Source organism: Argiope bruennichi, chromosome 11 (assembly GCF_947563725.1).
Source record: "Argiope bruennichi chromosome 11, qqArgBrue1.1, whole genome shotgun sequence".
In the NCBI taxonomy this organism is placed as follows: domain Eukaryota; kingdom Metazoa; phylum Arthropoda; class Arachnida; order Araneae; family Araneidae; genus Argiope; species Argiope bruennichi.
The window spans coordinates 54,625,627-54,769,805 of NC_079161.1; the positions used below are offsets into that span (position 1 = coordinate 54,625,627).

General features: G+C 26.4%; 6 protein-coding genes across 7 annotated transcripts in view; 4 read left to right on the top strand and 2 right to left on the bottom strand.

The window, feature by feature from the left end:
- Positions 1-10,491: 10,491 nt before the first annotated feature.
- Positions 10,492-12,017, top strand: LOC129957136 (beta-1,3-galactosyltransferase 5-like). Its single transcript, XM_056069300.1, has one exon. It carries the CDS (start codon positions 10,740-10,742, stop codon positions 11,808-11,810), a length of 1,071 nt encoding a protein of 356 aa, XP_055925275.1. The 5' UTR covers positions 10,492-10,739; the 3' UTR covers positions 11,811-12,017.
- A 4,306-nt stretch (positions 12,018-16,323) lies between these two features.
- On the bottom strand, positions 16,324-76,116 carry LOC129957192 (exportin-5-like). The gene is made up of 33 exons (XM_056069391.1): positions 75,920-76,116; positions 75,091-75,212; positions 72,402-72,474; positions 71,995-72,132; positions 71,455-71,637; positions 67,115-67,141; positions 64,442-64,624; positions 63,068-63,135; positions 62,491-62,584; positions 61,327-61,407; positions 60,288-60,413; positions 57,032-57,122; positions 54,460-54,600; positions 54,248-54,342; positions 52,365-52,421; positions 52,186-52,281; positions 51,203-51,325; positions 48,668-48,774; positions 46,436-46,528; positions 42,986-43,085; positions 41,173-41,238; positions 38,010-38,128; positions 37,826-37,926; positions 35,304-35,385; positions 33,361-33,497; positions 29,478-29,572; positions 28,254-28,300; positions 25,856-25,947; positions 23,925-24,052; positions 22,404-22,508; positions 21,506-21,718; positions 19,155-19,250; positions 16,324-16,998 (listed from the first exon to the last, which is right to left on the bottom strand). Exons 1-33 carry the CDS (start codon positions 76,019-76,021, stop codon positions 16,843-16,845), a joined length of 3,537 nt encoding a protein of 1,178 aa, XP_055925366.1. The 5' UTR covers positions 76,022-76,116; the 3' UTR covers positions 16,324-16,842.
- A 566-nt stretch (positions 76,117-76,682) lies between these two features.
- LOC129956559 (oocyte zinc finger protein XlCOF8.4-like) lies at positions 76,683-77,645 on the top strand. Its single transcript, XM_056068488.1, has one exon. It carries the CDS (start codon positions 76,683-76,685, stop codon positions 77,643-77,645), a length of 963 nt encoding a protein of 320 aa, XP_055924463.1.
- A 6,142-nt stretch (positions 77,646-83,787) lies between these two features.
- On the bottom strand, positions 83,788-113,576 carry LOC129957220 (exocyst complex component 3-like). 2 transcript variants are annotated; one of them, XM_056069444.1, is made up of 23 exons: positions 113,305-113,576; positions 111,614-111,741; positions 108,845-108,957; positions 107,237-107,327; positions 106,190-106,296; positions 105,407-105,488; positions 104,171-104,433; positions 102,258-102,363; positions 100,675-100,758; positions 100,127-100,200; positions 99,807-99,902; positions 98,871-98,937; positions 98,369-98,461; positions 96,906-96,999; positions 96,745-96,815; positions 93,226-93,374; positions 93,076-93,147; positions 92,154-92,309; positions 89,597-89,705; positions 87,954-88,043; positions 86,430-86,513; positions 86,103-86,195; positions 83,788-84,128 (listed from the first exon to the last, which is right to left on the bottom strand). In XM_056069444.1, the coding sequence occupies exons 1-23, from the start codon at positions 113,315-113,317 to the stop codon at positions 84,048-84,050; spliced, it is 2,316 nt and encodes a 771-aa protein (XP_055925419.1). In that variant the 5' UTR covers positions 113,318-113,576; the 3' UTR covers positions 83,788-84,047. The 2 variants fall into 2 exon arrangements, with proteins under 2 accessions (XP_055925419.1, XP_055925420.1); XM_056069445.1 differs by lacking the exon at positions 113,305-113,576 and adding an exon at positions 112,237-112,387.
- Positions 113,577-113,798: 222 nt separating this feature from the next.
- On the top strand, positions 113,799-134,057 carry LOC129957146 (vacuolar protein sorting-associated protein 33B-like). Its single transcript, XM_056069313.1, has 19 exons — positions 113,799-113,919; positions 115,182-115,262; positions 116,546-116,607; positions 117,930-118,047; positions 119,725-119,865; positions 121,512-121,616; positions 123,324-123,417; positions 124,927-125,004; positions 126,602-126,675; positions 127,932-128,015; positions 128,130-128,220; positions 129,090-129,164; positions 129,261-129,325; positions 129,801-129,902; positions 130,774-130,989; positions 131,077-131,178; positions 131,575-131,662; positions 132,553-132,669; positions 133,851-134,057. Exons 1-19 carry the CDS (start codon positions 113,842-113,844, stop codon positions 133,931-133,933), a joined length of 1,854 nt encoding a protein of 617 aa, XP_055925288.1. The 5' UTR covers positions 113,799-113,841; the 3' UTR covers positions 133,934-134,057.
- Positions 134,058-139,435: 5,378 nt separating this feature from the next.
- Positions 139,436-144,179, top strand: part of LOC129957471 (sushi, von Willebrand factor type A, EGF and pentraxin domain-containing protein 1-like) — a 14,864-nt gene continuing 10,120 nt past the window's right edge. The window contains exons 1-2 of the mRNA XM_056069792.1: positions 139,436-139,583; positions 144,066-144,179. The exon at positions 144,066-144,179 is cut by the window's right edge and continues 66 nt beyond it. Of these exons, the coding sequence (XP_055925767.1) occupies positions 139,523-139,583; positions 144,066-144,179 (175 nt within the window). The 5' untranslated portion in view covers positions 139,436-139,522. The remainder of the gene's footprint in view (positions 139,584-144,065) is intronic.

The following is a 144,179-nucleotide window of genomic DNA, read 5'->3' on the forward strand; positions in this document are numbered from 1 at the left end:
CTTCACCATTTGTGACCAAAATTTGAATTTATTATAACATAGAAAATATTTATAGTAACGGTTAAAAATAGCATCTATCAAATCGGCTTTTGAAAGCTTCTTAATGCAAAAGAAACAAAAGAGAAAAAAAATGCATTGAATATTTACACTCACTAGAATTTAAATGTGCCCAGATATAAGTGCTTTTCAAATTAAAAAAAATATTTTTAAGTTAAAAAGATTTAGCATATAAAATTTATAATTCGAAATCTAAATAAAATCTTATTATATTCAGTAACATTTTTTTTAAAAATATAACGTATTCATTTATTAAATGCTACCTGATATACCCGGTTTGCTCAGGAATACTTTCATGTCTAACGCTTTTAAAGCAAAAACTATTTTTTATAAAATATTATAATATGCAAATTCTTTCTATCGCCTGAAATGTTAATGAATTAAAATGAATTACATCAATAAGAATATCAGACGATTTTTAAAAACCAGTGATAATAATTTTTTATTGATATTTGTTTTATAAGTATTTCTATTTTGTTTCCAAATGCTAAAATACAAGAAAGATTTTAATGGACATTTTTAAGACAATGAATTAAGTAGTTTGTTAATTAATAATTTCCGATTCATTTGCTCGCGATGTTTTGACACGATACCTCAAAGTATGAAGAAGCTGCCGTCTTCAGATCCTTGTTTAATCTGGACACAGACGCTTCACTGTCCTTGCCTTCATTTGAATCTGGGCGATAACTTTATGTTTCTTTTTACGCAACATTAATTAGCCATTGCAAGTTTCTCACGAACCAAAATTGTACACTCTTTTTAATCATATTACTTATTTATTGCTAGAAGACGAAGTAAAAATGACAGAAGATTTTTTTAATGACAATATTTTTTATTTAATTAAATAAACTTTAGAATTCTTTCAGAACCAATAAAGAATGTTGCCAAAAAATTTTAAAATTCGAACAAAAATGTTAAAAAAAAATTAATAATAATAAAAAAGAGTAATTCAAAGTTTTATCTATAAATCTTATTTTAATATCGTCTGCATTTATACAATTATCTATCAAATTTTAAAAATTTAATGCGAAATGTAGTGGAATGAATTGGAAAAAACAAATTTTGGGTTTTTAAGATGTGAAAAGTTTTTTCGAAATAAATGCGTAAAAATGCCAGAATTACAGTTCATTTTTAATTAATTGAATATTTAAATAAAGTTTGAGCTATGAAAGATTGTTAGGCTTATTGCCCTACTAAAACAGTGAGCAATGCAAAGTTAATAAAATTTCTTTATGATAAAGAATAATTCTTTTATGAAAATATTATCATAGATTTAGTTTAAAATTTTCATTGGCTGTAAGTACAGAATATTTTAGAAAAAGCGCAACATATTTTGGCATGATATACCAGCAAATCTAGTTATCTTATCTAAGTCCTAAGTAAAAGATTATCGATCATTTTAGACGCTTTCGGTAAAAATCAAGATTTAAACTTTCCTGTCAGGAAGCTGGGATTAGCAACGTCAGAAACAGGTAATTTTTATTCTAGGGCTTCTTTATTCCGATACGCATCGAATGACACATGAGATAAAATAACAATTTTTGTCTTCTTTTTAAAAAATCTTTTGGCAGAACTAAGTTGAAGAACGAATGATTCGCAGACGAAATTCTGTTTCTTTATGGAATAAATATCTTCAGGAGATATTTAAAAACTTAAAAGAGTTTTATTTCGAGCATTCGAAATAATAAAATATAAAATTATAAATTATTTTGAAAAAAATAAAAGATAAATTTTATTGAAGACTTAAAGAAAATAATTTTTATCGTTTCTCAAAAATTAAAGTATGGATTAATATCTTCCGAAAAATATTAAATATAAGAGCATTTATCTTGGAGTTTTTAGTAAAGTTTTCGAAAGATAATAAAATATATTAGGATGTTGCAGTAACAAATATAATATAAATATACCGATTCTTTTTTTTTCTGTTGACATTTGTGACGTGTACTAGCAACGCAAGAGAGAAACCCAAATAAGGCAGCATGACGAATAAGGCGATCGGATGAGGTCTGCAGTGTTTTGTTGTTGAGCAACTTGAACAACTGGTTACACCCACATAAACGAGGCTGCCGGCGGCAGTTAATTCACTTTCCATTGCCTAATAACACCGATTTTCTAGCCAGTGGTTTGTGATATTGCTAAAGATAAATCTATTTTTAGAATCTGTAAATAATTTTCCAGGATATTTACTGCGGATTCGAAGCTTTATTTCATTCTCAATAATGTTTTTTTTAAAGCTTTATTATGGAAATATAATTCGCGAATAAGCAACAAACATTTTTTAATTTTTTTTTCACATTTCGGAAGAACTTTTTATATTTTATTTTAGCTATTCCAATATTATTAATATTCTAATATTTAAGAATAGTACATATTTTAGAATAAATTCATACTTTCAAAGAATAGTTCATATCTGTATTTTTACTGGGCATGATGTTTTCAGTATAATCTGCTTGCAAATTACATTCTACTTTTAATGACAACGTTTACCAAATAATACTTTAGTTTTATTAATATATAAAGCTTCGACCAACTTTTTGTGGCGTCTGAAGATATTTTACCCCATTCTTCTTACTCTTGTTTTAAACAGATTTTACTTCTAATTTTGTGTTTTTTAACCACTATTTTGAGTGTGGCACACAGATATTCAATGGCATTGATATCGGGGTACTGTGGTGGTGTATGCAATTGCTGTTTACAGTGATAAAGACACCACATTTTGACGTTATGTGCAGTGTGTTTAGGGTCATTGACCTGCAGGAAAATGAAATTTCCATCTAAACCCAAATTTTTAGCACTTTCCTTCAGATTGCTACGACCATATGGTTCATGCAATTTGCTGTAGAAATTTCTCAAATCATAGGCAGAAACGTAAGTGCTGAAACTGTGCGAAATGTAATTAGACAAGCTGGATATAAAAGTCGCATTGTCAGAGAGAAACTGTTCATCAGCTTACAAATTCAGAAAAAGTATTTGAAGTCTGCATAAACTCATCAGCTGAAGACCAATAACCTTTGGAAGAAAGCTATATTTAGTAATGAAAGAAAACTCAACATTTTTGGCAGTGACAGCCATCGCACTGTATGGAGAAAGCCTAATACTGCTTTGGAGCCGAAAAATTTACGTTCTACAATTAAACATGGTGGTGAATCCATCATGATTTGGGGTTGTATGGCTTCATTCCTCTGGGGTTAGAAATTTAGTTTCTTATAAATGGCAAGTGCTAAAAATTTGGGTTTAGATGGAAATTTCATTTTTCAGAAGGACTACGACCCCAAACAGAATGCACGTAACGTCAAAATGTAGTATCTTTTTCATTGTGAATGGCATTTACACACATTGCCACAGCTCGTCAACATCAATGTCATTAAATATCTACGGGCTATACTTGAAATAGTATCCAAAAACACAAAATTAGAAACAAAACCCAATTTAAAACAAGTGTTGCAAGAAGAATAGAGTAAAATATCTTCAGATGCAACCAAAAATTGGTCGAATTGGTACCACGATGTTTAGAGGCCATTATAAAAGCCAAAAGACATGCAACTAAATTCTGACACTTTCTTTCTATGCGATATATTACAATAATTTCATTGGTGTATTCTCAATTTTTTGAGACAAAAATCTACATATGTTTATTTAAAATGCTTCTGAAACTTCAGTTTAGAAATTTTTCGTTGATTGTTCTTTGTTTTTACTTTAAATTATACCATATGTTATGTGTAAAAATAAAAACATGTTTGCAATTCTCGGTAGAATGTTATTTATATTGATCAAGTAAAAGTAAAGTGTACTCTCAGTTGTTTGAGCCATTGTATATATGTAAAAAGAGATTAATGTTTCTGCTTTGCAAACAAACGATTATTAGCTTCTTTTGCATTGAATTTATACTTTTTTTCATGATATATGTGAAAGCCGCTGTCCTAATTTGAATTTGAAATCCTTTATGAATCTTGCAGATAAAAGAAAAAGTATTTTGGACGTCATAGTACTAAAGAAAGTAAAGTGAAGTCAGTTATTAGATAGCATGCCCAATAGATTTTTTCATTTTAATTGAATCCACTGTATTCTATAACAAATATATTTTGAGTATTTTTTTTTTTGTTTATATAAAAACATTGAAAAATAGTTAATAGATAAACCAGTGCGAGTGGACTCTGCAAAAATTTCTCGTATACTCTTTAATAAACTTGTCACGCCAGAGAATTCCGTATGGAACTAGAATACAATAGTTACTAAATATTAACTTTTGGCGTGAATTTAACATTTTTGTTGGACCTATCGTGTCACCCTTGGCGAGATATTTGGCGATTAATTCCTGGTATACGTTAATAGTGTAAAAAATCGAATTTATGTTCAGAAATTTTTCTCAAACGACTGAAAAACAATTTACAAAAAGCTGCACTTGTAATCACAAATTCCAATACAAAATTTCATATATTTAAGTCATTGCGTTTATTTACTTCTGAAAGTACAGCGACGACAGTCAACCCGTAGCTGGATTTTTGTTCAAAATTTGACTGGACTTTCGATGTTAAATCTATGTATTGAATTTTGTTTTTCTCTCTCTCTTCGTTTAGTAGTTACCGTTCTAACCAGTATTCGAACAGCCGGACAGATGGACTTTCTCTGAACATATTTTACTCAAAATTTGATAGAAATATATAAAGACCGTGTAATAAATTTTAACTTTCTAGCTTAAATCATTTTTGAGTTATTTTTATTACAAACAGATAGACAGACGGACATTTTACAAAAAAATGTGTTTTTTTTTCCAGCTCAGGAAGGTCTAAAACATATTCAAAGTTTCGAATTCGAATTTTTATACGATTACTATAATTTCTCTATTCTACGTATACGAAAAAATAAAAATAATTGGTACTACTGCATATATGTTTCACATCTTTTCTTAAACAGTTGAGCGTTTAGCTTTAACAGCTTTCTTAAATAAATTATTAAATGCATTTATTGCAATTTTTATCCCTTAATATAATAATTAAATGTGCATTTATATCTTTTATTTAATCAGCTTTTAGGTAAAACAACTGTACTTCCAAATCTTTTAATAAATTAATTAATGAATTACTGAAAAGACTCTAGATCATCATATCATAAAAGTTTATTGTTTTATAGCACATAAATACCAATTACATTAAGCAATTTTTTATAAAAGGAATTTATTAATTCCATTCAGGGTAAAATTTGTAATTTTTTTTGAAATCATAAAAAAGCTATCGTTATTTGCGTACTTATGCTTGAATTCCTACTCTAAAAGAAAACATAATTTTTTTGTTCGACGATTCTGAAAAATTACTAATTTTTTGTATGATATGGCAAATGTTAAAATTTTTAATTTTAATTAAAATATCACTTGTTAATAATGTTTAATATGAGTAAGAAGTGACGGCTTACTACTTTACAACTATTTTTATATGCTTTAAAAATATTTCTACATTCTGGCATACATAATATAGAGAAAATAATAGTAGATATAGTATAATAGTAGATCGTCAAAAAAATTCGATTTCTAGATTTTAAAGAATCTCCACGTTTTAGACGTTCCTCAGTTCGAAAAACACATCTTTGGGGAATTTCCGTCTACCTGTCTGTGACAAAGATAAAAATGCATTGAGCTAGACGGTTGAAATTTGATATACGGTCTTTACACTATAGTCTGTGTAATTTTTGTAGGCGTTTCAAGGACACTCGTTGGGGGGCACCTCGAAATGAGGATGAGATGCTTCCGGCATGGTGGTTGGATCTCGCCATCCTGGAGGGTACACTAATAGGTGGGGGATCTGGCTCCTCCCATCGATGACGGGACGTACTTCCTTCGGGGAGGGTTGTACCGTGGCCGGTGACGGCCCTTAGGACTCAACCACAGTTCCCGCCAATTGCTGTTGCGGCGGTCCGGTCATTCAGTTTTATGGTTTAAATCCGTGTGCCTTAGGGCGGGTCGGAGAGTTAGATGGTTGACTTCCCTACTCTTCACTCTTTCTCCTTCTCCGTTGCTACGGTTTCGACAAAGCTTGTTTTTTTCCCACGCCAGTACGCAGTTCATAAAGCAGAAAGCTATCGGAATACCTTAACAGCTGTGTAAAAAAAAAAAAAAAAAAAAAAGAGTGACTCTATTGTCTGCTTCGTCAGACAACCAGTAACGAGGTAGAAAATGTGACCTTGAACCGCCTACAAAAAGTACACAGACTATAAATTCGTAGATTTCTATCAAATCTTGTGTGAAATTTGTTCAGAGGAGGAACCGTCCGAAAATAAATTAATAGAAGAATCACAAAATAAGGAGAGCTAAATAAATAACATTCGACTCACAGATTTAAGACACCACTCAGGTTTCAAACCAAATTCAACGACGGCTTCACTGTTTGTCCGTTTATACTTAAAGAAACATCTAAACGCGTCAATTTAAAAACGCAACGGCTTAAATCTATCAAGTTTGGTATGTGATTGTATGATTGCAAGTGCAATTTTGTGTGAAATATTTCTTTCAATCGGTTAAGTAAAGCGAGTCTATATCACAAATTCTATTTTTGGATAGTATTAACTCACGTCAAGCATTAACTGTCAAATAACTCGCCAAGGATAATTCAATAGATTCAGTAAAAATAATAAATTCCTGCCAAAAGTTAATATTTCGTAACTAATGTACGCCAGTGTCATGTAAGGCATTCTCAGGCACGACAAATTTCTTAGAGAGTGTTTAAGAAAGATTTGGGCAGACCACTCTCACTGGTTTTAAAGTAGTTGATTGAAGAATTTTATTACTCAAGAGTAAAATTTATATGCATTAAGGCTGGGTTTACACTATAAGACGGACAATAGGCAACGCATGTTTAGAAAGGCTGAAAAATGCCGTTCGGTTGATGGTAAGTAATTTTCCCGAAGGGACAACATGCCGCTGTATTGTATCCACCCCCCTTACTGCGCATGCGTTTGCAGAATTTGGCGTGAAAAGACCACTTATAGATTAATTCCAACGTTTTTTGCTCTTTGTTCTTTCTCATGCGATGTTGTTTTTTTTTTAAATTTTATTCGCCATTTTTTTTATAGTTTTCTAAATTTAAGTATGTTGACATTTTTATTTTATCATGTTTTTTTTTCCAAATATTCCATCTTTTTAATACGATACGCAGTGAAAAAGAAAAAATCAGGGATGCCAAAACGTCAATGTATAACCAAGCATGGAATGCTGAATTTATCTTATGAAAATGAGGCAAACATAAATCTGCCCCTTTCTACGCATGCGCTGCCTACTGGCCGTCTTCTAACTGGCCGAGTGTAAACTCGGCATATAACTTTCTTGCGACAGATATTTAAATATAAGAGCAACTGGGGCATACAGTATGTCTATGAATTCGCTTTAACGATTATTATCTAACCAAAATTAGTTTATAATATTATTTAAATAAGTGTGGTTGAGCGAAAAAATAATAAATCGAGATTTTTAATCACAACAACAACAACAATAAACAAACAACAACAACAAAAAAAACCAGTGGGAGTTGTCTTCTCAAAACTTTCTCGCATACTTTTAAATAAAGATATCACCCCATACCAAGCATAAAAATTGTAAACTTTTGCGAATCCTTGCAGGGCATTGGCGAATTATAGTTATGTAATATTAAATTTTGGCATTTTTATTGAATCTATCGTGCGATCGTCGGCGATTAATCACCGGCATGTGGCTAATAAAAAAAGAAAACCAAATTTGCGTTTCAGATACGTTTTTTTTCAACCGATTGAATCCAAACTTTGATATAGAACTACAATTACAGACATAAAATAACATAAAAAATTTCATATATTTTAAGCCAATTAAGTAACAAACTCTTCACATATTTAAGTAATTTCATTTTTGAGTTATCGCTTTACATGCTTATGCAAGTACAGACTGTCAATCCTTGACGAATTTGGTTTCAAAATTGACTGGTAGTTAGATGCTAAATCTATATACCAAATTTTATTTCTCTAGTTCTCTTTGCAGTTATCGAGTAGACTTACTTTCGGACAGAGAGACTTCCTTCAAATATATTTCTTTGAAGTTGATAGAAATATAAAAATTTTGAGCATATACCGAATTTTATCCGTCAAGCTGAATGCGTTCTTTTTAGCTATCTTGTTTATAGACAGGGAGACATAATATCAAAAACTTGTTTTTCAAACCCAGTGAAATCTGAAACTTGGAGTTTCGTCGAAATCTCTAGTTACAATTGCAATACTTTCTCTATACTTTGCACACGAGAAAATGATTATTATTATTAATAATAATAAAGCAGCATTTTACAAAGGAAAAGAAACTTGTCATTGTAATTGTCCTGATGAATTGTTGGCAGTCGAATTTTTTTGTGACGGAATTCTGAAATATAATTCTAATCGACATTTATTTGAAATAAAAAAAAAAATTTTTTTTTGTTACAAATGAAAACTTAAGATATTTTTCTCATGTGGTTTAATGATTCTTCATCAAATCATTATTGTCCGTCTTTAAAATAAATATTTTTACTTTTTCGCATACGAAGTACTAAGAAAGTATCGTAATTCTCAGAAAATTCAAATTTGAGATTGAAGACTGCAAATTTTAGACGTTCCAGAGTTCGAAAAATACACTTTTGGCATTATGCTTGTTTAATATTAGATTATGATGATACAATTTTGACGATAACTTAAAATAAAAAAAATCTGAATTAGACGAATGAAATTTGATATATATATCGAATTTTAAGCAGAATCCTTTCTGAGGAAGTCTGTCACTCCAACTGCCAGAATATAAGTTAACATAATAACTACAAAACGAAAAGAGTTAGATGAATAAAATTTGGTACAGAGATTTAATATCCAAAGTGTAGATACCAATCAAATTCTTTAGGCAGTTGACCGTCTGTCGGTCGGCCTGTACTTTCAAAAATATATAAATGCGATACTTCTAAAATGGAATGACTCAGATATATAAAATTTGTTAAGTGATTTTGTGATTACAATTCTAGTTCTGTGTCAAATTTTGGGTTCAATCGGTTGGGAAAATATGTGTTTAAAACACAAATTTCGATTTTTGAGTACTATTAACCACATGACAGGGATAAATCGCCTAGGATTCCACGATAGATTCAGTAAAAACATTAGATTCAAGCCAAAGATCTATATTTTGTAACTGTTATTCGCCAAAACCATTTAAAGGTTTTGTATAGTATTTGGGGATTTTTTGGCGCAAGAGCCATAATTGGCTAAACTGCGCCAATTATATAAAGGTTCTTATCCAAGGCCCACAATTTTATCCGCCAAAGGAGATAGGAATAACACTTTTTTAGAGAGTGAGAAAATTTTAGAGAGACCACTCCAGCTGGTTTAATATTTTTAATGACCATTTAATTATGAGGATTCATTTCCAAACGATTATTGCTGTTATTTATCAGAATACCTTTAGTACATTCAAATGAAATTATTGGATCGTCTGTAGGATAGTAATATTCGAATTGTAAAAATAAAAGTGTTAATAAGCTTTTTCAAAGTAGAATGTATTTTCAAATCAAATCTGAATAGTTTTTTTTTTTATATTTATGTTAATCTTTTAAATCAATATGATTCGAACATGAAGTTTGTCTTAAAGTTCGACGTTTTGAATTTTTTTTTCCTGAAGCAATTTAATTATAAGAATTCAGTACTAAATTATTGATTTTATTTAATAGAATCCTTTTTTCTTTTGAGGTCGGTTAATTACAATTTAAATATTCTTATATAAAAATAATTCTTATTAAATATATAATTCTTAATAATTAAAAAAATAATTCTTATTAATGATATAATTTATATTAATAATATAATTCTGATAAGAATATTTAAATATTCTTATATTATGTCTGCGTTCTGAAAATAAAACACTCACTAGGAGTTTACTGTAATAAAACAAAATTTTAACACCATATTTGAATATTTTTTGTTATATTTCCTGCTACTTATTTCCTCAACACGAAGTTTTCAAATACTAAGATATAATCGATATAGAGAACATTTCATAAACAAAGTGCAATAGACTCCTGTCCTTATTATTAGATAATGACCTTCCCATTAAGAAATAATAATTTCAAGCAATTAAAAAACAGAAACAAAAACCGAATGACACACGCAGTGGTCAGAATTTTTTTTCAGACGACACGAAATGAATAATAATAAGAAAAAGTTATTAATCTTACAAGAGATACTTTTGTGAAACGTAAAGTAAGTAGTGCAAACTGAAAAAGAAAACAAACAAGTTTGATGCAATTTTAATTTACGTCTCAAGGTAAAACGCCGCAACGAGTTTGCAAAGGACGAAAAAGAAAATTAATATGGGTCAGCCCTAAAAGATGGAATCTCCGGTCCAATCACAGGAAGAATAGACAAACCACGTGACTGAAGCGAAACCCACTCACTTTCATCTAGGCATGGAGGCGAAAATGAAAAGTTCCACTAGAGCGGTAAAAATACGTCCGTCAAAATATAATGGGACTAATTTTGGTTCAACCAAGTAAACCGCAAATCAAAACTTGTTTGATGGAGTAAGGATTAAAATGAAAGGTGGTAGTGTCGGTTTTAATACGCGATATTCAAAGACCAAGAACTAAAATGTTGGAATTAATATTATTTAAAAGAAGAAAGCGTAAAGTGTGTGTCTTTCAAAATTTTTATAAATCACCATGCCAGAGTTTTTAAAATTGTTGTATTCAAAATGGACACTGAACCATTGCAAGAGGATTGGTGTAACATTATGCTGCTTGCTTCTGTTTTGGTTATATATTGATTATATTTTCCATCCTCAAGGAAAACGTTTTGTACCCAAAAGTAATTTGGCATCATATAATTTCCAATACCTTATCAACAACGATATTTGCAAAGCAGATCCATTCCTTTTGATATTGGTCCACACAGCAGTTGATCATTTTGAACACAGAAATGTTATTAGAAATACTTGGAAGAACCCAAGACTGGAATTACCAACTACCAAAGTGGCTTTTCTATTGGGAACTACTGATAAATATCAAGGCGAAATTGAAAAAGAGAACGAACTGCACAAAGACATCGTACAAGGTGACTTTTTGGACTCGTATCGGAATTTAACTTACAAGCATGTCATGGGTTTGACATGGGCAGCCACCTACTGTAATAGAACTAAATATATTATGAAAATGGACGACGACATTTTCACCGATATTTACCAATTGATGGATTACATCACAAATCGGATAAAGAACCTTGATCTGAGAAATAACATTGCATGTTATTTCCAGACGGGCATGCCGGTGGTCAGAGATCCAGTCAGCAAATGGTTTGTATCTAAAGAAGAATTTGTGTCAGACACTTTCGATGATTATTGCTCTGGTTGGGCTTACCTAACCACAACTCACGTCGCACAACGCTTATGTGAAGCAGTCAAGAAACTACCTTATTTCTGGGTAGATGATGTCCATCTCACAGGAACAGCAGCTAAGTTAGCAAATGTTGGGCAAATACGAATGAATCACTTGTTTGCTTTAGAATCGGATGGTCTAATCGACTGGACACGAAGGTCACTCAACCTAAAGTGGGATAAAGTGTTTGCTCCAACGTGGGGTGACCTTGCCCTTAGCAGAAGGGCTGACAAAAAAGCTTTTAAATGCTATAGAACTAAGTGCAAATGCTGTTATAAGCCACCAACAACTCCTAAACCAACTACGACCTCGACAACAGTCAAAGGAGTAGCACAATTGATTTTGTTTCCTCTTCATTAGATTAATGTGATATAAGTACATTTATTTAAAGCTCTCTTAAGGAATCTTTCAACTATGCATGTGAATACAGGGAAGAATCTTTGAAGCATCCAATGAAAAGAGAAATCTTGAGCAGCTATACATTTAATAATCTGAAAGTTCCTAAAACAAGTCAATATAAAATGTGTGTATAAAAAGAATAAAATAAATCAATTATTAATAAAAATATATTTTGCAGTTGAAATAGTTTAAAAAGAATGGTGAGTACCAGTTTATTTATTCATATCAGAATCATTAAATGATATGTAAAACATTATTTTTTTAAAACTAAAACTTCCATTAAAAAATGTATTAGATGCACTGAATTACTCAAAAAAGTAATCTTTTCAAGTAGATCAAACTTTTATTGAATGGCAGTATAATTTCTTAGTAAGGATTCAATAATTCTAGGAAACAAATTTAAATATTTTAATACTAATTATTTGCTAAGTGTTAATGTAAAATTTTAATCACAAATCAATTAACTTTTATTTAAAAAAATCGTTTTCAGAAATAAGTTAAATTAGCACATAACTTGAAATTAAAATTAGAGATAAAGTGATTAAAAAACAAAGTACATGTAACAAAGAGCATAAATTAGTCATTGACTACAGTGCAATAAATAAGACCCAAAATTCAAATATAAGGTAAAAAGATGATAAAATTACACAAAATAGAAATATTTATCAAAATTTGCTCCCATAAGTTTCTTATTAAATAATATTAAAGTTTTGAATTTTAAAATTTGATTTTATATTCCTTTGCTCATAAATCCTTTCTCTCACTGTATATACTTTCAGAATCTACCAAATTTCAATTTTTTTTTTTTTTTTTTTTTCTGAAGTTACACGCACAAATGTTTTAGCATTAGATGGAAATTGGAAGGAAAATTATTTATTATTATGCTAAGAATTTTATAGTTTATGTAATAACATAAGAATATTTTCCACTACAATTTGGGAAATAATTTGCATTTATTAGGTTATTTATAAAATTCAAGCTTAAATAAAAACTAATGAGTAATAATAAAAAACATAAATTCTGTTTTAAAAATTTTAAATGCCAATATTCTTCAGTTCATCACTAACTAATTCATTGATACAATAAAGGATTTAAGTTGGGAGTGCTCAGAATTTTAAAATTTTGAACCACATACTTAAGAATCAAAAACCTACATACCATCATAAAAATATTTTCTAATAAAAATCATACATCTTAATTAGAGAGTGAATAGTAAAAAATAAATAAAGCACTGTAAAATGATATTATCCCATTATACTCATAAATGGTAATTTCATCCTATGATAAGATATAAATTTCTCTCTCTACTACTAACAAAGGAAAATGTATGTAAGTTGGCCTCTATAGGCTAGAAATTTGATCTAGAGTTACCAAATTTGGTATATATATAACTTTAAGGATGAAATTAAATTTTAATTAAAAACTAAGCAAGATTTGGACAATAACTTTATAGCTATTACTGTATAAAAATGATTCCTACATCAATTTATTCCCCTTTTTCAATATATTATCTTTTTAATTATATCTATTTATAGTGTCAATTTTTTCTGATTCTTAACAATTTTTAAAAACATTTTTTGTGAATATTTTTCAATTAAATTTTCAATGTTGCAATGAAATTCACACCACTTTGAAAGCTACAAAATTTCAAGAAACAGCTAAAATAATGAGAAATGTCATATATAAGAAACTGTTTATGGAATTAGCAAAACTTATTATTTTTATTTTGTCAAGATAAAATTACAATGTTTTGTTTGGTATTAAATTAATGTTTCAATATAAAAAAGAACTTTTATAGTTAAAAAAAATAAAAGTTAAAATTTTTACTAAAAAATATGCAAGTGTTTAATAGTTACAAAAAACAATGAAAACATCTTTAATTTTTTTAAGAAATCTAACAATTGTAAAAAAATTTCAATTTCTGAAAAATAAAAATTTTTAATACGATATTTTGTTATTAATCACCCCTTAAACTTGAAATTTAGTCAGTTTCAAATATACTGATATGGAGTATATGCATTAAATTAAAGGCAATAAATTTTAAAAATCTAACATTTCTGACATGAAAAAGTGAGTTGAGATTTGAGTTGAGTTTTCATCAAAAATTCTTTGTAAAACATATATAAAATATTTTAAAACATTTAGCATATTTGCTCATCAAGATTTGCAAGTATGTAATTTATATGTTGAAATGGATTCATTCAGAACATATTACACACACATATCAATTTATTCATTATTTCAGTAGAAAATATTAACCAATTAAGAATAAATTATACATCTAAACAGTTTAAAGTCAAAATGATGATTACACATAAATGGGAAATGTATTAAAATTTAATTTAATGAAGTGAACAATGCATAGAAAATGGATATCCCTTTCTCTATAATTTTTTTAAAAAATCAAAGCAATTTTTTTCTTCTTAAAATTATGATGATAATAAATTAGAAATACAATAAGTTTAGATTAAAAAATATTTTAAACATAACAATAACTTTGTTAAGAAAGTAGATGAAGTTAAAAAACATCTATTTCTTAATTATTTACAAACCACTATCTGCATGGTATAAATGAATAATGGTTAAATTTACTAGATTATCCTTAACATCCTATGTTAACAGTTTTATTAAAATGTTTATTAACAATAGTAACATTTCACTTAACAAGTTCTTAAATTTACATTTAGAAATTATAACAGTTAAATTATTTAATTTGAATAAAAGATCCAGATACAATAACAAACCAATAATAACTTCTAAGATATTTTATCCAATTATATTAAGCAAACATTCAAAGATTTAATGGGAAAATATTTGTTCATGTAAACATATTTTACTTCATACAAAAGTACATGTAAGTAAAATATATAAATGACATGATCCAGTATTATGAGACTTTCATGTCTGAACAGCAAGAACTTTATGGAAATCATTTTAGCATAAAATAAAATGAACTGATTTTCTAAAATAGAAACATTTTTTAAATTTGAAAATTTGAATCTAACGCTGGTCTTTATTTTTAAACAATTCATACCAATAATAAATTGCCAAAGATTAAAAAAAAAAAAAAAAAAAAAACATTAATTTTTTCTAAACAATACTAAGAAATAATTACCTTAATATGCCATTAATCAGTTTGGGAGAAAAATATGAGAAACTCAGCAGCAGCTTTTTGTCCTAAGCATAATTGGCATTACAAAGCGAAGGTGATATGTAAGTTCTTCTGAAGCTAGCTAATTAAGACAATACAAAGCAGAACCAATTTAATTTTTTAAGAAATTTATAAATTTTTCAATATTTTTTCATGGAGAAGGACAGATTGCTTGTACCTTGAAAGAATTAATAATCAATTATTTCAGCATTTCTCATTGTCTAATGTAAAAGCATTGTTTTGATTATATTCCCTCTCTTCTTCCTAGCCGAATTCAGAATAGTATATCAGTTGCCGCATTCTGATAGAAGTACAGCAAAAATTGTTTTGACTAAATAAATATATATACACACAAATTAATAACTCAAATTATTCACAATAATGAGTAAAAATTGTGGTAAAATCTCAAATTTTTCAAAACTTTCTTTAAAATTACATACAACAAAGTCAAAGAATGGAACCATTTATTAATTTATACATTAAATAGCACAAATAACTTGGAAGTGTTTTTTTATTGTTTAAGTTTAGATTTTATTTTGACAAATCTTTTGATGATCTCAATGGAAAACAAGACAAGAAAGCAAAGAATAAAGCAATCATAAACAGAAAGAACATTCATTAAGAGTTCTGATAAGGCGGCTACCTAAAGCCTCAAGTAACTCAATTAAAAAATATTATTAAATTAGTTCTCAAATAAAATAAAATATTTGTAAAAAATACAAATCCTATGAATTATAAAATATTAAAATTGTAATGTGCCCTTACGCTGAATTAAAATTATCATTTATTAAACTATAATGACAAATTATATTATTAGTTATTCATTTAATTGATGTTCATTTATTTGTAATGTTATTAAGTTTATTATTTCTTTATAATGCATTAAAAAATCTAAATGCTTTTAATTATAAGTGGGAAAATCATTAATATATAGAAATATTTATTTTTCAAAAAAAATTTAAAAATCACTTTTTTTTCTCTCAATAATATATACATTAAAAAAAAACCATTTCACATCTTTACTTAAATAATAATAATAAAAAAAAACTACATTAAACTAAATCGTAAACTTGGATTACATTAAAAATTTGTTGAAATGTGAAACTAAAGTTACCAATTATTAAATAGTGGGTATCATAATGTGTACTGCCTAGGATCATAAAATGCTTAAATTCCATGTTGTTTCAAGCAAAAATGTTTCTTCCTTCCTTTCTTTCTTTATTAATTATAATATTTTAAACATTTGTTATCAATAATTATAGTTTAAGTAGTGTACTTATAAAATGTATGCTTAATAATTAAAAAACAAAAAACACACACACACACAAAAAAAAACCACCTGTAATAAATGGTAAACAAAACAATTTTATGATTCCCACAGCAGCTTTTAAGTTTACACAGGTTTTTACATTTCAGAACACATGCATTTTAATTAATGAAATTTCTTCAAGAATTAACTTCAAATGCATTTGCTTGTTTCCAAATAATAAATTTAATCACAAGAATAACTTATGGCCACACAACTTATTATAAAATTAACGAAATACAGAATTTCAAACTTTTATATACATTTCAGGTAAGCACATTTTTAATAAATTTGGAAATATGAGAGCAATTCAATATGAAGTCTAATTTTCTTTCTAATCTTAATCGAATATTGACTTTTGAAAGCATATTTTTTTAAAAATTTGTACAAAAAATATCACAAATTAACAAATATACAATTAAATGCCAAGAATAAAAATCACAAAGGTAACAGATATATATTAGAATAACGAAGAGACAGAAACTTCATTTTCAATATATTTTTCATGTCAGTATTGATAGTTTAAAAGCTAATGGTTAGCAATTTTTATCAGATGAAAATAAATTGCATAGGCCCATATCACTATTCAAATCAAAATCTAGGAGTGACGAGTCCTTTTTGGGTTTAAAATATATTAATGGTGGCAAATTCTTGATAACAACTTCTTTTTTGTGGCGCTGTCCAATATTTTTCTGGAAAAATAAATTATATATTACAGGATTATTAAATACAACAGGATTTTTGAAACATTCTATTTATTCTACATATTTATGTTTTTTAGTTAGCATTAATGATATAAAATAAATAAAATGTGATAGTAAATAAGATTAAATTTAATTCAAAAACAACCCTATTAGATTTTAAAATAAAGAAATTACAAAATCTTTTTAAAATTAAAAAAATAAAATCTTAAACAGATGCCTGTTAATCAAAATTGAAAAATCACTTAGGAATTATTGAAGTGCATGATCAAATGGCATTTGCATTACAAATCCCTTATCTAGTTTGCTTTAAGAAGACAGACAAAAATTATTGAAAAACAAAATTTTCTCAAGCAAAAAAATAGTAGAGAAACACAATTTAATTTTGACCGATATGATCATTTCTCTACTGATTTTAACGCAGCATATAACTAACTATACAAATTATAAACATTGATTTTACAGTCATTAAATCAATATATTATAAAATTTCTCTCTCTAGAAAATGGCATTTTTTTCCCACATCAATTATCTGGACATGCAATGATTCAGATCAGTTTTGAGTCCAATCAACCTCTGACTAAAACTTCTCAACAAGTGACACATAAAATTTCTTTAATTATGCATCAAACTAACAATAACTAATTTCACATTTATATAAAGGCACTGAAATATTTAATAGTTAATTTAATTACAAAACACAATTATTCTTATGGTGTAGGGGGAATTAGAATTGTTTGATAATCTCGAATTCAATATACTGCATGGATATTAGCCAGAAAGAATGAAGATAATAATTAATTATTTTTAAACTTGACTAATGAACAATGCATATTATGGTACATTTTAGGAATTAAACTTTAGTAAACTAGATTAATATTAGTTGAATGTTTCATGAAATAAAATAAATCAAATCTTAAAAAACTTCTAAAAATCAAATTTGAATTGTTCGCCAATCATAGTTACTTTTGGTAAAATAAATAAACTCTTATTTAAAATAAAGTTACTATAAATAAAAATTAAAATATTACAAACAAAATAATATTTTTCTTAACTACCACATTTGTATTTTTTAAAGTCTTTAACCAAAATCAATTATAAGTTCTTTTAGAAACAAAAATTACATTGAACAACTTATTGAAATATTCATATGTAAAATTCATACGAATCTCTTAAAATTCCAATTGCTTAAAAAGGTTTCATCATAACTTTGGTGTGCATTAAAAGATAACTGTAGAAAAGGCTTAGTTTGAAATAATAAATTACAGTGTTAAAATTATGTTATAAAATTCATAAATAGTTTCTAAACATAAAAGTTAAAGAAACTTAAAATTACCTTTAACTTCACAACTTTATTACGTAATCTTAAATAAATTAAAAAAAAAAATAGCCATCTCCTTCAACATTTCTGCAAAGTTATGATGGCAATGCAAGTTATCATTAATCATACATTTGATGTGCTTGGACAAAGGAATCTTTTCGAATAAAAATACAATAATAATTTTAATTTTCCAATTCTGATTCTTCTGATAACATTTTTCCTAAAATTGCTACAGCTACATAAAACAAGATTATCCTGACAATAAGAACAGCGATAGAACTTTTGTTGCATCAGAACTGACAGGACTGTCATCATAAATCCTGAATATGAAAATATCTTTACTATTTTAGAACTTGAGCTACAATAATAAAATTGTATGGTGATTTGTGCTTATTTAGTTGCCTTATTATTTTTCAATTTGAATATCAAAAGCATATTCAAAAATCATTTGAAATACCCTGTACATAATTTAATAATGACAAAATGCCATGTCACTAATTTTTAAAAAATATGCTAATTGCAATAATTTTATTGCAGGCATTATTGCACTGTTTAAGTGAATAAAAGTCTTAGATAAAATAGCAGAGGTTTATAGCATACATCACAGTAATTTCATCTAATTGAAAGATAGATTTACAAGCAATATAATAAGTTCTACACATTCAAAAGAAGTAACTTAAAGTACCAATAACAAAATATGATTACAGCAGAAATGTGAACTTTAATGAGCAAATAAAAGTTACTGATATTTATTAAATAAAAATTGTAAAATGTAGCAAATAAACATTTCTCAAAATATAATTTGTCAATATAAAACTACACATACCCCAATGATTTTCTCAATGGCAGTTTTAAATGCTTCTTTTTTCATTTTGTCACTTTTAGCTTTTGGCAAATTTTGTGTTAGAGTTTCATTTAGTTTCTAAAAAAAACATAAAACAAACACCATTTTATCACAGTTTTTATAGAATGTAATATTTCAAATATATTTTAAGAGAACGATTATATAGTCTATCACTTTTCAAATACCAGCAAACAGATAAAATATTTCAATAAAAGTTAAAAACAACCTAATTTTAGATTTTCAAACAAAATGTTTTGTCTCTAAGGAACTGTTGAAAAACCTTTCTCTAATCTTATAAACAAACAAGAGTTTCAACAATTATGTTTCATTTCCCCCCATAAATCCTATTATTGAAAACTATCAAATAACATTTGAACTCATTTTTTTTTCTACCATCACAAAAATGAATTGTAAACAATATAGATATAACAAAATCAGTAAAAATACCAAGTCAATTAGCAAAAAGAATAAATAGAGGCCTATTTCCTTTAGGGCCTCAATTTCAGGGGATTTTTCGAGACACGGGGTGTCAATATTGTTGGACAAAGTCAGACCCCTCACAAAATCCCTTGTTTGATTCTCTATTTATTCTTTTTGCTAATTGATGGTATTTTTACTGATTTGGTTAAGTTCATCTGTGTTTTAGTAGTAGCAGCATTAGCGCTCTCTAAATACAATTGTATCTTTTTTAGTTTTATTCAAAAATAAATTCTAATTTTACTTGAAATTTCCTAATGCATATATTCTTGTTTTTCTTATATAAACATATAAGAAATGTCTTTATATATATGTTAAATGTCAATATTATAAAATATATAAAAATAAAAACAAAAAATAAATTTAAAGAAAGGAAGTGATTTGTAGAAGGAATAACATATTTTGATCACACCATTTTTATTTAGATATCAGAAAAGTATGAATATAATACTCCATGAAATCAAAAGAAGTATGGCGAAATCAGACAAATGGTTTATATATAATAAGAACACAGATTGCACTATTTAGGTACATAAGTATTCAGATAATTTTGAAATAATTTCTTCAATAAATAATAAAAAAATAAAGTTATGGATATTAAAATAACATGGCTCTTATATATATCACTTTAATATTTAAAAATAGATTGAAGGAATCATAAGCATCAAGTTATGCATCAGAAATTTAAATATTCTTACTAAACTAATTACCAAAGATAGCTAGTATGATATAAAGAGATAAACAAAAACAGATGGAAAAGTAAAAACTTCACAAATTTCAATTATGTCCATGAGGTAAAGAAGTAAGGATCATCTAAAAAGATCACAACAGTTCATTGCAACTATTATTTAGAAGTACAGTAGCAGAGTTTATCATTCCATAAAAAAGCAACAAATTTCGATGTATATAAATTCCATTTTTTAATGAATGGGCAAGGAAAAGGTTACCTTTTCTTTTATTTGAGATTTGGTTTCATGTTTTATGGCACAACAACCAATATGAAGGTCAAACTTCACCAATACAAGTTTAAGAAAAATAGTTTCTGTTAAAATGATGCAAAAATAATCATTGGCAAAATAATGATAAATTACCTGAATTCATAACAAAATTATGATACTGAGTTCAAATTAAAGAATAATCTATAGATTTTTAAAAGGACAAAAAGGTTCTTATGTGTGTTCTTGTCAGGCAATAATAGTGAAGCCACTGCCATTGTTTTGAAGAAAACAAGAGCTTAACATTAAATATGGATATTGAATAAGAATATAATAAACTGTTGATCCACAGTTACAAGGTGGACACATCAGCACTTGATAATTTAAAAACAGATATTTATGTGTGAATCTAGCGTGACTTGATTCTCAGAAGAGTTAAAACTGCATCATGTTTTCGATTATTTAGAGAAGGCCAATTTTCTATGTTAGTCTTACAAGTATGAAGTTCTTTTATAGTCCTGAATCCCATTGAGTTTGCTAGTTGATGTAAAGACAGTATTTTGTTTGTTTCTTTAAATTGCATGCAGGTATGGGTGTTTCTAAAAAAAAGAGTTGTGGTTCTTTTATTTGAGAACAAGTCAACAAAAGATTACAACTGACAGGTTATCCAATTACATCAAAATAAAATAATATTTTTTAGAATGAAAATTCCCTAGCAACATCAAAATAAACAAGAATTTTGGTAAGAGATATTGAAACAAACAAACACATAGAGAGAGAGTGAGAGAGAGAGTATTTTAAAACCAAATGAATTGGAAAAATATTTAAAGTGCAAAACACAAGTACAAAAAACAGAATATAAAGATTTATTAAAATAACACAGAAAGCTTCAAATGATACAAATGTGCAAATTACACTTACCCGCAAACTTTGTTGATTACAACCAACTGAATTCATAAATGTTGTTTGAATTTCTATGAAACACTGCCTTAGATTTTCATATACATTAAGACCAAAAGACAATAACAAGGAAAGGTTTCCCTCATGTTCCCCCAGTTCTTGGAGTGCATATAAAACACTTTGGAGAAGGTAGTTGGCTTCTTGGATTTGCCGAATAAGACCATCTTCCATAATCTGAAATATTAAACATAGGAAAATGCATTTTTGAGAATTTTAAATTCTTTATTCATGCTTTTAACATGCATGATTAATTTGAGACTCATAGATATTTACTTAACATGCATGATTAATTTGAGAATATTGCAGTTCTTCATTTATTTACTGACAATCCATTTTTAATGGATTAATGATATGTAGAATATCGCTACTCTTCTTCTCCAACATCATGTTTGCATATCAAATATTTTTCTCTTCACTAGATGACAACAATGAAGTAATCAATCTGTTTGTGATAAATAACAATATTTATTTTGATAAGTGTGGTGACATCAATACAATCCTATTTATTACAACCCTATTATTTATTAGCAACCTGCCGTCTATCTGTTATTAAATCCTTTTCAGCAAATACATTAATCTACATAAAGTGGAATGTCACCCACTTTTTAATGAAGGTTGCATTTTAATATATACATGCCTTTTTCACTCAAGTCTAAAAACATTCTGAATCTATCTTTTGACAAAGTTTAATAAGTAGTTATTAAGTCTGCCTATATTTATTCCTTGTTTTAGAGCACTCTCCATGTTTACTTAGTAGTCATGGATCTCTAGCTTTTGTTCAAATATATACATTTGATAATTTATAATCATTTGATAAACATTTTTTTTTTCAAAACGAGGAAAAATGTTAATAACTTACTTTATTAAAAACTAATTCACTAAGTTGAATGGCTTTAATGTTTGTTGTTGTATCTAGCCACCGCAGAGAATCAAAGGCAGTGCATATGAAAATAGGACGAACAGACTGCAAAAGAAACATAAAGTAAAATTTAAATTTTTTATTAACCACAAAAATTGACATGAACATGAGAAACATAAATATATTATTGGTGAAAACTTATATATTATATAAAACAATAATAAATATATTTTTAAATGGATATAAGCACAAACAGATCTAATAATAATGGCACTGAAAAACATTATAGGTATCAACTAACATAGGTGAACCAGATTCAGGTGATTTACTTATTTTTTTATATAGTTATTGTAGAAATTTTTCTACTAAAAAATGATTTTTACAAATCTCTTGCCTTAACAGATAAATTTTGACTAAAGAAACCTTCTATATATATATATATATATATATATATATATATATATATATATATATTCTAAAAATCACAATAAAACTGCATTGCTTTGCAATTTTTCTACTCAAAAAGATTTTTACAAGTCTCTGCTTTAACAGATAAATTATGACTAAAGAAAACTTTTAAACAGAAAATATTATTCTAGAAATCACAATTTGCATTATTAACTGTTCTGATTTTTAGCTGACATTTTAATTATGGACGACAGGTAATTTCCTGACCGTTATAGTAAGCATAAGCTTCTAGTTGGGAAAATGCTTTGGAGGATTTACTCATAAAATGATCAATAAATAGGTGCCACCTTCAGAAAGCATTGTACATTATTTGACAAATCTTCTTCAAAGTAGGCACAGAAGCAGTTTAAAATTATCTTATAATTTAAAACAAATAATTTAAAGTTACATTTTCCCCACAGAAGCAAGGAACTTTTTTTTAAAAAAGAAAATATTAGTGTTATATATTTAAAATGAAAATATTTACTGGCTCAAAGGGCATAAAACTCTTAATCATTTAGATAATTTTTTAAATAGGAATTATATGTGTAACTCTAATGATCCAATAGCAGTAGGTCATAATTAGAGTGGAAATCCTTATTAAAAAAAGTATTTCAAAATATTGGTATGAGAGATAATTTATCAACTGTACATCAATTTAAGAGATAATTTATCTCACACTTTATGAAAAGCTATTTCATGAAGATTGTTGAAAATAATGAATTTTGAAGTATTTTCACATTATTGTTTTTAAATGTATAAGAAAATATATATCAGCAAGCTTCATAACTGATCAAGAATGTATCATCAATTTAGGAATTCATTATATATCTTATAGATGGGAAAAGAACAGTAGAATGTTAAATATTGTTAATAATTTATGGGGAAAAAAACTTTTTGTTAATTTTTAAAAATCGTTAGGTGCAACAGATATTCTCATTTTAATTTACAATCAAGTTGCACATAAGAGGATTTTTATGTAATAAAAATTTTTTCATATTGAGTAATCTACATATATAATCCAATAATAAATATTAAAAAAAAAAAAATACATGGTATCAAAAATTTAGATACCTCAGTCTGCAAAATTTTTATACCCAGGTCTGTAAGACATTTTGAATGATTAATAGGTGTATCCTTTTTATCACTCTCCATTTCATTTTCATTTACAGAACAAGTGTCCTGTTTAGTCAAAAGTTCAACTGAAAATAAATAAAAAATGATACTCATTTCACTTTTTCATGACAAATTATAATTTCTGCATATGTGGATCAGTGTTTCAGACTTCAATTTTAAATTACACAAAAGGCTAATTATTCTTCTAATGAATTATTATAAAATCAAATGTAAAGTTTCTTTTAAAGAAAAGAAAGACTCTTTTCTATTGTGATTGTAAAAACTGATGTATTAATGCATGTAATTCTCTAAATTATTTTATTTTCTATTTGAAAAATGGCCATGATCAGTTTAAACAAATTATTATTAGTGTTCTTTTAGATAACCAAGACAAGTAAGAATTTTAAGGTATAACTTAAAACTGCATGGATAAATCATTTATAAAAAGAAAAAAAGGACATTATGGAACAGTTGAATCTAGCTATTATAAGAAGAGAGAGAGAAAAAAAAATTGTTTTTCTGGTACAGTAATAATCCCAAAAAAGTATGAAGGATAGTTCATCACTAATATGACAACCTAAAGAATCAAGCCAAAGAAATTGTACTAGCAACCATCTTTGATGTTCAACATCAAAAGTAAAATAATTAAATAATAAAAAAACAACAACATAAGAAACAACCTTTTAATACAAAATATTATGATGCTTCAAATATAGGTAAATTCACATTGATAACACTAAACAGGGATGCAATATCAGTGTTTCATCCGAGTGCTGTTTCCTGTATGGACATTTGTTTATCAGTAAGTTCAAAGGCAAAAGCAGATTCTGTTTGTTCAAAGGTATAAGGAAACATCTCTCTACTTTTTTTCTCTTTTAATTTTATAATACTTGCAAGCATGGAGGTGGAAGAAAATGCAAATGATAAATTCCACAAGATGTTACATGTTTAGGTTGAAAATCAATTGAAAGATTTTATCCCCTTTAATTTCATAATAGCTGGTACTATAGGGGTAGAAGAGAATATAATTGGGGAGTTTTTCAACAAGTTGTCATGTGTTTTGGTTAAAGCCAGTCAATGTTAGAGTGTTGAAAATCACTTTTCAGTTCTAAATTAAACTGTTGTAGCTGCAAAAAAACTTTCAGTACAAAAAATTAATTATGATGGGTCGACAATTAAGTTGAATTATCTTCCAATCAATCATAAAAAAGTTATGGAGGATAAAATTTTCATGCAACCAATAATTTTTTTAAAAAAATTCCTTCAAGCCGAATAGCTTACTTATCAACTCAATCTTTTCACTCTTCTTATAAGATATTTTTCATCCTTCAAATACAATCAAAATGACTTATTTATTCAAAAATTAATATAAGCTATATATACTTGTGACAAGTTGTTGGTTTTGTGATTTAAGGGCCATAATTGATGAAAAGCAACAGAAATTCTCCTTAAATGATGCCAAAAGAAAATTAAACAAGCAGCCCTCCAATAAGGAATCTATCTAAAAATATGCTTTCAGTAACACAAGAAAATTCACCTTGGAGAGGAAATGGAGAATTGTTTCTATAATTTGAAACCCCATCTCATCTTAAAAGGCTTTGGCGATTAAAGACTACCAGTAAACTGTTTGATGAAAAATAGCTGAATAAATAAATACTAATGGAATTTAAAAAAAAGATTTTAATTTGAAATTTTTTTTAAATGCTGAACATTTAAAGTTAAATTTAGTTAAATAAAAATATGCCCCTTCAAAATTAAATATTGACATGCCAAGAAAGCATGATTAAATACTTTTAAAAAAACAATTATGAGATAATATGCATACAATACATAAAAGTTCTATCATGATTAAAAGGAATAAAACTATGTTTCAAATTAATACAAGTTACCTAAGAAATTAATATATTCTCTGGAGAGAGTTCTGTGTAGTTGGTCTTCTATAATTTCTTCATTCTCTGTTAATTTATCTTCATAATTCACACTGTGAAAAATTTATGCAAACATTTTTATTCATACTTATATATTAATATATTAATTTATTATATTATATTAATATACTGTATTAATATATTAATCAAATATATTTATGTGTATTCCAATTGCTAATTATCAGCTAAAAGAGAATTTGAAAACAAATACAGTAGAACACCAGCCAACCCAACTCCAGTTCTAAAGGAGGGGGGGGGGAGGAGAAGAGAATCTACAAGCAAAATCTTTATATGTTAAAACAAGTAAACACATCAAAACAATTAACTTTATTGATATGTTCAAGAAATGATATTTTTATACAAGAAATATAAAGATGTAACTAATTAATTGAATGAATGTTTTAGTAATCAAATTAATGTATAAATAAATTACATTTTGCTTTTCTTCCTAAGAAATATTTTCCACTGAATTATCCACTTACCAGATTGGTCTAGTTTTCCAAATAACAATGCCAGACTTCTTAGGGATCCCATAACTTTAGAGGACTTTAAGACTCTGGATTTTTTGGAATGGAGTGAGAGTATTTTAAGGGTTATTTAATTTTGTATTTCTTGTACTTTTTAGATCAATACTTTTAGGATTTGTTTTTTCAAGTTATCAAAGTTGCTTACAGATTAGTAGCTTCTTTTTTTCTTATTTCTTTCTCAGTTTTTTTTCTTTCCCCTGCTAAGTAACTGACTTAACTGTTAATAGCTCAGGTAAATGTTCTATCTAAGCATTTAAAATGCACAAATAATGTTTTTTTATTATTATTATTCTTTTATGTATGAGATTTTGAAACTAATTCTCTGGAAGTCAACTTATTAATTTTTTTTTAATTTTTAGTAATATGTATTATTTAAAGATTATACATGTTTAGATAAAATTAAAATCAAAATAATAAAAAAATGAAATCTACGATCACAAATTTCAAGTTATCATGTGAGAATGTTATTATATTAAGTCATTATTTGTTTTAATTAATTTAAGTCATTAAGCAGTTTAAACACCGGTTTGAAACAATCGCAAGACTTCTCTATCGGCTTTATCCCTATATTATATATATATATATATATAATGATAATTTTTTAAACTTTCATTTTCAATTTTTGTAGATGGCAAATAAAGTTTTGGTGTTCGACCGATTTTGAGATGAAAAAGAATCGTTTTTCTAAATATCGACGAATGCATAATCTGATAGTCTCGTGATTGTTTCAAACCGATTTAAATGGGTTAATAATTAAATTAATTAAGACAATTTGTAAGAATTCTGAGAATCAATAATTTGGAAATCAAGTTGTGACTATAGTTGGTGATAAATCATCAAACGTGACAACATCTTGCATGATTTTCTAATAATTCTAAAAGCGAAAAATTGATGCCTCAAAAGCGATAAATCGTCAATTTGTTGGCTACGCATTTTGAGGCTTCAAAAATCTCAAACCAAAACAACATCATGTTCTTGCATGATAAAATAATAGCTTTGAATTTTGGATGGAGAAAGATAACTCACGAATAATTTATTGGCAAAGAATCCATAAGAAGCTTGATCCAGCCAGTCAACTAAGCTGGGAAAAAATGGAGCTCCACAGCACAATTACTATACAATGAATAAAGTGATTAATTAACTATGCAATTTAAGTTATAAAAAATTCTTATGGGTGCATAAGCAATCAATTGCTGATGAGTCATAGAAATGAATGCAGGGTATGGACTCCTATTGTAAGTCATCTCACTGACTCTCCGACCTGCCCAAAGACACACGGATAATAAATACTGAATGACCGGACCACAGCAACAGCAACATTGGTGGGAACTGTGATTGAGTCTTAAGGGCCATCGCAAGGCCATGGTACAACCCTTCCCGAAAGAAGTACATCCCGTCATTGATTGGAGGAGCCCGACTCTCACCTATTTATGTACCCTCCAGGGTGGTGAGATCCAACCATCACACCGGAAGCCTCTCATTTTTATTTCAAGGTGTCCCCCCTCCCCAGGAGGTAGTGCTCTTATTGTAAGTTTTACAAGCTAATATTTATACCAAGCAAAAACATTGTTGGAATACTCTTTGTGAAAAAGAAAAAAAACTGCAATACAGTTATAAAGGTAGCCCAAAAGAAAAGCAATATAAGTGATAAATAAAATAATACATAGCAAGAAATAGCCACTTTAACACATCAAGAATAAAGATATTCCCACAAAATGTTATAGAAACAATGATTATTAAAGATAAGTAAAAATAATATGCAGAAAAATTTCATAAATACTGCAAAAAGTATAGTTTTATAACATAAAATTGGGGGAAGAAAAGCTTCTTACCATGTTCCATACTTATATTTAAATTTTTCCCATACTGCATTAAGTTTCTGCAAAGATAAGTATGAATCAATACAAGATTATGTAATATCGAACTGTTTCACTGTTTTGAAAGCAAAAATGGATTTTAAATTATATAATGTTAGAATAAGTAGCTAAATGATAAAAGTTCTAATAAATTAATTTAATGAAATTCTTTATCATAGTTATCAAAAAATTAAAATTCCAAAAATTCTTTCTTTCTTTTTTTTCCTGGCAAATTTGGAAATAGTTATTCTTGCTCTCATTTCTCAATAATAAATACGGTCATAATACATTAAAGTTTAAAACTGTCAATATGCTGATCAGAGATTTACTAAACAATTTAATTAGGAAGGTTAATTGTTTTAAATAAGGGAAGGCTATCGGAGAGTCGTACGTGAATGTGTGAAAGGAAAGGCAACCAAATACTCAGCTGTCGGACCCTCTGATTAGGTTTTGAAGTCTGTCTTAATCTCAGCATGTATACTACTCACAAGCAGAAAATTCCATTTAAACTTGGTTTGAAATAATAATCTTATGAATTTTATTGATTTAATTAATATGCTTTACAGATAAATTGCTAATTTAATAAGATATTCTATCAATATAAGAAATTTATATAATGTGCATTAAAAACCTCATACATACATATGGTTATATAGATGTTGTTATTAATGTACATACAAACAGATCCATACTAATTGAAAAAAAAAATAATAAAAGAAAAAAAAACGTTTTTCCTTAAGTTTAATATAAAAATTGACTAAAGACTCACAGTCGAATCAAATAAGTAAAGTACAAATTTATAAAATTTTGAATCAACATTCTCAAAAGGGAAAAAATGATTAAAAATCAGTAAATAAAATCATTTTTAATAATAATGAGAATTATTAATAAAATGAATTAATTAATATTTTTAAAAATTCATTTTCACAAAAATTTTTTATTTATAAAAAAAGATTTCATACATGAATATTAAATGTTTCTGGCATTTGCTGGGACAAAAATATTAGTGTTTTGGCAAAAGCAATTTTATAGAAAATCAATCTAAAAATTTGAAAAACTTTACTGACTTTTAAAATATTTTTATTGAAACGATAAATTTTTTTGTGTGTCAATTTAATCTTCCTTTTTGATTTTATCCATCCATTTTTAATATTCTAAAAATTGAATTGAGACACAAAGAACAAATAAGTATACACTCACTTGAAGCATAAATGGGCATAAGCCAGCTAAAACTGACATTAATTCATCATGTGCTTTAGGCGGACATCTTAAGAAAAATGGCCTTAAAAACAGTCTTGGAAGATGTTAAGAAAAATTTTATACAGAAACATTAAAGTAAATATTTATTCTAATTTCACAAAGAATAATAAGAGTAAAGAAGAATATAAAACAAGGGAAATAAAATAATATGCCATGAACATTCAACTATTTTAGTAATTCACTAATATGTAAATAAATACATAATAATAAACGATGGTCATGCATTAGAAGGATCACTTAGTGAAATAGCTTTATTTCCTTTTTTTTTTTACTTCTTTTCCTAAAAATTTATTAAACATAAGGAATAAGCTTGCATTAAAAATCAAAACAATATCTTCTACCTTCACTAAATAAATTTTATATTATTTAAATAAAATATAATATGCAACAGAGCTGCTTAACCCATCAGCAACCAACATTAAAAAAAATGAATTGTAAATTATGTAAGAAACATCAAGATTCTGACAACTATAAAATAAAATAAACGTAAAATTATAATTTACGTAAAATTTAACGTAAAATTATAAAAAAAGTGAAAAATCATTAAAAACATTTTTATAAATCAGAAGATTCATAAAATATAACATAAATATAAAAAAATACTTTCATATTTCTTGCATTATCTCAAAAATAAATCAAAAGAGAAAAAATTAAAAAATGATTGCACTTTCATTTCAAAATCTGGCTAACGGGTTTTACATACCTTTTGAAAACTTTTCAGAAATTCAAGAATACATACTGACTAACTATATATGGTGGGGGAAGGGGAAATGTAAATACTGAATTGAGTTTGGTTTAGGATGGAAATTAAATGCAAATGCCCTATAAATAAAATACAGGGTATCAGCACGGAAGTTGAATGTAAATGTTCTATAAACAAAACACAGGGTATTAATTTGGAAAACAAATCAGCAGTTAATGAAAAAAACGTGTGTGTGTGTGTGTCACAAGACATCCTTAAATCTATAGCTATTGTATACGGTCGATATATTTTGGATGGTAGTGATGTGTACTTTGGAAGGATTTTTTAAATTATAAGTAAAAATTAAGTAGGATTTTAGAGTTTTCCTGTCATAATTCATGAAAATATAGCACAAAAATGATTGACAATCATGCTAATTTTTTCCTGAATTTTGGCAATTTTTTAAATCTAAATTTGATTAATAAATTACATTAAATGCAATTTTTTTAAAATATTCTAAAATTTCAAATTGTTTTATGTGCATTAAAATAGAACATAAGTTAATTATTTCATTTTTTCCAGGTACATTTTTTAATTCTACAAAACATTTTGCATGCCTTAATTTATTGAAAATATGATTTTCACTTCAAAACTTGAAATATTTGACATTTAAAAAAAAATCGATGCAGTAATATTACTTGAGGTCTTCAATAAAAATTTTTAACTCATAATTCATCTATAAATGCAAAATTATATTACTATATGTTTATACTGCATAACAGAAACGTTTCAGAGTTGTAACTAAAAATATGATGCACATGCAGTATTTAAAAATTTGAAGAGCATCATAAAATTTCATTTTGAGAAAAAGCTAAAAATACATTCAAATGATTCCTAAGAGCAGAACTTACTTAAAACAACTTAAATTTGTTAAATATACATGTTTATTAAAAGAATGATTTATTTCATGAAATATATACAAATGCACATATATAAAATTTATTTAAGAATGCACAAAGCATATAAAGGAAATACAACTGGTGAATCAAAACTAACTCCTTTTTTTTAAAATCAAGACTTTTCTAATAACATTTCATAAAGCATAAACATTTATTTATATTCATATAACATTTTTAATCTATATATACAGCCATAAACAAATACAATACAAAATTTGAAGCAGATCAAAATGCACCTGCTGCATAAGTTACACCTTCATGTTTTTTTTTGTAACCTGACATGTGCTTGTTTTTGAATTTTTTTTTCATTTCTTTGTTTTTTATATGATAGCAATGATTTTCTTTTATTTTGTGCTGCTCTTTTTTCTGAGCTATAATAAAACGAGAACTATTTTTATATATCAACTTTCATATATTTTTCATATATCAACTTTCATATATATGATCGAGATCAACTTTTGATATATTTTCTTCAATCAAGCAAAGATTTTTTTAAATATCCCAGATTATACTCTCTCACAGCTATACTTACACCCTATTCCAACCTTTTCTTTCTCTTATTTGTATTCTGCATTTTAGCAGAAATGCACTTTGACAACATTTCATTAGAAGCTAGTCTTTGATAAACTGGGAGAATTTCTTCTACGACAAGTTCTGATAAAGTTGTTTTCATGCTTTTGTGTGATTTTGGACGCAATAACTCTCTGATAAAAACACCATCATTCTAATCCCACAGGACATTTGCCGAGCTGTGGTTTTGAATCTGTCAACATGCAATGGTACAGTGATGCAAAAATTGATGTTTTCATTTTTTAAATATCAGTTGTATTTTATTGTTTTTCTACAGTCATTTTTCAGCTTTACTATAGTAGTATCCTTCAAACTACCAGACTTTTTACCTCCTAAAGTGACTTTTTAAAATTTTCCATTCTTCGATTTTTTATTCGTAAAGCAGTACCTATTCTTTTAGAGATATGGTGGATGCATTCTTCTTTTTCAACTAGGTCGGTATCATAAAGTTTCTCCTCATTCAGGTATTGAAAAGTCTTTGAATCCCCATCACACAGCATTTTCATGTATCTGAAGCCACATTCTTCAATGGATCTTTTCCACATAATTATAGCAGAACGCATTTCCAAGCTGCCAAATGAACCATGAAATTTTTTTTTTGCATTCAAATTTATGGCCCTCAAACCAAATGCTGAAATCAATAGAGAGTTCCTTCAAATCTCTTTTTGAAATTTCAGACTCATGGCAGTATTTTGACAAGACTTCATAGTTAATGACAATACCAGTTAGGATGTCAATTACACATGCAACTCCTAAGTTAGATGCATGTAATCGTTTTTGCCAAGTTCCATCATATGACACACTTATGTCAAGAACTGCAGATTTTTTTAATGAGGAATTTTTTTTGGATGCAAGCATCTCTAATGGCTTTTTGTGATAAAGTGAGCATTTGTAATTTCATTTCTTTATTTTGTTGGCATATATTATTCATACACCTATTGAATGTTTTTACATCCATTGATGGAGTGCCAAGTACCATAGAAAAAGTCTCTAAAGCAGAGTGGCCTCTACCAATAGCCAAGAAGGCCTCTACAACCTTGATGTTCACTTGGAAGGTTTTGACTGTAAGTTCCCTTTCACTGGTAAATGCAGAACCAAATTGTTTACCACAATTAGCACAGGAAAGACACATTTTTGGTGAAAAACCAAAAGAACTTCTTGAAGGATTTGAAGAGATTTTTCCTGACATTCATAACAAGGAATATTCTTCAATAAAGAAGACCAAAGTGATTTGCACAAATAATCTAACTGTTAGCCACAATATTAGACGGTGAACTCACTATTTTGTGTTCGTTGCAGTTTGTAGCACCAGCTTTCAAAATGTCATTAGAATTGCTTGGCTCTGAATCAGAGGATTTCTTTGACCATCGTTTCTTAGCATTTTTTGATTTTATTTGCCTGCTTTTCTTTGGATGTCCTTTAGGCTTTGTTTAACCATTCTTTGTAAAGGAAATAATGAACTTTATATACTGAGTTTAAAAAAAAATAAAATTCTCAATGAACCAGCAGATCACTAAAAAGGCAACAGGTAAACAATATTTTTAGGATGAACAACTTAGAATTCACAAAAAGTAGATTTGATTTTATTATTCAAAATATAATAAAAGGATATGAATTAAGTTTCTTAGCTTCAAAGGAGGCATGTATTCAATCTTATGTAGAATTTTTTCCTTCAATAGAGTTGGTAATTCAGGAATGGTATAGAAATCAATCCCAAGATTTTCAACTGAGCAACCAAGAATATGCAAACTGTAAGAAACTAAAAGTTAGTTCATGTATCAAAACAATAAAAAGTAATTTTAAATTAATGTACTGAAGATATACAGACATTTGAGGCCAAATGTTTTTGGTGATCAATATTAAGTGTAAAATGACTTATGTTCAAATAAAGTGAATGAAATTATTCTAATATTTTATATTTTCTAATAAGTCATTAAAAAATCTATACTAATAGGCCCAAATTGGCCTGATTTTTGAAATTCTACTTAGTATGAACCAGAAACACATTTAACTTAATTCAGTAGCTTTGGATATGAATCATTTCAATTTTTGCTTTAGTTTAATTTGAAAATGATAAAATACTAAAATATTACTACAAAAATACCCAATATTGAATGTTAGAATACATTTGTTAATGCTCAAGTATTAATATTATGGTACATTTATTTGAATGTTATAAAACATTTTCCATAGAAATAAATATGTAATCTTAATTCTTGACTTTTATTTTGCTAACTTATAAATGATGTCTATTAATAATAAAAGTAAATATATCAATCTGTTGGCCTTCCATAAGCCAGATTACAGACCTATTAAATTTCAAATGAATGCACCTTAGAGATTCAGAGTATGCATATTAAAATGATTTGCAATTAAAATGAAATTAAAATTTTAGTGTTTTTTTTCCCTGATAACATCAGATAACATTATCAAAAAATCATTTTTGTATCATATTGAAAAAACAACAACAACAACAACAACAAAATCTTTTCAATGAATGATACAAATTTAGTTCCAAAAATTTTTCATAGTTTTTTCCCTCTTATTGTTGCAATGAAATTCAAATTGCTTTAATTTTTTCAACAACTGTTAAATCACATGCTGTACTTTCACAGTTAAAAATTAAGGAATGAAGATTTTGTTTGCTTTTTTAAATTCTTTGGAATCATTTATAAAACTTCTTACATCTGATTTTATTTAATTCAATTTTTTTGTGGAATTTGCAAGCCAAGCTCACTGAAATATTAGGATATTAAGAAACAAATTTGTAATATTTAAAGATTATACTTGCTATTTTTAAAATGTTTTTGACTAAATTTTTTTAAATCCAGTTGCTGGGGATTTTTACATAATAAGTCACTTATGTGCATTGCACCATCATAAAATTATAATGTTGGTATCAATTAGGCATTTGTATGAGGAATAAGAAAATGAAGTTCCATCATCAAATAAGACAATGGGTAATTAGATGATGTGGACAGTTACATTTTCTTTTTATCTGACTCTAATGTTATATGACTTCACTTTTTTAGGCTGGTTGATGTATGTAATAAACAGATCAAGTGCAAATCCAATAAAATAACTTTGCTTAAATGTTTACAAAGATTTGAAGAATAAAAATACTTTGATTACTCTTATAGTGTATAATAACAGAAAAATAGTGTATACTAACAGTACAAATAACAGAATAGAGTACATAATTAGCATCATTTTAAAAGTATTTGAACCCTTTCACAAATACTGCATTTGAATAGTAATTCTAAGAAATCTGTGAGCCGAGATCAAAATATAAACAGTATTCCTAATTAAAAGATTGGCTGCAAAATGTTATTAGTCATACATGCAAAATAGATCATAAACATTTAGAAAGATTTTGTTTAAATACTAATCTTCCCAATGGAAAACAATACTAGAACTAATTTGGGATGGATCTCATAATTTTGAACCCCAGTCAATGGCAGTTTTTATATAGAAAAAGACCTTGATGTAGAGAAAGAAGGGGGGGGGGGGTCACCAACCCAAGCTCTTAAAGGTTTGATACGAAATAGAACTTACCAAGAATCAAACATATTATGCAAATAAAATCTCATATGATCACTAGATGTTTTCAGATGAGAATTTTCAATCACAGGAATTCCTGGAAAAAAACCAAACAACATCCATTCATTAATGCTTAAAATGTTTCCAAATACAATCATTTTGATTTATTTCCAGTGAATTTATCCAATATTAAAATTTTAGTTAGACATGGTATGCAGAAGTGATGGCTTCATTGCCCGATTAAAGAAGTATTCACAAGATACCCTTATCTATTCTTACACTGTTTTCAGATATCAAGAAAGGAGAGCCAAAGAATTAATTGAAAATGATGAATGAGAAAATAAACTCATATAATTGGATGATTTTGTAACAACTGCCTACAATGAAAGTAGTGATAATTAAATTGCATTTAATACACAAAAAATTAAATTATAAAAGAAAAGTATACGAATTGTTTGATACGAATTGAAAAAAGTAGCAGACATTTAATAAAATGCATTATAAAACGATGCATTACTTATTGCAAAATTTTTTGAAAAGTCGAAGTTAAGTCACTGTTCCCAACAAACACACCCTACCAGCTTTTTTAAAACAGTAAAAAGATCTTTTCAATCAATATTTGTTCATTTTCTTCTTCTTTTTAACTGTGATAATATTTAGAATAGTTTAAATTATGCATTTTATTAAAAATGTTGAACAGTATCTAACATATTTTCTGACATAGAATTTTAATTTAAAAGAATATAATTTAACTAAACTTATGTCATTATAGTGACATAATCCTCATGTTTGGTAAAAGTTTACTGCATCCTCAGGTAAAATCAATTGTGATGCAAGAAATGCATTACTCTATAAGAGTGTATTAAAATTTTTACTGAATCTACCATCCGATTCTCGGCCAATCTTTTGGTGGTTAATCCCTAGCGAATGGGCACTAATATCTGAAGATCAAATTTTCGTTTAAGATGCTTTTTTTCCCCCCCTTCTGATTGAAATAAAAATTATAGTCATAAAATCAGATACCAAATTTGATATATTTAAAACATTGTACTTTTGAGTTTGAAAAATAAATGCATATATTTTTATACATTGTTATATCCTGTGAGAAAAAAGGTGAATATTTCAAGGAAAAGGACCCTTAATCACCAATCATTTTCTTATCAATGCGTGAAATGTGCATTCTCTATATCTCTTCTAGATGTACACAAAGGATTCCTGCCAAAGGTAATTAAATCCCAGTAAATGTACAATGCAAGCATAAATAAATTTATCAATTTTGAACAAACTATAATGAACTTGAACAAAGTATAAAGCAAAAAATTATCGGAATATCCTAAAAACTGTGTGAAAAAAAAAAGAAAAAAAGAGTGACACTGTTGTTTGCCTCAGCATTGGGATGCAGACAACCAGTATCGAGGCAAAAAATGTGACCTTGAACCACCTACAGAAAATACACAGACTATAAAAACAGGCATATCATAATTGCAAACACAAAATATTATGGGTTACAATGACAGAATATTTAAGCAAAACTAAAATAAATAGATAAACAACTGCTGACACCAGTCATTGTTTGGTAGATGGAGTGATATCATTCCTAACAAAAGAGAATAAAAATAGATTACAAGCCTCCTTTTGTCACTTTCTAAAATGCTTTCAGAGTTGCAGTTCTTTGTATATACAAATTTTTTATCCAAATGGCATTGGTTCATGAAAGCATCAAAGGATGATATTTTAACAGGCAATTTTACAACTAGGACAATTTGTGATTCTAATGCAATGGGGCAATCATAATTTAATTTCCCCTTGGGATTTTTGAATGTGTATATTAGTGAGTTATATGGATGCATTGGACGTATTTGAAATAGATGGAACCTATTCCGACTGGCTGGTCATACAATGCTTTTCACTTGTTCTGTGGGAAATAATACATTTATATTTGGAAAATATTTACATTTCAAAATTTATGAACATATATAAGCTAAACAAATTTATATTATATATATATATATATAATGCAGTTTCATGGTGAAGAGTTAGTTTGTTTCAGAAAAGACACTTTAAAATTTTAAAACTTCGCTTTTATTCCATCCCAGAAGGCATAATTTTATGTACAAGCAAGAAGTGACAATCGACAGTATGACACAAGAGCAAAATATTTATCCCCAGTGATTATATACTGTGAGATTTTGACAGGGATTTCTTTAGAAGTGCTCATTTAGGTAAGGAAAACATAGGTATATTTTAAAAGAATTCGTTTAGCTTGACAGATTTTTATCCTTTCACTTGCAGTGTTTGACAGAAATTATATAGCATTAATTAAATAGAAAAAGTTGAATTGGATCAGGAAATAAGAGAACATTTTAGAATTAAATTAATATGGGTAAAATTAAGATAAAACTTTGGAAATTAATTAGGATTTTAATTAGATCTTGAACTATCATTTAATTATATAATGCCAAAACTTAAATGCAAAATCAATGCAATTTCCTTCCTGCAATAGATTAATATAACTAAAAATTAGAAGTAATATTTACCTAAAAGAATTGTTTTGTCTGCATCTGTGAGATCTAAGATTCTTTGATAACTTGGATGAATTTTTTCTTGGTACACTGGATCATATAATTCATTTAAAATACTGAAAAAAATTATATTTTTTACAATAAAAACAAAAATAACTTATAAAGAAATTTAGATGAGATTTTTCAAATTACCTCTTACCTAATTATATGAATAATTTTATCTATAATTAAAAGAATATACGGCGCAGCAGGATTTCGATAAAATGTACAACCAAAGGAGTCACTAAGTGGATGAATAAAATTCCCTTTGTGAGCCATCTAGAAATTTAAAATAGTTCGCATTAATTATTCTGTTAAGACTGTAATACAATGGATGCTGCTTAATGTGATTGTAGTTAATATAATCATTTACTTTATATTACTAAAATTTCTTTTCTTGAGCTAATATATTTATAATTGTAACAAAAATATTCATTCAGTATGATCACTATGTCAATCAATAAGATTTGAAGTAGAGAATTGACCCAGCTTTCAATTAACATTCATGACTGATGTTTATGGAATTTCACATTCCAGAAGCAAGGAAATGTTTGAAAGTTATTTTTCACATTCTGTTGTCTAGACTAGAGCAATCAAGAATGATTTAACCCTGCTGTTCTGCTCATATTTACTTTACGCATGTAGCATTCAGGTCAATATGACCCGACTCAGAAAACTAACCTTTCTTGCTATGACTGACAATTGTCATCTAAGAAATGGTTTAAGCAATAGTATTATAAGTTGAAAAATATATCTAATAATATAAAGCAGCTATAAAAATAAAAAAAAATGTTTGAAATTGAAACTTACTAAATAAAGCATCTATAAAAATAACAGAAAAATATTCGAAATTGAAACGTACTTTTATTCACAAATTGAATAATAATATTTTACATGAGATTTGCAAATGTGATTCTTACAATTGCAACATAACATGTTAGTTTTACTATCATTGCTTGACAGACAGAGCTTGCACCTTGCACGTTTGACATACAATGAAGTATTTTCAGCAGATCCAGATGATATGTTTTCCCTTTTCTTTTGTATTCGTTTAATTATTTTTATTGAATTCTCTCTTCTTGGTCGGTGTAGCCTTGCTTCAGTGAGTGGAAGAATGAGTGATTTTCCCAGTTCTTCTAAAATTAGTCTTCGTTTAGTCAATTTGTTTTCATTTCATTCATTACATATTGAAGTCCAGAGAACAAATGCATTGTACGCAGAATTATCAAGCATGTTATAGAATACTATTATGGACCAGCGATTTGTGTTTCTTTCACAAGTGTATGTGTTTAAAAGTTGATCAAGAGTATCCACAGCTCCTTTATTTGAATTGTAATCCAAGATCATTAATGGTTTTTTTTTGTCAGGTCTGTTGCTAACTTCTGTCATTATGTAAAGTGCTCATAAGAATAACATTCTTGTTCTTTTTTGGGATGTAGTTGACAACTGTTGTGTCTTCTGTAAAATAAAATGAAGGGCTGTGAACTTCTTTGTTTGGCATTTGTTCAGGAAGTTCTGATTTATTTTTTCTAATGGTGTCAAGTATAGTCAATTTCAGAAGAAGTTGTCATAAGTTGTAAGATGTGAAAAAATTATCACATGTAATATTGTGCCCCGAATACCCATAAGTAAGACCACACATTACTCGCATTCCCTGATTTTTCTCTGGCTTTGACCCTTGTTCTTTTCCAGTGTAAATTTGTGTTTTCAGTACATACGAAGTTTTACTGTCACAAAAAGGCTATATTTTGATCCCATATTTAGATGGCTTACTTGGTATATACTGTTTGAAAGGACATCGGCCACGAAATCCAACTAATTGTTCATCTACAGAAATATTTTCATTTGGATTATATAATTTTGGTAGAATTTCTATCCACTTTTCCCAGATATTTCGCACTTCAGTTAATTTATCTAAATTTCTTCTTTCTCGATGAGAGGATTTATTATCAAAATGAATAACTCTCGATATGGTCCAAAATGTTTCGAGGGACATTGTCGCACAAAATATATTTCTGTCATTTCTTTATCCCATAAGCTTTTTGTTGATTCTCCATATGATTTATAAACACCAGCTAAAAATAATGATTAAATATATGCTTAAAAAGTTTTACTTTCAATATTTTTCCACTTTATTTCACGATTCTTGGACTGAATACTCCCTTAATAGCTCATTTGTTGAATATCAGTATCAAAATCGTTGTAAGAACTTTCACTCTCAATTTCATCACTTGCATGATTTTCATATTCTGATACTTCTTCTTCACTATCAGAAACTTCTAATAGTTTATTTATATCAGTTTGACTCAAATTTCTGCGATTCGCCATTTTTTTTTTTTTTTTCATATTCACAGACACAACTCTTTTACAGTGTATCAGATAGTGAAATACAGCGGAAAAAAGAAACATTGGGATAAGAGCAAAGAGACTGGCCCCCTGCTAATCATATCAACCTTTTGACCTTGTAGGGCCTCTCTTATCATGCGACCAAATACATATATCAATGAAACAGGTTTCGAAAACGGATAAATAACAGAAACTAGTGTTAATCTTCTCTTTTGAATTATTCCAAACAAAACTGAACATGTATGAGTAAAAATAAATGATTTTTTTTTGCATTGGGTAATATTGACCCGAACGATACATTAGGTACAAGTTGAAAAATATTCCTTTGAAATAAGAATGAACTTAAAGCCTTCTAGGAGTACATATTTATATTATTTACCAAAGATGTCAAGAAGTTTCATGAAAATATCCCTGTATTATACATTTTTACGAAGGTATAAATTTTATTTCGGGTCATACAGACCCGAACAGAACAGCAGGGTTGAATGGGTAGCTATGCTGTCAAGTTTGGTTTGAAATCTTTTGAACAGACACAAATCACTGTTACCTGCAACTGAGTTATGGGAAAAAAAAAAAAAAAAACTGATTTGAGAGTTAAAGACAAAAAAAATTCTTAATCGGTTGAAAGTTTATGCAACAATGTGGTGCAGCTGAAAATTTCATTGCTTCTTTGTAAAATTTTGAAAAATCATGGACTTTTTGCAAGTAAAAACAAGCAATAAATGTTGATGATTCTGACAAAAATAAATATATTGAGAAAAAAAAAAATCCAATAAACGCCAAAATGAGCCTGGCATTTGCTAATTTAAAACCAGGAATGCAGCATCATTCAACAAATTAAAAAAAATAAGAGTATACATAATACCTAATCTGATTATTGTTATCAAATTTCTTAAGTCTTAAAGTGATTACATTAAGCAGCAGCAACTGCATTTTAAAAAATATACACCAAAAAATTAAGACTAAATTCCACTTACCACAGAATCATTTGGGCACACACATCTTTTAGCACAAGCTTTCAAGACATTAATACCAAGCATAAGCTGCAAAAGACAAAGTGTATAAAAGAATTCAGATTTCTAATTAAAAATTCAAATGAATTCATTTATACATAATCCAATTCATAATAAATAACTTAAGTTTCATGTAAGATTTTTTTAAAAAAGAATTTTTCCTCTTTTTATGTAGATAAAAAAAATAAATTAAGTAATAGTTTTTAATTTACAAGCTAAAATAGGCCAAAATTTTAAAATGATTTTGATTAATTATCCCACTTGAAAAAAGCGTAAATATGAAACAAAATTTCTTTCTTTTGCTAATTTCAGGACATAACTAGGGAAAATGGTCTTATCAAAATTTTCTTATATACATTTTCATAAAGATATCATTCTTATGTATGGAAATTTTGGGAAAGGTTGCACACACAATAAATAATCTGACTTTTACTGCGATCAAAATTGGAGATTGGGTCAAGGCAGAAGAGTGACAATATAAACTGAATGTTTTCTGTCTTCCAACTTTTGTGTAGAGATTAATGAGTATTATATATATATATATATATATGGGAAGTGCTGACAGATATCGCATCCTGTATGGCACCATGCTGGTCATCTTGGTTCATGTCATTGATCATATGATGCTTTCCTGCCATTATTGGCAGACGAGAGTTGGGCAGTGAGTCTGTAAGACGTAAAGCTCACGCTCATGTATCTTTATATGTTTTATGTTAGTATAGTAATGTTTTGTCCTTTAATTATAATAAATATATTTTCATATTAATGCTGGTCGTCGCCTTTCCCCACATTTTGGGGGGCTCGGCCTTTCTCGTGAATACCCCTAGCAAATTGTTGAAAAAGCTGTGGACGTTAGTACAATTTAAGATGTTAAATTGATGCTAAAAATTTTGATAAGAGTGGATTTTGCCATGGATGTTTTACTGGACTGGTGAATGGACGTTAGTGCATGTTTTTCATGCATATGATACAAGTAAAAAAGTGAAAACTTTTAAGATTCAATTACTTCATGTTATTGTGCAACTGTGCTGACATATACTGGCCGCTTTAAAAAAGGAATATCATCCTGTTTGACATTTCTAAATTACAGAAGAAATTGAATTATTTGGAAATGTGTTAATCCTTTAAGAGTGAAATTATAATAAATATATTTTCATATTAATGCTGGTCGTCGCCTTCTCCCCCCCCCACACATATATGAGTATGCATTTTGAAAACCTTCTTTTTGGTGAGCAAAAACAAAATTTAAAACTTATCTATAATTTTTATCAGAAAACCAAATTTCATTTATTTTTGCTTTTTTGAGTCGTTGTATTTACCTACATGAGAATATGCACACAATCATTCTATTGACAGATTTGATTTAAGTCTCATGCAATTTTCACTTTAGGCAATTAAATTTTATCCATTTAACTCTTTACATTTTTTTTAATTACAAGTACATGGACAGAATTCATATTAACAATATTTACATTAGATGGAGTTTGTCCAAAATCTGGAAGAAATCTATAATTTTGGAGGTAAGCCTACACAGCAAATTTCATTATCTAGCTCAATGTGCTTTTAAGTTACCATATTTACAAATAGATAAGCATAATTTCAAAAATTACTTTTCTGCCTCAAGTTGGTGTAAAACTGAGGTGCATCAAACACCTAAGGTTGCATTTTTCAATGGCTATAATACTTTGCAAAATTCATATAAGAGAAAGTTAAACCACTGTGAAATATCCATACAAAGGAAAATTGCATTTCCAAGATCTAGAAAATTTTTACTTACATCTGAAGCATTAATATTCATTGGACCACTATCAATGGATGCATCATGAGGTTTGTCCATACCAATTAAAGACATAAAAGAGCCAGGAGATTCTATCCCTCTAGAAATTAATTACATAAGTAATTATCACTAAACAATATATAATGCAACATTCAGTTTCTACAAGAGATCACTGATCATTTTTGAAAAGAGATACAAAACAAGGATAAAAATAATGTCCAAATTTTGTGTAAAATAGCTCGTGTACAATACACATAACATAATACTTCATAATGTTGTTCATAATAATACTTCAAAATAATGTTCAATTTCAAATTAAAAAAAACATTTCTTAAATATAAATGAGTAATGTCGTTTCCTACATATAATAAAAGAAAAACGTATCAAGTAACTGACAAGACAGACTTAATTTAATTCTCTCCAAATATGTACTGTATATGCATTTAGCATCTTTGGGTATGTATTTTTTTCCCTGAAAAAATTATTTTTCCAAAATCCCTCATAAATAAATTTATTCTAATAAATTTAATAAAAATTAAATTACAAAGAATATAATTCTTGAAATTCTGAATATAAATCTTCAAAATTATGCTAAATGTAACATGCAATTAGTTCGTTCAGTGTGTATTTCATTAATTTTACAATGATTTTTTCCAGATAGAATTAAGCAAAGGCCTTGTAGTCAAGGAAGCAAACTCCCTAAAACATTTGCCAAATAGTAATTGCCTTGAACAGAGGGGGGATGGAAAAGAAGGGTTTTGGTAAAGAAACATAATTCTTTTTTTTTAAGGCTGCAACTAAAATTGTTTAAATTGTGATATTTAGCGAGTTTTTATTTGAATCAAATTCTAATTTAGCAATCATAATGAAATCTTCAGTCTAATCAGACAAAAATTGAGAACTTCAGTAAAAAAAATCCAGACATTTAAGATTTTGGAAAATAAAATGCCTGGAATTCCAGATAAATCTGAAACTTCACCACACTTGCATTATAAAAGAAGGCAATATCAGGTTCCTCCTGATGCCAATTTACACTTAAAACATCACATTGAAGCTTTCACAATCAATTTTATTCCATGGTTTTACACCATGTAACTCCTATTTTAGATGAAGCATTTGCAGCAGGGACAATGATTCTCACATTCTATACAATGACAAATATTCTATACAAGGCAAAGTTTGTTAGCAATCCACTTTTCCATTTCTTTATATATGGTGGGACAAATTCATATGCACAGAATATTTAATTAAAATGGTTTAGTTTAGTTATATTAATGTCCCATTTTAAAGCAACACTAAGGCTATTTTGGGATGGACCTCATAATTTTGAACCACAGTCAGATGATGAGGATAACACCTGAGCCGGTACCCCTTCTCCAAATTTCCACACCACACCAGTGGGAGGAAGTTTGGCTTCGAAAGATTTAACGTGCACAAGACCAGCCTACACAACGGGTTTTTGGTGGAATTGAGTCTCAAATCTGAAGCCTTCTGGTTCTAAAGCTGAGACCTTACCACAAGGCCACCATAGCCCCTATTTACTTCAAATGGAAATCAAATAAATAAATCTAATCTATATTTGTTTCATCATAATAAAACAAGTTCCAGAATTTTTAAAATATAGTAGCATATTTTAAGTAATGTGGCAGGCATTTCTGGAATCTTACTAAGTGAATGTTACGATAAAACATTTACAGATCAAAAGCAGGCAATCATCCAATACCTTCTCATTTTGTAACTTTAACTTTTAGCGATTTATTATTCACTTCAATATTTCTACACTTAATGCAACATGATTTAATCTTTACATGCTTTAATATGAACTTATTAATAATAAATTAATTTGTTTTTGTGAAGAAAATAAATATATCATAGGTATATTTCAAGGTCAGTCTCTTTAGAATCAATTGAGTGTGAGATATATATCGACAAAGATTTCGTAAATGCTCTTTAAATCAAATTCAACAAATTTCATTTGTTACTAGTTTACTAAACATTAACTGTAGAAACTTAAATATACTGAAACTAAAATTAAACTGCAGAAATTTAAATATAATATAAAAAATCTCAAGGGGGGGAGGGACCCCCCCCTTGAGATTGAGAAGGGACTCCCTTCTCTTTTCAACTCAGTTACTTTTAGCAGTGAAAACGTTTATAGAGAGGGGTAATGTTGTTTAAGTTATATTATTCATTTATTAAAGAATCAATTCATTCATTATGATGAACAGTCACTTTATTTATTCTAATCTATAAAATTAGAAAATACTTATAGTATTGTATCAAATGTTACAGCTTAATTATTTACAAATATAATTAGAACATCGGAATAAAGCTATATTGAATGAAAGATTAGAATATATTATTTTTCAAAGGATGGCAAAATATTTTGAAAATATAATCCTACAAATAATATATGAATTATTTTGCAGCAAAATATTTTAATTTATATAAATTTTATTTATATAACAATTTTATCAATTAAAAAATATTTATGAGAACTAAAATATTCTTAATTTTTTTAAATGATCATTTATGATGTAAATTTTTTTGAAATACCAAAGTAATTATATAATTAATAAGATTAGTAATTTAATTTCAATATTTCAGATTGTGTTAAGTATAAGGTTAATCTAAAGTTGGATTTTTTTGAAGAAATAAATAATTGCATATGGATTGCCAGAAATAATATTTAAATGACTAATGAGCAGTTAGTACAAATATTCATCAGAGCTTCAATAAAGATTTTTTTTTAAAGCTATTTCTACTATTTCATTGGTTTCATGCAAACTAATGATCTTGTTACATTTATTTTAATAAAAAAATTAATGAATTCAATCTTGTTACATCATAAAAGCTTTTTTAAATTTTTTTACTTTTTTTTAGTTTTTCTCTTTTTTCTTCCACATTGGAAGTTGAATGGACAATGAAAAGTGAACAAAGTAAAAAATGGGACTGCTTGAGACCAGCCCTAGAAAGCATTAAAATTTACTCATTAAAAGGGAGATATGCAATAAATAAAAGGCAAATAAAAAAAAAGACTCCTGCCAATGAAATTGGTAGTCGTTGGGTAGCTCTTCTTATAGATGAAGTTTTGTCCACAGATCACTATGCAATACTGTCTCATTTTTCTCCCTCCCACAAATGGCTCCCCTCTTCCTGACTTTTGCTCTGTTTCAGGCCATTTAGGTGTAAAGTTATCTTTAAAGAATTACATTTTAATTGCATTCCAGTACTATTCATCTCTCAACTGATAAGTTACCAATAATTTGAATATTTGAAAAATATAAATAAAAGAAATATAAATAATGTTATATCTTAAAATGTAAACAAGAATTTTTTTTTTACAATTAATTATAAACAATTATTGAATAATAAAAATTTCCAAAATGCTTATTATGTTTTTAAGGCATATATTTTAAATTTAAATAAATATGAAATAAAACAACCTACTGTAATATTACAGGAGAGGTCCATATGTGATCTATAGATGATAAAGCTGCCTTCAAAAAGCTTGATTGTTTTTCATAATCATGAAATTTAGTGCTGCAATAAAGTAAAATTTATGAACCAATTGCCCCTAAATTATTTATGCAAATAAAATGTCCATATAAAAATGTTTAAGTTAAAAATGCATTTAATAAAAAATGCAACACTAAATGCAACAACATAATTTAAGTTAAGTAATAGTAATGGAGATCACAAATGATGTATAGTGAAATATCATAATTTTTATTAATTCATCAATATTAATTGTTCATCTGAAACATATTACCACAAACATACTTTACATATTTTGTAGATGCTGATTTTCATTTCTTACTTTCTTGTATATGAAAAATATATATAAAAAAATAATGCAATCGTAAAAAAAAAAAAAAAAAGTTACTGGCTAGAAATTTGTTTTATAATCTTTTTATCAAATTGTCAAATTTTTGCAAAATTTAGGATGTAATCCTTCAATGGCATGTTCGAAACAAGTTAACATAATTAAAATATAAATAATTAATAATAACAAACAATAATAATAATAATAAAATTTAATTAATCTCTCGAAACAGTGGAACTGGATTTGTTTACTGAACATCTTGTTTCAAAAATGTAAAAATATATACATTCTTGAAATGTTCTTAATTGAATGGTTAAAATTGAAACCATGTTCTTAAGATTTCAAGAGATTTGATTAAACATTATCTATATCTATCTATCTATATATATATATATGTGTGTGTGTGTGTGTGTGTGTGTAATGATATTTTGCTGATGTAAACAGATTCTTCTAACAGATCCGTCTGTTTCTCTTTTCAAGTTCAACACGTGTGAGAAATTCCAATCAAAATCAACACAAGACAGAAATCTCATGTTATATAAGACCAGGTATAAAATATTCATCAGCTTTCCATCAATTCTTGCTCTGTGTTGCTCAATTTTGCTCTGTGTTGTGTATGTGCCCATGGCTCTTGCTTGTAAATTATTGTGCCTCCACGAGATGGCTTAAAGAGAATAAAACGAACTTCAAATTGCAAAGTGTCTTCTCTATCGTCAAACTTCCATCTGCTTTCAAAAAATTATGCTTGCATTATAGATATATAATGATATTTTTTAATCTAATTTCAATTCTAATTAATTTTTAAAGTTTTATCGTAACTCAGCCTGATCCTATTCCATTTTTTCTATTTAATTAATTCACAAGAAGCGTTAAAAAATGCATAAATTGGCAGTTCACAAGCTCCGAGTGAAGAAATAAAAAACTGTCAGCCAAGTGGATTCTTTTTAAAAGATCCCTATGATTTCCTTTCCTGGGTTGACAAGTGTAGAACACATGGATATTCAGTTTAAAAAATTAATTTTTCAGATTTTAAAGCTATCATATCAAAAGAATTGAGAACTTATAAAATCATGAAGAAAAATAAAGTTTTTTTTTTTTTTTTTGGATAATTTGGTTATTTCAATCCATTAAGAAATATACCATAAACTGATTACATTTTTTAGTTTTTTTTTGTCACTAAAGTATAAACAATGAAACATTTCATAAAAAGCCTTAATATACAATATCACTTTTTTTCTTTGTTTCAGAAATGCATTAGAGGTGCCAAGAATTTCTGTTCATCTTTTACTTCAAATAAAAACTGAACATTGCATTAAAAAATAATTTTGTTTTTGATATGATATGGCAGAAATTTTTTTTCAAAGGTATTTTGCTTCTAAGGAAATGGTATTAGAATGCAAATATATAAGAGAAAATTCAATGGATATGCTCACACAGAAAATATTTTAAATAACTAAATAAAATTACACACAGAAAAAGAATATGCTTTGCACATCTCTAAAGTATACACATTGTTATCAAGAATGTAACAAGTGTTAATTTTAATCCTCTGTCACGTCAGGAAGATTCATCTTTACAAACATGACCAAAAGCATTTAAAAAATAGTTTAAAGAATTATTTTAAACTTATTAATTTCAAATTTTTTTAAAGAAAATTAGTAAAGCAGAATTTCTATAATTAAAGTTACAAGGCTAAGATTTTATCTCCAGTTTAATATTAAAAAAAAAAAAAAAATTGAAACCAAAGACACTCATTAATTGAGCTCTTCCTTAGAAATTAGGATTTAATGTGAAATTCGAAACTTAATTGCTACTAATGTCTTTATATTTGAAAGGAAATAATATGAACTACAGACCTTAAGATCATAAGGGATTCCAACAGAGCACATTTTTCAAATCGTGATGTAGACTGGCCAGACTGAAGAAGAGTCTGCACTCTGTTGCATAAGTAGTCCCATTCAGGCTGTGGAATAGTATAAGTAAATAAGTACTTTACAGGAAATGTATTTTCAAATGAGAATATTATTATGATTTAACTAAATAAGTAACATTAACTTATATAATGTTTTGGAATCTCTTAATAATAAAACTCAAAATTTTCAATAATCTATCCCTTTCTCTTTATGTAAAACAGTCAAGTATTATTTACAAAATTTCTCATGTTCAGGCTATTTATATTCACTTTATCAGATTCTCAATTTATTTGTAATTATTTCATTGATAAAGTATTGCCATATACATAATGCAACATTTCAGATATATCTCACTTATTTTTTTCATTAGTGACATAATGGATTTAATTAAAAATTTCTGAATTAATTCTGTTTATCAAAGTGAGAAAATAATGAATACACTTAATTCGATTTATAATTCTGTATTTAATATTCATAGACAATCAGTATGTTAGGTGAGGACACAAAATGTTAAAAAAATTAAACACTTACTGGCACAAACATAAAATGTATAATTAGTATTCACTATATGCAATTAAGGTATCTTTGTCATTTTTATGAGAAATATTCAATTTTAAAATTTAATTATTGTTTTCAATATGATGCATTAATATATTAGTATCATTTAATTATTTTTAAAATTTTTACTTTTAAATGAATTGGCATTAGTTCATTAAATTTATCATTATCAAGATTATTTAATTTTTTTAAATAAATAATTTCAATAATTTTCAATTATGCGTTTTTCCATTTATAAGTGGTTTCATATCAGTCCCTTGAAAGATGTATAAAGGATACTTTACTGTGTTCATATTAGCCACAAAATAATAAATTAAACTGATTAAATAATTATTAAACCAATTACAGAGGTTTGACTTCATTAAATATCTTTTTCCACGATGTACATTACATTTGGAGGTCTAAATGAAAAGAAGATTAATTTTTAAAGAATAATCTCATATTATAAGAAAATAATGATTACTCATCTGAGATTAATAATGATTACTCATCTGAGATTATATGATATCAAAGAAGTTCAATATTCATTCAATTTAAATGTCTGTGGTCCATTTTTAAATTAAAATGCATTAAGTAGCATAATAAATTTTAAATCAACTATCAAAATTTTTTCAAAATTAAATTCAACATTATATATTTTTTATAAACATTTTTAAATCCACCCCCACAAAAATATTTTACTTGAAGTATTCATATTTCCCTCAAAATGATGATAAAACTAGAATTTAAAATTTTTTGGATGAATTTGTGAATAAAAATCACTTAATATAAGGAATGAATCATTATTTTTTTCTGCCTTACTTTTCCTAAAATAATTTTCTTTTATTTGTATAAATTAAAAATCTCAGTAATAATGGTTCAAAGAATGAAATCGGAATCTACCAAAGTTTTATAGTATGAACAGGTTGGGTACACACAATTTTAGATCACACTTCAACACATGGTACAGAATATTAAGATAAAAGGTTCGCAAGCATTTTACATTTTGTAATAATATAAATAAAATTCAAAAATATATGTACGACCATAAAAGCATTTTCTAATTAGTGTATTCTAAATGGATTATTTCTAATAATAATAATAATAAAAGATTTTAAATCTATATTAGGCAATAATTATTAATAAAACTTCTATATCATAATACATATATACTTTGTGCTAGTTATCCGATTGGTATACAATACAAGTAGTATGATTATTTATTAATCAGATTTAATGTGATGACTGAGCTAGTTTCAATTGCAGTCATTTTTGATAGTTCGGGTTTATACTTATTAGTTTTAAGAATACGTGAAGTTCAAGCTCCAAATTTGCTAAATTTTTCTTTAATTAATATAATGACTGAATATACATTATCACAAAAGTTTATGGTAGTTGAAAGACATAAAAATGTTTATAACTTTCTCAGAATTATATTTAGAATCATATTTTCTTTCTAAACAAAAATGGCATACTTTTAAAAAAAAATTCTTTTAAGAGGTTTACGTCATATAAAAAGTTATCTCTTTCTTGAATTGAAATATTATCTAGCATAGTTTACAAGCATAAAACTAAAGTGGTCATTGTCGTAGATAGCAATTTAAAAGGCAATGGGGGAATCAAAAATGGGAAAAAAAATATATGCATCAGAATAGTAAATATTAATATAAAATGCTAAAAAGATGCCATTTCGCATTTATTTAAATTTTATTTGCAAAAATTGTACTGCCAGAATGTGTCACTAGCATTGTGCTACCAGAATATAATGTATTACTAGCATTATAAATACCATTGTTGAGAGCTGTTATATAAGGCTCTTAGGACCATGATTCAAAATTATATTCCTTCCAAAATATTTCTGGCTTTGTTTCTTAATGGGACATAAAATTTAACTCGATTATACTAAATAATAATAATAATAATAATAATAAAAATACATACCAAAAGCATATCTGGAAAATTCATACATAATTTAATCAATAATGCCGATGAATGCCTTCGCAAATTCACCACATCTTTGTTGCTGGAGTCCTCTCTAACAATGTCAGTTAAATATGAGAATATCTGTAAAAAAAAAAAAAAAAAAAAAAAAAAATGAGCAAATAGAATTATTTCTGTAGTTCATTATTAAAAAATTATTAGATCACCATATATAATTTTTCTGCCATTAACATCTTTTTCTCTCCATTACCACAAAGCCTATTGTAATGCATAAAGTATTAGTGTATAGTATTTTCTACGGAAATCTGATAAAGAATACTCAAATTATATTAAAACACATTTAAAATTTAAATTCAGAGGAATATTGGAACATCATAATCATGGTTCCCTATGGAAATGTATAACTCACAACTATAGCCTTATAAAAAAAATAAATCCAAAAATATTTTTTATATCAGTTATTGAAAATGAAATTCCAGATGATTACATTTTGACATTAAATATTGTATGCAAAGAGGTATTGTAAATACATACACAACAACTAACTGCAGTTAGAGAATGCAGTGATTACTTGGATTAAAGAACTGACGGCAGAAGAATATAACATGGGAATTGTGAAAATCATTGCCAAATATGACAAACATTTAAAAGTAGGAGGTAATTATGAAGATAAGAAAAGGAAGCTTCAGGTATAGAATAGAATGATCTTTTCCAATAAATACTGTGTTTTTATTTTATACAGCTAAATGGTTTTTGTTTTCTAGATGGCTCTTTTAATATTCATAAATAAAGGAAATATTCTTATCATTTATTATCTTTTAATATTTAATGAAATATTTCGAATTTATAAAATATTCTTTTATTAACAGCATAACAATACAGATGAAAAAAAATCAATCAGTAAATACTCAAGATTAAGTAAATTTTTGACAATATTTGGACTGAAAATCACTTTTTGAAAACAAAACAAAATATGCTCTTACTTTTTCAAGAACTTGTAACCTCAGTTCAGGCTGGAATGTGATGAAGAAGAAAAGTGATGATATACATGACAATGCAAATGATAATATCACAGGGTCCTAAAAATTAATTAAATGTGAGTTAAATATTTGGCTGAAAAAGAAAACAAAATTTTAAAATCAAAATAATTCTCAGTGCTTACATTATGGATAAAATTGAGAGCTAAGTTCAATAATTCTAATCCTTCATTCATCAGTTCCTAGAGAAAAAGTTAATACATTGATTAAATGACAATTTTTTATAATCTTTATAAAACTAGTTTAATTTTTGCATTTTAAAAAGAAAATTGTAGCTTTGGGGGGGGGATCTATTTTTGAGTTTAATATTTTTCCAAAGCTGTATTAAATGTTTTTGATAAGGCTATGAGAAAAGTGAGCTAGCAGTTTCTATGATTTTATTTTCTTTGAAAATAAATTTTAAAGAAAGATAATTTTCTTCCAACTAATAGTTTTTTAGTGATAAAAAAGCATCTTTAAATACATAAAATATTTTCTTTCTTTCCTTGGCAAAAAACTGGCAAATCTAAGAATTCCACTTATTTTATCAATGGAACAACCAGAAATATTTCCATTTTTCCAAAATTTTGGTATCTCTTGTTATTCCAGACATAAAATTAAAATCATCAATATCTAGCAGTATAATGCCACCACTTCATTTGCCACATCCAAGATATATAATAATCTTTCTTAAATTCTGCAGTGCTTTGTAAGATGAGCTGGTTGTTATTGCTATCTTTTCAGAGTACAAATTACTTCTACAGTCAGAAAAAACAGTGTTCATAAATTTTCCAACTGATGATTAGACTTAGGGCTTTTTTTCTTATGAGAGAGGTCCTGTACAATAATTTCATAACAGTATCTATCTACTGTGGATGTGAAGTGGTGAAACCACAATTCATCTCCAGCCATTACAAAATGTTTCCTACGACAACATAACGCTACAGAAAATTGAAACAGGACCACCAAGTTGTTCCTTGTGTTTGGTCGCCACAGCACCCATTTTCAATACAGCACATGTATATGAATGAATACTGGAATATACATTTCCATATTAAATGCCCAGCAAACATGAATTATGTATTAACGTTGCTTAGTAATTAGTCTTAAGTATTAATGCTGCCAAATAACTTGTTTGGCAGCAGTAAAAATTTTGGCACTGATGGAGATTATTTATCCAGAATGATTATCATTAATAATATCTGCAGGCATTTTCAAATTACCAGCACAACTTCAATATTGCAATCACAGCAAGTATCTAGTTTATACAAAAATACAACTCCTCTTACTTCCTATTCAGAGTTTGGATATAGCTGTTATGCCATAACAAATAATCCTCCAGACATTTGTTGGAAAAACATAAATACGTTAATTTCTTTTTGAAGCTCTTATATCTATTCTGTAATCCTGTAAAATTATTAATAGTCTATTTGTGATACATCACTAACTGCTGCTAAATTTAAATCATTTTTTTTATTCATCCTCACATGTGATTATTTTCTCATATTAAATTAGAATTTTCATTTTTTAAAAATTTCCATATTTATATTTCCAGCTAAAAAATTAAGCCAAAATAAGTTCAGAAGAAATATATTTACAATAAACATAAAATATACACTGAAATAAAGATGAAACATAACTTAATATATGAAAATGAAATTTTATTTAATAAAATTATTAAAATAAATATTTAATATTTTTTATTTAATTAAATTTTTTATTTGATTAATATCAAGACTGACAGTAATCATTTCCAGATAAAAATAATCTATGACTTTTTATCAAAAATCAGTATTTCACAGAATTTTCTTTGAAAATTAAATTTAATGTCAACTACATCTTATTCTTTAGGAGTAAGAAAACTGGCAAAGTAAAAAATATATCCATGTTCCATAAAATAACGCTTATTGATTGAATGTATTTGGAATTAGAATGTAGAAAAATTATAAATTCTTAGTCTCAGTTAAATAAATCATACAGTTTATAGTACATTAAAAGGAAGGTGGAATAAAAAGAAATAATAACTTGCCTTGACTTCAGGAATTTCAATGTTTTTCATCAATACTCCATAAGAAGCATCCATATAGCTAACTATTGCATCCCAGCATGATGGTGGATACATAACTTGAAATGAAAAATATATAGTTTCCTTCAAGTACATTAAAGACATTATAATTTGACAAATATATCAACATTTCAAAAAAGAAAAACATATACATTAGTGCTTGAATAAATGATTACCTGCAATTGGATTATCTAAAACTGTTTTCCATTCTTGGCCATTGATTAATGATTTGAGCAATAAACTTCCAAAAGAAAAAGTAACTTTAGGATATCCTTTGCTAATGAGTCTCAAGTTTTCTAAAACATCTGAACGACACTCTGTAAGGATAAAATAATTAGCTAAAAAAGTAATGATAAGGGATACAAGGATTTCACTCTAATCATAGTCAAATAGTTAACTTTTACACTGTTAGAGCTAGGCATATATTTCCACTTGAAAAATAATAAACTAAATAATAAAGGATTTCATTAAATAATGAAAGAATTATATTTGAGTCACTAAATATACTACTGAAAAATAATGAAGTGAAAATCTGTATATAGTTTTTTGCTTTTATTAGACGTATTTAAAGCAACATTCTTGACAACATTTTAAATAAATATATATATATATATTAAAGAAACACTTTTATGTGAATAAATTTGATCAATCTATGATGTTTTGAATTTCATTATTTTGAAGCCAAGCAAGATACTATCAACTATTTGCAAAATCTTTCTCAAGGCAATCAATGAAATGGTCTAAAAACACCTAAATTTCTACTAAATAAGACACTAAAAATAATCTTAGTCACATATAGAAATTTATTTATTTCGTGATAAATGATACTGAAAGTGAAGTTTGCTCAACAAATGAGAACACTGTTCTCATTGTCCATTAATCAATAATTACTTACCAAAGAGTTTTTTTTAAGGTGTTTGATTATTTTGTTTCTAGAACTCAAACATAAATAAATACATAATTTCTTATTACATTTACTTACATGCAGTAACAATTACGTGAATATCTTGCTTTGATTCAGTGATGAGCACAGCTGGACATCAAAATCATTTGAGGATTAAAACTCAATATATTTTTTCTTTTAAATGCATTTGCTGCTGCATGGTGTGTCAGTGAATCTTACCTATTTTCTAATCCACACCATCTATCTAATCAGATGACTTCTTTATTATAATTAAATGATAGCAAAGAAGCATTTATCTAATTAGATAGATAATAGGTGTTAAAAGATGTAAACCACAACAGTAAATCTATTAAATTAAAAGTTCAGAAAAGCATTTACTAAAATCTATAAATACTAGAAGATATATTTATCTGGATGGGCTGTTATCCTGTTAGCAGTATTTCAGATCTGTTTGTCGCAGATTAACTATTGAAACCCGTTGTAGAATATCTCATGCACACTGCTAAAGTACATTTATATGCAAATATATAAAAATATTAATTACCCATGAACAGAAAAGATATAAGTAATAACTTTCAATTTGGTCTGAAAAAGGAAATAAATAATATAATAAATAAAATAATACAAATTTCAAACCTCAGCTCACTGATCTTTGCTATTTATTCATTCTTAGATTCATTTGTAAACTAATGAATGAACCAAATTAAATATTTAAAAAAAAATCTATCTCGATTACAAAACTCCAAAGCAGAAGCTTACAGCCTATAACAATGCAGATCAAAAGGAAGGGAGTGTTTTTAACCCGGCCCTAATCATGGACGATTATAGAGTAAATATACATGTATATTAGAGGCTTAGGCATGTATAAAAATTTTAAAGTCTTATTTAGTAATTATTGCAAATTATGATTTGTTTCCAATTTAAAATTTTAAACCTTACAGCATTATTGACATTCAATTTTTAAGTTTTTGTTCAATAAATTTCTCATTAACACTTTTTAAGAAAATTCATTAAAAGAAATCGATTTTTTTAAAACCTTAAAATTTATTAAAACAATGGGACTTAGGATGGTTTTATAGTGATAATATTAAATAACCCAGCATTTGATATAATTTATTTTTACTTGTTACCTATTAATGACGAATGTAGCTCCCATTTCAGAACAGATACACTTTCATTTCAATGAATAAATCAATCATACTCTTTTTTTTTTTTTTTTGTTTAGTCTAAGAAGTCAAGACATATTATTAGGTTTAGAATAGGAATATACTATTTATTCATGAAATATCAAGTCAAAGTGGTGACTTTTTGAACCCCTTCTTAATTTATTTTTAATGTAAATGAAAAGGAATTGAAAGTAATTGTTAGTTTTTGATATTTTATTACATTTTAAAAATCTTTTATTTTTACAAAAATTTTATAAAATAATTTTGACCAATTTCTTGATTTTTTAAAATTTAATTTACAGTTTTCTTAATTTTGGTGTTTTAAACACAATTAAAAATAAATTTACTGAAATTTATGTTTTAAATTTATACTAAAATTATGTTTTATGTTGGACATTAATGAATTAAATTAGTATCTTGTAAGTGCTTTTTTAGGTTTATCAAAAGAAAAAAAATCGTGCCTCGGATACAACTAAATGTTGAAGAAGACTCATGCAAAACATTTCATTTGCTCCCTACTTCATAAGAAGCCCATATTTTTGTAAAATGCAATATTCAGGAAAAATTAACAAAAATACAAAATATGAAAAAATGCTTTCTGAACAAAAAGCATACAGTGATTCAATGCTATTATTATAAAGCATATGCAAGACAAATAGATATAAATTGAATTCTTACTGCTAAATTCTATTTCAAATTCGTCATCAGAGTCAAATTCTGAGAGAGAAAATTTACATGCTAGGCAATCGCTTTTGGATGGATATCCACACTGAAAAAAAAAAAAAAAAGTATTTAAATGACATCAGTTGAAATATTATCTAGTTCTGTTTAATAAAATTGAGATGATATATATATAAAAACACAATCCTTTATTAATAATTAATGTATTATTAATACCAATAACATAAAGAATTTGATTATAATGCAAATTTTGCCCATAATTCAACTCTTGAGAAGAGTAGAAATGTACAAAAGATGTTACTTAACCTTGCTAAATTGATCTTAGTCACAGAAACTGGATAGCCACAAAGAGCACGAAAGAAATTAATCCTAAATTGCAATCTTTGGCAATCCGCTTATTCGCCCAAAATATCGATTTTTCTGGCTGTTAAACTACTGATTTGGAATGCATTTTAAAAATTTTCACTTTCATATTTAATAAGACTGAAACATAATAATTAATGAAATGAGTTGACAACAAATTAATACTCAGGAAAATTAAAATGCTACTGTAATTCCATGAAATAACATCAGATTGTATGAAATAATGGATTTCACACTTTAATGATATGTGTCATAACATTAACTGTCTGGTAACAGTTAAGCCAAATTTTGCACTAGATTAAATTTTCTGCTTGATACCAAAATCTTTATTTCGTTTATATTTCCTTCTTTTGACCGAATGGGAGTTTAGATGATGCAGCGAGGCCTTTTCCGAACATTTTTAATAATATGTTGCGGCTCTGTTAATTACTTAAGAAAAGCATAGAATTAAGTACAGCTGTAAAAGCATTCAATTAAGTAATATGAAATGTTTGTATGATGATTTGTTTACAATTAATTATTGTCATTCAATAATTAGTAACAAGATCAATTTCTGAGCCACAACTATTAGCATATTGTATATTATGTGTATATATACAATATATACAAATATATACAATATATATAAATATATACAATATTATTGTAATTTTTCTACTATTCCCGCTCTGAATTTATCTTTCGAATTTAACAACACCCTCTACAAACATCGATACTGATGTTGCAGTAATGTTTTCTGGTATCCATTTTAGTTTTTCGTGAATATCTTAAAAATTCCTCAGTTTTCTCACTACATGCTTATATCAAATTAATGAGTTTAAAATTCTTCATATTTTCAAGCTTTTATGGAAGCTTTTCTTCAAGTTTTAATATTTTTACAAATAAGGGTTCTAGACTACTTTTTCCCTTTCAGTAATTTACGAGCCCCTATATCATTGAATCTGGACATTACCTACATGAAAAAAATTTATAATTGAAACATCATTTATTATTTTTTTATTAATTTTTTACAGTTACCAACAATTCTCAGACTCCCTACATGTTTGCAATTCTCATCTACTAAATGTCATTTGGGACTATGTTATATGGTGATTCCTCATCCTCTTGATGCCCACTATCACACCTTTGAATTTGTTGGTCGGATTCAGCAATACCCTGTGTGTGTATGTATATATATATGTAATATATTTTGGTTTTAGTAGAATGCAGGTTCGAAGCAGTGAAGAGACTTGGTATTTTTAATTTAATTTTAATATCCATCTCGGGAAAGCAATTTATTTACAAGCAGACGTAGTGTGACACAAAAGCAGAAGTAAGAAAGAAGCGCGAAACAAATGAACACTAGTCTTATATAACATGGGATTTATGGCCATGTGCCAATTCAATATACGTGGTGACCTTTGACACCTTTTCAAGGGCACCAAAGGGATTACTTTCATTTGAGATGTAGTATTGATGGGGCATTAGTTTTACAGAGGAATTAATTAAACCGAAAGCGGAATCGGATCACGAAATAAAAGAATATTTTAGAATGAAGTTACTATGGGCTAAATTAAGATAAAATCTTGGAAATTAATTAAATTGAAATTAGAATTAAAACATCATTACATATATATATATTACACAAAAAATTCACTTCAATTTCATCCAAACTGACTGTGAGCATTTGCTCACCTAATCAATTTTTATTTTTACTTCTATCTTCAAGAAAAACTCTGAATATCCTTTTTTGGTACTTGTTCTTAATCTTAATAAGTGATTATCAATTGTTTCAGTTTTATTTTTTTCAAAACTTAAGGAAAACTCTCATTACATAAGGAAGGGCATGTATTCTTTCATGGGGTTAAGAATAAGCCCCTCTTGGTAAAATATATCAAATTATTGTAGATATGTTATTTTAAGTCATTATATAGATATTCCATAAAGCTAACACATCATTTTCGCACATTATCACCACAAGAACTATTTTCTTTAATAGCTCAAACACTAAATTACATACAATAGAAATATTACTATATTTTCTAATATAACATATTTCAGCATCCTTCAGCAAGATGTTCATTTCTGTTTGATAAATTCTTTTAAATTGAATACGGATATAAAAATTAGAGAGATATTGAGAAGAGAAATGGAATAGCACCAATTGCAATAAGTCGTTAATATATGTAATATATTAAATTTAAATAATAAATCCATGAACACTATATAGTACAATTCTAAAATAAATTCATTAAAACGGCATGACCAAAATTACAAAAATCACACAGCTTAAACATTCATAGGCCAAGTAAATGTTCCATACATTTTTTTATTAAAAAGTCAAATCCATATATTCTAGATGATCAATGAATAAAAACTGCTCATTCAAATAAAACATATTAAAAAAAATGGCCTAATTTAACCATTCTATCAAGTACCTTCAAATCTTTTACTTGTAGATGTAAATTTCAGTGTTCAGCATAAAATATATTTACTGTTCAGTATAGTTCATAAAAAAACTATAAAAACTAACAAATCAAATTTTAAAAATATAAACTTATGCCATATTATTGTATTTAAGATGCTGAATTAAAATGCTCATTTGGTTTTTAATTTTAATTTCTTCTCAGTAATACTGTTTGACTTAGTTTTAAAATTGTTATATATTTCTCAGATTATCATCCTCTCTCAGATGTTATTTGTGCAATTAAGCTTCATTGCAAACACATTCTCTTGTCTTAAAACTTCTCGTATTAATATGTTCTATAGATGTTGCTACACTATAGCATACAATGATAAGGTTTATGCATACCATGACAATCTTTTGATAAATTTCGTCCAATAATCTTCAATAGAAAATTTTTAACTAAAACAAAAGCAACTAAGAAAGAGAAACATAAGAGATAATTACCTTAATAAGCTTTTCTGCTTCATACTTTAACAGGGTAGGTACTAAATTTTTAACAAATTCATCAGAGGATAGCTTAGCATTTCGAAAAATATGTAACCATATGATTTGAGCTAAGTGACCCAAAACCTGAAATGAAATTTAAATAACTTTATCAGTAAAACTGGAAACTATTAAAGAAACAGAAAATTATAAGAGATGCAGCAAAAAATAGAAAAGATTTCTGATTTTCACAGTACATTAACATTTATAATGTTTAACAAAATATTATTTAAAAATATATTGAATGTTATTTAAAGCTACCCAATCAAACAAACCTATTCAAAAATCAAAGTATTATTATTTTTTCAATAAGCATAGTTTAATGCAACTAATATATACACATAGTGTTTTTTAATGGAAAAATAAAGTGTTTTTAATTATATACACTATTGATTATAGTGTTTCATTAAAAAACACTATTAATCTATAGTGCTTTTTAATGGAAAAAATATGAATAGTTAAAAAGTGGAAATTGATTTTACAATGAATAATTTGCAAATGCGCATGTCAAGAATTACGACTAAATTAAATTCTAGGAACCGAATCAGCAGCTTTGTAAATAAAATTAGTGATGACTACAGTTGTCATCTCCATTAAATTTACATAATCATTTAAGGGCCATAGTAAGAGTTAATTACTCTTAAATGATTCCAAACATAATTAACAGCAAAGTGATCAATATGAAATGGAATAAAAACATGAAATCATTATGCTTTATTTATGTAGCTTTTATATTAATTGTTTTGTAGTAATTTTTTTCTACCCCTTTATTTCATTTATAAGAATTTATTCAAAAGATTACAGAATAATGATATTTATAGAAAGACAGATACTATATAAAAGCACAGAAAACACACTTAACAAAGTTTGCAACTCCTAATTTGTTCCATTTCTTTAGCAACTTGCTAATTACAAATTATAAGATAAGGTAATTTCAATGAGAACCTAAATAATATTTGAAGAAAGTTTTTAAAGACATAAAATATGAATTATACTTTACCACACTTGGGTGTCTGGTAAATAGAACAACACAATTTAGATAAAGAGAAAAGTTTTCAGGAATTTCAGTAGGAAACAGATCCTATAAAAGAAATAATTGAATTTAAAAAGGAATAAAAATAAATACTTTTGTTTAAGTACTTGCATGCCTTCTATTTTTTTTTTAAAATTCCATATCATATTTAAGATTTTTTTAAAACATTTTTTTTCTTCTTCATCTTAAAGATTAAAGAATTTCACATCTGTTTTTATACTTGTTACATATCACATACAGATAATTTTATACTTGTTTTATACAGAACAGATATATACAGATAATTTTATACAGAACATTTTATACTTGTTTACATACAACATACAGATAATTTTATTTTAGCGTTTACTTGTAATTCCTGAATTATTTTATGAAAAGCTACCTGACTACAACGTTCAAATAACACAAATAATGAATGCCTGTTTGTTACTAACAAGAGACCATACTTATTAAATATAATACAATAGAATAATTATTCTCTTAATACCATACTATAATTCAGCAGCAACATTCTGAAATTTTTTATGATGTCACCCAGTAGAACTTATTTTCATGCACTAGTTTAGTTTAAATATATACCCCCCCCCATTTTAACACAACACTAGGGCTACTTTGAGACAGACTTTAATTTTGAACTGTGATCAGATGATGACAATACTTAAGTTTGCATCCCCATTCCAAACTTCTGCACCATGACAATGGGAGGATGTTTGACTCTGAGAGATTTAATGTGTACCAGATCCACTTAAGAGCGGATCTTTGCTGTAATTGGGTTTTGAACTTGGACTCTTCTGATCCTGAAGCCAAAACCTAACTAGCACAACCTTTCATGTACTGGAAATGACTATTTAATCTATTCTATATTTTTTCTCAAAAGCTTTGAATCACTAAGGTAAGTACTTCTCTAAATTTGCATACACTCCAATTCAAAATTCTTGTTCTACACAATCTATACATTACTAAGAGAAGATCTTTAAATTAAAATAATTCTTCAAGTTTTTCTGTCTATCAGAATGATTTAAAACCAAATATATTTTAAGTACATAAGTAGATGTCACACAGGATAAATTTTGAGGCATATACAAATGCATGTAATTAAAAATTAAATGTAAAAATAAAATGACAACTTACAGTTGTGGCACATAAATTCGACGTTAAAGCTAATAGGCACTGCAAAAATTCCTTGAAAAACAGATAATGATCTTGACAATAGATGTCTAAGTTGCTGGGAAAAAAATGAATATGCATAAAATAATACAGTGTTTTGATATAACATTAAATTACATTCTAAAACATAATGAAAAAAAAAATAGAATAAATTTGCTTAACAACAATGAGGATCAAGATTCTAAAATTTATAAACAATTTTATAATCAAATAAATATTTTATAAATTAAAATAACTTTTTAAAAGCATCATTAAAATTAATGGCTCTTTAGTTTTAGTTATAATAACATCCGTTTTAAAGCAACACTAGGGCTATTTTGGGACGGACCTCGTAAGTTTGAACCATGGTCTGATGACAAAGACAATACCCAAGGTCACCCTCCCACTTTAAACTTCCACACCACATCAATGGGAGGATGTAAAATTGAATGGCAAAAGAAAAAATAAGCACATAAAATGTATGCTAAAATATAAAATGTAATATAATAATTAATGGATATTATTGACAAAAAATACATATTTAAGATACAATAATACTTACATTACAGCTTTGAATAGGTCAGTTTCTTCAAAGAAAAAAAGTAACATATTTCGGTCAGATGGCTTACCCTGCAAATACAAATGCAAGTATTTATAGAAACTCAATGCATGTAACAATTCAAATAATTACACGTATATCATTTGTGTATAATATTAAGCAATCAGAATATTTTCATAGTAATCAACAAATAAACAACAAACATCTCAGGAAATTTAACAGCGACTCTAAAAATGAAGCAAGCTCTCTCTTGCTCTAAAGACAGACACATGCATTTAATTTACATATATCGCATATTTTTTTTTGAAATAAAATCAGTTTCAATTGAGAATCTCTACAAAATCAGTTTCTAAAAAAATTATAAATTTTGACTACTTGCAGGATTACATATATAATTTTGGAATAAAGGAGGAGAAAAAAAAAAAGTAGGAAATAATAATTCTATAATTTCTTATATTATAATAACTATATTATTCCTGGGAATACAATTTTAAGAAAATGTTCTTATGAACATAAGCCAACTAATTTGAAACTAAACATGGAAAAGTTGATACAGCAGGGAATGATTCGCTGAATGATAGCAATGTACTTCAAAGATAAACAGATTTAGGGAATAAGTGTGTGGCAGAAATAAAAATAGTTAAGAAGTATATTTTACTCAGTGTTACCACAATAGACTTATCAGTATTTAAAGAGGGATTTGTGATCTCTGCAATACAAAAAAGTGATTAAGGTACAATGAAAATGTTTCATTGTACCTTAATCACTTCTTTGTATTTATTTTCTTCGTAAACTTATTTATAGAAACTCAATGTATGTAACAATTTAAATAATTACACATATATCATTTCTGTTTAATACTAAGCAAGCAGAAGCTTTTTTTTTTTTACTGGGATATTTGTAACTACCATCAGATATAATTTTCCGATGGATTTGGCATTTAATAATACTTTATTTTCCCGTTGATCGTTTGCTCATACTTATGGTAACTGTAAGATGCAAGTATAATGAGTGATACTGCAACTCAAGAACTTGCCACCAAAGGAATGCTGAGAATCCACAGTGCAAATGTGTTAATTGCAATGGGCAGCACATTGAACCATACAAATGCCGTTCTAGATTTTTTTAGCTTTAAAACCCAAAGGACATACAAGAAGGAATATTATTTTGTAGCTCTATTTAAAGCACCAAAAACCCAGACTATTCTGCAAAAAGAAAATAGCCATACTATATCAATGCCAAATATTGAATTTTCCTGAAAAATTCTATTTTCTATTTTTCTAAATTCTATTTTCCTGAAAAAGAATCAGAATAACATTTTATAATTAAATTCATCAAATATATAAGCGTTGTTTACACAAAGCATATTAAAATTACCTTTCTGTCAAGAACATTCAACAAACACTTAACAGCATGTATGCGCAATTCAGGGTATCCTAAAAGTCTACACAGCAGGGAAAATAAAGGTCGCTTTTCAGTTATGTTGTGCATAGGAGCCCAATCTACAAAAGTAGATAAAGTTTCTAGAGTGACCTGAATTATTCTGCAGTTTGTTATTGTCTGAAAGAAAGCAAAGTTGTCTCAGTTAATGGTACATTCCACAAAAGCAACTTACAAGTATAAGTTACATTAAGCAATTCATTATCTAAACTGAATGGGTATATATTGATAAATACTGGGTGGACAAAAAAAAATCCGTAAAAACTACAAAAATTCATAAAACCCATAAAATTAAGTAAAATAAAAAACGGTTTGCAGATTGAGCATCGATAAGTCAAGTGATTTTTTTTAGGTAAGGGGGAAAAATTCAGCCGATAGGTGGTGTTTTGTTCATAAGTGAAAGAATAGACACGTGAATAACAAAAATGTTATCAAATCATTTATTATTGCAATATGTGTTCAACATGTCCACCACCACAAGTGATTAACCATTGCAGGCATGTCACAAATCCAGCAACGGCAGAGTGCAGCATGTCCAACAGTATACATGACATCTCTAGGCGGATTGAATCTTTCGATTCTGACAGATTGGATGGACGGGGTCGATACACACAGGATTTTAAATGTCCCCATAGTCAAAAGTCTGCTGGTGTCAGATCTGAAGGCCGAGAAGACCATGGAAACTTGCAACGTCTTCTAATGATTCTCTCTTCCCCGGATGTGTGTATTAGAAATTCCTTGACTGGAATAGCAGTGTGATTCGTCGCTCCATCTTGCATGAAAGTAATGGCGGAAAGTGCATCTTTTTCATGCATACATGGAACAACCTTTTCGTGAAGAAGCTATGGCGAATTGTTATGAGTGAGGATAGAACCTGAGACCTTGTAGCTCGCAGCCCATTAACATGACCACGATACAAAAAGCAATTGTTCTTGTAGCGTAGTTGTTAACTGGCTTATAAGCTTTCACCACAGACTCTCCCTCCAGTGAGCCGGAGGTGAGACGAACGATATGCTGTTGAGTGGTGATGTATTAGCTGTTGATTCTAATGCGCCTGTACCCATTTGAGTAGCGCCAAGCGTTATGGCGAGCGTGTGTGGATGAGTGGTTGCCGTTGAGCGTCAAGTGAATCTGACGATTTTGGGTTGCTGTGGGCAGATGGCGCCACAACAGCTGTACGAAGGTTGAAGGTTCATCGTCCGAGGTCACCAATGTGGCGGATTGGTATGAGTGAGGATAGAACCTGAGACCTTGTAGCTCGCAGCCCATTAACATGACCACGATACAAAAAGCAATTGTTCTTGTAGCGTAGTTGTTAACTGGCTTATAAGCTTTCACCACAAAGCGTTAAATAACGCCGAGCATTTACTGTTACCGTTTTCCACCCATTTACCCGAGACTGTGTTTCAAAGAAGGGTCCTATGATGAAGGAACCTGTGAACCCACACCACACTGTGACTTTGAAGGAATGCAGTGGTTTCTCAGCGTACACTCGTGGATTTGACGTCGCCCAGATGCGAAAAATGAGCTTCATCTGTCCACAAGATGTTAAAGACCCAGGAGGGATCTTGTTCAATTTTGTAGACAGCCCAGCTCGCAAATGCTTCTCTCTCTACAGAATCCGATGCTAAAAGTTCATGGCAGTAATTTGTATGGACACTGATTAAAAACTCCATGAAGTATGGTGCATATCGTGAATGGGTGGTAATCCCAAGCATCTGCCAGTTTCTCATGCACTGCAACTCCCAACCGCAGTTTCGGAAGCTAATATTTTCATTTCGGATGCAACGTGCTCTGAACATGTCAACATTAGACTTGCTCGTCCGGACATTACACGACTCTCCAGCGGTCCAGTTTCCTCAAACAGCTGAACAAGTTTTATGAGGTACGCCACTTAAAAGTCCTTTTTTATTCTTCACATTTTTCTGACATCGGAATTTACCCAGTGCAACAGTCGCTGATTCCTGGTCCAGGTAAAACAGCTTCACCAAAGCTTTATCTTTTCCACATAGCATCCGTGTTTACTTACATAGCACGATACAGAGAACCGATTCTGGATCAAGAGCGTAAGTATTTATAATTGCCTGTCTCATTTGCATATCTCCAACTAAGTCGTTCATACCAATGCAACCTCTATGCTTTTTTTGAATTTTTTTTTTCTTGCCTAAAAAAATTCCGTGACTTATCGATGCTAAATCTGCAAATCGTTTTTTATTTTGCTTAATTTTACTGGTTTTATGAATTTTTAAAGTTTTTACGGACGTTTTGTCCACCCGGTATTTCAAAATGTAATTCAACGTCTAAAATAAATGTCTCACATGGTACACAATTAAAAAAATTATAATTTTTAAGTGAATTAAATCTCTTTCATATTCTGTACTTCTACATAAGAAAAATTCAAAAGACATTTTGTGGTAGTAGGATTTCATTTACATTAAAATTTTATTGCCAAATAATATATTAATTTATTTATTATTTTCTGTAGTGTTAAATGATTACTGATGATTTAAAAATACAAGAAAAAAAGACGAAAGTTAAAATTAATTTAAATTGATTTTACTACATTAATGTAAATTATTTTTAAAATGTTATTAGAAAATTATAATATACCTCAGTATCTGTAATATTACACTGGTTCTGAAAAAAAAAAAAAATGAAAAATGAATAACATAAAATGATAAATATTTACTTTACTTCTTATAAAACAATTCAAAATATATTATACAATTGTGTTCATGAATCAATATACTGACAATTTAAAGTGACATAAGAAAATATCTCAGGATTTAAATAATAACTAATTAAGCATATACACATGTATTAATTACATTTTTAATAAGTTGGTATAAATGTTTTATGGGAGCTTTCATATATCAATTAAATTTACAGAATCAGAGTTTTTTTCCCCCCAATAAAATCTTACAAACTCAAACCGGATGTTATGTATCAATATTCTATCATATCAATTAGAATAGAAACCAAAAGTATACAGCAACGACTGACCATCATAATATATAAATAAAATTAAGTTCATTGGTTTAAGCTAACTTTCTTACTCCAGGATCTTAAATAAACAACATGCAGTTCCAAAAACAAGACTCTACCAATAGAAAAGATTGCTCCGGATAAGCCATTTCATTAAAATATATTTGAGATTTTCTGACTCTCCAAAACAACAAATTATTCTGAATGAAAACCTCAATAAAATTTAAAAAAAAAGTCTTTCCAGATGATAACTAATAAATTTTAGTGTGTTAGTGTAATTTAAAAATTTCATCTCGATTTTATTCGTGAAATTAAAAAAAACATATACTATACACACACAAAAATAATAATAATATGCCTTTGAACTAATTCATAAAAAAAAAAAAAAAAAAATTGTGGCTGAAAAAAAAATTTCTAGCTTATGGGCGGTATAACTGCTGTACCAATTTTTTTTTTAACCTTTCCTGACGGTTCCATACAACTGCTGTACCAGCAACGAGTTTGAACTTCTTTTCCTCACTTGAACTTTCCAGCTGAACCCTAATTGCCTCATAAAATCCCTTCCCTTTTGTATTGCACCCCTTAGGGTCAGGAGATTTCGTCCAGCAGTTGTTGGCGTTGATAAGTCTTGTAAACCCTGCTTTGGCAGCATTTTTTTTAAAAGTAACATTCCTAAGAGGTATGGAATGAACTTGCATAATTTCATTTGTGAGTAGTACTCAAATGAAAACTTTCATCTTTTCCCTGTTTTTTAATTTCTTAACTTTATAAATTCCTTAATATTTTAACTTAATATAATTTTGTAACTTTATAATAATATATATGTTTATAGTTGGGCTCATCTATTTGTCTTAATATTCGAACCAAGAATTTACTAAACATTTGAACAAGAAGAATTACTTGAAGTTCCATTTCTGACAAAATGGTATTATGAAGGTAATTGGTACCCTGGATAAATTGTTACTTCTTTGCTCCCATTCATCACAAATGGTGCTGAAAAACTTAATGGAACCTCGTTTTTCTTTTCATATGTACTTCCCAGTCACTAATTTATTAATACAACAAGTATTAAAGAATCTACAACTTACAATTTTTTTCAGCCTTAAATTTTAATACTTGAACTGGATATATTCCTAATAATAATACATTTTGGTTTTGATTTTTAAGTAAGCTGTCGGTTTTACCATTATTTTTTTATAATTTATGAAAACGATTGATTTAATAATTTATAATTAAACATTCATTAAAAATTATAATTCTGATTTTAAAATATTTAAGGAGGTTGTTAAAATCTAACAAAAATAATAATTAGTAATTTTTTTATATCAGAAGATAAATATTGAAATCTTTATACTTTCATTTCAATCCACTCAGAAGTTACTAGACACTTAAATTATTCCAAAAACATTTGTATTGAAATAAAATAACCGCATAAAAAAGTCAGGAATTCTAGATTTAATTTTAAGCATTTCTGAAAGAAAATCTAAATCAGCTGCTAGTAAAAATACTTGTATTTAATAACGAATGCTGATCATTTAGAATGTCAGATATATATATAAAAGTTTTTTGCTAACTACTTTTCAGCGTAATATTATCGCAATGTAATCTTATGTATTGGATTCTAAGTATACCATATCTAATCTTACTTTTTAAAAATTAATTTTCTCAAATCTGGTGATTATCTACGTATTAGTAAATTTTTCTGCAGAAAAATAGTTTTTTTTTGTTATAATTCAGTTATTGATTGTCTACAAAATTGAGCATATTTTTCAAAAACACTATACTGAAAAAATACTATCAGAAAAAAAAAAAAATCACTGTAAGAGAATAGGAAAACGTTACTAGTAATTATATTAAAAACGCTCAAACTACATTAAGAATAAAAATTATATTCGATTTCTGTGTGCGCTATATATTAATACTAAAACATTCAAAGACATTTTAATCTACAAAACAGCAGATGATTGTTATCTGTGTTATGCACAAAGAAATGGGAATATTTTTAAAAAGGAAATATAAACAATTAGGATCTTTAAAAATAATATATAAATTGTCACATTTTATCAAAATTGATGAGTTAGAAGAATAATAAAATAAAATTCACAATGATGTGTTCAAGCTTTTTAAGAATTAAATTTACAGCTTCAGTAATGCTTGAGAAATTTATTTAATTACAAATATGATTGAAAAATTGACAATAATTTGCTAAATAACTAAGCAGCAGTTATCTTAATTGCAATTTATTTAACGTCATAATATTTAATTCAATACTTTCTTCTACAAAATTAGTAAACTAATGTTTCAGGGAAAAAAAAAAAACTATGATAAAAAGCTTTTTCAAGGGTTCAGACATGGTAAAACCACAAGAAAGCAACTTGGTTACGGCTGAGAGGACAGATGATCAATTACCACTACGGGTGGTCGAAATCGGAAAGGATATTTCCAACAATCGCCTTTAAAATAAGGGGAAAGCATCTTCTAGCTTTTCTCACTGAATGACCGTATTCAAAGTAACTTTTCTGAATTTGGGTTCCCGAAGCTTAAAGGTTAATTACAAAATGACACATTAATTAAATTAAACATAAAATGAGCATTGTAACTCAAATCTATTTATAATAAAGATAAATGTGTGTGTAAGTATCTATCTGTCTTTGTGCTGGTGCTCTATAAACAGGCCTTAGATAGATTTGACCTAAAGCTTCCAAATTTGGTTTGGGTTCAATTTGAAGCATGAGAATGTGCATCTCAAAACAATTAATTAAAAAATAAGCTGGAAGTTGACGTTTTTTTGGGACAATTTCAGAAAATAATGCCACGAAAAAGTAATTTTTATACCATTTTAAAGTTTAAAATATTTTTTTTCAATGTTGCCAAATTAGCAACTATAAAATTCATTACTCTAAATTTAATTAACTTTTAAACATATTTTTAAATATACTTCACAACTGAATCATTGAACATTTCATTGCTTTATCAAATATTTGACTGCATGATTTTTTTTCCATTGTTGAAAACTAAACAAGTATTCTGTTTAATATTTATGTAATTTACTGAACAAGTAAAAAAGTGAAGCTATAATATTCATAAATTTAGGAGAGATGATAGGACCAGGCGTAATAGCTCTGCAATGTCACAGAAAACAGTTCTATTAGGAAAGTTTATATATAAAATGAATTGAGAATATGTAAGATTATTACAATAATACAGCTTAAATATCTGACAAATTGGTAAAATTACGATCATGAAGTTTTTAAAAAGATCTAAATGAAATTAAATGTAACCAATATCTATGAAAAACTAGCTGGTCAGTAAGGCTGACTAGTTAAAAAATAAAACAGAATGGGGAAAGTACATATATTGTTGCAGAAAAATCCACCTGATGGATGTATGGTGAAAAACCTATGAAGTTCGGTAATAGGTAACAGCACTTAATTCTACATGAAAGCACAAATCAGAGATAACAAAATACAGATGAAGCACACAAAAGAGCAGCTTTTGCAATAAACAGCAGCACACAAGTAGCAAATTGCTAATAAACAACTGCAAAAGTCAAAAGTGCTTGAAAATCAACATTTAAAAAAGAGATTTTGTTCAAATAATGCACCAATCTATACACCTCTGCTTTTATAGCTCCCATGATAGGGCATTGAGTATTCTAGAATAAATGTCAAAATTCTCAAATAATTAAGTATCTTCAATTTTGCCATTAATTATCACCAAGGACTTGGGTCACTAATTTGGCATCCATTATAATAACTATAAAACTCACTTTCTTACAAAACTTAAAGTTTCGTAAAAAAAAAAATGAAAAAAAAAAAAAAAATGTAACACAATATAAATTTTCCATTAACATAGTAAAAATATTGTCTTATCAGATTATTCAACAAATGCTAATTTTCCATTATAAAAATATTTCATTATATATATAATTAAATAACAATAAATGTTTCATATAGTATACTTACTTTGGCAATATACTTTTGTACTTTTTCTGTCAGAGTGTCATGAAAAAAATTAAAAAGATCATGCACATAATTACTTAGAATCATATACATTTCTCTTCGCCTTTTTTCTGGAATGTTCTGGAACTTTACTATATCATCTGTTAAACGGGAAAATATCAACAAAACTAATTCTGTTTGTGCATCCTAACAAGATAGAAGAAAAAGTAAATTTAGCATAATACCTCTATAAACAATCTATATCAAGCTCTTAAATACAACTGAGTTCATCAACTTCTATTAATAATAGAATTTCTTTATTTCTAAAAGATGATTTAAATTAAGGTTTCTTAAATTATAGGGCAAATTGTAACAACATGAGTAAAGAAAAAAAATCTAGGCAGACACCGAATCATCAAAACACTTATACACAATAATTGATGTTTTAATTCTTCCCACTCTTAAATCATCAAACAGAAACCAAATTATTAGTATGCCAAAGGAAAATCTAAACAGTTATTTAAAAAAAAAAGCAATGTACAAAAGTAAAGAAATTATAAATACACCCAGGCGGCAAATGTTGTGGAGTTCTTCCATTAATGATGTCCAATGTTGTGGCCATTCTCTTTTTATGAGTTCAACAATTACTCTGCTCATAGCATCTTTTATGTACATCTCTTCTTCAAGAACAGGTCCAGTGCCCTAAGATGGTAAATATTTATTGTGACAAAAATCTGTTATGTGAAATTTATTATTAAAAATTATTATGATCATTTTTTTAACAATTACGAATCTGGAAGTACAGTTCAGAAATATTTATTGAAATCTTTAGTAGAACAATGAAAATGTTATCAAAATTAATCAAAATCCTTGAATTTAAGAAGAAACTGATAAAAAAACATATTAGAAAATAACTAATTATATAATTAATAGTACAATTCAATAACTTTCTTAAAATATGAATTACTTACTGAAGCTAATGTTTGCATGGAAGTATTTTTGATATAGACTTTCTCATCATCATTGATGTCATTCCAATGAAGCCTAAGAAAAAATAAATTGCATCAATATTTAATATATGTAAAAAACTTTCCAGATTACAAATTAAATATAGAAACATGCTAAGTAGAAACTTATTACAGAATACTAATCAACTGTATACATATTACATTAGGTTGGCAACTGAAGTGATTGTGGATTTTGTCAACAGATCGATTTGACACTTTCTTTTGTTTTGTAAACGTGTTTAAAGTACCTAACATTTTTTTTAATTGTTTGGACTTCTACCTTTCATTTATTAAAAAAAACAAAAGAAAAAAACTATATCAATTAGTTCTTTACTTTTACTTTTATCACGATTTAGAAATGGAAGAATACGATGTGCACTTCTAGCATATTTTATTGTATTATTTCCAAAAAGGAAGAACGTATTGCAAGCCCACAAGAAGTTATGTGCTGTATATGGAAAATGAAGCCTTGAAAGAAAGGCAGTGGAAAAATTGGTTGCCAGAATTCCTTCTGATGATTTTTCATTAAAAAATGCTCAATGATCTGGCCATTTAGTTGAAGGCGATAAGACCCATATCAAGGCCATTATCGATTCAGATCATTATAACACAACATGTGGTATTGCAAAGAAGCTCAATGTATTTCATATATGCATTTGAAAATATATAAAAGCTTGGCTATGTTAAGGAACTCGATCTACAGATCCCTCACCAGCTTAAGGAAATTCATTCTGTGATTCTCGACAAAATTGATCCCTTTCTGAAAAGACAAATTACTGATGACAAAAAGTGGATAGTTTATAATAAAATTAATTGGAAGAGATAATGGGTGATGTAAGATTTATGACACCCAGATGACTTATGGTTAAAGGACATCAAAAACAGATTCACACACACACAAAAAAAGATTATGCTGTTAATTTTGGTGCGATTATAAAGGAATTCTGCCCTTGAACTTTTACCAAACAATCAAATGATCAATTCAAACAATTCAACAACTCACCAAACTGAGTGATGCAATTCAAGCAAAGCAGCAAGAAGTGGCAAATCACAAAGTTGTTCTTTTCCACCATGATAATGCAAAGCCCCACACATCTTTGGTCACTCCCCAAAAATTATTGAATCTGGGTTGGGATGTGTTGTCACACATCCAGCATATAGCCCTGACCTTGTGCCTTCAGACTGCAATTTTTTTCATTCCATGCAGAACTCCTTAAATTGTAAAATTTTTCATGACGCTGATGATGTCAAATGGCACTTAATTCAAATTTTTAATAGCAAAGATCAGAAATTTTACGAATGTGGAATTACGATACCATCTGAATAATGGCAAAAGGTCATTAAAAAAAATGGACAGTACCTAATTGAATAAACTTATATTTTTAAGAAAAAAGTTTGAATTTTCATTCTTATTTAAAATCTGTAAGTAATTAGTTGCCAACCCAACATATAAATATAGGATGTCCCTGAATTCATGAGTAAGGGTAAGTAAAGTACATATAAAGAAGCCTTTTTTGTACAACAATTTGGGGTCAAAAATGAAAAGTTTTTGCAGAAACAACAAATGTTGAGCAAATAAAAAGAAAGCTTTTTACTTTCATAATGTTACAATAAGTGCTTACATGTGCCACCACCATCAGTATAGGCCTAGTAGTCTCTAGCAAATGATTGGTGTTCTCTTTCGAAAATTCTTGATGTTTCAGCAACTGAAAGTTTTACAATATGGTCCTCCACTTTGCTAGTATTTACTTAAACTTATTTGTTTAGCATACACTTATCATTTCTGTCTCAATATTGCTTTACAAAAAATGTTTCCTTATATGCATTTTATCTACTCTTAAAGCTTGTCCCATGAATTTAGAGACACCTTGTGTGTGTATATATATATATTAAAATTGCATTAATAAAAAAAGTGATTCAACAGATATATAACTGCATAACTAAAATAATCCAACATTACAGTTACTATCCAAAAACAAGGAAATTGAAATAAAAAAAATCATTCAAAATCGAAGCAATTTTTAAAAATTCTTCAATAGTAAGAATATTATCCCAGAAGAATTTGTTCCAACAGAATAAACAATTACTGTTGAATATTCTTTAAATGGTTTGGAATATTTGATAATTAAAATTTGTTACATTAGCCCAGAGTATCACAATGGAAACTGCTGATTATTACTGCAAGTACTCAAAGTTCCAACTTTCTTATTATCTGCAGAATTTTGGTAAAAAATAATATCTGTGTGTTGAATTATTTAACATATTTACATGATTTAGTTCTTAAGAACTTCTCCTTATTCTCAAATATTAAAGAAAGTCAAAAAGATATTATTTTGAAGATATTCCAATCATAAAAACACATTCTTTTGTGGGAATTCAAAAATTTTAATTGGATATACTTTAAACTTTTAATAGATCACTGCAACAAATGTACTGACACTGAAGGGATTTATATTAAATAAAAATAATTAAACAGCAGTTTCTGGTTCCTATTTTAATTTACAAACGCAGTTTTAAAAATTCTTTAAACATAGTGAATATTGATTTAGAATATTAAAATATGATGAGAAATCATGAAGAAATAAAATTAATCATTTTTTTAAAAACATCTTCTTAAGATTAACACTTTCTTTAAAAATAAAACTACACTTACTTTACATAATTCTCTATCAACTGATAACCAAAGTGTCGGATGATAGGAGGATTACTTCTTACAATCAAGAAAAACCCACATTTGGCACAAATAGGTGATGTATCTTTAAAATTTTCTAAAAGCTGAAGTAAATAATAAAAAAAAATACTGATATAGATGGAATATAAAAACATCTCATTTTATAAAACAAGAACTGAAAATAAAATGTCCAACTTTCTTAACACACACACACACACACACACACAAAAAGACGACGGGTGGAGGAGGAAATGTATTTAAAGATGGTAGAATTAATGATTAATATTTCGTATCAATTTATTATGATTTACATAATGAAAATCTTTTTTAAATAAATGTAAGTTGTCATTAAGCCGAAAACTTATTGTAAACATTATATATTTTATTTATCTGAAATTTATATAAGCTAACAAGTTTTGGATTTCATGCAAAACCGAATTTAATGCATTATTTATGATAATTCTAAAATTAGATACAATTAAAAAAATCCACTGAAGATTTTCATTTTCTGCAAATATTTTAGACGGGTAAGAAGAGACAAAGATATTTTTCTTCAATGAACCCTTGCAAAGGAATTTATATAAATAGAATGATATATCATAGTTAATCTTATTCTTAATAATCATTCGTTTCATTTTTTAAAAAAAAGAAAGAAAAAAAAAACACCCCCCAAAATATCAAAAATTGGGAATTATAATTACAATGATACAGAACTATACATGATTCGAACATAAAAAAAGAAATGATTTCGTGCAACATGAAACACTATTTTATTAAATTTAATAATATTTCGCGCAGGCAATTTTTCTACCTCATGAGCTTTTCTCCTGTTAATTTCAGGTGTTGTTGGGTTCATAATTAAATTTACAGCATTGACAATATCTTCAGATACTTTTTTTATTTCTGATTCCATATTTAAACCGAGATAAAAATCTGAAACTGTAACAAATTTAAAACTTTTACAAGAGTTTGTTTACAACCAAAAAAACATTTCTAAATCGAAAAGCCGACACTGAAAACAATAATATGGTTTGGGGTTATTTATACAGTTAATTTTGCCACAAAAGTTTTTCATTTTATAGTTTATATTTAAATCTATAATCTTTTATCACACTAGAATTCTACAATAGACCTTTGCAAAATTACAGAAAAAAATAAATGCTGTAACTTTAGAATAATAACAAAAGTCAATTTTTATGATGGTTAGCCTTTATTTCTCTGACTTTGCAGTCGATTGCAAAAACACATCTCACAACATTAATTTCTTTTTTAATCTGGCAACAACTATGCAAGGTTTCTGCTTTGTTTTTATTTGAATCTTTGTGGGTCACGGCAATAGGATTTTTGATATTTTGTTAATTGACTGAATAATAATTAGTGAATCGAATTCACTGAAACGAATAAAAAGTGAGCTAAGCGAAATCGACATATGCTTCAGGATTTCATATATATTGCAGAATTTAATGTCTTATTGACCTGTATTTGTTTGTGGGACTGTTTGTTTTTGTGCGGTTGGAATTCAGTCATCATTTAGTGAAAAGTTTTTTTTTAAAAATATATTTTTTCTGTGTGTGATGTTCAAAGCAATTAAACGTCTTATTACTTCAGGTTTGAGACCCCATTCTTGCAAACTGTGCAATAATTGCTATGTTTGTCATGAATGTTTGCGAGAAAGAAACCAGATCCGACAATGTTGTTTTGGTGTTACTGAAGAAGAACTCGACGTTCTCCATGAAGAATTAAAGAATAATTTTTCACTATTATATCCTATTCGGAAACATTCCATAAATGCTGATACAAATTCATCACGCGCGGATGATTCAGAGTGCTGTGCAGATGCTACAGATTGGAGTAATGATTTTCAATGTAATATTTGCGGGAAAAGCTTCAAAACAGAGTTTACTTTAACCAGACATTTTAATGCACATGCTAAGGTAGGAGAAAAATTTAAATGTCAGACATGTAATAAGTGTTTTGCTATAAATAGAGACTTACAAAGGCACTGTAAAATACATAGGGATGTAGAAAATAAATCCCGAGTTTGTATGTATTGTGAGAAAGAGTTTTCTTCTTGGTATTATCTAAAAATACACATGCGTCGGCATACAGGTGAGAGACCTTTTAGATGCGAACTCTGTAATAGTGCTTATACAACTCAAGCTATATTAAATATTCATTACAAGACACATGCCATTAAAAGAAATGCTTATAATGAATCTTCTACTAATGAACTATCCGATTCTGAACTGGAAACTTTAGAGGATGAAAATGACAGTTTTAATGAACAAGAAAGTTTTGATTTGGAAAGTTTCGAACTTAAAAAATCGAACAGTTTAATGTCAGATGATCAGGATTTTATATCAACTTTAAGTGACCCTTTTAATCTAGATGATGATTTTGATGATGAAATTTCACAAAGGAATATTGATCTAAGTTTAGATAAAGATTTGAACCTTGAAACATCCTTTGAGGAAGATATTAGTATGCAACAATGTTATAAAGCACCTTTAGTAATTAAGTTAAAGCCTTCTGTATGAAAAGATGTTAACAACTGAAAACTATTTAACTTAAGCTTTCCATTAAAGTTTGATTTTAAGAAAATGAATCCGATTGATATGTGTCAAAATAATGAATGATTATTTTAATTATATGTAGTATTTCACTAGCTTTAAAATACAAATTTCTATAATGTTATTATTTGCTGTAATTTTTTTAAAAAAATAATTTCATTGCAAATTCTGAATCAGTGTATTTTTTAAGGTTTCTCTTATATTATTTTCTAATTAATATATGTTAATAGGAAAATGAATTGAATGTATGTTAATAATAAACAAATTTAATTTCAATTATAAAGTACTGCTGATTCAAATTTATTTTTAATTTTCAGAATGACTTCAGAAATTATTTTAAGTATCATATGGATCAAATGTACCTTTCTTTTTTTTAAATTTTAATAGATCCTTAATAGAAATTATGTGTTATGCATCATCTGATTAGTTGTATTTTGTTAGATTCTTGTTCCTTCATTCTCTCTAATATGTTTTTTGTATTTTGTGCTGGATCCTCTTATCCAGTTCATTAATTGGATATAACTTAAAACTGTTATTAAATTCAGTATGCCAATTTTTTTTTGAAAAAAAATAATTGATTTTAATTTTAAAATATGAATAGAATGTGTAATTAGACAGACTTTGATCTTGCAACATTACAAAAATATGCAGTTAAGTTAAAATAATATTTATTCATAACCAAATATTTTTGGAATCTATTGTCAGTGTGAACTTTCATATTTTAACTTTAAAATTAGATATTTGACCCATTCTGTTGTTTCATTATATTTTTATAGAAATATTTTATTTGGGGTCACCCGTAATATGGTTGGGGAAGCAAAATATCATACTTGGGTTCTTTAGATATATGCATTTACCAAGGGTGAGGAACGGAAACTTACACAATGTTCTTGAATATTAACATTTTTATTTTAATTATTATTTAGCCTTATTATTTGATTCTTTAAAGTTTGAAACCAATAAATAGATCATTGTTTTAAGGTTTAATAATTTTTTATATGTATTATTGCCAGTGAATAATTATGACAATTCTAAATAGATTAGTTGTCTAACAAAACATTTTGAGTAATAATATTTTCTAAAACTAAAATATTTTGTTATTATTATTTTTTATAAATTGTTGATTTTTCTAATTTTTAATAAAATGGTAATTTTTGAATAGGATATCACACCAAATAAATTAATGCTTTGCATTTTTAGTAGAAATAAAAGCTATATCTGTAGGGTTTGAAAATTAGCAAAGACCTATCACTCTTAAACATGGTTTGAAAAATAAATCTCTAAACAAAGAGCGCAATTAGTATTATTGTAATATGTAATGTAAACTTCAATTAATCTCAAAACTTTAAATAAATTAGACCTTCAAAATATGAAGGAATTAAGAATTATGTAACTGAAATCAATACTATGAATATTTAATAGGATATATAGTAAAACTTGGTTATTTTTTTTTTTTTCCTGATTTGATTTTTCTAGTAACATAATATGTATATTTATAGATATTATTAGTTCAAGTCAAAATTAAATTAATTTCTCATTTTTTTTGTTAATTAATTAGTTTCATACCATGTCTTTATCATATTTTATTTAATTGGACAATTCATTAATTAAAGAAGAAGCAATAAAAATTTTTCACTTTATTACAAAGCTCTGAATGCAATATGTTAGAGATATTATGTTTATTTTCGTATTTTATACAAAGGTTGTCTTCAGATTGCTTATATATTGTTTATTTATTACAGTAATTTATTTTTATAATTATCAAATCTTTTCAAACATAAAAATATTTCATTTATTAAAACTATTTACTATATTTTTGTTTATTAAAATTGTAAAAAATAAAATAAAAAATAAGCCTTTATCATCATTTTTTAGTTTAAAATTTGTTTGCTTTAGATTTACTGGTGTTTAGACATATACCTTTTTATAAATTGAATTTTTATTGTACAAGTTGTATTGTATTTTATCATGAATGTGTTCATAAACCACACCTCAAATTTCACAACTCATCTGTAATCTAACAACTAGTAAATGTATAAGAATGGAATCTATTGATTTTTGAAATAAGAATGTAATAATGAAAATTTAATAACATTATCATATTTTAATAGGAATTGCATTCTATTAATTTCTTTAACATACTGTTATTCTAATCTTCATTCTTTTACTTTAGTAATTAAGTAACTTCTCTATTATTGTAAAAAATTTTGAGAGATATAATATCATATAAAAATATGAATTCTTTAGGAAACATTTTGACATTTATGATTAATACAAATTACTTAGAAGCCTTGCATATATATAGCAGTTAAAAGTAACCTGTAATTATATATAGAAAGGATAAAAAGTCTTCTGCAGCTAGAGAGTTAAATATTCTAAAACATGTTTTTTTAATTCCACCTTCTGTATTTATTTTTCAATCATCATTTTTTATATTTATCAAAGCAGATTCAAATAAATAATTTGCAATTTCTGTTATACATTTAAATCCTGATTTTAAAAATAACTTAATAGAAACATTTTCTGATCTCATCATTATTTATAATAAAAAATATAGGTATGTAAAACAAATGGAGATTTCTTTCATTTAATTAATTTATTATCAGTTTTGTTTTGCTAAAATTAAAATGAAGTAGATTTTCTTCAGGTTCTTTATTTAGAAAAATGCAATTAGTCTGATCTATTTTTTTTTTTTCATTAAATACAGTTTGTGACCTCCAGTATAATGTTAATTATTTTTACAAATTATTTACTATTTTGCAAACAAAAAATTTCAAGTATTTAAGATCAACAATATTTTATACTTAAGCTGAAAATGAACTAATGTATAAATTGTCTTTGTTATTATTGAGTGCCTACAAAGCTTGTATTTGCATATTTTTAATGGTATTTTATCATTTATAGGTATTTATTTCATTGAGATTTTCTTAATAAAGACTTTTATTGCCATTATTATATCATTAGCCACTGTAACATGAGTTTTAAACGCCAGTGAACATTAATTTACATGAAATTATATAATATGGGTGATGAGATTTGCGTAATGTTTCAAAAATCTTTAATGAAACTTTATAAAAAGTATGTGTCTTATTTTGATTATAAATGTAGAAAGTGATGATAGAACAGATTTTTTTTTTATTTACTCCAATGCACACCAATTTTGAATAATCTTTTTCTTCTTTTGATTAAAAAAAGTACTTTTATTTTGTAAGGTTTTATTTTTAAAATTCTATTTGTAAAATTCAAACTTACAAAGACAGAGATTGGTAACTTGAATATGAAATGATTTTGAATATAAGAATGAGGATTATAGTTAATATGAGTATTTTTTTTTCTTTGCTAAAATAATGCAATTTTTTTTTATTTATTATTTATGTTAAACTAGTCTTAATTATTATAAAACATATTTAAGGTTAAAATTAAATGATTTTAAACATTTTTACGTTATTTTTCCTTCAAGTAACTGGTTTGATGGAATTTCAAATATTTTATAAAATATTTAACTTTTATGAAAAGTAAAACATATATTTTACATAATAATGATACTTACTATAATACGTGCTAATGACATTTTGTTGTCAAAATTCGGTGAATATGTTGTAATTTATAAATTAAATGCCAGACATGTATAGTTTGGATGATTTCTTAATCTATTTTCAATAAAATTCATGTTGAAAAACACCTGTTTCTAAAAATATGGCAGCAAAAAAATCAATGAAAATCGAAAACACTTGAATAAATTGTACTTAAACTGATGATGTAACATTTTCTTATGAATTTCATATCACTGAGTGGGGGTAATAGTACTTTCAATCATAATGCTGAAAACTTTTGTCTTTAAAAGAAAAGTTTTAGAATTAGAGTTAATTAACCCATCAGCACATGCGTGGTTTTATTTTAACCCCGTCCTTTCTCTTTTGCTTAGAAATTCTAGGAATTTATAAGTTTGATGTTTATACCTTCTTGAAGGTGCTTGAAGAAAAAAAGATTAAAACAGTAAAAAACAATATATCAATTTTTACTAGAGGGTTGGGGGTCAAATTCACTCTGGCTGTTCTAATATTTCAGATTCTTTTAATGTAATGGTTATGACAGTTTATGAAGGTGAGCAGCAGAAATTCAGAGATTTTCTCACAAGTGTTTCCACTGATTGTGAAAATGAGTACAGCTGAGATTCATGAAATATTGATGACACTTGGAAAGTTATCACGGTACAGAATCGGGATACTATGGTGGAAAGTTTTGTCCTATTCATGAAAATATAGCAAATTGTTACATAAAATGCATTCTCTTATAATATGACACAAAATTTATGTTAAAATTTGTTTTTTTGAGTATGTATATAACAATGTAAGACAAAAATTATAAATTTTCAAAGTTATATGTTTCAGCTTTTTTTTTTTTCACCAAAAGTTTTTTCAAAAGTAAACTTTATGTAAAATATATATTTTCTTATTCTTTCAATATTTTTTTATATAGAAGGGGAAAAAAAAAAAAAAAAAAAAACACTTAAAAAAAATGTATGAATAGAATGGGGGGGGGGGGTGAACACTGAAAAGGTATGGAAAAAACGGAGTTATGTTCAATTTTGGTTTTCTGTACTAAAAATTATTTTTGTCTTAAATAGAACATATTTGTATGAAAAAATATTCATATATTCTGACCATATTTTATTTTCATACAAATAATCAATAAGATTGGGAGTAAGGGCTTGATAATTTGCGGTCAAAATGACCCCACATATGCTGAAGGGCTAAACAAGGAATGTGCATAAATCAAAAAAATATTAAAATTTTTTCCTGCTACTTAATATTTTATTTTGTCCTACATACATTATTTACTAGCTTAAAAGTCACAGTCATTATGCATAAAGAAAACCATGTGTGCTCTGGAGCTGCAGATTGCTAGCTCTTAGCTTTAAGTAAATATACAGAGTATGTAAGGAAAGGATGCAGAATTTTAGATAAAAAATGTATTCAAGGAAAATGTATAAAATATCAATTTGTTTATATCTTCAATTTAAATGAATAGTGATGATATACTGAATTTTTAGTTTCATTTTTCAAGTATTCCTTGGTAATAGTTTATTTTTTCAAATTTGTAATTATTATTGTTTATACATTATTATATAAAGTTCAAGATTTGGAGGAAAAAAATATGAAATACTTTTAGTATCTGATATTTTTATGTATTTTAAATAAATAAAACATTTTTGAAATAACTGGAAAAACAAAAATGAATAGAGGTCACATTTAGGGAGCTTCAGTCACAAAAATTAAGATCGAATGCAGAAACTAAATAAGTCTTAAAATAGTTTTTTTTTTAAAAAAATGAATGTTGCCATTGAGTGCATTTGCATTCCTATCCTAGCACATACACTGTGTTCTGGTATATGTTATTTCAATTATTTTGCATTAAGTTAATTTTTATTTCAATTTTATTGCTTCAGTTTGTAATCTTATTTATTAAATTTGTATCCTGAGAAAAAAAGAATTTTTAAAAAGATATATTGTTTATTTAAGACCAATAACCAAATTGATATGTTCTCTGAGAAGCAGGAAGAGAGAGAGAGATGGTAAGCAATGTAGAATAATTTTTTTTTTATTCAAAAAGGAAATTATAGAAAATTGCTGAATTTGCGATTTTTGTGATGCTTTATAGGGCTAAATTGATATCAGGCAATGAAAGTCATGATGATTACATTATGAGTAGTTAGGAAAAATAAAAAAAACTCAGATGTTAGCAGTTTTTTTAAAAATATAACTGCAGCAAAAATAATTGAAAACATTAAAAAAATCTAATTTATATCATGAACATGTAGATATTATACACACATAAACATTATTTTTATTGCACCTTCAAAATAATTTTAAATACTTCTAATTAATTATCATATCTTGGAAATAGAATGAAATATGTACTTTTTTAATTTTTAAAGTCTGATAGCGATAATGTAAATTAATGTAAAAAAATGATATTTTATTCAGGCTATCAAAGAATTGAGACCAAATTATGCATGACCTTTTTTTAATTATTATTTTTATTTCAAAATGTTTGTTTAGTTTCTTTAATGACATTCAATTTCATGAAACTAAATATAAAAAAGACAATTGTTGTTCTAGTTCACATTTCTTATTTACATATATATACAAATAAATATGAATATATATTATCTGAATAATCTTAACATGCATTTTTATTGATTACATTTATCAGAAAACTAATCTGACATATCAGGTTGATTTAAAAATAAATCAATAAAAGCTTTCATCTTTACAAAAATACTTTTTTAAACAAAACAAATTGAAATTATAGTACTGCTATTTATATTCTCATTTGTAGGAAAAGTCTTTTTTGGTAAAATAATACTTATAAAGATATAGTAATGTCAGAAAAGATGGTCCTTTCTTTACTTTGAGTACCAATTTCTGCCATGATATCTGAAACAAGCTGTGCAAATAAAAAGAATAAATGAATTCAATATTTCAAATCTATATATATAACAAAATAAATAAATGATAATAACTGTAACATATATATTTAACTGATTAAATACATTTTCAATGAATTTTATTATTCTTTTAGACATTAATAAATAAATTGAACAATTGCTCTGGAATTTAATTTGTTTATGTTTAAATAAATTAATAATCCTTTTAAATATTAATAAGCATAATACATAGTTTACAATGTCTTATCTATATTTAAAAACTTAAAAAAAATGAAAACCTTTAAATGATATAATTTTTATGACACAACAATGATTTTAAAATCGTATCTGCACACTCGTTAAAATTCAAAGATTTGTTTGCGCAAAAAATTTATCTTTTACTTTTAGTGAAGTTATAAAGTGTTATCATAATTTTTACACGACCTCTTTACAGTCAATATGGATTTGCATAACATGCTATACAAGAACCAGAACCCGCTCCTCATGACAGAATGAAAACTTAATTGTAAGTGGGAGGGGATTTTTTTTTTAAAAATTTCCATTTGCTTTTAATTTAGGAATTTTTAGATTTTAACAAGCAGAGGATTTCAAAGAGCTAAATTAAACAAACTAAAATATATAGTTAGAAAAACTCCATGCCTTTATTATTTATGTATTACCAGATAGGATAAATTAACTAATGCCTAAAAAATTAACATGAAAAAATAATTTATTCTTGTATTTAATGGTAAAAGATATCAACTTCAAAAATTGAAATATAATTATATTATTTGGTAGTAAATATAATTTTAAAAAGCAAATTTTCATTTATACATGCATATACAAATACAAATTTTCATTACTTTCAAATTTAAACATAAATAGTTTAACACTTTATTGGTCTTTCCTTCATTTGAATACTAAAATTTACAATTAAAATTTTGTAATGTTAAAATAAGAATTATATAATATTGTTTTAAGTTAAAATTAATTATATTATGGAAATGCAGATTTACCAATAGAATTTTTATACACAAGAAAATTTTGCCACTGAAAACTAAGCTTTAATATTTAATGATATATGTGCACAAGAACAGCAAGCTTATTTAAATTTGAAACTTTTGATCTCATGCCAAAAAAACAGATTCCTAATCTTGACTGCATTATTTTTTATTCAATGCCTATAATGCCAAACGACTAAAAAGATAATTATATATAATCCATTAGTAACAAAAATATTTTTATAAAGGGAATTTGTTAGATATATAGAAAATTAATATAAATAATTTCTATTTGATTTAAAAATCTTAAAGCATATACAAGTTACATCAGTGATATGATGATCCCATTATGTATTCAGAACAAAATGAAAAACACTTATCAGAACATAGTATATTATTTGTGATTGAATTCAGCTGTAATCCTAATCATATTACTTATAAATGTCAAAATATTTTACATTTTTACTAATAAAACGAGCAGATTTGGATTACAATGCTAGGAAGTTCTTAGCTGGAAAAGCAAGTGAACAACAACAAAAGAATTAAGTTGATTTACAAGAAGGAAAGTTAACCAATTGAAAACACCAATTCAATTGTTTTCAACTTTATGACAATTTTTTACTTTGTCTCATTAAAGCAATGCCAAGAGAATCCAGGCGATGAAATAGGAAGGCTATTGACTTTCCTGATAAAAATTCAATAAAGCTGCATTATAAAACTCAAAACTGCTGCATGATTTAAGTTTAAAAATAAGTATATTCCCACTTTTTATTATCATCATAAAAACATGATTATAACATTTATAATCATAGAATCATGATTATAAATGGGAAGATGAGATATTATCTCTTTGATATAAGGGAATAATATGTTTAGACATGATTATTTATTCCAGTATTATATTTCAATGATTTAAATATATTTGAAACTTTTTTACTATAAATAAATAATACAAAATCAAGAATACAAATAAGAAAAACAACATATACTTACTTGTTTAGCCTCATTCTTGCTAACATCTCCTCGAACTAGAATAAGAGTAACTAACTGCTCAAGGGTTACATCAGGATAATGTCTTATTACACCCTACAAGATAATAGACTTAACTTAATTTGAATAATTAAATAGTAAAATAAAAAATATAAGAAATGCACATTAGTAGTTTCTAATACAGTTGTGTGTAGTTCATATTGAAGCAACTGTAAAACATATTAAACATGCATTTATCATTAAAAAAAATCATACTTTTTAAAAGTAATTTCTTGATAAAAAATAATAATAATTTTTTTTAAAATATTTGATACGAGTTAAAATACTTACGGAAATTTCCAAAGATAGCATGCTGACGTCTTTCAGTTTAATGACTTCAGCTATCAGAGGCACAGCTTCAAATGGTGATGTTTGCTGAAAAATATACAGTATGCAAGTGAGGCTCAAATTCTTTTTAATGAAATGCTTGATATACAAGATAAGACATTTAAAATGATTAGCTGTTTACCTGGTCTTAGAAAATACAATTATATCAGGGGAAAATAATTATTTTCTATAAATATCAAATTTTTATTTATCTTTATCATTACTTATTTCAATTATTACTATTAGCTCACCCTCTCTCTCTATTTATATATTTTGTTCAAATTTTCTATTGTTAATAAAATACTTTTTATTAATCCACACAAGTTCATACATTTTTTAAAAACTTGTAGTGGATGACACTTGATGTTAATACAGTTTTTTTCAAATATTAATTAATTAATTAGATTTTTTCAGTTATTTCTATTTGGTCGCCAAATCTTTCGATATGTCGCCAAGCTCTATTTTGCCACTTAATAATGTAATTCTGTCATATATATATATATATATATATATATATATATATATATATATATATATATTAATTGTAATTTAATAAAAAGTAACTAAAATATTTTTTGTTTTTGTTTACCTAAGTAGGAACTAACTCATTTTTTTTATATGTATTACTTATTTTTATAATTTCAAACAATTTTTATAATTTCTGCAGGTTCTACCATATTTTAACAGACTTTTTTTTATTAGTTAATGAACTTGCATTCATTTTTTGAAACATAAACTAGTTTTGAAAAAAAAAAAAAAAACACGAGTAAAATGTAAAAAAGTATCCAATTCAGTTTTAAGTAAAATAATACTGCAATGTTTACAATTTAAAGTTATAGCATTTTTTATTGTATAGTAAAAAATACCTAGTATTCTTTTTTTTGGATTCATGGTGGGAAAATTGGCATATTAGATACAACACAATACATATAGGCTATTGAAAGAACCATCCCTGATAAGAAAGATCAAATAATCACTGATTGATAAAAAGATCCATGAATAAATGTTATTGGCTTTCATGATTTTCTTTCCCTAATGATTTTTTCCAAAGAACATTTTAGCCCATTTAATGATATGAAACATTTTAAAACATTTACTATGTTTTTAAATTATAAAAGTTTTCTTCCTGATAATGACATTTCACAAGCACACACATAGTGAAAGGGGGGGGGATTGGTTAATATCACCTTTAACAGTTTTCTGTTTTTATAAAAATAAATAAATAAAAATACAATTCAATATTTTAGTATCAGCTTGATTAAGAGAAACTTCAATTGATAGAGATTCAGATTATTAAGATTGCTCATAGAAATCCTTAAACATTTTCTGAAATGCAGTTTATTTGCAGTTAAAAAGTTTAGATTGATAGGGCATTTTAAAGAAAGGTAGTGACTTGAAACTTTTACAAAATCATTTTTCATCATATTAATTCATTCAAAACATAACACATAATAAAAAAAAAATCTCCTCCAATTAAAATATACATACAGATGTTTGAATTGGACTGTATTTCTTTAAAAATTCTTCCAGAGTGATCTTTCCATCATAGTAGGATCTTTTTTTCACAATCGAATTCAGCTATGGTGTAAGAAAAAGAAATAATATTCATTATCAGGGAAGAAAAAATAATTTCCATTGAAATGTGGATTAGGGGGAAAAGTACAAAACTTGTTGATAAAGTACAAAATTTCTCTTTCAACAAGTTTCTTCTTCCTACTTCTTAGTGATTAAATGTAAAGAATACAATAAGAATACAGAAAGATTTAGTTGAGATTTTACTGTTGATAAAAAGAAATACATCAATTACATTAAAGAAAAAAATTAGTATGAATATTACTTGCAATTACAATACTTTTACAAAATTGCAATACATTAAAAAAATCATAGACTGACATTAAGTGTGCACTACTACATCACATCTACGAAATTTTTCCAATTCTGCAGTTATTTATCAAAGGGATTAGTATCTTCTCTATTGTTGTTACTTAGGCAGCAATTTTAAGATGTTAAAAAATATTAATTTATTAATTACATATCTTATACATTTTAATTTCAGTATTATCAGAATAAATGCTACAAATATAGCAGAACTGGAAAATATCTTTAAAAAAATGAATATTTATCTTTAAAAAGTTATATCTCTATTTTAATGCAGTTAAAATAGAATTAATATTTTCACAATTAAAAGATGGTTAAGGATAAATCATAGCACAGATAACAACAGCATAAAGAAAGAAAAAAAAATACTGATTTAAGCAGCAATACATACTTAAAAATGAAGATGGATGTGCATGTTATTGCACTATAAGTTTAACCATTTAACCTACAGCTACCAAATTTGGCACATATATGTCCTAAAGGGACAGAAATATGTACACAGAAGAGATTTAAAAAATGTAATTAAAATTTTAATTGAAAATTAAGTTGAATTTTGAAGGTTTTTTCATGATAACTCCTGAAAATACATTTTCGCAATAAAAAATTTTACACTGTTTGTAAATTTAAAAATGTGTCATTTTTAATGACACCAATATAAAAATAAGGCAAATTTTTCATAAATTTTGAAATGAAAAAAATTTTTTTTATCTAATTTTCAAAGACAAATGAGATTGTTATTCTGTAATTCAAATTGCTTTCATTATTTCATTAAATATTCTTTATTTATTGTAAATTAAGGAAGAAGGATTCTGTTTAATATCGATGTAGGTTACAAGACAAGTAAAAAAAGTGTAGTTTATTCCATAAAATTTAGAGATATAAATCAGACATTTATGTTTGTAATAATGCTATAATGTCTAGTGCTGGTTTCTATTAGAAAGGTTCAGATATAAGATGAACAATACATATAAGACAATTAAAATAGCACAATTTGAATACCTATGACAGTTTGTAGCTTAAAAACTAATTTTGATGGAATTATAACAACATTAGGCTTAAGAAATTTAAATGAAATAAACACATCCAATATCTAAGGCAGAACAGATAACTCTTCTTATAACATAATTTAATAAACCTCTATATTTTTTCTATCTTGAGAATGCTCATTAGGAAAAAATTGAATAGAATAGTAGGAAATAACAAAATTGTATAGAATAGTAGGGGAAAAAAAAAATTAGCTAAATTTATATTACCCTTTTATTGAAAGGAGCTCTTTGGAACAACTGCTGAAGGATCTTTCCTTCCTCACACATTTTTTCTGCAGCTTGCTTGCGTTCCTCATAACTTTTGAAACTCATCCTCCTAAGAAAAGAGCAATGAAAAGAATAACTAAAACTGAATAGTATAAGAAAAACCTTAAGTACAGAATTCGATGTAAAGAATGCTACATGCATTGACCATGCATGTAATAACCCATCAGTTGATTATACACTAAAAAAAAACTCCTGCATTTAATAATGTAGAAACATCTGCTGGTTCTAGTTCCTCATAACTTTTGAAGCTCATCTTTCTAATGAAAAAAAATTGAAAAAATAACTGAAATTGAATAGTATAAGAAAAGCCATAAGTATAGAATTTGATACAAGGGATGCTGCTTGCATTCACCAAATATGTAATAATCGGTTGTATTGATCACAGTAAAAAAAAAAAAAAAATCCTGTATTTAATTATGTACAAAAATCTGCTGTTTCTAGTTATCAATAATTCACTTGCATCAATTTCAATGTCCAGGTAGTCCAGCATAAAGGTTTTATTAGGACCGATCAAAATGATCACCCTGATTCATTGAAAAAACCTTTATGAAAAAGATTATGATACCTGGTTAAATGTTGATGTAAATTGGGAGAAAACTAAAAAAAACCCAGAAGGAACAATTTATTATGCATGGACAACTTGAAAGAGATGATGATATACATCTCTCTTTGATGCAGACAGAACAATGAAATTGACAATGATAATGAGAGGAGGCGGAAGAAAAACCACCAACAGCCTACAAAACTCTTCAAGTCTTTTGTTCAGACCAAATCTGAACCAAAAAGATCAGCCCAATACTATGCTGAATCTTCTATTGAACATTATTCATATTAAATCTTTATCCAAACGATGCACAATAACTCAATGTCCTTGCTTAACATTAAAATATAAAAAATTAAATATGAATAATTACTTTTCAATTCTTTCTTAATCTTTTCTCTGTAACGATTTTTCTGTTTCTACTTAAAATAAACAAACAATACAAATGATTTGGATCCTTCTTTTACACAAATTCTTGTATAAAAAAAGTGTATTTGGATGTTGTAGTAAGTACTTTAGCTTGGATCCACACTGAACACAGCATGTGATATCTACTGTATAATCATATTACTTCATAATTTAGTTATTCAAAGGATATTATTCTTTCAGTGCAGAATTATTCAGCATAAAATTTTCAACAACGAATAATTTTTCTACACAGTTAGAAATTTTTAACCCTTATTTATTTAGAAAATGAAATTTTCGATTAGAATCTTGGAAAGAAGAGATACTGGATTTAGATTTATTTTTAATCAAGCCAAGGATATTCTGAAAAAGAACAAATTAATAATGAATATTCAATTTTTTTAAAGAAAGGAACAATGATATTAAATGTTGATCTTTCTTTAAATTATATTATTTTTACTGAAAAATAGTAAAATCCAAAAGAAAACAATTTAGAAAAATAACTTGAAATTCCTCTTGTTCTTTGAGTAATTGTCAGTAAAAGAAATGGACACTGCCTCTTTCAAACTTTCTAGTATACTATAAAAACAAATTATTTTTCTCCTCTTACTTAAAATTGTGGGTCTTGAACAAAGTAGTTATTGCAACAATTGAAAAAAAAAATCTTTCAAAAGATTAAGGACCCTAAAAAGGTCAATTAATGGTTAGATTTAGTTTTAGTTATATTAAGGTCCCATTTTAAAGCAATGCTATGGGTATTTTGGGATGGCCTCATAATTTTGAACTCGGTCAGATGATGAGGACGACACCTGAGCTGGTGCACCTCTCTCCAAACTTCCACACCACATCAGCGAGAGGATAATTAGTGGTTAGAAAATGAAAGATAAATTCAAGAGGTGAATGATTCCAAAAATAGTAAATGAACTAAATTAAGAATGACAATAACATCCTTATTCTATTTTCCATACTACTTCATATATCAACAAATTAAATCTGAACCATATTTGATAATTTTCTCACATAAATCTTCATTTAAAAGGTTAATAAAAAACAAAATTCAATAAACTAATTTTGACATAAAACTGACAAACTGTAAAATTAGCAAGAAATGTTTTAAATTTAAATCTCATTTTTAAATTAAAGATGTTCAAATTAATAATAATAGTTTATATAATATTAATAATATATAGATTTCTAAAGTAAATTATAGTTTAAAATTTAATTTCTTGAAAATATTTAGTTTAATATTCATCAATCATCCATAAAATAAATCTTTAAAAAGTATAATTAATTTGGTTGTGTAGATGGAAAAAAAATAGAAAAAATATGAGCAATAAAAAAATAATTAAACCAACAAACAAAAACTGAAAGACAGCACTTAAAAAAAATTTTAAGGGATTGTAAAGATAAAAGTTGAAAAATATTTAAGCCATTTACTCACGTAATAATAATAAATGATATATCACAAAAATAATAAATTTAATTGTGTTTTTCATGATATGTTTTAAATAAGTTTTTTAGAAAAAATTTTCAATGAGGAAATGGACTAACTTTTGTAAAACTGCATATATATAGTTGATTGCAATCCAGTTCATGACATCTGTAATCAAAAGATTAAAATTTTCAGGGAGAAGATGAGTATAATCACTTCCATAGTCATCTAAAGTGGCATGTATAGTATCCACAATTTGATTACCAGAGAGAAACCTGCAAATATGATAAGAAACTGAAATAAAAATGAGCTTTTTTATAAACATAATCATAACTGTATTCCAACTTTTATCAAACAATGTTAGCAAGATTATCTTAATAGATTTAATTTCTTAAGAATAATCTCATTTAATACCTATTTCCAGATAGAATTATATAAATATACAGTTTAAGTTATTTTTAAGAATAGTCCAAAGCCCCAATTTCAGAAAAAATTAATGGGAAAATTTGAAAATCTTAAAATTCAATTCCATAATTAAGCTAGCATTTGTGCTAGCAAAAGAAAACAAAGATATAATGTTTTACATTTTAAAAGGTACTAAGGTAATTTTTGTACAGTTCTTTGTGCAGTAATGTAATTAGGTATATTGCAGAAAATAACCTAAATTAAACTTCCTTTTTTTCATAAATATGCATGCAATAAAAACAAATTACAAATACAGTTTCAGGACTTAAGCTCTGTATTTTCAAATTTTAACCTATAAAATACATAAGTAATTCAATTTTAACAACCATTTCTAGAGCAAATTAATTTATTTCAGGTATAATTTCCAGGTTATTACTTTCAAGGGTTTTGAAGTAGCAGATCAAGCAACCATGTCAACATATATGTTTTAGAATATTATCTGCCCAATTTAACAAAAACATATTTACAACAGGCAATTTGCAAGTAGAACAATAATAATAATAATAAAAAAAAAACTATTTAGTTTTCACAAAGAACTGAAAAGGCATAAAATAAAATTGATGTTAAAATACTTACCATGTTCGTGTCATCACTTCATTTAAATTACTGCTGAGATCCATGAATAGTTCCTCTCGTAAGCACTTAAGACTGAAATAGAACTTAAAATTATTCATTTTGTCAGTTCACATTTTTTCCCCAAGAGATTAAAGATTAAAAAATACTTACATAAGTAAAATTAATTTGAGGAAAGCTTCTATAGTTCTACGGAATATAATCTCAGCATTCTTGGATATAGCAGTCAGATCTTTACTATATCGTATTCTCAGTTTATCAGCAAATTCACAAAACTGGAGACAATTATTAGCTGTTGCAATCTGAAATATTATAACCAAGTAATAATTTTAAAAAATTCCAATAATAAAAAAAATGACACAAAAAGATATGTGTATGTGGATATGTAAAATTAATATATTGATTTAAAAGCAGTAATAAAGTGAGAGCAAAAAAATACTAAAGGTAGAGTTCTGTATTATCAATGTTCTCTTTTGCCACCTATCATTTAAAAGGGAAATTCAACAAAATAATTTTTTTTTCTGTTAAGTTTTTATTCAAAATCCCACATGCTTTACATCCAATTTTAATTAAAAAAAGTTTTTTAAGAAAAGTGAAAATATTAATACTATAAATATTTTACATTTATTCTTTAAAATAGCTTCATTTAGCTAGTTTCTTTCATTTCATGAATACCTATTCTAATTTGGAAAACTTAGAATAATAAAAATCAATTACTTTTAGAATGTTGTAAAACTAAAACATGAGGGAAAAAATTATAAGAAATATATTTTTAAATTTCAAAAGATATCATATGTAATTTAATCATTCAACTCAATAAATTAAATATATGTAAATGAATGAATAAATTAAATATATGTATTGTTTTAAGTACAATGTTTTTGTAATTATCAATAAGCATTATGAAGGAAGATTTTATCATAATTAAAATTAATATTATTATATATTAATAATATATTATTATTCCAAAAATCCTGCATTATCATATACAAAACAATGCAAAAACGAAATAAAATTATTCATTTTATCAAGCTATCTTAGGTATTGGTATATAACTCTATAACAGTTTTCTGATCACCAATTACATATGAGAAGTCAATTCTATTGGAAAAAACATAATATTTTGATGGACAATAGTCTGAGCTATTTGTAATTAAAGAATAATTTTCATAATAAAAAAGAAGTTCAATATTAACAATAAAATCTATTTATTAAGTAATCAGTTGAAATGTCTATTAAATGGAATCAACATAAAAATATGAGAAAAAAATATTTCTGACATGAATACTTTTCACTTGTCATTTCTTCCAAAGTATCAGTAACTTTAATTTAAAATCAAAAGTTAGTTATTATTATCATTATTCACTTTTTTTAGCATCACTAACAGTCACAAAATCTATTTCATTAAAGTTTGAACAGAACTAACCAAAGTAATGTTTATTCTATGGAAAACATTACTTTGGCTACATTACAAAGTAATAAAATTACACTGTATTATAAAGTAATACAATTACATTATAATTTGGTTACACTACAAAATAATATCTTAACAGTCATATATCACAGGGGAGATGAACATAAAACTAAGGTGATTTACAATCGTTAAGGGTTAACAAAGTACAAATCTGGTAACACAATTATATTACATTACAAAGTAATATAATTATACTTTATATTACAAAGTGATACAATTACATTGCAATTTGGTTACACTACAAAATAATATCTTAACAGTCATATATCACATGAGAGATGAACATAAGACTAAGGTGATTTACAATCGTTAAGGGTTAACAAAGTACAAATCTGGTAACACAATTATATTACATTACAAAGTAATATAATTACTTTATATTACAAAGTGATACAATTACATTACAATTTGGTTACACTACAAAATAATATCTTAACAGTCATATATCACATGAGAGATGAACATAAGACTAAGGTGATTTACAATCGTTAAGGGTTAACAAAGTACAAATCTGGTAACACAATTATATTACATTACAAAGTAATATAATTATACTTTATATTACAAAGTGATACAATTACATTGCGATTTGGTTACACTACAAAATAATATCTTAACAGTCATATATCACATGAGAGATGAACATAAGACTAAGGTGATTTACAATCGTTAAGGGTTAACAAAGTACAAATCTGGTAACACAATTATATTACATTACAAAGTAATATAATTACTTTATATTACAAAGTGATACAATTACATTACAATTTGGTTACACTACAAAATAATATCTTAACAGTCATATATCACATGAGAGATGAACATAAGACTAAGGTGATTTACAATCGTTAAGGGTTAACAAAGTACAAATCTGGTAACACAATTATATTACATTACAAAGTAATATAATTACTTTATATTACAAAGTGATACAATTACATTACAATTTGGTTACACTACAAAATAATATCTTAACAGTCATATATCACATGAGAGATGAACATAAGACTAAGGTGATTTACAATCGTTAAGGGTTAACAAAGTACAAATCTGGTAACACAATTATATTACATTACAAAGTAATATAATTACTTTATATTACAAAGTGATACAATTACATTACAATTTGGTTACACTACAAAATAATATCTTAACAGTCATATATCACATGAGAGATGAACATAAGACTAAGGTGATTTACAATCGTTAAGGGTTAACAAAGTACAAATCTGGTAACACAATTATATTACATTACAAAGTAATATAATTATACTTTATATTACAAAGTGATACAATTACATTGCGATTTGGTTACACTACAAAATAATATCTTAACAGTCATATATCACATGAGAGATGAACATAAGACTAAGGTGATTTACAATCGTTAAGGGTTAACAAAGTACAAATCTGGTAACACAATTATATTACATTACAAAGTAATATAATTACTTTATATTACAAAGTGATACAATTACATTACAATTTGGTTACACTACAAAATAATATCTTAACAGTCATATATCACATGAGAGATGAACATAAGACTAAGGTGATTTACAATCGTTAAGGGTTAACAAAGTACAAATCTGGTAACACAATTATATTACATTACAAAGTAATATAATTACTTTATATTACAAAGTGATACAATTACATTACAATTTGGTTACACTACAAAATAATATCTTAACAGTCATATATCACATGAGAGATGAACATAAGACTAAGGTGATTTACAATCGTTAAGGGTTAACAAAGTACAAATCTGGTAACACAATTATATTACATTACAAAGTAATATAATTACTTTATATTACAAAGTGATACAATTACATTGCAATTTGGTTACACTACAAATTAATATCTTAACAGTCATAAATCAGATGGGGGATAAAAATAAGACTAAGGTGACTTGCATTTGTTAAGGGTTAACTAAGTACAAATCAGGGAGTATAATATCATCTACTATAAATCTTTGAAATGAGAAGATATGCTTACTTAATTCATAGCTGCAAAGCCCAGTAATGAATAAATTTATCATTGGCTGAGAAAAAACAGCTAATTTGAATGGATTTGAAACTGTTATAAATTATTTATCAGAATCATCTGCAAGCAGGGTCAATTTTATTCTATGGAAAATAAAAAGTCTGCTTCCTGAACCTAAATATTAATTTACTATATATTAAATGATATACCATATAAGAAGTAAAATATTTCACAATGCTTCTGTCTTCAAAGTGCTTGCTTCTGTACATCATAATGGCTTCTGTATAACGAAAAAGAAAAATATTAGCAATGAAATAACGTTTCATTTCTTGTTTGACATCAATTACAATTTTAGAAATAAATAACGAACCTTCATAAAGACGTGTAAACTCCAGAACTTCTTCAAAACTCAACAGCATCATTCTATTGACTAATTCTTTGTCAACTGTTTGAGCTACTTGTAACTAAAAGATAATTTTCATAGTTAGAAAAAGTTTAATATTAACAATCAGATCGATTTATTAACAGGGGTGTTTGTGGGACCCCAAAAAATCCCCTGAAACTTTTACGGACTTACTACCGACATTTTGGAGTTTCGAGAAGGGGGGGGGGAGAAATGAAAAATTACAATTATGAAGTATTGAATGACCTAATTATAAAAGTTCAATGAATTACTTTTTTTGCAAAATTAAGACCTTTGAACCCAGGTCACGTGATCGCACATCTGGTCGAACGAAGTCTCCCCCTTTTTTTTCTGCCGCGCCTACTTGCCGAAAAGAATCCAGAAGAGAATGTCCGAGAACCGGGGGAATGAGTCATAACTCGCAATAAGGAAAGAACAAAAAAGAAGTTTTTTCCCCCTTTTCACGCATTATCACTGCCTTTGGAGAAAGAAAGGAAAAGTTTTCACCACACACACTGACCTTGCGTTTTCTGCTTTCAAAGCAAACAAAATTACCCAGATCCAAAATAAATAATTCATTATTATTCCTACTTCCTTTTGAACGACGATCCCCGGAATTTCCGGGTATCGAAGTTCAAAATCCCCGGAATTCCGGGGTTTCCCCGGAGCACAAACACCCCTGTATTAAGTAGTTTCAATCGAAATGTCTAAAGGGAATCAAGACTACAAGAAATCAATGATACTGAATGTAAAGAAATTGGATAAAACCATCAACACAAAAAATTTATATTGCATCTAAAACAAGTTTAAAAAACGTTCAGCAATAAGTGTTTAATTTAACACATATAACAGAGATTCCTATTTAATTTTCTAATCAAAGTAATTGAAAGCAATTTTTAAGTACTGTTATTTGAGAATATATATATATAAAATATTTTCTAACAAACACTCTTTAGTCATTTAACTGGCTTATTTTCTCTACAATCTAATTAATTAGATGATACCTTCAATTCTGGGAATATTTTATCAATTTGATTCAAATAAGAATCTATAGAATACTTGATACATTTATTCCAAATAATTTTTGTACTAATTAATAGTACTTATAAATGATTTACTTGCTGTAAGAAATTTAAAAATATGAAGAGAACATAGGCTTATAGACAAACTGGTGAAGAGGTTAAATAACATAACTTTCCATAAATCATGGAACAAGGATTTTTTTTTTTAATGAATAAAAGGACCCTTTAAAACCTTATTAAAGTGTCATATATGCAGAGAGGCAAATAAGTAAAAAAAATGTGGATAAAAATACACATTATATACAAAAATGTGAAGAGAAATTGCATTTTCATAATTTAGTTAAATAAAAAATACAATTTATAAAATTCGATTAAGGTTATTTGATTTCTAGATTTTTTTTCACTTACATGTTGATCCAACATGTTATACATAATAAGGGGTAGCTGTGTATGAAAATATCCACTTTCATCTTCATCAGGTCCTTCATGGTGATTCCAATCCTAAAATAAACAATAATTTTCAGTATATTTCAAGAATTAGAGAGAGAGAGAAAAAAAAAGTAATAAAATGAAAAAAATAAAATACAATTTTCATTAAAAAAAATCTTATTTTGCATAAAATTAAGTTAAAGGATAATATTATAGGATACTATCTACAAAATATAGAAATATACAGCATTGCAGCTATAATATAAATATTATCAAATTACCTATTCATTTTAGATTACCTATTCATATGTAATTATAATATGTTATAAAATAAGAAAAAATTATAATATATCAGATCATACCAAATTATTACATCAAAATATATTAAATTCTCATCCACTTGTATAACTTTTTTTATATTACTGTTTGAAAAGTCAATGAATTACAATAAGATATGACTAAAAATGATTATTACACTTACTTTAACATCTGTAGAAAGAGCATTTTTCATCCAATCTTGGTAATTCTTCTTCACATTATACAAATACCTAATTTAAAAAATCAAAAATATTAAAAAAAAAACCCAACCAAACTTATCAATTATAATACATGATAAGAAAACATACAAAAACATTCATCTTAAATATTAAAATTTTACAATAATGAGTATTGAGAATATGAGTATATCCCAATTCTAATGACTTTTAGAAAATATTAGAATGCATTTCTCTCATAATAAGAATAAAAGTAGTAGGGTTCGATGAATTTTTTTTTTTTTTGAATTAACTATAAAGAAAGTTTTACGTGTTGATTTAATATTCAAGAATTAAAAAGTTTTGTAAAATAAAGTGCAGGAATCTTTCAGTATTTATTAGGCAAATTTGAAATTGGAAAGATCTTATTCTGAAATAAAAATTTATAAAATACACAACAAACAAATGCAATTGTATTAAAAATAAATTCCTTCAACTTAAAATTTTTATTAGCAGAAAAAATGAAATTTATATCTCCAATTATTTTGATCTTATGGCTATAAGGTTTGAACAACAAAATTTTAAATAGAATCGATGAAAGTTTTTTGTATTTAATCATATCTCTGAAGTCTTAAAACTAATTTATTGATGGATATTTAAGAAAATATAAATATGAATTATCTGCTTTTGAAAAGAACATGAAATTAGGAAAAAGGAAAATTTTCCATCCAAATAATTACACATAAAATACTTAACAATTTTTTCGAAGCAAAAGAAACTGTAAAAAATACCATTAACAGATATGGTTAAATAGAATTTTTATACATAAATTACAAAAATCTGTCAATAAATGAATAAGATATGCTTTGAAATTATGATGAATTACTAAGTGAGTGCAATTTGCTTAATCATTATAAAGATAGGAATACAAAAAAAATATTTACTGATTTTCAAGGCTCTGAATAACATGTTTTTCAAGTAAAGGAGGTAATTTCGTAACATCTATATTGAGATCTGGATGGCCAAGCATTTCAGTACTCCTAAAAGTATAATACAAAATAAATTACTTTCAAGATATTTAAAATGCAAAAGGATAAAGAAATTTCTCTGCAAATTTTCTATTAAAAATATACAGATAGTAATATATATTTTTTACGTGGTTTAAAAATACATAAAATATATAAACAGCTCATAATAATTTTAGAAATACAATATGTCCAAAAGTACAATTCTAAGTAAACAAAATGATAAAAAAGTTAATTACCCATATCCACTAATCCAAGTCAAAAGACTTATATATTCATTATCTTCTAAACTGTTTCCAATCAGTTCTTGCAACTGCAATGAGAAAATAATTAAGGATTTTTTGCATACATTAAAAAAATACTAAGAGGAAAAATGTATACAAAGCTATTATTTCAGAATTTTCTTTTATAAATACATATAATATCCGTGTAAAATAAAGAAAAAAAATATTAAAAAACATTTTATATAAAATATAGCAAAATAAATTATGCATTAGAAAAATTAGATTTGTATTTAATAATTAAATGGGATGTTTAAGTAATTGAGAAAAATGACAATTTAAAGATTTTTATAAAAATGGCAGAAATTTAAAAGTTAGAATATATTTTGCTTGTTTATTATGATTAGTTTCATTATCTTTGTAAATATCAAACATATTTTATGGAATGAGTTTTCATTACTATTTCAGAAAATACGTAAAACAGTAGCCTTTAATTCTTTCCCCCACTCTCCTTTTTAACTTTATTCTCATAAACAAAAAGTGATTAGTATAACTACTTTACTTACATGACCTGAAAGGCATTCATGATACATTTTCACATATTTTTCAAAGATTTCATATTTTGGAGGAAAACATGGTACACATGCACTCTAAAATAAAAACCAAGTAAAAATTTCAATTTAAATGTTTAATAAAAATAATTCAGAATGCACCTTATTGTTACATTCAGTTTTTCAAATAAATTTAATTTAAAATTATAAACATTTAAATTAAAAAAATATATAGAATATACAGCTACAGAATATAACATTCTTGATATAGTATATATTATTAGTATATACTATATCAAGAATAAAATGCAAAATACTTTTTAAATTAATACTGCATTCAAAACAAAGTACACAGACTGAAAATCCCAAATGAAATGAAATCCCAATGAATGAATATCCAAATTTTAAATATCAATTTTATAACTATATTTTATAAAGTATTAAAAATAAATTAAAAATGCATTCTATTTAAAAATAAATAAATATATTATATATTTTCATTCAGTGCAGATAAGTAGTAATTTCTTTCGGATTAAAGCTTTCAAATTTATTATATTCCATAACTATTCAAATGATCTATGTGTTCTATGGAAATTTAGAGTAAGTTTTAATGAAATTTAGTTTATCAGTGTGATCTATATTGATTTAAATTACTTTTACTAAATCTGCACTTTTTAAAATTACACATACTTATATATATATATATATATATATATATATATATATATTGTTTCCTAGGCAGAAAACACATAAACTTCAAAAAAATCTAGGCATATTATGTATGCATCATCCAAATATTTTTGAAGTGGATTTCATTAGATGCTATTTTCCTTTCCTTATTTTAAATTTATACTATTACTAACTACCTTTGCTGAATAGATGAATTGTTGGGAGCACTGATTGTGTTTCATTTTAATTAAAAATTTACTTCTTACACTTTCTTCTATATAAGTGGAAGATTAAAAGATATGTCCTTCAATAAAATATTACTCTCACTCCTGGAAAATTCAAATTTGTAAGGATACAAGAATTAGCATCAGAGGATAAATTACATAAAAATATTTTGGATTCGGAGAGGTAATGAAAGGACAATTTTCAAATTTCAACTAAGCTTAAAAGAATCGAGCTAATATCTGAAATTTAAATGAGAAGATATTAGAGGGGGAAAAAAAAAAAAGCAAATCTTCACTCAGTGATCCTTGATCAAAAGTCTATTTAGTACTTGTGTATTAATTGTGTGCCATAAGAGAACATTTGGCTTAGCTGAATGCCACTGGTGAACAACATAAATTAAGATGTCATTGGTGATTTTTTTTGGTTATTAATTAATAAAAGATATCTTGAGCAGTTTTTTGGGTCATTAATGCATTGTTTTTTAAATTTGGTGTGGCAAATGGTTAATACATAAATAACTTTTACTTTATAATCAAATTCTAGAGTTATAAAAGTTTTTTTTTTCTTTTTCAATTTATGAATACAACAAGGTCATTAATATTTCTTTCAACTACTGAACTTACTAACTTTAAATTCAAACCTGATAGAACTGTATAATGGCAATTTTTTATGATGGAAAAGATTCATAATTCATTGCAACTTACCTTAACTACTCTTAAATCTTCAACAATAATTTGCCTAGTCATCTCAAGATGAGTAACTAACCACATTTTATGACCAGACCTATCTTCAAATTGATTTCCTTCAATCCTGTAACAAATGATATAATAACAATGCTTAAACTTATTTCGGTGAAGCACAACTCCTCCCATTTTTTAAGAAAATAGTATGGCACCTTTTAATTAAAACTAATCAATTATTAATATGAAGATTAAAATAATTTTAGTGTACTATATACAGAAAATAGACACTGATTAACTTTACTATAAATAAATTAAGTTTAACATAAAATAAATAACTTAAACTATAAATTAATTTCTTTCCACTTTCTAAAAACAAAATTGTATGAAAAAGACTATATGTGCCATGGTAGATTAAAGTTTTATTTTCTGTTAAATTATATATATAAGGAAAAATGTGCACAAAGTTTCAGCCAAATGACTAAAATTAATTGTTATAAATATTTATCAAAACCTCAAGTTTTATTTTTGTCTTATATTTTATTTATAAATTAAAAACATTTTCACAGAAGTCATGCATAAAACATTTTCACTAAGAGATACAATAACAATAAAAATATTTAAAAGTAATTTCTTCTTGTTTTTTTATATAAAAAAATGCAAAATAAAAATAATTTTCAAGGAAATTCACCAAAAATAAAATCTATTTCTAACCAATTTGTCTGCTTAAAATTTTCTATCTATTGTTTATTGAGGCACAATTTAATATTCCTTGGCCAGATGTGTATTTCTCAGTTGTAGTTTGCTCAAAACTTAAATCTACTCATTTGATTCATAACAAGCAATCCTGTCATTTAGTCAATCCATATAATTTATTACTCATTTACTTAGTAAGTCAAGGTTCTATTACCTGAATTTCTTATTGATTTAATCTTCACCAAGCTCCAGTTTCCAGTAATCTTCTGAGAGCCATTTTTATATTAAATGTTACTTGCTTATACATATTAATTTCCTTCTATTAGCCAATAAACTAACATTTTTGATTGACTAGTTGAGGTGTCATAAAGGTATTATGGTAAAAACAACAAGCTTCATGAAATGACAGAGCAATTAATTTTTTTAGAATGATTAATGATATTTTTACCTTTTCAGTACCTAATGAATTCCAAAAAACTTTGGAATCCAAACTCATAAGCATTTAAATTACATAACTTAAAACAGTTCCTACAAAATAAAGATTTTTTCCCTCCTTTTTTTCACTATGGCAAACACTAAAAAAATCTCATATTTCGAATCTCTATTTTATAGTAACAGATACAAAATTTTTAAAAAGATCCTTCCCCCACCAATGCAGATTAACAGTTTCACAAGTTTTCAAAATGTAAACATAGGACAAAAAATAAGCCTATTAATTTTGGGAAATAATGTGCTTCATTAACAATTCAATTATTTGCAATAACATTTTTTACAACAAAATTGTTATTTCTCAAGAATTAATTAGAATAATAACTTTTATGTGCATAAGGTTTCATATTGATTATTTTTCATAATATTCCATTTTGTCCATGCTTCACAAATCACATAAAAGTTAAAGAAATCAAAATAAATATAAAAGAAAAAAATATTCTCACAAAACTCTTTCATGTCAAAAGTAAATTATACAAAAAAAAAAAAAAAAAAAAAAAAAAAGTCTGAAACTACCAAGAAAGTTCAAAAAGTTAAAATCAAGAATAGCTGCAAAAATGATTTTTAGAAGAAATATGCATAAGACATGACTCTGAAGTATTATAATTTTTATTATTTAATGGGAAACACATTAAATCAAATTAGTCAAATTTTAAAAAAAATAAATTAAAAAAAATACAGACATAAGTAAATGTTTATAAATTTCAAAGTAAATTCTCCTGAAAATTAAAATATATTTATATATTATTTACCTTTCTAAAACTGATTGTTTCAATACTTCAAAAGCTTTATTTCTCCACTGTTTTGGGCGGCCTATAGGCATGTAACCTGTTCTTTTAAATAAATCAACAGCAGCTGCATCCTCACTTTCTTCCCTTTCAATAATCCTCAGGGCACTAACAATTATTTTTGGTTCTTTGCGAACAGAATTTAGAGTTCTTCTTAAGATCAACCACAGTTGCTTGCTTATTTCTTCAGACAATTTTTCTACATCAGAAAAGTAGTGTTTCAACATCTAAAGAGTGAAATTAAAAAAAAAAAAAATTAAAGCAAAACATAAATAAAATAAACAAAAGTTTTAAATGTATGTTAATTAAAAAATTTTTTAAATAAAATTTGAAAAATATTGCACTTTGAAAACATATTATCAAAGATAGAACATAAATTTTCATTAAAATTGCTTTGATATTTTTTATAAAAATATAAACAATCATGTTCTATATTTGAAATTTTTTTTACAACAATTGAAATCCATTAGCAGTAGATTCCATAATTTGTGTTTGGTAAATAAATAATAAAAAATAGTTAAGAAAATATTATTTCATTAAAAAAAAACTACTACTTAAAATCTACTCTTTTATTAAATATTCAGTACATTCATGGAAAGAATAAGGTTTCCTCTAATTGCATAAGACAATTAGACTTTATTTATTTTTAATTTTCTCAAATATAATTAACCTACCAATTACTGGGAAGTCAGATAATTTGAATTTATGAAAACAATAAAACAAATGCGAATGTCTAACAATTAAGATCAAACATTGCAATATTACTAATCATAAAACATCTATCAAATAATTAATTAAAAAATAAATATTCAAAATATACAAAAAAAAAATTACAGCACACTAGACTGCAGAGTTTACTTATAATTTCAAATAATAATAATAATAAAAAAAAAATCTCCAAGATATTCTTTTTCTTTACAGCTATCTTAATCAGAAGGTAAATCAAGATATATCTAGTAAGTATAACATTGTGATTCACATTCAACAACAACAAAAAAAAAAAAAGTTTAAATTTAGGATTTTATTTTTATCAATAAATCTATTAAATGAATTTTTAATAAAAATGAATAATTGATCTCATCATTATTTATCATCGTAATTATAATATCGGGTGATAATTAATTTTAAAAGGAAGTTTATAAGTACAACAGCAAATTAAATGTGGGAAAAAAAGACTTGTCTTATAATTTTAGTACTTACATTTTTGTCTGTAGGACTTTGGTTTGCCAGTTTATGCATCTCATACAATAAATCATCTCGAGAATGCTCCAGTATAGCGAGACTAGATGAAACGTAAAATTTCATAAATAAATTAAAACAAATAAAAGATTTGCAATGCAAGATCCAGTTAAGAGAAAAGGCAACAAAAGGATAAGAAATTTTAAATATTAATAATTTTCTGTAATTATGAAATATTTCATATTACACTTCAAATTGCTTTTTCAACACTGTCCATTTATTTTCATTAAATATTTTAAACTAAAAAAAATGTCTGTCTTAAAAATTAAAATCACTTAATAATTTGCATAAAATGTATAATATTTTATTGCCAACATCAAATAATCAATTTTAGACATAAAATACAAAACTTGTAAGAAAAAGTAATTAGGACAATTAATAAGAAAATATTCAATATGCAGTAAAAAGTCTTGCAGTGCAGTAAATATGCAGTAAAAATCTAATACTCCAAAAAGCATGAATATGCTCAGGAGAAATAAATAATTTGATTTATCACTGAAAAATATACATATTTCTTTTTAAATTTAGGAACAATTAAACATACTATTATTTTGGTTCTCCAATGACATTAAATTCAGCAGTGTTTAATACATAGTATGATTAATCATGTAATTATATGATCAAAAAACAATTTTATCCTTAAAGTTTTGATAATATACATTTTATAAAATAAAATATGGTAGTAATTTCTATATTCTTTATAGGTTCTTTTTTTAATGGTTCAATATATGGAAAAATTATTACCTTTGATGGGCAGCTAATAATTTTCCTTCATTTATCATATCTAAGGCATCTTGGACACTTTTGGGTATATTTAGTATATGCTCAAGATTTTCTAATGCAGCTGAACACTATTAAAAGAATCATAAATTTATGAAGAAAAAAGTTGCAAATAAACAAAGAAATATTAAGATTATTTTTGTTTGAATTGCAAATAAGTGAATTCACTGATTTTTAAAAAAAGGCATTTTAACTTTTTTCAATTTTTGCAATATATGGCTACAGGACAAATTTGGGACTCATTTTGTTTGTTACCATTTTAATAAAAAAGTAGAACATATGTTTTTTTTTTCTTTTTTTTTCAAATTAATGGAAATTTATCATTTGAAAATAGCTCATGTCAAATGAACAGTATGAAACCATCAAATTTCTTATCATTATTTTGATAATTTAATTTAATACTTTTTTTAAAACCCCGTTACCATAGAACCAAGCTGTCTAAACAGGGATTAATTTAATTTTATACAGAGGGGAAAAATCTTAAAAGTTTTCTTTAAGTGAAAGAAAAAAAAATTCTACAATATATTTAGCAAATATAAATGTTAATATGAAATTCTCAAAAACGGCTCTACTGAATTCAATCATGTTACTTAGTTTTACACTAACAAATACTGAACAATAAATTACATCCCTTCAAAAAATTGAAATCTATTACATTAATATGAAAAATTCTACTGCTTTTAATGCATGTAAAAAACAAAATACACATGATAAACAGACATATCAAAAATTATTTGTTTTATCAATTTGATTTTTGCTCTATATGAATTCAAAGACACATTTCTCCATAGCTATATGGAAATACTTTAGAAATTAATTTTTATATCAAGCATAAGTTTTTTTTTATTAACTGTTTCAAAATCAAAGAAAAAAATGCTTTCATTCTATTTTTATTAGTTATGTTAAGCTCTTTACAATATCCATAGGTAATTCTACTTAATGACTTTTTTTTTTCCATGGAAATTCTCATCTAAATTTTACATTAAAATCAAAAACAAACAAAGCATTTACCTGGCTATGTTCCTTGCTTTCAATTTTGAGAGCATAAAGATTTTCAACCAATTCTGGAACCATCTTTAAAGATTCTTTAATTTCTTGAATACTGCAAAAATAATTTTAAAAAGAATTTATAAGAAAAAAACTTAAATAAGAATTTAATTAGTGGAATTTGGAATTCAGACAGGAAATACAAAGTTAAACAGCCACTGACATTTTACCAAACACATACATAAAGGAAATGAATTTTCCTATGGAAAAGAATTTTCCATAAAGGAATTTTCTGAAAGGAAATGAATGAAAAGTTCCTCCTTCATTATTGTTTTTTTTTTAATTTAACAAATTTATCAGCTGTCACTATAAATTTTCATAAAAGCACAGACAATAAATGTTTCAATTACCTGAAGTTAAATAATTGCAGAAAAAATTCTACATACCGAAAAAATAAGAATTATTTTTACAACATTTTGCAGTCAATAATATATTTTATTTCAATTTTGTAATATTTTTTACATTAATCGTAAATTTCCTAAAACCAAAGGTTGAAAATAAGTACCATACATTTTGCAATAATAATATATTTAATTAGATTCATCGCCACAAGAACAGACTAGGCCAGTAGCGCAGAAAGAAAACCAGTAAAAATGTAGGAATTTAAAAATTGCAATAACATTTTTATTTTTGTAAAAATTGTTACAAATTGGAAAAAAAAAAAAAAAAACCCACATTCCTACTTAAGCATCAAAATTGTATGTATTTTATTATCCCAAATTTGAATTCAAATGTACAGTAAAAGTAAATGAGTCAACAATTAAAAATCCAACCGTAACTAAAGGAAAATGCATACTTGAGTACTTGCAATACTCGAAAATGCATTCTAAATTATACAAGATATTTAAATTCAGCTAAACTTATGAACTATAAATGAATAATTCATATTATTTTTCATACGTATTTTAAAAGAATAATTTTTGGGGGAATAAAGGTGGAACACAAATAAAATTTAATTTTTCTTGATCAGAACAACATGAAAAATATTTCAATTTTATAACAAATTCAATATACATGAGACAATTAGTAGAAATTATACAATAAAAGTTTAGAGACTAAGAGTTGCAGAAATTATACATTATTAATTAATAATAACTGGTTTCAGTAATGCACTGCGGAACTAAACTCAAAATACAAACTTCAAAATGTTTGCTATATTTCAATTTTATAACAAATTCAATATACATGAGACAATCAGTAGAAATTATACAATAAAAGTTTAGAGACTGAAAGTTGCAGAAATTAATCATTATTAATTAAGAATAACTGGTTTCAGTAATGCACTGTGGAACTAAACTCAAAATACAAACTTCAAAATGGTTGTTTTGCAAAAATTCTACAGAAAAAATTTCCTAAAATTAATTATTGCTTCAAAAGTAAATTATTGTCAACTGTTTGAGATATATTAAATTTTTTATGATAAACTATATCTAATGAAATAATTTGCAACAGTGAGTCCAAGATTTAGAAAAGTTAGGTTATTTACAGATTATATAAACAGATTTTAATAATATTATTCCAATACTATTCATAATAAATAAGGAAGATAAATTGACATAAAAATATTAATACTCTTTATTGATCTCTTTGATTTCATTTAATGCTGCTTCTAATTGGCATAAACCAGTCTGAACTCCATCTAACTGAGTTTGCATTGCAGTTTTGAGAACACCATCAACAGAAGCCTATAAAATATTTTATAACAATGTATACTAAATTTCCAGTAGTAGTATAAACAAGAAATTTTAAAATTTTACAATATGAATAGAAATTATGGAAGAAAAAAAAACTATGAAGATGCAGAATTAGAATATGAGTGAGTATACAAAATACATAAAAATTTAAGGGAAGACAAAATATTAAAACAATTAACCAGAATTAATTTATATTATTTCATTATATAAATCATTTCATTTACCTAAAGAAAGAAAATTATTTCATTATGTAAATCATTTGATTTATCTAAAGAAAGAAAATTATTTAATCATAACAATTATGTAATAACAGAAACGTTAAAACATATTTTTTGAATATCAACTTATCACTCAATGGCATAATTGTGCATTGAAAATAAAACATTTTAAATTAAAATCATAACTGCACTTTTTATAAACCTTCACATCACAAAAGTTTTAGAATTCAAACTGAATTCAAATTTATAAATATTTAAAATTATGCTTAAAAGGCTAGTAGAAAATTTTAAAAATGATCTCAATTTAATAGGATTTAATTAATTAAATTAATTTCTATTAAATGTGTGAGTATTAACGTACAATAGTTTTATCAAGATTCAAACAACTGTTAAAATATTATTTTATATTTCTATTTAACAAAATCCAATACAAATTAAATATTAAACAATGAAGACCCGACAGAGAAATAAACAAGCATATACTAATTCTGGTTGAGTTTTTACATTATCTGTCTCATTAGTTAAAATATAAATAAATTCTATACCATTCCATAAATTTACTTGTATGATTTGTCAAAGCAAATTAATTATAGTATAAATACACCCATTTATTGCAAAGAACTAACTTTAAAATGTTCACAATCACGAAATAAGAAAGCAGTTAATAACTAATTTCATAATTGTTACTATGAATTATTATTTTAATCACGAGTTTGCCTATATAATAATTAAAGCAAATTCATATTTTAGAATTTTTTTTTTTTTTTCATGAGAACACAGAGTAAATAAAACCTTTTAATATGAAATGCTCTGTCTTAAGAAATGGGATATGAACTCTTTGCTATATTTCACAGTTTTTCAAATTATGCTTTAGAATTCTCACATCTAAATTTTACAAATATAATGGAATATTTCATTTAATTTGAAAATGAGAAATTAAAAGACAATTATTAAAATATTATTTTAACAAATTATGCAAGCCTTGAATTTTATGAAATATGTTTATATGGCAATATTTATTTATATGGCAATATTTATTTATGCATGTCCTCTAAAGACTAAAAAAAACCTAACAGAAGAGTTTTATTCAAATTTTGCATGCAAATGTACCAAGGTATACAGATAAAAACTGGGGAGTTTTATGATAATTCACAAAATGGTTTTTGTTTCATTAATTAAATATTAATTTTCATAGCTCTGTAATCTACATGAATCTTTCTACTTCTTTTCCTGTGTTGATGGAAAAAGACTGCTGACCTTTTCTCTAAACCATTGAGGCAAGGTCTCTGATGGCATGTAAAATTATTTGTCCTTGAGTAGTTTATAAAATGATTTTTACCACCAGTAGAATTTTAGGGACAAATATTTAATGTCCCCCCCATGCCAAAGTGATATGATGCAAAATATATTTCACCTAGTGTTTCAAAGGAAAATATTTATTTTTTAGTCATTGATGCTTTGAAAACTAAACATTACTAATTAATTGAGCTTTCAGATTTATTCTGATGTACTTCTGAATTAAATTAAAAAAGAATAAAGAAAACTAAAAACTTCTAATTTTCAAGGCAATGAAAATTAAAATTCACATATACACACACATTACATTCATATACATTCACATATTTTCACATATACACACAGTATGCTATTTACATTCTGACTTACAATGAGAAAGTTGGATTTCATGAAATGCAATTATTTAATGTCTTGAGAATGCAATTGTTTAATGCCTCTTCCATTATAATTTTAATTTTTATTTGGTGAAATATTTATTGCAATTCCTTATCATTTGCTCTTATTTGACTGATTTGGATATTGGGGAGTTAACCTGAATGATTTTGAATTTTAAATTAATATTTTTATATTAAAATAAATATTATGAAATATTATGTGTATTAAAAAATTTACACATTTAATTGTGCTAATCCCAAACAAAGTGGGATACATTATCTAGTGCTGTAATATAGTTCAAAAGAATTAGTAAAACATGGTTAATACTGGGTATTCTTTATAAATAATAATTTTCCTATCCTAGTAACAGATTAAATTGATCTTGAAATGTTCAACTCCAAACAGCCAGCTTTAAAATTGAGTAAACATTATTTTTTGACATAATTCCACATTCAAAAACATTTGGACCCTGTAATTTTAACAAGATACAAAAAAAAAAAAAAAAAAAAAAAAAAAAAAATGTTGCTTTAGAATACAAAAAAACCAAAAATGTCAGTTTGATTGTTTGAAGAGTTAATAATAAAATTCATTTATTAGTTTGCATTATAATTGATAAGATAAGTAATACAAATATAAATATATATATATATTGAAAGCTTACCAGTTCCTTTCAATGAATAAAAAAATTACGTAAATTAAAGCAACAATAATTAAATATTACGAAGCTTCATAAAAATTTTAGAAGTAAAGGTATTTACCTTCTTACGTAATTCTCTTTGCATGTACTTATCCACTTTTTCAAGTTGGTCTGGTCTTTGTAACATGTTTGCAACATGTTTAGCAGCAGTAGCTGCTGCTTCATTTTCTATTTGATTCATATCAAATGCTGAATAGAAAATAAAATATTTTCATAAAGAAATTGAAATTTCAGAAACATAATAAAATACAGCAATGGCTTCCACTAATATTCAATACTTTCTTAAACAGTCAGCCACTGTTAACCAGTAAAAATGTTGGTAAAAGCTTTCATTATTATTCTAACATAGAAGTTATTAAATATCCTGAATATAAATATCTTTGACATTAAAATCAATTTAAAATTGCATACTTTACAGCACAAGCTCATTGTGTTTAATTTACTTTTGCTGGTAGCAAGCTAATGGAAAAATATGTAATTTTTAATTTGATTACAAACATGATAATTGAATTCAAAAAATTTGGCAACAAATTTAATATAGATAATAAAGATAACTAATGGTTGGGAAAAATTAGTCAACTTTATGATAAAAATATCCTATGTTTTAAGGATAATGAAATGTTTTAAATGCTTATATTAATAATAATAAAATCAATATCTCTTAAAGCAAACATAGTAGCTTACCTGATATTGCTCAATAAGTTGCTAAATTATCTCGAGTTGAAGATAAAAAAAAATTTAATAACAAATATTAACTTTATTAATTTTACAGTTAAACAAAAACATTAAGCTTAGAAAGTAAATCGCTTCTGGAGCACGTGCCGGAGAACACACCTTCATTCCTTCCATTAAGCTTAGAATTATTAAAATCAAATGATATTTTTTTGCCTTCCTTTTTAAAAGAGAAATTTTAAAGAGAAATCTTTAGTAAAATTTTTTTTTTTCTTACAGCAATAATCAGTGGAACTTTAAAATGAAACCTGTAAACTTCAAACTACAGTAATAATGTTTCAATGTTACATTTTATTTAAACACAAACTTTTTTTAAAAATGCATCTTATATATTAATTTATGCCATAATTTACAATCTTGTAAAACTATTTCTAATTACTTTAAAGCATAATGTTCATCCAAAACACTTTATAACACAATAAGAATGATACAGCATACAATATATTATTTTTGAATATATATTATTTATGTAGCACTGCAGGGTTTTTTTAGTTCCAGGCAGTTTTTTTAAATACAAAAATTTCGAATGCATAAAATTTTCTATTTGGTGAATATAAAATTAATAGAACATTCTGCATTCTAAAGTATATAAATTTGAAGGATGGTTTATACTTTTAGATAATATGTAAAATCTAATCAAGAGTAAATGACTTAAAATGCAAAGTCTAGTTCAAAATAGAAATCATGCAAATAGCACTTATGTGCTCGGGTTTTTTTCTTTTCCTTCTTCTTCTTTTTTTGAAAATAATTGCACAAATTGATTTTGGCAGTTAACGCCCACTTTATGATTTCTTTTTATTACACAGAAAACCTCGATATAAAACAGATAAAATTCCTTACATAATAAGAATTTTTTTTAATTGAAATTTCAAAACAGCATCATCTCATTGTTTCATTATATAGACTGCATGTATAATCTAGTTAATGTATACCTATGGGTAATTGCTGAAATTTATATTCAGATTTAAATTATTTATTAATAATTTAGTTTCAGATATTAAATAAAATTGCATATCTTACTTGCTAAACCCATAATCAGCAATAGTTTTGAAAACAAAATTTAATGTTATAAAATATTTATTTTAAATCGAAATTATGTCTTGCAACAGTTCCGAACTCAACATTTCAATCATTCATCTGTATCACACCAGAAAAAAAATGGTTCTTTAAATATAACTATGTGAATATGAATTCCTCTATATAATCAAATAACTTTCGTTAAAATTTCGTTTAATTTCTGTTTATTATTTATTTTTAATTTTAGCAGAAATCGAAAACTATACAAATATATACAAATGAATTTTGTTGCCATATTAATAACCAAATAGTCCTGTATTCGCATTTTAATCACATTAGTAGTAAGAGCAATTTATAAATGGAGATTATTCGGCATAAATTTTTAGTTACATGACTTTCAAATGAATAATTCTTTAATAATGAAATATTTTAATGAAATAATTCTTCACAATTAAATTTTCTTATTTCGTTCTTAACTCCAACTGTCTTGACAACATCAACAAACAGATGTAGTTTCTTTTTTAAAGAGAAAAGAATAAAATGACTTCAAAATTAAATTTGTTGAGTACAATTATAAAGCAAGCTTCAGCCGACAAATTATTTAATCTGTTAAATTCTGTAAGATCATATTCATTGTTTACAAATGAAATTATTCCTATTTACATATTCGAAATGATTAAATAATTATACCGGGTGTATGCTTGTGTTTACAATAATCGTGTTTTATCTATGAAACTATATTTTAAATTAAGAAAAAAAATATCTATGTCTATTTATATATTTTACTTAAAATCCTTTCTTGTTTTTAATACCTAAGTATTTCAGGACTTATTGGTTAATTATTTAATGGTATTTCTTGAGCTTTAAAAATTCTTTCAATTTCTATTTTTTGGAGAATCATATTAGAATATATGTTTTGGAAAGGAAATATATTATTTGTTTTAAAGTTAAATAAATTCTGATTTTAGCTTAAAAATTTTTCATAGATGAATATAATTAATTATTCTTACAACATTGTCTGGTGGTGTTTTAGTTGTGAGATGATAGATTGTAATCTTTTGGTATAATTTTAATTGTGTCAATGAAACATCTGATCTTAAGGAGAAGACATGTTTGATAATGTTTCTTTACAAAATTTTGTAAACATATCTTTTGTTATATATTAAATGTTTTTTTAAATCTCTATTTCTATTACAATTTATTTTACATTAATAACAAAGATAGATAGAGCATTCTAAAATTCATATAATCATATATATATATATATATATATATGTAATGATATTTTAAACTTTAATTTCAGTTTAATTAATTTCCAAGGTTTTATCTTAATTTAGCCCATAGTAACTTCATTCTAAAATATTCTCTTATTTCGTGATCCAATTCCACTTTCCCTACGTAATTAATTCAAGAGAGCTTTGTAAAATTGCTGAATCAACTAAAAGCCTAACTTTCCCACACTCCACGTGAAGAGACAAAATACCGCCGATGAGACAAATTCTTTTTTAAAGCCTCCCTCTGTTTTCCCTGCCGTGACAGTATGTGTAGCAAAAATCCCAATTGAAATCTTAATAATATAATATATTAGCACTGTAAAGAAATATTTTCCCTATCAAAATTTCAGGTTATATAAGGCCAGGAATAAAATGTCCAAGAGCTTTTTCCTCATTCTTTTCTATGCCGTTCTGTGTGCTTATCGCTTGTACATATGCCTGCTTCTTCAAAATGAAATAAAACGACTTTACGAAATCAAAAGTATCTTTACTGTCTTCAAGCTGCATTTGCTTCACATAAAATAATGCTTACATATATATAAATAAATAAATTTAGAAGAAAGCTTTTTTTCAATTGGATTTATCTTCATTAATTTTATTTTTTAGATTGATGGAAATAAAGATTTAGTACTTGATAAAGAATTGATATGTTCTTTGGATTACATAGCCAGTTTTAGCCAGCTAAAGGTAACATAATGCCCATTAAAACTGAATTACAAATTTGACATTTTGAAAGAATATTGAATCACCAGATTCTTGAAATTTGATTGTATGTTATCTTGTGCATTTATTTATTTATGAACATTTATGTTTCAGATTTAATTATTCTTAGTTTGTTAGTTCAGAAGCAAGCTTAGATGCAAGAAATATATATCTTGTGATTAAATTTTAAAAACTGTAGTACCTGTAAGTGATTCAAAAATTTTAATTATAATCATCTGTATTTAAAAAAATAATTGGCAGTTGTTTTTTTTTTTTTTTTTGACAAGTGGCATTTAAAAAAAAATTAAGTGTATTAATTGTGTGTTAGTGTCCTGTTTTCCATCAGGAAAATATATATAAAGAAAACTTTAATGAATTTTTCTTCCTCACCTCCACTCCAAAGAGAGAGAGGGAGAGTGTAAGGTAGAAGTGAGTAAGAGATTGAAGGAAGGAAAAAATATCATTTGTCTATGCACCAAACAGCAGCTGCAAAAATTTCAACTCAACATTTATTGAATTCAAAGACTGCAAATGTAGTTCCTGCTGCTTGTAAGACTGTCACCAAATTGGCTGCTGGTTTACCAAGTACAACATTCTGTGAAGATTGCACATTTTCAAATGGTGCCATGACTTTTTCACCAGTTTCTCACAATGCAGCATAAAGTGGTTGTATTTTGCAAATTTTTTCTGTTTGAGTTAATAGAGGAGTATTATAACTTATTACACAAAGATTTGCTTTATTAATATTAAAAATACTTGTAAGATTATTTAGTCTAAGTTACTGTTTACAGGGGGGAAAAAGTACATGAAATTAAAATATTCATATATTTTGGACAGTTTAATTATATCTTTTTTTCTCCTCTCCTGTGGAATACTATTGTTATTATTCATACTATTTCTTCTTTCTCTCAATATTAATAAAATTTTTGATTTGTTGACATAAAAACTAATATATAATAAATAAATAAAATATAATATATAAAACTAATATATAGATCTAATTTTTTTAATAATTGTCAAATTAGTACATGTATTATCAGGGAAATTATATAAGGGTTTTTACATATGGATTATTTTATACAATTTTTTTAAAAAAAATAAAATGTCATTAGTAGAATACACTTTACATATATTTAGAATTAAAAACTGAAACATTTTTGGTTGTGTATTTGAATTGACTTGGTATTTTTTATAATATTCTATAACGGTTTTGATATGTATTTTTTTTATAAGACTCTAAATAATTTTTTTTTTTTTTTTTTTGGTAGACTTGCAAAGTTGAGAAAGTTTTCAAATTGGAACCTGGGGCTGCTCCTGGTCGCACTGAGAAGTATTTAAATTTTATTTTTGAGACAACTATTATTCCTACTTTCATGTATTCTTCATTCAGAAAAAAGGCTGCTACAACATGAAAAATTTGCCATTTACTGGAGAAGCATTCTGTATTTCTCTAGTTTTATTTTTGCTAATTGGTTTATAAATACGTGTTTCTCTGGGAATAAATGTCAAAATTGAAGTTATGATATTATTTTTTGAAAAAATATACATAATTTGAAGTATTCCAGCCAAAAATAATTTATAAAAGAACAAAATATTCTATTAGACCTCCCTTCTTCCCAGTGAATTATATGTTGAAGTGATTATATGGAGATAATAACTAAAAATTCAAATATCATTATTTTTTAAATTTTTTTTAATGCTATGTGTTATATAAAATACATGCAATCCTATAACTATAACAATACACCTTTATTAAATTTGATTTATAAAAAATATAAATATATGTGCTAGAAAATTGTTGTTGTAAGGGAAAAAAAAATACTGAATTTGCAGATTGCACATTATGGATTTTAAATAGTATGTATATTAAAAATATAAACTCATAAATTGTTTCTAAATCATAATTTTTTATATTTTGATTTTGTTTGTTGTAATATGTATTTACTTTATAAGAATTTGTATGACATTTATAAAATTCTTGACATTTAGCAGATTATTGTGTATGTTATGTAATGCACATAAATAAGTTTCAAATTGAAAGTGACATACGAGTTTTTCAGTGAATATATTAGAGATGTACAGAGACTGTTAATATATATATATATATATATATATTTTCATTGTATAAATCTATTTTTAATAAACTTTTTGCATTTTTAATGTTTTATTGGGTTACTCTTAATCTTGTATATCATTTCCCATTTAATACCTCATTTAATCAACCTCAATACTTCCTCAACCTCATGATAATAAAATTAAAAAAAAAATTTATTATCTCTCTTCTTGTACAGCTTTTGATTTCCTATTAATAATTTTAGATCTACTATTATTCATTACATTTTTCAGTAGTTTACCTATGCATCGATATGTATGTGAAGCAATTATTAATTTAATAAGGTCTCTAATTTTATCAGGTATAATCTGTGTATTAAATTACTAAAAATTACAAAATAGCTTTATTTTTTTACTTTAATTACTTTTTAATTTGAGTAAACTTTAAATTATAAAATGTTAAAGTCTAAATAAATAATTGCTTAAGAAATAAAGAAATGAACTGTTAAATCAAATTATTGCTATTATTATAATTCATTAAAAATAAAAACATTGCAAACAACTTCTTAGTTAAAAAAGGTATTTATTTTCTTTCCATAGATGTGTATATCTCATAAAGCCTACAATACAAAATACTAAAATCATTGCTGACCATATCAGTGCAAGCAGAAGTATAGATAGTAATAAAAGATTTTGGATAATTAATGTACCAAGGAAGGTAAAAGATATTTTTTTCTGCTTCTGTAAGTTTATTTGTAGTTAAGAAATATGTATGTTTTCATCATAAAATTCCCATGTTCAGAATGGCTGAATTAATTTTATTTATTACTTAATAATTTTATTTTGTTTCATCTTTGTTGAGTCATTAATAATTAAAATAAAATTTTAAATATTCATAATATTTTACTATTAAATTTTCATGTTTACCATATTTGTTGAAAAATTTAAAAAAATTATATTTTTGTTAATATAATATTTTAGTGATTTGCCTTTCAAAAAAAATATACTATTTTGCTTGCAAAGTCCTGTATAATTTTTTAATGAATAAAATTTTATTATTTTATAAGATTTTTTTATGAATTAAAATTTTTAATTTTTATGATTAAGACATTAATTAAACTATTTTTGTGCAAAATATATTTCATTTTCTGAATTAGTTATCTATTTTTAATATTTTAACATTACATTTTGTTAGATATATGCAGATAATTTTTATTTCATGCCTTCGTATTTCTAATATTGCAATGCAATAAAGACTTACTATACATTAACTCTCTACAATGCAAATTCCTTTATTGGTAAAAAAATTAATTAATAAGCCATAATCACATAAACAATTGAAATTAATGATTAATTTCTGATTAATAATTAATACTAGTTACTTTTTTAATGTTTGTAAATAGTGATTTTTTTGTACATTATTGTACATTAATATGTAAACATATAACAAACAAATGGTGAATGTACATAATAGAACAAGCAAATATAATATCAATGCATGTGATGGCATTTCTTTTATTAAAATCATATTATTCTGGTGATCTCAATTGGCTGTACTGAAAGTGAGAGACTTCTCTGGATGCATTTTATAATTAAGAATACTTTTAATTTAACATTTTGTAAAGTATTATTTTGATCATTATTAAGTTTTAAGTCTTTTTTATTATTTATTGATATCATTAATGGTTATGTTATATTTAATCATACACTTGAAACATAAAACTCAATAAATTAGATTTTGATTAGAATACATTCAATAAAATTTTATATATATGACTGCATATCAAGTACTTAGGTTACTTTTTTTAATTACAAGACTTAAATTTTTGATTGCATTAATAGTGAAGGTAATGAATGACTCACTTCTTTTCATGTTTCAGATATTTTATTTCAGTGTTTTGGCTTTCAATTTATTTTGAAGTGATTTGCTGAATATGATAAATGATTATAAGATTTTGGACAGTCAACTCCATTGTTACATATGTCTATGCAGATACAAAATTGGCTTATTAATTCAAAACCATAAAAAGAATCAATGTTGATAAAAGTAAAAAAAAAAAAAAATCTATTAAATAAAATTTGTTAATCTATTAAATCTATTAATCTATTAATAAATCTATTAAATAAAATATATCTAAAAATATATCTATAAAATATATCTATAAATCTATTAAAAGCTATCAGTAAATAAATAATTTATAATTTTTCTGAATCAACTGAATTTTTCCTCCCATGATTAATAATTGATTAATTTAAGCATGTTTTTTGAATCTTTTTTAGAAATTTTATTTTTACAAATAAAAATATATATATATGCAAGCATTGATTATTAAGAGTAAATGAAAAAAAAAATTAACGTAAGTTAGTTTTAATGGTAACTTTTTATGATTTATAGCTTTTTGCTTGTGAAACAGTGCTCGAAAGAGAAGGAGTCTATGGTCATGTTAAGCAGATGGAACTACCTTTGGGTTTCTTGTGCCTTGACAGAGATTTATTTTCTCTTGAGTTACCAGATTTCTTTAATTCTTTCTATATAGTAAGTTTATACAAAATTCCCAATTTTATTTCTAAATTAAACACTGAATTAACACACAATTTTTGATTAAGCAATTTTAGTTACCATTACTTTTCACTTTATTCTTGTATTTATTATTATTTTTTATTTTTGAGGTTCAATATTTTGAATGTTATCTTTCCTAATTTTTTTTTTTTTGAAAATTTACTTGTAACTAGTATATTTATTTTTTTATAAATGAGATGTCCACATATCTCTTTAAGCTTTTATAAGTAATACATGTTTAAAAATTGCAAAATATTATATGAAATTAGCCATCAGGTCATATATTTATACTATTGACAAATCCATCTATGACAAGGTTTCTGAAACTGTGAGTTATAATCCTAGTGAGATCATGAAAAAGCACTTATTTGAAGGTTCATATTTCAAATTTGTTGTCAGTGTGGATTAAAATAATTAAGAAAATCAGTTGATATGTAAAATTTGATATTACAATTTGTTATAAACCTATTTTTGATTAAAAATTCTTTTAATTACCATTAATTTACACTTCATTCTTGTTTTTTTTTTTTTTTTTTTTTTTTTTTTCATTTTTGAGGTTTAATATTTTGAATATTATCTTAAATTGAAAAAATTTGAGAGGTAGTCATTGATGAAGATAAACTTACATTAATTATCATTATGGAGCAAACAGTGTCTGAATAAAAAATTGAAAGCATCATGTAGTTGTGTTGGAACATCAATATAATTTATAATCTCTATGATGAGGTGGCTTGTTTCATGAAGAGAGCAATTGATAAGAGTATCATAATTCTTAATATTCTGCTGCAAAGATATTAATTTCTCTCTTAAAACAGGCATTATTAATTGATATTTATATTTCATGATTAGAATAATTCAATTCTTGAATTATCATAGTAAAGAATTTTGTTATAGTTGAACTGCTTTATTCATTTTCATGTGTGGTTTTTATCCCTTCTGTCTTTTCTTTTAGGAAATTAATATAAGAAATGTCCAATTGTAAGCAATCATAATATAAAGAAATATATCTGAATTATTTGATACAATTTTTTTGTCTGTTGTGTTTAAATTTTAGAATTATCTTCAATCAGTTGTTTATAGTATGTGAAAAAGAGAAACATATATATAAAATGAAATGATCAACTATAAAGTTGACCAAATACAAAGAATTCTTAATCTGAAATTAATTGTATAAAAAGTTGGATTAATAAATAAAGCATATTTATTACTAGTTTCTCAAATGAGTTACTATTATCTGATGTCATAGTTTGAATTTTCAAACTGTTCTATCACAAATCTTTAGCGTGATTTCATTAAATATCTAAAGTGTATGTATGTCTTTTGCAAGTTAAAAGTGTCAGAATAAATGTTCTTCTGGTAATATTGTATGGAAGATTGTAGAAGAGGTGCCAGACTAAATGTCTTATCTGATCATAATGCAAAATTAGGTGCCTGCCTTCAAATTGTCCTCAAGTAACTTCAAAATGGTGTATAAATCTGATTAAGCAAAGTTTACTCAGTTATAATTATGATTCTGTACTTGTAGTAATAGTTTAATGATTTTTTTATGTAACAAATTGTTGATATAAAAAGATCTGAATTTATATAATCATTTGACTAGAATTTTTCTCCATAATTTTTAGAAAGGAGATCTCACCTATGTACATACTGCTGCAATGGCCTTAGTTCAGTTATGTAAGATTTGTGGACCATTACCGAAAATATTTGGTCAGGGAAAATGTGCAAAGGTAATATTTTAGAAATTAATAGATTAATGTATTAATTTATAAGTATTAATTTTAATGTATCAATTACTTTATCTGAATTATTTGTGTATTGGTATGCTGTTTGATATCTTTTCCCTTGTTTTTGTTTTTAATTAATCTATACAAATACATTGAAGATATGACACTCGATAATGAATTTGATTTAAACATTTTATGCCACAGCCAATGGACCTTTTGAGCCTCCCCCCACCCCACCCTTTAATAAGCTGATAAATATTTTTTTCATATTTCAGCACAATTTTGATTTAAACAACATACTAATGATTTACTTTAAGTTAATTTTTTTACTTAATAACATTGTTAAAATGTCAGTGTCTTTATTTGTTTATTAGAACTAATTATTAAACAGCACCCATATTCATATATGTTGTTATTTAAGAGATATTCGTTAATTATGTTAACAAAATAAATATAATTATGCACACAGGAAACTGATTAGTAATACTTGACAAAATATTTATATTATCCTACTATCTCATAATTGATACAATTTTTATTTATTTTCAAATTGATTTATTTGGCAATGGTCTGATAATATTCTTTTAATCCACCTGTTTATGGTCTCTATCAACCAATGACCCTAAGAAGGCGTCTAGTTGGAAATCGACTATTGATGACATTTTAAATTTATTGTTCTCTAAATGAAATGAATTAATTAAATGTGAAATTTATTTCAATTTCGGAATTATTTAATCAATTCATTTTGTTTGATAAGTTTAATTGCTAATGGCCTCTGATGCTCGTGATTTGCCAGGAATATTAATTATTTTTAATTTCAGTTAAATCCTTTAGATATAATTTCCTGTCCATGATTCTTTTAAATTAACTGACCTTTAAAATATATTATTTCAATAGTTTTTCATATGTTCTGTTCATTAGATACATGAATTTTCTTAAGATCAGTCTCATGACATCATAGCAATATTATAAACTCAATTGCCTGATTCATCTCTTTTCTAACTTTTGTACAGGAAATTCTTTTTTTTATCCATCTTGTAAACTATACAGATATTAAACAAAATCCCACTTTATTAGCTTTAATATTGGAAGAATATACTGTGATAAAATATTGGATGAAACAATGAAATTATTTGAATTTAAATCAGCAGCTTTAATATGTTGTTGGAAATTATGCGAAGAATAAAAATAAATAAATTGCTAAAAATTAGGAACAATTTTTATGATTGTTAAATTGATCACATTAAAAGGAAAATTTTTTGGAAATTTTGAAATGGTATGCAATAATATTTTTGGAAGTTAGTTGGAAAACTTCAGCATTCAGCTTTATTTTTAATTAATTAAAATTTCAAAAAATTTCTTCCAAGATGCACATTTCCAACCTATGTAAAATTTGGTAGCTGTATATCAATTGGTCTGTCCTGTAGAATGCCAACATGCACACAGTTATCTTTCTTATTAAAAGAGATGTGATATATATATATAATATTATTGGAAATGAAATAAAATTAAAAATGAATACAGAAATGATCGAATTTCTATTCTGTTAATATATATCCTTAAAACCTGATATTAATTATTTTTTATGGAAATAATTCAATTTTTGTTTTTATTGTTTAGATTATGGTAAAAATAAATTTGAAAAAATGCTGAGCCTGCTTTCTTTTTTTCTCTGTAACTAACCTTTTAAATTAATTTTATATCTCTTAGATGGTGATTGATTTGATGAATCTCATAATGAAAGAAACAACTTTTGACTCTAGTGGATCAGATAAATTATCTCATCTAGTTATTTTAGACCGAGGTAAGAGTTTTTTGTTTGTTTGTGTAAAATCAATTCTTTGGGATGATATCTTTTTTTTCACCCTTTATTGACATATTAATAGAATGGAATAAAATCTTTATCTTGTTGTTTATCATTATCTTTATTGCTTATTTGTTATTATTTACTTATGGATATGCTTTTCTGGAACACAACTCTATTAATATACAGAGCATATTATGTTATATTATTGCTAGTTGAGTTTGTTTTTCCTCAACTTTCATTATTTCGTGTTTTCATATGAAAGTTTTATATGTTCTCCATTTTTCTCTCTCTCTCACAGAAATATTTTTTGAGGAAATGAGTGAATTATTTTTTGTGGAAAGTTATCACATTCTTTGTTTGTCCTTTAAAAGTAAAAAGTATTTAATTACCTAAAAGCAAATACAAAGTACTTTACACTCTGCATTCACTCAGTGGAAATAATATAAAAACTTTTTCTGAAACAAATAACTTTCATCAGATTAAAAAAAAAATGCATTACATTTTGAGTTCTATTCATTTCTTTGTGATAGAATTCTATATAATTGTTTATAATATATATATATATCCATTGAAATTTCCTTACAATTTATTTTTGTGTGTGAAACTGATATTTCATTTATAGTCAGATTTAACAATATTTTTGAAAATTAATATTAATCCAACATTGTGATGCCATCTTTTTATTTATGCATTTAAAATTGCAAATTATTGCAATTTTAATTATATGAATTCTGTATTTGAAAGGTTGTGCAAAAAATTATTGTAAGCGCATCCTCATAAATTGTTGATATGAGCTATCTTTATAATTATTTTTTGGCTAAGAACTTCTTATACTTTTATATGATTAAGTTTCCATCATTTTTTATGTATTATATCTCTTCAAATCTGAATAGAACCATCTCTCTGTGCTTTCATAATGAAATTTTATTTTGTTCAAACATGTTTATTACATGAATTCATTGTGTTACAAAATCTTTATTATAAACATTATTCCAGCAGGAATTTAATGTCATCAACAAAGTTATGTAAAGAAAAAAAAATTATATTTGCCGATTAATTAAATTTTTAAAAATTTGCTTTGGTCTTTAATAATATCAATAAATTATGAAGAAGAATTGAAGCATTCTTTCTCTTCTTGCTAACTTTTCATAAGGTGTCTATTTCTTTGTATTTTTTTAACTAATGTTTATTTAGCAGTCAAATAAATTCAGTTTTGATGGATTTAATGTGCAAGGTATCCTAATTTTGTATCTGTAAAGACTGCGAGTTTTATAAATTAAAGCAATAAAGTAAATGCTTCATTAAATCTGGGTTTCTTAAACAAAAAAAAAGGGGGGGGATGCTTTAAATATTTTATTACTACATTTTTGATTTAAATTTATTTTACTGTATTTGTTAGTATCATATATGGCGAAAATTTCTTTTTTTGCATTTTAATTTTTATTTTAAATATAATATTTTATTTTAAATTGAATCATATATAGATGTTTTTATTTTATTTTATAGATATAGATTATGTCTCTGTACTTTTATCTCAACTTACCTATGAAGGAATGCTGGACGAATTTTTTGGAATTAATAGTGGTAAGTATATATTTTCAGGAAAGCAAATTTCAAACAATAATTCAAATGTTGAGATTTAATTATGTTACTGTTCAAATATATCTTCATAATTGCCTTTTGAACAAATATAGCTCTTGAATATATTAATGTTTATAAATTAACTCTTTTATGCTTTTATTCCCCATTTAGTTTGTATCTTTTTATACATGTATTGTAAAGTTGTATTGAGTCCTTTTCCCCTCTTTGCATTAACCGACATTTTTCATCTTAACTCCATTCAAGGTCAATTTCTGTTAGTTGTTTTAATGTGTAAAGAAGTTTTTTATTAATAAAATTTGATTTTTTGGATAACTTCAAAAAGAATATTACCAGTATACAGTATAATGTATGTCTTGTTTATAAGCAGTGCAGAAGATGCTTCATTAAAATTTTTACTATAAATAGAGAATTTAAACTTATTTGTAGTTAGTAGCACCTTTAAAGAAAATTAAAAAAAATATATATATTTTATCATATTAACAACTATTTTAGATACCTTAAAATCTGTTAACTTAAGTGCTATATTTTGTACTATAAATCTTAAAAAAATTTTGCATTCACTTAAAAATATTTGATTTAGTAAGGAATTCAAAATAATGATATAATTTTAAATGTAGAACAAAAAATTATTATTTTAAAATATGAAGCAAGTACATATTCTTTCAAGTAAATATATAATTTTCTGAAACAAAGCTAGAAAAACATAATACTAAGGAAAAAAAAATGTATTGTGAATGTAAGAATTGATTTAGTTATTGAATTATCTAAATATACAATTCCTTTTGTCCGGATAATATTATAATGTAATTTGACTTTTCATACATTTAATGACGTTTTCTTAACTTTTATGATTGTATCACATTATTACTGCATGTTAAATATGCCCAAAATAAAATTTAGATATTATATTTTATGCTTCATATGAATTAATTTTACAATTTTCCATCTAAAAGTTTGATGTTTTTGTTAATATCTTCTGTATTTATTTTATTTCAATATTTCTAAATGTATATTGAAACTCCCATTTGTACTGTTATAAATTAATATTATGTTTTTTATGGTTTATGAACAGTTACAGCTGAATTTGCTAATACTTTTTGGAAATTTTCGTGTTTAGAGTTGCATTTTAATAGAATCACAGATTAATTAATTTAAAGAATGACCAAATGCAAATACTCTTAAATTTTTTTGTATCAAAAATCAATGTTAGAAACTTAATTCAAATGATTAATATTTCTGAAATTTATATTTGCTATGTTAAGAGTAGTAGTTTTAATTAAGTTTTTACATGCTGCTCAAATTCTATATGTGAGATTAAAGTAGGCAGTATGCATTATATTATAGATACTTTAAAATATATGTTAAAGCATTTTTACTTTTAAAATTCTTTTCATTTTGTTTCTTTTATCTTCCCTTTCCTCAAAGTGGTTTCTTGTTTTTTTTAGTAATTCACTTAATCCATTAATAATTTATTTATAGACATTATAGACAATCAGTACTTCTGGATCTAAAAGAGTGTCAGAATTTCATTTACATAGTTAAATCAAAAGCTATAAAGTATTTTTGGCTGTTATTATAGGTCGCATAATATTTCCAAAGGAAGTGACTGCAAAAGAGGAATCAATAAAAGTTGTACTGAATAGCAGTGATGTCGTAAGTTGCAATTATCTTTTTTTTAAACATTAATTTATTTGTATATAATTATATAATGTAGCTTGGTAATATTAATGAATCTGCTTATAGATATATCTTGAATAAGTTTATGTATATTCTTGCTACTTTATTGCCATCATTATTCTTATTTTATTTTCATTGTAATTTTTTACATATGCACAGTATTTCTTAAATATGTTGAAAATTTTTCTTCATAGTATTCATAATTTAAAGTGGAACAATGTGGTTCAAGTATAGTAAATATCTATAACACTGAAAAGAATTTTTGATTATCATTCTTATAGAAAAAGAGCTAAAATTGCTAGCCACTTACTCTATTCAATATTTCTTGTCTCACACTGTGGTTAAATATTCTATATACAGCAATATTTTTGAATAATTTTGGGAAGATGTGTAAAATTCTTTGTTGTACTACTTGGTCATGACAGACCTAAGTTTTTTTGGAGAGGAATTTCACTTTTTTGTATTCTTCAAATATATAATTTTTTTTAAGGATTCTTAATTTGATATCAAATGATTTCTTGTTTTCTTATTTGTTAGAGAATGTTTTGAAATACTTTAATATTCAATGAAGAACCATTATAATTTCCATAATTTTTTCTTCACTAGTATTGAGAATGGTGTATTTTATTAAGTATTTCTTTAAAAAAATTTTTCACATATATATTTTAACAAATAAAGATGAAGTATATAAGTATATATTGTTTTAAAATATTTTTAATGACTAAAAAAAAACTGTAAAAGTTAATTTTTTATAGATTTTATTTAATTTTTTTTCTGACAGTATTATTTGTTTATTTAATGCAATTAGCAAAACAATATAATTAGTCTTCCAGACCCAGCCACTAATAGGATTATGCCAAATTTTATTTTTTATGAAAATTCATGCCCCTTAGATGTGTCGTATCTGATGAATTGTCTTCACCGTCTTCCATTTTTAAAAGATCTTGCAAAGAGCCTCATTTTCTTGAACTAACTTGCTATGTTAATTGAGCAAGTATATATAAAATAATACTGTGATAAATTTTAGTTCATTAAAATTAGTTGAAAGGACTCTTAATATGATGGACAAACAATTTATCACTAAGGGTAACAACTGTTAGCATTTAATAATTATAAAAACTGAATATTGATTGAAAGATTTATATTATTTTTTGTGCTTTTTTGTGTTGAAGATTTCGATTTTCTTATTATGTATATGTATATGTATTTTCTTATTATGTATAGTATTTCAGGTGTTCAGTGAAATAAGAAATAACTACTTTGCTAGTGTATTTAGCTTGTTGCGAGACAAAGCAAAAGAACTTCAAGCTAAAAGTGTAAGAAATCTTCCATTTTTTTTCCAAAATTATTTTGAAATCAAGATTTATTTAATTTCAAAGTTTGCATTTTTGTCCTCACATTCTTCTAACTCCAATGCTAATCTAATTTAGGAAACCTCATCAATGTCTCTTGGTGATATAAAAAAGTTTGTTACCCAAGAAATGAAAAATATTCGACAACAGCACACTTCTCTTTCCTTGCGTATGTATTTTATTTCACTTGTTATAGTATTAACTTTTGGGATTCAATAGCTGATTGGTTATTGAATATAATTTGGCTATTGACTATGTTGACTACTTCTACCATTTGTCAGCTTATTGCAGAATTACAATGCATGTTTTTGATAATTTGTTTAATTCATTCCTAAATAAATCAATGCATAATAAACCAAAATAATTAATTATATGATTTCCTATGATCTTTATTTGTATGTATTGGAAATAATGTATGGAAATAATACATTTTGCTTTATTTTCATTATTAGCACACTTTTTAATACTTGAGTCCTTTTAATTTTTGCATTTTAATAAATAATTTAGACAAACTATCAAAAATTCAGACACCTAAAATCATTTATATAGCCTATCAAAGATGATGAGTGCAATTTTCAAATTCTGAATTAAGAAATTCATTCACAAATATGTGAAAATTCTCACTTTCCACTTCATGTTTCCTTACATTTTGAAAATTTATTCCTGCATCTGCTAGCCATTGGCTGATGTAGTATGAAAATTTAGAGAGGAAATATTTGCATACATGCCACTCTCAACTTCTCACTGTATTTCAAAATTAATATAGAAATTAGCTCCTTGTGTTATTTCAATTAAATAAAATATATGATCCTGTATCTACTTTTGTCTTACTTATTTCTATCCTATGTTTTTTCTGTGTAAATCTTGCATGAAATGATTTGTATTTGTGTAGTTTTACTTTCTATGAAATGTTAATTATAAACAAATATTTGTTATTTAGATGTTAAAATCTTTTCTAAAAATGTTCTATTAAGTTGACATTCTGCACTGTATAAAGATTTATTGTTTATTAATTTTCTGTTTTTGTTTTTTAAAAAGACATTGGAGCTTGTGAAGTTATTTTAAATACAAAAAGTGAAGAAAATTTTCAAGAACGCTTAAGAATAGAGCGTGGTAAGTATATTTGTTTGAATACTTTATTCTGAATATTTTCTTTCATTTTTTTTACTTTTAAGACTAAATAGTACACACTTGTATTATTCCTTTTAGATATTTTAGAAGGTCAAAATTTAAGAGAATGTCTTACCTATACTGAAGATGTTATCAATAGACAAGTGAGAATTCCTGCTTTTATGCACTTACTGTTTTTTTTGTGAGTCTTGTAAATATATTTAGAAATATTTTTATTCATAAATTAATTTTTTCAATTCATTATATCTAATTTTCATTTTTATAGTCTTATCTATTTAAACTTTTTAAACCTAGCTATTATTTGAACTTATGAAAATTATTCATAAATAATTATAGAATTTTTGAAAATTATGTAATTGTTACTAAAGTCAAATTTTTATTTATTTAAAATATTTTAAAATGCTAACTTATGTAAAATCCACTTTGCCCTTTGATATAATGGTTTGTAAAGCAGGTCTTGAGCGATTATAAATAATTAATATATATATGTAATTTAATTTAATTTTCATGCAATTAACACAATAATGTTAACTAATTTCATCTCCTTTTTAATATCAGAGTTAAATTATTGTTATTATTAAATTATTATTAGGTTAAATTATTTATTGATTATTGTAGGATAGCTACTCCAGTGCCTTAAGATTGATGTGTCTTCTTTCTATTTCACAAGATGGCTTATTATCTGCTGATTATGAATCACTAGCAATTCAGTTTCGTCAGGTAGGCTTTAAGTTCAGCAATCTGTTTCAATTTTGTTACTTTTAATAAAATAAAAAAGAAATCGAGACTTTCTAAAAGTATCTATATGTTCTTCTGTTTGTATATCTAATGTACGAATACTTTTTTTTTTCTTGTGAGATATGTTTCCATAAAATTTATTTTGAATTTTTATGTATTCTGATGATTTATTTGTTTTAAATCTGAATTAAAATGCCTAATTTTTTTTTAAAAATCCAGTTTTTAAAAATTTATTTCTTATGTAGCATAATATGTCCAATTATGGCTTAATCTTGATTTTAATTTAATAGAGAAATTTTTTATAATATTCTGGCTGAAAACAGAATTTTCAATTATGTTGTTTATAAAAGAGAATATTTCAAAATAAATATGAATATATTTTTTTATTTAAAAAATGAAGTATTTGATTTCATTTAAGCAAGAATATCAGAAAATGAAATATCAAAGGAAAAATCTTCATATGTATTTTGAGGTATTCCTGAATTTTTTGAGTAGTATATTTAACTTCCAAATTTGATGAGATACCACTGGAACTTTAATTAGATTTTTTGTAGATTAAGGCCTATTAATTAATAAAAAGAATATAATCTTGCTGGCTGTCACATTTGCATGTAAATAAACAATTAAGTAACTCTTAGTATGAAAAGAAAAATATTTATTACATTAAAAAAATTGGAAAAAGAATATTATCAAAAGTTAGATTTGCTTCAGTATTAGAAATTTTTGTTATATTTGATTGTGTATTTATTTTGTTAACATTTAAATCTAAAGAAGAATTATTTGATTTAAGTTTCTCTATTTTATTTTTTGCCTATTTTCTTTCACACATCTTTGATACTATTTCATTATGCAGAGTTATGGCTGTAAATATGTATCAACTCTATACAAGTTGAAGAAACTTGGCCTGCTGTTAGACCAAGCACCACTACTGCCACCCAGCAGTGTAAGATCTAGCAAAATAACAGAAGTAGCCACTAACAAAGCTACTAAAATTGCTGAGAAAGTTGCCACTGCTGTTGCATTTCCCAAATATAGCTCATTTAGAGCAATTTCTAAGAAATTTAATTTGGTGAGTTTGTGAATATGAAGTGAAGAAATTTTAATGATATATGTTTTTGTCGTATTTATTAAAATAATTTCAAAAAAATTTTTTTAGATACCTTCAGAAGAACAGAGCATTGATCTGAAAAATCCAACTGATATGAGTTATGTCTTTGGTGGAACATATGTGCCATTAGTTGGAAAAATAACAGAACAAGTGAGCACTTATAAAATATTGTAATAACTACTAAGAAAAATTGAACCCTATGAGCCTGAACTTGCTATAAATAATTGTATTCATTAAAGCCTCAACTTGTATGTTTTTTTGGATCCAAAGATAAGATGTAAAGATTAAGGATAATTCACGACCCTTTGGAAAGGATGATTCAATCCTGTTTTCATGCATGACTAGTTACCTCAGGTTTTGAGGCACTGGAATTCTAGCTGAGTTCAGTGTTTTACTTAATTAATTCTAAACACTAGCATATATCTGTAAGGTCTTAATTTTTATTGATAAGGGTTATTACAATGTATAAAAGTGTAACTGAAGCATTTTTTTATTTGTTGAAATAAGGCAATTAAAGTAAATAAAATTTTTCATTTTTATTTTCAGATTGTTGTTCATGGCACACTAAAGAATCTCGAAGAAAATATGAAGCTTTTACCAGGTTCCACTTTAATAAATTATAAGGCAGACAAAGGTAGAGATTTGTGTTATTTCAAAATTTTGTTCTTTAATTTCTTATTTATGTATTAATGATAGTTTAATAGTTTCTTAATGACTATTTCATTTGATCTTTTTGGTGATATTTTTATGTATATAAGTCTCATTATAAAAGTTCATTCATAATGCATTTGTAATGGTATACATTTGGTGCAGTATGTATGCTACAAATGGTTATAAAATTTTTTAACAAAATATGTTAATTTTTTTTTCATATTTGTTGAATAAGATTGTTTAATAATTTTACATGTGTATTTTGAAACAATATTAGAAATATGCTTTCATATTTCGTAATACGAGCTTATCCACAGATGTCTTCATATGCACCAATTTCCTTTTATTCATTCATTCAGGAATTGGCTTCACTTTGGTGATATAAACATCTATGCATGTTTTTTGTCTTCATATGCACCAATTTCCTTTTATTCATTCATTCAGGAATTGGCTTCACTTTGGTGATATAAACATCTATGCATGTTTTTAAATATTTAAAATTGTTTTTCTCTATGATATATGTGGTATTTTAAATCTCTACAATTAAATTAAAACAATGCACAGGATTGGAAATGATTTTTTTTCCCAACTTGATGCTTCCAAGTAGAGTCATAAATGTTTTCTGACATGACCTGTGAACTGATAATTAATCATTATAATATATTGTAAATAGTTAGAAATGTATAACAAACTGCCAAATTGCCTTAATGATAATAACTACAAAAAAAATGAATATGAGTTAAAGTTGGTATCAATAGATTTCAATCATGAATGAATAAAATATTAATTCAAATCTTTTCTAAATGTATTTGTAGTTTCAGTTCATGAATACATAAAATAAATTAAGTTCTAATGTTGTTTTTATATTTTCAGATACTGGATATGTCATTCCTACTAAAGACATTGCTTCGAAAACTGTTTTTGTTTATGTTTTGGGTGGTATTACTTTTGCTGAAGTGGCAGCATTAAGACTGTTAGGACAGTTGCATGGTAATTTACTTTTTGTCAAACACTATATATAATCGTAGTAATGAAATCACTTTAAATTCCTCATTTGTTTTTGTTAAGAATAGCATTGTATAAATTTAGATACGAATTTGTAATTAAAAGGTATACATGCATGTTAGCTGCATATATTCTATGCATGTAAATTGTTAATGATTAAAGTGTTCACCATTAGATTATGTGTCAAAATTACTTATTTCATATCCAAGAGTATGCTGTTCCAATAAATTAATTAATTTTATTATTATCAAAGTAATATTAGACTTAATTGATATGGATCATGGTAAAATTTTTACTTAGTAAATTTAATCATATATGCTTTAAAACTTCGAGATGTGCTAGTAACAATTTCCTATACTGATTCACATTAGATTTCTACTAACTGAATGTCAAACAGCTAAATTTCTGATTGGCATTTTCAAAATCGATATTTTTGTGGAATTTGTGTAGCTGAATGTAGTGATCTAATCCTAAAGTTATTTGAATATCAATGCCTAGTTTTATTATGAGAATTTAAACAGAGTGGGAAGTTAAATCACAGCATGTAAAAAAGCAAATTAATTTAATGATTAGAGTTATTTAATAAATTTACTGAAACTTTTAAAGTCAAGATGGTTTTCTTTAGTTTTTATTAATTAGTATCGATGAATTTGAGGGAAGCATGGCTTATAAAATGTTTTATTATTCTAAATGGGATCACAACCCATAGCTTGTTTCAAGTACAGTACATATGGATAAAAATAGACCTTAAAAATGCAAAGCACATAAGAGATGGTAACTGTATCATTGAACAAACCATGAGAAATTAGAGATGGATTATAATACACACTGCCGAATTTGAAAGAATTCAAAATTCTTTTAATCATAGAAAAATGAAGCATTGCTTCAAAAAACATAAAAACTTTAATTATATTGCATGGAAGTCAAAGAATAAAAGTAATATGAATAATTACCTTATGAAAATAAGGTTAGTTACCAAAAGGTAATAGAGATTGATATTTCATAAAATGTTTTGACAGATACACTATTTAACTATCATTATACTGAAATAATGATTTATATAAGTAAAAAATCTAATTTGTGAATCAATAATTTATTTTTTTATTATTAGTTATTAAAAATGATTATGGAAATATTTATACATATGTAAATTTTTTTAAAAATAGGTTGCAAAATTCTGATTGGCACCACATCATTCATCAGTGGCAATTCTCTGCTGAAATCACTCTCACCAGTCGATGAAAGTTGAAAATACTTATTGCAGTATTTTATTTACATTCCAGTGTATAGCTTTGATTGAGATATTTTGAATCATCTGTTATTTTATTATATGTACAAAGTATATGAAATAAATTTTATATTATTTAAAGATATTTCATAGGATTTTTATTTTCTGTTTAATTTATAACAGATGTAAAATGTAACAGATGTTCTCATCTGTTTCCTCCCCCAACCTCAAAAAAAGAAACATTTTATAATTCCTTAAGATCACATTTAGCAATGATTTATAAAAATGTCTTTGGTCTTGGATTGATTTAAGGAAAGAAATTAATTTATCTTACTAGGTAAAATAAATTTGTCAATCTGATCAATTAATAATTAATTTACAAAGTAAGACACTTCTTAATAGCTTTTGACAAGAAATTGATTTTTTTTTATTTCATTGCATAATTTGATAGAAATTTATAACAAGCATCATTCCATCATTAAAGGCTGACATATTACTATCTTAAAGTAATCATTTATTTGATTTTTTAAACTTTATTATGTGATTAGAGTATAAATCAAAACTTTTTATGGTTTTTAAAGTTATTAAGAGGCAGTAGCTCTAATCAAAGGCATTAAAATAACTGTCCATGGATATTTAAAAATTTATAATCTTAAAACTATGAGTTAGGAAGGGTTAATTCAGAAATATAACGAGTTTGGGTCTAACATTCTGTTGATATTTTTAAAATGAAATATGAGTGTCGTGAAAAATACCTAGATGGGATCTGTGTATACAGAGTATTATTAAAGTATGTCTAACCTCACCACTATTTTAAATCAATCAAATACTGCCTTTAGGAATATGTTGTTTTGCATATCTTCTTTGAAATGGCATTGAAATTTCTAAAGCTTTCTAAGATAATTAAATTCAAATCTTTATAGCTCAGTCAGTTTTGATTGCAGAGAAGTTGAACTTTTTTTTGTTCAAAATAATAGTGAGTAAAAATAAATAAAATATAATTGATAGGACTATATAAAAATATCGAAATCTTAATTTCTTATTAGTCCATTTATTGTCTAAAACAGCATAAAATATAATTCAAGATAAAATAAATTTTTTGTTAGAATTATATGCCTTTTTAAAGTTTAAAAATTACCTATTGTGGTCATGATTAGAATAGTTAAATTATATAGTTAAATTAGCTACCATATGTTGTGTGCTAAGTGATGGAAGGTACATTTAACTTAAATAATAGTAGTAGATAATTTACCATATTAATAAAAAGTGTGAAATCGTTTTTTTAAATATATATTTAGTTTGCATTTTATGTGCATCTATTCTTCCTGATTTGATGAATTTTATTAAATTTAATATTTTGTTTTTTGTTTTGTTAGTTTGCCTTAGTGGAAAATATATTATGATTGTGTTTATTTAGAGAGTCAAAATACAGGATGAGTGCTAAGTCTTTCCCTCATTTAAACACATTAGTATGAAATAATTGTTGAATACAGTTATACAAAATTTTTCTGTTTACATTGCCACATTTTTTTAAGTATTTTTTTTTTTTTTCCTTTTTTAAAAAATTATTGAAAAAAAGTGCACAGATGATTTATAAATGTCTGAGTGAATATAATTATAATTTTTTATAAAATGGAAAAAAGTTTTTAGTGATTCTAAGAATTGAAAAGTTCAAAGGGAGTTTTAGATGCTACCATGGATTTGCCATATCAGTTCATGATATGGCATTGAAAGCTAAGTCAATGATTGCCACATCTAGTTTTCATAGATGTTTTGCCACTTCATGTCATGATAATCAAGCATTGAATGCTAAGACAACAAATACGATGTCTAGTTTTCATGGATGTTTGCAACATCACTTCATGATAAGCAAGCATTGACAGCTAAGGCAGTAAATGACATGTCTAGTTTTCATGGATGTTTGCAACATCACTTAATGATAATCAAGAATTGAAAGCTATGACAACAAATGCTGTGTTTAATTTTACATAATAAATTTCAGGCAACCTATGGTGAGAACTAGAATAGCACCTTACTTACCTTTATAGGGAGCATATGTTGAAATTTACTAAACGAATTTATCTGATTACAAATTTAATTAAAAAATATGCAATTTACACGAAGAAGTACTTGTTTAAGTATAATAGTTTTTGTGTAATATATTATTATAATCACGATTAGATTTTATTTTTCACCCTATGCATTTTGTTGTAATTGATCGTATATCTAATTATTAATGATATATTTCTGATTGCATAACTGCATCGAATTATTATAGTTTCAGCAAACATCGACACCTTTGATTATATTCAATAAAATCCTCAGTGCTGGATCTAGAATTGATAAGGATCGAAGCTATTTGAGATATGGAGCACTTTTTAGCTACATTTAATTAGTATATTTTTATATATGAAATGCTTACTTTTTTTTTGTCTCGTCTCTCAAGAAAGTTTGGAGAAGAGGTGGGTGGGGCAGTTCAGATGTTGTTATCGCCATCTGCTTACGTTTCAAAATCGCGGAGTCTGCCCTAAAATAGCCTTAGTATTGCTTCTAATAACAAAACATTAATATAATTAAACTAATCCTAGAAAATAGGAATCTTAAGCTATGACTTATGTAGCATATATTTATACCCGGCAGTTCATCTCCAAATAATGATGACCTCCTCCCTTTTTTCAATGAACTTTTTGAAAATGCGGGATCTGATATTTTCAATTAATTTTATCCGCGAGCACATTTAAAATTGATAGACCATCTTGATATAAATAAAAATCATTGGGGTTATTTATATATTTTCCATGTCTCCTCCTAAACAATTGGGTCGCATTCAACTGAATTTCGCACATTCATTATATGATATGAGAAAGAATATTGTCAACATTTCAAAGTACAAAAATTAATTAAATATTCAGTTAATTAGAAATTAACAATTTTTGTAAAAAATCTTTTTTTTTTTTTTTTTTTTTTTACATTTGAAAGTATTTTATTACTATTTTTTAAAAAACTTTCCCACTTATTTTAATATGCTTTTATTGGTCATAAAGAGTATTATGACCAGCATATTAATAGCATATTATGTCTAACGGTGTTGATGATTTAAAAATGCTTAAAGTTATATGTCAATCATTCAAATGAATATAACCTTTCTTAAATATCAACATTTGTGAACAAAAGTTGCAGTATTAATGTAACAAATCTTTTTAAAAATCGTCCGATTCAATTAATTTCATAATTTTAATCAGAAGCAGACGATAAAAAAAAAGTAGAGCTTTTAAACGATAAAATGATTTCATGTGTTATAAAAGTAGTTTTTATACTAGAAATATTATACATTAAACAATTTTAATGTTAAGTAATACGCCGGATTTATAGATGCAATATTTCGATACAATGCTGTTATTTATTTGGATCGTTTTAAAACTATAATATGTATGCTAATCGGTGAATTAAATTTCATCCCTTTCTTGTAAATTTTGCAATTACAAATAAATTTAATGTCAGAATACTTTTCTGTTACTTGAGAGTATTATCTTATTTTTTTTTCTCGTTTTATTTTTTTAAGAAAAATGTTTGTGAGATTTTGTTTTCTCTCCAAATCTGCATGGTTCATTTTGTTACTGTATTCGTTGCACTGGTTGGGACAGTAGTGGAATAGTGGTAATGTCTCGGCTTCGGAACCGGAGGGCTTCAGGCTCGAGACCCGATAACGAAGAATCGTCGTGTAAGCGGGTCCGATGCATGCTAAATTAGTCGGGACCAAACTTCCTTCCGTTGGTGTGGTGTGGAAACTTGGAGAAGTGTGTGGGGGGGGAGGTGCCAGCTCAGGTGTCGCCTTCGTCATCTGACCGCGGTTCGAAATTACGAGGTTCGTTCCAAAATTTCCCTAATGTTGTTTTAAAACGAGACGCTAATATAACTAAACTAAACTTGTTCCACTGGTTAAGTTTAGTTAAATCAAGTGTGATTACGATCACACAGACTTATCAAATTGTTTTTGAATGTTTTTTTTTTTTTTTTTTTTTTTTGTCTTTGTGCTTTGAAGGAACAAAAAAATTGTTTAGATTGCACCTAGAAACTAATGTTTCATGTAAAATGTTTAATTGAGAGTTAAGAAAAATAAAATTGTTCTTTTCAAAATTAATTATTTCAATTAAATTATGGATAAGTTTTGTTTTACAGTTTCAAATTATTACATACTGAGATCCGTTTTTCATACTGGAGCTATTATCTATCTGAATAGTAATGTATTAAAAAAGATAATTTTTAATCGAAAATTTGGAAATCGATGCCCAATTGATAAAAACAAAAGATGGAGTTTGAAAAATTCTTATTGAAATTTTTAAAGATTGTTTGAGTCTTTTTTTTAAACTTATTGTGGTTTAATTTCTTTATTATACTGTTTTCAAAAAGAAAAATTAGTTTAGTTTAACTTTTGATCAGATTTTTATGAATTAATTAAAAAAATTTAGTATAATAATTTAAAACCGTTTATTAAAAATTATTTTTATGAATACTTAATTTTTTCTTTATTTTCCTTTATAATTCATTATTATATTGCATAGAATATTTTATTATTTTTTTCTCAAATTAAATTCTCTATTGACATGGAATTAAAATTTAATTATAGTAAATATAATTGATAGTTATTTTATTAAATTTAATTGATAATTTTTATGAATATAGTTGATAATTAATAATATCAATAGCTAATAAAATTCTGAAAATGTTAAACCATTGAAAAGTCAATGGGATTATACAAAATTTTGGAATTTTAACAGATAAAAAAAAAATTCTTAACGAATGCGAAAGAATTTAACTAAAGAAAAAAGCATATAAAATGGTGATTGCTGTATGTTCGGTGTTCAAATCAATGCTCCATTTCCGATAAATGTTTAAATATTTTTCCTTCCGATCATACGCAATATTTGAAGCCATTATTATAAAATGGGAAAGGTTAACCTTTCATACAGATTGAAATAGACAAAAACTTGAATAAATGGAATGTAATACAATAAGGAATCAAATCCAAAATAAAATTTTTAAACAATATCTAATATCGTATAACATTCGTTGCAGAGAAAGTTTTTTCTTATTTTATAAGCAGATTTTAGAGCTATGGAATTGAGTAAATTCGATTTTGGATAACAAATTACATTCATTCGGATATAATTTCATTCGATAGTAACCTCTGAAAAATAGAGAGATAGTTGAACCTTAGTTCTATAATTGCATTCAAATAATACTTCAAAATACAAAACAAGCAATATTTTTCTTTAAAAAAATCGTCTGCGCTTAAAAAAAACAACATATTTCAAATAAATGAGAGAAATCCGATATTTTCCCAATTGATAAATGTTTGCAAATTATTTCCAACGGTTATTTTTAACTAACCATAATGATGTTTTTTTAAAGTATCAAATTTCAGCACAAAGCTCAACCTTCTCAAAGTCTGATTTCAAACGCAATTCACCGATTTTCATAACGTAAACAAAGTTAACTCTTGTTTCTAGAAATGAAATTGGATAAAAGCCTGCGCAGCACACGATGCAGCAGTCAGACACATATCAGCAACAGTATATTTAGTTTTCATTTCTTTTTGGATTTCGCAAAATGCAAGTGCATGGAATATTGTGTTTATTATTATCAATTTGCTTAAAAGTGGTATTTTGCGGTAAGTTTGAAATTTAAAAAATATTTCTTTTTTTATATTAAGATTTAATAATAACAAATTTTGTGCTGTAATTTTTATACCATTATTTTATTTACGTCTCAGTGACATTTGTTTTGTATCACTATTCTATTGACGCCATTTTCTTCATGCCATATTTCTTCTTTGTGTATAACTGTTTTATTTATGTTATTTTCACGGTATTATTTGCTACTTATGTTTAACAGGCATGTAAGTGCATAATATGTCTCTGTGGTCTGTGTTTGAGAAAATATATTGTAACTAAGGTGTTAATAAGGGAATAAAGATAAAGATTTTTTACTGGACCTCCCCCCCCCGTCAGAAATTTGACTAGTATGCAGCATCTAAGTTTTTAAATCACGAGATATTTTTTTAAAAAAAATCGTGAAGTAATTATTTTATTCCGTTTTATATGGATCAAATTATTCGAACGCAGTCAACAATTTTTAACTTTCTCCTGTAAGAAGAATAAAAAGAAAAGGCATTTTAATTATCCAAAAATTTAAAATTAGATTTTTACATACTTCCACATATCGGATCTTCATCTCTTTGAAAAATAAATTTTTGAAATAATGCCCGACTGTCTGCTATTGATAGTCATAACTCGAAACTGGTTTGAGCTAGATGGACTGAATCTGGCACTTGGTCCTTAGCCCAAATTTGGAGATTACTGTCAAATTTTAAATCAAATCAATTCTCAAAAAATCTATCTGTTGCTCGATAATTAGAAACGTAAAGTGGATGATAAAGTTTGTGCAAAGGTTTAGCATTTAAAATGTAGTTTTGTATCTATTTTTGAAAAAAAAAAAAAATGAGCCTGGGAGTCGATTGTTTGCTCGGTTCGTACTTTCATAACCATGTCGTAAACTCAGTGACTGAATGATTTAACTGGGATTTTCTGACTATAACTATAGTTTTGAATCAAATTTTAGTTTCACTTCCTCTGATAAAGGAGTCCAAAATATACATTTCGTTTTCTTAACCCTTTTTTTCATTTTGTATAGTATACCATACATACAACTTTATAAAAATATACTACCACTATAAAATAATTTTTATAAAGTTGTATGTATAGTATACTATACAAAATGAGATGGTATACAAAATGAGGTATACTATACAAAATGTATAGCTACCTATATATATTTGCTTTTCTTCAAAAAAGCAATCTTGCCACGATAAGGGTTAATATCGTTTATCTATCCTTCGTTTATTAATTCTTTCGTTTATTAATCAGACTTAGGCAGATAAAATTTGGTGCATAGATTCAGCATCTAAATTGTAGATTTTTCATCAAATTTTGAACCAAATCTATCAAGCAGTTGATCATCGATTCGGTCTGCACTTTCGCATGCATACAAGCGCTATTGTCCAAAAGCGCAGCGATTTAAATAAATGAAATTTGGCATGAGATGATGTTACAGAAACTGTAATTTTGTGTAAAATTATATATATATATATATATATATATATATATATTGTAAAAAAAAGACGTTCTAAATATGTATTTATTATATCTATATCTATCTATCTATCTCTCTATATATAGATAGAATCCTCTCTACATATACACAATTCTCCCACACTAGATTATGATAATAAAATTCTGAGGAATTGTAGAGTTCACGACTTTGCCCGAGGTCCAAAGTTTTAAGTGGGGTAGTAGAGGGTTATTGTCTTTGTTGGAGAGACAATTCTAGTTTATATTTTAACACACGAAATTTTTTTTTTTTTTTTTTTGCATTTCAAAATCTACAGGTGCGTTCAGAAGTTCGAACACATAAAAATAAATGGTGTTATTCAGCAGATTTCAACCCAGGCAACTTAGCTGACCTTTTAAACAATATAGGCCCTCTTATTTAGAATATGAAAATAATGTGAATCCCATTGCATGTGACAGATATCTCTCGGAGGTTTTATTACAAGGGGGGTTTGAAATTCCACAAACATCAATTGTTAACGTTCGTTGAAACCGATGGATCTGTTAATTATCTGTTTCTGCATCATAGCATAATAAATAACATTAAACGATACAGTGATCACACTAAATGGATATTTTTATATGCGTTGAACAGGTCGTTTTCCGGATTAGAGTAATAACAAAAATAAATAAAGTAAGGGATTAAGCGGCGTCCCCTTTACGAGGAATTTTTACTTTCTCGTGTATGTAGTAAAGATAAAGTATAGTAATCGTTAAAAAAATTCGAACTCGACATTTTGACGAATCTCCACGTTTTAGATCTCCTTAAGTACGAAAAATACATTTTTGGAAAATGTCCGTCTGTCTGTGACAAATAGAACTTAAAAACGCTTTCAGCTATACGGCTGAAATTTGGTACGCGGTCTTTACACCAAATTTTCAGATTTCTATCAAATTGTGAGCAAAATCTGTTCAGAGGAGGTCAGTCTTTTTATTACCCTAAAATATTTCCCAAGATAAAAAATAAAAGGATGCAAAATAGACAGTAAACAAGTTTGATAAGAAAAATACTTATTTATGTTTTATGAAAAAGTTATGTCGTACAAAAGTTATCCAACATGAAATAAATGCTGGATACACATCTGTCGGACATGACGCATAAATTTTGCTGTATCTGTGATGTGGAACTTCACAAAACAATTGATTGCTTTTACAGTTGTCGATTATGGGGCACCAGTGAGAAATGGGTTGTCCTCTGACTTGGCTCCATTTCATTCTGTTGGAGGACCCTCAAAAAATTTCCTCACATCCACAAACCAGTAATTATTCGGCTTGGTAATACCTAAATGTTTGAAGGTATTTTCTTAGAAATTTGCCTATTATCACTGACACTAATCACCAGGATCAGCAAAACTGGCGAAGGTCATCGTAGTTTTCACGACTGTGCTTTTTCACATCCTTCCACTTTAATATTATTTTGTGTCCCTTTACGGTACTGGAATATTTGTGTTATAGGCTCACAGGAAAGCTTTTGAGCTTCAGCCAATTAGTCTTCGGTTGTATAATTTTTCACTTTTAAAAATGTGATGGCCTTGGGGACCCTCAGGCAGTGGGACCTTGATGATTAGTCTTGAAGATTTATTGCAATTTGCTGTTGCCGTTCTGAGAACAGAATTTATCAGTTGCATGGTTTGGAATTTAAATCCCCAGGATGGCTCTACAAAGAGCAGAGTGAAGTAGGATAAGACACTCATTGAAGCAACAACGACTTCGATCCAGTGGAAACTGATGCCTGATGATTGAAAGTTAGTGAAAGGTAAATTCTGGCTTTCGTACGAGTAACCTTTATTAATTAATGCTTGTATCGATGTACATTTATGTTTCACAGACAATTGTGTCATATAAAATTGCAATTTACTTGGGGTATTATAACTCTCTTGGCTCTGACGTCATTAAAAGACGAAAATTAACTGACTAATTTTTCAGAAATTGCCCAAAAAAATTTCTATCTAATATTTGTTTATACAGATATACAGGGAATGACCAGCATAAACATAAGAAGGCAGTTACTGTGTTGCTCGCAGAATAGTCAGTTGCCGCTAGCAAAAATTCTAGCTTATAAGTCAGTCAATCACCATCATTTCACTTCATGCCACTGCACTTTTCGCTCATCCACATGCACTGGCCATTCACACACATTTCATTCAAATTTTCTTCGAACCCTCCCCCCCCACCTGGTCATAACGAGCGTTCTAGCTAGAGTACATTCATAAGTCCACCGTTCCTTCTTTCTATATTCAAGGCCGGCCGGCGTCCTGGAATAGGGGTAGTGCATCTTCCCCGTTATCAGGGCGTCCCGGGTTCGAGTGCCGGTTTGGGCATGGTTCTTCTTCCTGTTTTATCTGTGAGATGTGTGAATGTGCCCTCCTGTAAAAAGGGGTTGTGCAAGCGAATGAGTCATGCGTGAGTAGTCAAGTCGTACTCTTAACCCAAGTTGGCTCGACGATAAAAACAAGAGGCGCTCCCCCTTAGGCTTAAATCGGCTGTCTTTGAACAGCGGGCTTGTCAGTGGCAAGTGCCATAAGAAGCAACAACATATTCAAGGCCTTTGCCCCTTCCACTCCCAATTCAGTGAGTGCTCAATCCAAACAGCGCGATAAGATGGACGGTACTTTTACATATTAACTTCAGGCCAGCGATTAATTGCCTAATGGTTCCAAAGAAGTTGCTTGTAATCTATGTTCAATGGCATGCAGTTAATTTTAAAGTTCACTAACGGCATATGGTTAATATGTACCTTATGTCAAGTTTTCCTTGAACCCCTCCTTCCCCCCACTTGACCTTCAACCCTCCCCCCTTTTGGACTGAAAGAATATAAACATTCACTCAAAATATGCCAATTGCGAGTTGTTTTCTGCATTTTTGATTTTGGAGTAACATTATTTCTTTGAAGTGGTATGGAATATCTTCTATGTCCAGCTTAATGCTATGAATTATAAATTTAATTTAAACTTCACATCCGTTTTCCTGCAATTATTTTTCAGTTTACTGTGACAAGCAATCTCTTTCTTTCTCTGGCCTCAGAAAAACAGGAACTCGACTTTATCTCTCCGGAGAAGGATTTTTACCATCCTGTGACAAAGGTTATCAGTTGGCGA

What these genes read in the sequence shown, in the direction of transcription:
- LOC129957146 (XM_056069313.1), top strand. Translation starts at nt 113,842, where the DNA reads ATGACTTCAAAATTAAATTTGTTGAGTACAATTATAAAGCAAGCTTCA. An exon ending in GCACACTTCTCTTTCCTTGC is followed by an intron (nt 128,221 to 129,089) that starts GTATGTATTTTA and finishes TTTTTTAAAAAG; the next exon opens with ACATTGGAGCTTGTGAAGTT. An exon ending in TTTCTAAGAAATTTAATTTG is followed by an intron (nt 130,990 to 131,076) that starts GTGAGTTTGTGA and finishes AAATTTTTTTAG; the next exon opens with ATACCTTCAGAAGAACAGAG.
- LOC129957136 (XM_056069300.1), top strand. Translation starts at nt 10,740, where the DNA reads ATGCCAGAGTTTTTAAAATTGTTGTATTCAAAATGGACACTGAACCAT.
- LOC129957220 (XM_056069444.1), bottom strand. An exon ending in GAAGTGATGACACGAACATG is followed by an intron (nt 92,310 to 93,075) that starts GTAAGTATTTTA and finishes TCATATTTGCAG; the next exon opens with GTTTCTCTCTGGTAATCAAA. An exon ending in GCAAGAATGAGGCTAAACAA is followed by an intron (nt 84,129 to 86,102) that starts GTAAGTATATGT and finishes TTATTTGCACAG; the next exon opens with CTTGTTTCAGATATCATGGC.
- LOC129957192 (XM_056069391.1), bottom strand. Translation starts at nt 76,021, where the DNA reads ATGGAATCAGAAATAAAAAAAGTATCTGAAGATATTGTCAATGCTGTA. An exon ending in TGAATGTTCTTGACAGAAAG is followed by an intron (nt 63,136 to 64,441) that starts GTAATTTTAATA and finishes TTGTATTTGCAG; the next exon opens with GGTAAGCCATCTGACCGAAA. An exon ending in AAGCAGAAAAGCTTATTAAG is followed by an intron (nt 57,123 to 60,287) that starts GTAATTATCTCT and finishes TTTTTTTTTCAG; the next exon opens with TGTGGATATCCATCCAAAAG.
- LOC129956559 (XM_056068488.1), top strand. Translation starts at nt 76,683, where the DNA reads ATGTTCAAAGCAATTAAACGTCTTATTACTTCAGGTTTGAGACCCCAT.